This window comes from Schistocerca gregaria, chromosome 1, assembly GCF_023897955.1.
Source record: "Schistocerca gregaria isolate iqSchGreg1 chromosome 1, iqSchGreg1.2, whole genome shotgun sequence".
Taxonomy (NCBI): domain Eukaryota; kingdom Metazoa; phylum Arthropoda; class Insecta; order Orthoptera; family Acrididae; genus Schistocerca; species Schistocerca gregaria.
The window spans coordinates 565,919,109-566,063,287 of NC_064920.1; the positions used below are offsets into that span (position 1 = coordinate 565,919,109).

General features: G+C 40.8%; 1 non-coding gene across 1 annotated transcript; it reads left to right on the forward strand.

The window, feature by feature from the left end:
- Nucleotides 1-28,607: 28,607 nt before the first annotated feature.
- On the forward strand, nucleotides 28,608-28,680 carry Trnaa-cgc (transfer RNA alanine (anticodon CGC)). The gene has a single exon. It is a non-coding gene; the product is annotated as a tRNA-Ala (tRNA).
- Nucleotides 28,681-144,179: the final 115,499 nt, after the last annotated feature.

Consider the following 144,179-nt stretch of genomic DNA (forward strand, 5'->3'; position numbering starts at 1 on the left):
AGAAATAATCATATAGCGTCAGGTCCGGTGATCTTGGAGGCCAGTAACGTAAAGCTGATTCATCTGGTCCAGGGCGACCGATCCACAGTTCAGTAATCCTTTATTTTACAAAATTCCCGGACTTTCAGATACCACTGTGGCTGTGCACCGTCGTGTTGGTAAATAGAGTCGCTCGAATCAGCCTCCAACTGAGGGAAAAGTGAGTTTTCAATCATATCGCGATATGTGCTCCTGTAACACTGTTCAAGTAAAGAAAAGTGGACCATACACCTTTTCCAGTGAAACGGCATAACCCACGTTAAATTTGGAGAGTCCCTCTCATATTCTACAACTCCATGTGGTAATTCCGTACCCCATATTCTCGTGTTATGAAGGTTCTACTTTTTTTAAAATGGAATGTTGCCTCGTCTCTAAACATTACGTGTGGAAGGAACCTGTCATCCTCCATCTTGCAAACAACGAAATTACAGAACTCTACGCGTTGTTGTTTGTTTCCTTCACGAAAAGCTTACTGTAGCTGAATTTTGTATGGATTCACGTACAAACGTCAACGTAACACGTGCCAGACAGACATCGGGGGCATGTTATCCTGTCGAGCTGTACGGCGATCGGATCACTGCGGTCTCCTTCTGGAGTTATGGCTGATGTGTTCGACCTCTGTGTCAGAAAATCGGTGACGGCCCGGAATGAGCCTTTACACAAACAACCAGTTTCTTGGATTTGTTCCAATGCTTGTGCTGAAGGATTATCCACACTATACCTAGAACAAAAGTCACGGTGAACTGTTATTACTGACCAACACTATGCAAAACGTAGAATACAAAACTTTCTGTTGTCCCGACACCATTTTTACTAGAACTGAAGTGGGCGCACACTTGTGCTTCCTGGCGGGAACCATGTAAAACTTGAGTTTGCTCTTTCCAACAGTACATTGTTCACGCACGTATCTCAAGTAACGTAATAGTTATTTTTTTAAAAAATCGGATGGTTCTTTTTAATATATCCTGGATATTCTGTTGTTTCAGCTGATAAAACTCTTGACCTGAGTGTAATTCGTTTACTTGCATGTATAAACTGCAACCTCCTCTATACAGCACGGATCGTTCAGTGTGTGGTTTTTCAAGTCGTTGGTGACGAGAAAAAAAGACATGCGTGGACGTCAGTTTCAGTTGGAGGAGGAACTGCCAGAGTGGGTGTGGTTATGGATCCGTCTGTGGTCAACCAAGTTCTACGAAACAGTAGTTGATGGTCGCTCCTCCGAGTGGTATAAGTGGAAAATGGAAACGAGAGTTTGGCGTCATTGGCCAGGAGGCCCCCTGCGGGGCAGGTCCGGCCGCCTTGGTGCTGGTCTGGTTACGAGCACATTCGACGCCACATTGGGCGACATGCGCCCCGGATTGGGATGAAATGATGATGAAAATAACACAACACCCAGTCCCTGAGCGGAGAATATCTCCAACCCAGCCGGTAATCGGACCCTGGCCCCGTAGGACGGCAATCCATCACGCTGACAACTCAGCTATCGGGACGGACAGTAGAATAAATGTCTTAACATGTGTGGTATTAACTTTTAAAAAATAGTATTCTGTGGTCCCGCTCTGCAAAGTTTTAGGTTTTTCATACGATTGCTCTTCATTTATTCATAAGTACTAAAGCCAAAAATTATGGAAAGAATGTCATCTGCGGTATTGTAAAACGCTTTACACGGTACACAGAAGTATCCGATGGCTCTTAAATTTTTATTCCTTGTGGCTTGTTCAAGGTATTTGAGTTTTGGATTGCTTTCTAAAGTATCCAAACGATTGAATTTTGTGTGAATAGGAGTTATGTTCAAACGTTTACTATCCGATACTTTGGATGTTTTAACAGCTCTGTGCTGCTACTCCTAACCAAAAAATCAGTAAGCATATAGGTTCATTATACACCAGACGTTTAACATGAATACTGCTCGATGTCTCTATACGCCATTTTCGAATATACTGTGCAGGCCACATCTTTTGCGACAGAGCATTTGACTCTCGGCTTGGAACAGTAGCACCCACAAGCCATTAGTCGCTGACCGAATGTTTTGCTAATTTCAAGATGTCTTTTCTTGCTGACTTATAGTGCATTTGACTCTCTTGGCTCTGTGTAACACGTTACACATGAAGCATTGAAATACACATACACCATGTGACTAAAAGTACCCGGACCCCCCCCCCCCCAAAAAAAAAAACATAGGGTGTTCATATTGGGGATATTGCGCTGTCACGACTGTTAGTTACTCCACATCAGCGACCTCCGTAGTCGTTAGGTAACGTGAGAGAGCAGAATGGGGCACTACGCGGAGCTCACGGACTTCCAATGTGGTCTGATGATTGGGTGTCACTTGCGTCATACGTCTGCGCGCGAGATTTCTGCACTCGTAAACATTCACAGGACCACTGTTTCCAAAGTGATAGGGAAGTGGAAACGTGAACACGTACAGCACAAAAGTGTACAGCCGACCTCGTCTGTTGATTGACAGAGCCCGCCGCCAGTTGAAGAGGGTCGTAATGTGTAATAGACAGACATCTATCTATACCATCACAAGGGAATTCGAACCTCCATCAGGATCCACTGAAAGTAGTATGACAATTAGGTGGGAGGTGACAAAAATGGGATTTCATTGTATGAGCGGCTACTCATAAGCCACACAAAACTCCGGTAAATGGCAAACGACGTGTCGCTTAGTGTAAGGAGCGTAAACATCGGACGACTGAACAGTGGAAAACCGTTGTGTGGAGTGACGAATCACGGTACACAATGTGGCCATCCGATGGCAGTGTGTGGGCATGGCGAATGCCCTCTATACACCATCTGCTAGTGTCTGTAGTGCCAAGAGTAAAATTCGGAGGCAGTGGTGTTATGGTGAGGTCGAGTTTGATGGAGGAGGTTTGTAGCATTTGTTGCTTTGCGTGGCCCTATCACAACACAAGCTTACATTGATGTTTTAAGCAGCTTCTGGCTTCCCACTGTTGAAGAGCAATTCGTCGATGGCGATTGCATATTTCATGACGATCGAGTACTTGGTCGCAATGCACAGCCTATGGCGGAGTTCTTCCACGACAAATACATGACTGTAATGGACTAGCCTGCACAGAGTCCTGACCTAAATCCTGTAGAACGCCTTAAGGATGTTTAGGAAAGCCGACTTCGTTCCATTCCTCACCGAATCACATCGATACCTCTCCTCATTACAGCACTCCGTGAAGAATGGGCTGTCGTTCCCTAAGAAAACTTCCGGCACCTAATTGAACGTATGCGTGCTAGAGTGGAAGCTGTCATCAAGGCTAAGGGTGGACAAACACCATACTGAATTCCAGCCTTACCAACGGAGGGCGCCACGAACTTGTAAGTCACTTTCAGCAGGGTGTCCGGGTATTTCTGATCACATAGTGTATGAGCACTATAGCTGATCTAACTTTCAGCTTAAAGTGCACTTTCTGAAGAGAATAAATAATGTTGTTCTCATGTCAAGAACTCATTTCCGCTATTTGTCCCTTACTCGTCATACTAGGCACATCTCATTACACTGAACTTAGTGTGGGAAAGAACAGATAAAGGTTGATTACCAAATTCTCGCTGGATAGAGTTGTCAGTCGTGAAATCTGCATTTTTGTTTGGTAATACAGTAAATATAGACGATGTTGAAGCTGTATGTAAATCTTTGACAGAAGACTTGCACACATTATATGTATAAAATCAATCCCAGAAGGTTTTTTGAGTAAAACTATGAGCTGTATAAACACAGATGCACTTACACGAAACTTGAAAATAATTCACAACACTTGGCCTGGAACTGATGTTATTATTTAACTGAAAACTGTAATTCAGCACGTAATTATAAGGGAACAAATGGAAAAAGTCGGTTAGTTCTGATGCGTATATTTTGTTACCGATGCTTCCAGAGAACAATAGCCCAGAGGGAAGTACGCTGAAGTTTCAGAATTAATTCAGATGTTTCCTGTTGCAGCGTAATTTCGTGCTCCATGGTCTATCCATCACGCAAAAATAGATTAGGATAGCTATTTATTGCTTGAGAACGTCGATGTTATTTGATGAATTTCAATACTTGGCTCAATCATATAATACATATTTGTTTTATAAATATCCCACCTCAGACTTTTAAAATGGACGGCGCTGACAGAGGCAATGGAAGCCGGCTGCAGTGGCCGAGCGGTTCTAGGCCCTTCAGTGTGGAACCGCGCGACCGCTACGGTCGCTGGTTCGAATCTTGCCTCGGGCATGGATGTGCGTGATGCCCTTAGGTTAGTTAGGTTTAAGTAGTTCTAAGTTATAGGAGACTGACGACCTCAGATATTAAGTCCCATAGTGCTCAAAGCCATTTGAAGGCAATGGAAACGTTTGAAATGTTTTTGCCGAAACGTGTAGGGACTTGTAGAATTTTGCAAGAGATAGGGAACTTAGGAAGCACTTCGGCAGTCTTGTTCGATGACTCTGATTGAACAACGGCGTGATACTCCTAATTAAATTCTTCTTTTATAGGCTCGTCGTCTTTTAGAGGTTAAGCAACAGGGACTTCTGGAACACCAGTTTGATGTACCAGGATAAACGTGTAACTGATAGAGATCGTGTACGAACAGTGTCACGCACAGTATTAAGGGATGATTAAAGAAACATTTTAATTACCAAATGGTATCGTGTTTCTGTTAAGGCCACTTATTCATTTTGTGAGGCTGTGTGTTTCGGGACTTTCTCGTCATACTTAATCGTGTTTGTATTGTGAATTTGCATACGGGACTCCCTTGCTTCATTTCTGTTCCGATTCAGTTTTATTTGCCGACTTTCCACCTGTACTGCGTCCTGGATATATGAGTGCCTAAGGGGTGGAGTGTAGTTTTGCAGATAGCCCACTCCCCTATACCTAATTAACATTTCATTCTAGTAGTATTTCTTCCATTAAATGCGTCTGGTCTTGGGCCATGAGAATTCCCTTTCAAATAGCGAAAATAGGAGGTATTTTTGAACTTTCTGAAAAAGCTGCCGGTCAGTCAGAGGGCAGGATCTCACGCTAGTGGGTCGCACGGACAGTCAGGCGAGCATCTTCAGGCACTATCCTCCTAGATCAGCGTCCGCGGACGTTCGTCGGTGGAACAGAAGTCTAGTTTTCTCAACATCAAAAGGGGTAACCACGTGGTGGAAGTGGTGAGACATTTTCTTTGTTATAAAACATTGGGTGGAATCCTCACCTATTCACTTCCCATAATGCTGCTGTGAGTGGTCCCGAGGTACGTTTCCTCAAACATAATATATAGCCACTAGTGTGTCAGCAAATTTGCAAATCGTCCCCTTCCCATGGAATGATATACATCCAGCATTTTCGACAAAAAATCCGGACTTGGGGACAGGGCAGCACTCTTCTCCTGTTTCCATATGCACGTATCTCATCGGTGTATACACTTTATCATTATGGTTGGAGCCAGGGGATGGACTCCCCGACCCCTGATTGGATGAGCACAAAGGCCCTTTCAGAGATTGGCTAGAAAAGATCGTGTAGGTTGCCTTCTTGAGATCTCAAGTGACCACACATGTTCCGTTTGGATATCAAGTTAACTCATTACAGCTCATCTAGCTAGTTACGTTCCTTCCTGATTTCTTCTTCTATTCATTTATCTGTTGAATGTTCTATTCGAATTCATACCTCATTTGTGACATTTTCAAGTTTTATAATAAGCTGTACGCGTAATCCGTGTCCTTTATCTATATTGGCACCGTCTCAGCGGTAATTATCCGGTATTATGCTGGTGGCGACCCCAACAACCATTCATTTTCCTATCTTTGTTCTGTTTTAATTACGTAAATTCATTTGTTTATTGTTTCATAACCCTGAAGTTTGTAGGTATTAAGCAAATGTTACTCCTTGTTTGAATAAATATTATTTTACCAGATCAGATTCTATTATTCAACGGAAATTAAAGTAAATTATTCAACTGCACAGCCCAGGTCCTCCAAATATAACCATTAGGCGAGGGCTATGACGAGTTCAAGAACTTAGTACATAATGTTTTCCGGTAAGAGCAACAGCTGAATTTTCAAGTAGCCTGATAGCTGCCTGGGGGTAATCTAGGGTTACGGCAACAGCATCAGCCCAATCTGCATACCCACGCAGCACCTCATGAACAAAACGTCGTGTCCACAGTACGCCCAGCTTCTGGCATTAACTGGCATCCCTGCCATTCCTTTTCTTTCATGGTAGGAGAAGCATACTTCCTTTCTTTTGCTCCACAGTCAGATACAATATTTGTCGCACTCAGTTAATTAAAAGCATGAATCGAATACTCAGAAGAATTATGAACAAGACCACACAACTGCTAATGCATATGTTTAAAGTTTTCTACGTATTATATGTTTACTAGTAGTGCAACGATTTTCATAATTGTGTAAATTCTTTCCCTAGCAGCTTGCGTATGCTGCGCACATATTTCATCTCGTATTCTTTCTTTGCTTTCAGTAATGACGGGCATGAGTGTTCTTGTTCACTGCACAGGAACAAACAGTGCATCGGAGCTTTTACCGAATGGGGACAGGAAGCCAGATGAGACAATTAGGCAATATGGAAGCCATGAGAGCATTGGTTCACACGGAAGGAGGCATTCCAGTAGATATAGTAATAATTGGGGGGGGGGGCAATTTCAAGGAAAAGTTAGTAGTAGTATACTACTGAGTACATTCAGGTTCAGGCAGCCACGGAATGAATGATGACAGTGAGGAGATAACGTAGGAAACACGCAGGGCGCTAAAATGAAGTTGTTGCAGCCAGAGGCAATGACTTCACCAGCGGCAGGAGCAGCGTGAGGTGATGACATAACGAGCATACTACGGAAAATCATGGGTGAGAGCTAGACAAAAAGAGGTTACTGAAGGAACGAAATAAGGAACAAGATAAGAAAAAAGAAAACTCAAAGGAGGAACTTGCTTAGAGGATAGAGGCGATGCTGCAGGCACTCACTGAGGCGGTACAAAAACAGGTAGGTCTAGATCAGATTACTATAGACATAAAGGAATACAAGTAAACCAACTACCCCTTCCAGACGAAATAGACAGCAATTAATAAGGGAGTCCCATCTTCAATAGAGATTCACGAACAAATAATTACGAAAATGTCGAAACAGATGAACGAACTCCAGCAAGTGGAAGAGAAATTTAACGAAATAAAGCAGAAGGTGAAGGAAACGGAAAATAATGCAGTCTGCACACAGCATAAGAGCAAGAACTGTTGAAGTTTAAGGAAACTCAAGAAATCGAAACATCAACAGCGTCAGCAAGCAGCAGGTGGAAATAACTACCGTGGAACTCGAGGCTTTGCGGCTGATAGTGTCACAAGTGTTAGGCGTAGTAAGAGGCGTCATTAAATTCTTCACTTGTGTGGCAATGTTGTCCGTAGTTGCTTTAGAATTCTTGACGGTATTCTTGTCCTGTCGCTGCAACTACAAAAATGCGTGTTTCTTTTCACCAAATGCGTTTCACTTTATTGAGGTAAAGCAACATCAGTGGGCTGAAATGAAGTTATTTTTATTTTAATTTTCTTTAAGATCGAACTGTTTATCGGCCTTAAAGCAAATCAAAATGTAAGTAACTTAATTACAGACCACTGATAATGTTTTACCACAATAAACAGAAACGCGTCTGTTAAAAAAATACACATTTTTTAGTTGCAACGATAGATCCACAATGCCCTCTAAAATGATAAGAACCGCCGGCGCTACTGAGTGCAGCATCCTGTCTGTACCTGATGTTATGTTAGGCAGTGACCAAATTCTATCACTCACAGACAATAGGAGCATGCCACCACCGACACCAAGCGCCGCGTCCGGCGCTCACCGAAGACACTAGGTCGACGTAAAGGCAAGCCTTCTTGGAACAACGCAAATTTCATGTCTATAGGGAAATTAATTCAAACTTCCATCCCAGACCTTGGACCAAACTGTTTTATTATTCAGTCCCAACATCGTGGCCCGTTCGCTTTCACCTATATTTTGTGTGGAGCTTTGTCGAAGGTGAAGCTGCGAGAAAGAGGCGAACATTAGCACAAAACTTGCACTCTTACCGTTAGTTAAAGTTTTTCGCCAAGTATTGGCCACAAAAGGCTGAAGCGTGTGTTAAAAACGAAATCATCCTGGAAAATTATTTGCAATTTCGGGTATACGCAGCGCCGACTAATGTTTCGAGAAAATATTTTAAAAGAACCAGATTCATGACACACCTTTTGCACCAAATGATTGGATACGGTCCTGCTACGGTAGCTGCCACATTCTTCTCAAATTGCTCTAGTATGATGTCGTGGAGACGATGAGGGAACATAAAAATGGTTCGAACACATTAATAATGAGAACGGGATTTAAATTCCATCTCACAACAACGAACAACACTCTACAAGACTAAACTGTTTTTACAGTGAGCGTAGATCCGAAAGGTTCCGCTCAAGGCCAAGACAGCAGTACCACGGTAATCACAGCTACATGGCCGTAGACTCGTGGTAACAATAGTCATTCAACCAACACGATGATAGAGCACAGGGGCACAGCCATGAGAGGCAAGGTGCGCGTATTATAGGGGTTAGAGGAACAGACCAGTGGCGAAATCAGCCGCAGAACGCTACAGAACGACAGTGACTGGTGTCGATCACGCGTACGGAATCGACAAACGAACCACTGGTAGAAACATAGCAGAGAAGACCACAAGGAAGGGAAGGAGTTAGTTTAAGCAGGTCGCTGGTAATTTTAGTATATAGGATGCTGGGTCCTTGTGTGTACGTAGGAAATAAATAAGTTTCTGTAGGGTAATATTTTGGAAGATTCGTCTGTAATTTGTTTTAAGTCGTGCCATTCCTTCAGTTCCTTTTGCAGTGTGTATTTCGATCATCATAATGGATCATTTTCATGTTGTAATGTCGTGATAGTCTTGTAGTCGGCTTATTTAACAACTTTGATAAAGGCGAGTGCGGTGGGGGGATAAACGATTAGGTATTTTCGCATTGTACTGCATGCTACTCTGTGTAGCCAATGAATCTGGTAAAATTTTTAGTTAAAGAGGCAGAAGGCATTTGAGATGAGCAGAGGTGCGCAGTTTTTGTATACTGGAGAGTGAGACAGGATTTTTTTGGGGGTCGATATGAGCATGACACACACATAAACTATAAATGTTACAGCATGATATCAGTTTCGTCATGCACAATAATGTGACTAAAAAAGAATAAAAGAGTGGTTGGAGTCAACTGAAGCGTTAAGTACGCGAAGAAGGTGGTAGTTTGATCACCTTTATAGATGACGTATAAGGATGAATATTTTTGAGTGTCCGCGTCAAAGGAGATGCCAAGATATGCCTAGACCTTTGAGATATCTGTGAGGATGATGTTTATGTGCCGCCCAAGTCGCAAAGTGCATTGTTTACAAATGATAGGGATCGTTTACGAGATCTAGTGTTCAGTGAGAGGCTGTCTAGTCCCACTAAAAGAGACATACGATGGGAGTCCATTACTACTATCTGCAACAAACATCAGGAACAACACCTGGATGTAAGGTATACTGATGACGATGATGACTGATTTTTGGAGCACTCAACTGCGCGGTCATCAGCGCCAGTACAAGGACCCAAATTTTACAAAGTGCAGTAATTTTTACATAATCCAATCGAGTCACTGTCACAAATGATTATGATGAAATGATGAGAACAACACAAAAACTCAGTCCCCTGGCAGAGATAATCCACAACCCAGCTCGGTATCAAACCCGGTACCCCGTGATCCAAGAGTCAGCAACGCGAGCCACTAGACCACGAGCTGCGGACTGCAAGGTATACTGTGCGTCAAGTGATAACAATGCTGACAGCGCAACAAAGCGTCTCTGTTAAAATATTTTCGTCCAAGTTATATTTCGGAAGTCCGGTACAGGACGATATGAAGCTCCACATTATCGGAGACGATCCTAGGCGGTGGTAAGAAAGACCCCAGTAAAGCCATGAGATTCGTGTCCGAAGACATTTTATTCACAAGAAAAGGAGGCAAGGAGCAACTGCTTGACAACAGAGCCAGGCATAAAAAAGTTCACTTTTTCCAGAATTTATTTAATGTCTTCTAGATTTTAAATAAAATGGGAGTCGGTGGCCTGTTTCAGGCGATTCTCCTCACATTTAATAGCATCTGCATACTGAATTTGCATACAAGACTCTCTTGCTTAGTTTACTTTCCGATTCAGTTTTAAGTGTCGACTTTCCGACTATTCTATCTGTCGTTTCAGTGAGTGCCGTGTAGCAATACAGGTAACCTATCGGTACATACCTAGTCTAACATTTCATTCTATTAATAATTTTTTTTCTGGCGTTATCCTCCTGGCTCAACTTCCGCGGACAGCGAGCAGCGGAACGAAGGACTGGTGTCCTCAGTAGCAAAACGGAAAACCACTGTTGAAAGGGGTTTGAACTCTGCTTCGTTAGTAAACTTTGGACGGAGTCCACAGCTGTTTTCCCATTACACTAGAGTGTGTGGTCTCCAGATACGTTTCCTCAAACAAAGTGTATAGTCATTCGTGTGTCTGCAAATTTGTAAACCTTCCTCTTCCCGTGGGAAAGTTGTGTGAAGCCCAACACAAATTTCCAGCATTTTCGACAAACAAGTTTGGACGTGAGAACAGAACATCTACATCTACATCTGCATCTACATCTACAGGACGACACTCCTCTCCAAATTTCATATACACGTATCTCATTAGCGGATACATTTTAACTTTATGATGGGAGCTAGGGAACATAATTCTTGATCCCTGATTGGAAGAGTTAATCAGGTATTGGCTTCAGGAGATTGTGCGGTGTCGTTTTGTGAGGTTTGAATGAAGGCTACCAAAATTCAGAGAGTGTTTCTTATTGGTAATGGAATTAGTATGGTTATTTTGATTCGAATTTTCTGGGTGACGCTACTCTGGTATCTGCTGCCGTATCTTATTTTCATGACTTTAACCCTCTGCCAAATCTCCGAAATTCCACTTTCCGCTTACGAGCCCCTGCGACGATTAATCGGGACGGTGCTAGGATTCGCTATTCTCAATCATATCACATCGTCTTAGCCCGACAACAGTTAGCAGCAGCCGTGGTTCGGTGCATACCGACTTGCTGGTAACCACCTTAGTGGGAGTCATGTTAAGGTCGCGTTTGCAATGCACACACACATGACTTCGGAAATCGCCATATATTGAGGGAAGAGATGTACATTGCCGGTTTCTATTTCTTAGTCTTCCTAACTTGTGCCACACGTTTCACGCACTGGCGTGCAAGTTATTCTCCAATGTAATTTTTGCAACAAAGGACTTTTTTTCGTAACACTCATGTTTCGTAGCATTGTCGAGTTAATTCATTGCATGTCAGCCTTCTGGTGATGTTTCGTTCTGATGTCATCTCCTACGTCTTCTGTTCCGTTCGAATTCGTACCTTCTTTCGTGTATTATTGACGTTTTACAATTACCATTGAAAGCTTAATTCGTGTCTAGGCACTTTTTCAGCCGTATTTGTCCTCCATCATGCTGGTGGCGACCGTAACAGCCACTCGCTTTCGCATAATTGTTCTATTTTAGTTGTAAAAAATCATTTGAAAATGGTTTTGTGGGGTCGACGTTTGTATATCCTGTGTAATTTTTACGCACTCTTAGGATTAATATTATTTTACTAGATCAAACTCCGTCATTCAGCAACCATCACCGTTAATGCACAGGTCCTCCAACTAGAAGCAATGTGAAAGGCCCCTAAGGACTTCAGGAACATAATAAATAACGCTTCCCGGCTTGCATGGCAGTTGATTTGACAGGTAGCCTATCTGCTTTATGTAACCTTTGCTGATAGCAGCATCAGTGTAATCTGCATAACCATGGAGTTCCTGTTGAACAAGAGGTCGTGATCACGACACAGTCGGATTCTGGCAATTTTACCAGTCATACTTTTCGCCGCGATTTGGTTAGTTCATAGGAAGTTAAGAGAACAGTAGAAGGCTTATGCGAAAGATGTTTCTCGACCCATAGACTCCACGGAAGCCAGCGAACTTTAAAAACCGATCAATCGTCAATCTTTTTATTAAGGCCTTCAGCAATAAGAGTATTTAGATGCAGGGGAGTTAGTACAAGTCTTGTTCAGGTACAGGGTTTTATGATGTATTGCCTGGACGTTTATTTGCTCTGTTGCTAAAACACACGCAGTTATGTCAGAACTGTATTATCAGACGTGACCTTTCCTCTGTTTCTGCATCACGCCCTACATGTTTATTCCGTTATTCACTGTTAGTCACGAGTGCCGTTTTTCTTTCCTGACGAGAACCAGATTTAAAATTGGTTAACGAAGTAAGTCTATATTGTAAAATATACTCATTGAGCTTTTCATTTACAAAATTATAAAGTGTTTACAGAAGAAGGCGTATTTGTCAGTAGAATAATCCCATACACATTTTCCTTACAGTTGTTCAACTAAAGTCAATGAAGAATAGTTCCCTCCCATAATAGAACTTAAACTATAAACGTTTTGGACCTCGATCGTTATAGCAGTGATGCACAGGTAGGAAGGCTATGTTTCTGCGGGAGCTGTTCTACTTCTTAAGGACTCAGACCGTACTTTGTGTAACACGTTAAAAGCTAGAGTACTGAACTCTGATAAAACGTCTTAAATCCTCTAGAAACTAATATACTATTACTTCATTTTATAAAGCGAGACTGTATTCGATCTTAAACTTGCGCTAGGTCGACAATTATTATCAATGTAACAATTTCGGTACTTCCTGCGACACACCACCGAAGTCAGCAATGAATAACCATAATCTGGTTCCTTTGTTTCTTTTGACATGCCAACGTTCTTTTCGACTTCTTATAGTTCTACAGTTTTATAGTATTCACAAATTTATACACATCCTCTTTTCCGCTACACAGTAGACATTGCTCGTTTGCTCACCTGATGTCTGAAACTGAGTTATATTGTAAACCACGATGCGCGAAAGAGCGGACCGCTGTGATCTGAAGGTACGTTTGATGACAACGAGCCTTCCACGATATGTTAGTAATATCTGTCCCACCAGTTGATGATTTAAGATTGAAACGATTCTGATGTAATGATGTTTATAACAGCTTGCAATCGTTTAAGAGCCTTGCTGGATTAGCCGCGCGGTCTTAGGCGCTGCAGTCATGGGCTGTGCTGCTGGTCCCGGCGGAGTTTAGAGTCCTCCCTCGGGCATGGGTGTGTTTGTTTGTCCTTAGTATAATTTAAGTTGAGTGTAAGCTTAGGGACTGATGACCTTAGCAGTTAAGTCCCATAAGATTTCACACACATTTGAGTATTTGATTGTATAATATGTCTTCTCACGGTCATTTATGAGTGGTAGCGTACTGCCCATTGAGAATATATAGTTAGAATCATATGTAACCATCTATTTTGTCTCACAATCAAAACTCATTTTCTTTAGTATCCTGATGCGGTGTCATAGCGACTGCGTGCGTTTTTTCGGTATACAAACCTAGGTTTATCAAAAGCTGTTACTATAGATAGTAAAGTAAGATGGTTTGTCAGAGCTTATGAATCTCTGCAAATGTGACTATTTCGTTCACGACTTACAAGCGGTTTATTGCCCGGCTTCTCCTTCTAAGGCTGACAAGATCCTCCACACTTTAAAACCTATTGTTCTTACTCTGCGGTTTATGGTAAAATTAGAAGCTCTGGACGACGTACACATTCAGATACTAAAATATGAATGACGCTAAAATGTTGGTCACCTGATTTCATTTATTAGAACATCCTAGTTTTTAGCATCATATTAACGTAACATAGTAGTAAAGTAATAGTTCATATGGAGTGCAGAGGAAGTCACAATGCGTTACTTTAGCTATACGCTATGTGAGGCGACTATTAAGGTAAACACTAAATTGCACCTGCAAAATTTCCACCCGACTGACTCAATTGAAGCAGTCTGACGGCAGTTTTTCTTATAAGTAGACAGATTAGGTCTATGTCTGCAAAACATTCCTTTTATCTTTGAACCTATACCATCACGTCCTTCAGGCTAACCTTATCCGCGCAGCGGATTTTCTTGAGTCACTATCGATAGCATACGATGAGACGTGTCCTTAATGAAAAAATAACGCAGAGATGTGTACCAAAGGATCGAAACCAGTTTTTTCGCCTTTTAGATCAAGCACGGTAGCTATTTTTAATCTACCTTCCAGCGAATACCTTATAATACTGACAACGTATGGAAAAGTAACACACGATGTACTGAATATTAGTTATAACTTCCTAGAGCGTAGTTCAGAAAGAATGACTGCAAGCAAAAGAGAAACTCAGCACTGATCTAATGTGGAGAGCAAATTAATGGGGTAACTGACAAACATGAATATAAGAGAGAAGCAAATATTGAAAGGTTTGAGAAGAACTTCCCAGGACTCCGTAATCATAAATGTAAACCCAAACATAAATTCAAAGATCACGAAAATAGTTCAAAATGAAAAATCAAAAACGAGCAATATCTCATGAAATTGAGAAAGCGGGAACTTGATATCGGCGAAATATGGACTTAGAATAAAGGACGTATGTTCAGACGAGAAAAAAAAGTACGTTCCGAGTAATACGACTTTTCAGTATTGCTTGTAAAATTGCAGTAACATCGTCAACGAAATATTTAAGAGTACCTATATTTAATTGTTTTTTTTATGAAATCAGTTTTAACAGTAAGTTGTCGATTCAATATGTAAAAGGAAACTTAGTTCAGTTTGAGTCATCTACTTATCACTTCCCTCGACAACAGATCTGGTAAAAAGTTATCATGATAAATAATGACGTAAACACGAATTCAAGGTGATGTTTACAAGTGTGCCACATATTGAGCCACTCTAGCAACTGGTGTACATGAAATAAGGCACCTAGGATACGTTAAACAATTAAGTCAGGGGCATCGCAGAAAGAGAAAGGTGGGTACCAAATAATCTTCGCAAAAATGGGTAATTAATTTCTGAGATACAAAATATGCACAGTAGTGGAGAATCTAAGTCAGCTATTACACTAATAACTGCTGTGGTACTACGTGAGATACAAAAATAAGACCACAGCCAAAATTGAGCTCAACCTGTTTCAGGTAGCAGGAAAGAAGCTGCTAGGCATCACATTTCAAAAATCGATAGAAATTAAACACAAAATGTGATGCAGTTGATGTACGACGCCTCAGTAAATACGAAAAATTGATGTAACATAAACAACTGATGGCGGAAACTTGACTGTTTAAAGTAGTAATAACGTATCGATCTACTATGAAAGTGTGTTATGGAGAAAATGAAAGCGATTTTATGGAACAGGCTGCATTGTGAATTTAGGAAAGAAGAAGATTACAAAGAAGAAGAGGAAGATCAAAGAGAAGAGGACACTGATGATAATTTTAAGTTCGGATCTCATATTATGCACAGGGTGAATTCTCCGGACGGTTAAACGTTGACTACAGTTTCTCGTTCTGTATCACTTACTCTTCACAGGAAACACAGAGTTACGGAACAGTACACAAGATACACCACATCTCCTCCACTTTAACATTGTAGGCAGAACGGATGCTCTGTGAGCAAGAGACATTTATTTGCGGAAGCTTTCTCCACCATCTCAGCCAGGGTTTGCACTGCGGGAGGACGACGGTTCAATCCCGTCTCCAACCATCCTGATTTAGGTTTTCCGTGATTTCCCTAAATCGTTTCAGGCAAATGCCGGGATGGTTCCTTTAAAAGGGCACAGCCGAGTTCCTTCCCACTCCTTCCCTAACCCGTCGCTAATCACCTCGTTGTCGACGGGACGTTAAACACTAACCACCACCAACGTTTGCAATGCAGAAAGCTCCTCAGTTGTCTGAAACGAATTGCTATAATCTTGTTATTCGTGCTGTTTATGGCAACAAGCAAAGATTTTTGATCCAGTGTACAGTTTCTCAGGGGCACTCCTAAACATCGTCTTTTGCAGAACCACCGTTAGCTCAGGTACTTCGAAACGCACAGAAAATGAAACGACGAAATTTTCTGAATGTTTCTGGAACAGGCATATTGTATGGTCTGGAACGAGTGCTGTTCTTTATTTGCACATGACAATCAATCGCCGAACGTTTACGATGGTAATGATATGATAATGACGAATGAAACTTTTACAACGTGTACAGGTGACATATTTACATTGTACTGTTTTATTATGGCATATGATAGGTTTAGGGCTGAGGAAATGTGAATCGTTTCCCTAAGAAGGCATTTGCTGATAGGAATATCCATGATGAACCAGAAATACTACACGTTTAAAGCATTTCATTACTGGACACACTATCATTCCAGTGTAGGAAATGGAAAGTATATCCGAGAAAATGGTAAAAATCGTAGAGCGAGACCAAGAGATAAATACACTAAGCAGATTCAGAAGGATGTAGGTTGCAGTAGGTACTGGCAGATGAAGAAGCTTGCACAGGATAGAGCAGCATGAAGAACTGCATCAAACTAGTCTCTGGAATGATCTCGACAACAACATCTGAAAACGGAATCTATTTAGAAACTATCTATTTTACATGATTCTACAGACCTCTCTGTCATTCGGGGAGTTTAATTTTATTTCTCGTATATTGCTAATATCTTCCCCGTGTAAGAACTCCCATGACTTCTGTGCTACTTACGTCGTAGTCATATCTTTCTGATATGTCATCCATTCAGTAAACCCATGGTAGGGTTATTCTACAACGAGGACAAAATTAAGGAACCCGCATTGTAAACAGTTGCTGTAATCTTCTGTGTAAGAGTCAAGAGTTCTGTACACAGCCACTGGCTCAATATGTCAATTTTTGACAAAATTACGAGTCAAATTAGCAAAGAACCTGGCAGTAAAGCCCACTTATCAGTGTGACGTTGCATCCCCTCTGGTCTGACTCAGTTAGAAATGACGTCACAAAGCCGTTGTATCCTCTCCTGAGATAAGCTGGTCCACAGGTGTTGTAAAAGGAGTGATAACTTGCATACTCTTGCTGAGAAAGAGGTGGCCCCTCATGCGTTCTATCGAAGATCTGGGCTTCTTGCTAGCCACTGGAGTACCTCAGTATCACACTGTTGCACTTTTACTCTTTTTGTTGGGTACGGGTGTTGACAACCTCGCTGTCGAGCGCTCTATTCATACGACCAACACCACGACACACAATTCATAGAGATATGTGCTAGTGTGGACGATCAGTACCTTGCTCGGTATCAAAAGCCTTGAAACCCCAGTGTCGTAGACTACAAGGCAGCAGTCAGAAGCTAACTCTTCTTCTTTTATTAAACGCCATCAAGTAGGTTGCTGCTGCCAGTCTTCAAGCCCCTGCAGGGAGCGATTGGTCCCACGTTGCCTCGTTGGCCGCTGCAGTCTTCACTGTAATCCTGTCAGGGGCCCCTCGGAGTTAACACCACTGTGCCAGGTGATAAAGAACTCTTAAAGAGGAGTTACTCTTTCCCCTCCTCCTTTCTCAACCGCGTTTCGTATGGGCTGCGGTAGAGTAATTCTGAATGTATTATGTTTTTAATATTTACTCGCTATGCATTTGAAATGTCGTAATTGTCAAACTGAGGACGATTAATGCACTCAAAATTACTCACTGAGACGCCAGAGAAACTGGTATAGGCAAGCGTATTCCAATACGGAGGTATGTAAGCAGGCAGAATCGGCGCTGCGGTCGGCAACGCCTATATATGATAAGTGTCTGGCGTAGTTGTTGATCTGTTACTGCTGCTACAATGGCAGGTTAACAAGATCTAAGTGAGTTTGAAAGTGGTTTTATAGTCGGCGCACAAGCGATGGGATGAAGAGAATCGTTCAATGTGACAAGTGCAACTTTTCCGCGAATTGCGGCAGATTTCAGTGCTGGACCATCAAGAAGAGTGAGCGTGCTAACCACTCAACGAAATGTCATCGACATGGGCTTTAGGGGCCGAAGGGCCACAGGTCTACCCTTTATGACTTCATGACACAAAGCTACACGCCTTTTCTGGGCCCGTCAACACCGAATTCGGATTCTTAATAACAGGAGAAATGTTGCGACTGGCCGGGGACGAGTCTCGCTTCAAATTATATCGAGCGGATGGACGTATACGGGTATGGAGACAACCTCTTGAATTCATGGACCCTGCATGTGGCAGGGGCCTATTCAAACTGTTGGTGGCTCTGTAATGGTGTTGCGCGTATGCAGGTGCAGTGATAAGGGACCCCTCATATGAATAGATACGACTCTGACAGGTAATATGTACGTAAGCATTTTATTTGATCACCTGCATCCATTCTTGTACATTGTACATTCAGAAATGACAATGAGACACCACACACGTCTCGAATTGTAACAGATTCCAGCAACACTGTTCTGACTTTAAACACTTTAAACACTCCACAGACATGAACAGTATTGAGCACATCTGGGATGCCTAGCAAGTTGCTGTTCAGGAGGGGTCTCAGCCCCTCCTACTCTTAGGGATTTATTGGACAGTCCTGCTCGTTTCTTGGTGTCAGTTCCCCCAGCACTAGATCAGATATTAGCCGAGTCCACACACGTCATGCTGCTGCATTTCTGCGTCCTCGTGGGGCTCCTACACGATGCAAGCATGTATATCAGTTTCTTCGGTTCATCAGTGTAAGTCATTCAAATCGGAATAAAAAACAAATTTTAACCCCACCATTTGAATTGACTGTTATGGATTCATTTGGACTTTATTGTATAATTTAAAGTGAAATGGGAAACAATGCAAACTTCCTTGCATCCATTTCACTCGCTCACTCCCTTACAGATACATGGTGGGTTGAACTGTGTCACCGTATTCCGTTGCCTTCATTTATATGAAGTACCTGGCTGTAGGTGGCAGCACAATGAACCTAATATGAAAAACGTTTGTTTTTGGTGGTGTCAGTATCGTTTTCATCACATAGTGTAGTCGAATCGTTCGGTACACAGATTCGTGGGGCATTCGGATGTGACCGTGGCTTTATATCAGACAGCGTGGGAACATCAGGACAGGCATAGTGGGCGTCTAGGTTCCACTTGACCATTTCTGAACACAAGATGGGAGCATGGCCGTAATGCAGTAAGGATGGTGTAACATTTCATCTGAGAACCTTCTCTGTTTTTTCCCATCATTTTTCTGAGGCTGGTTTCAGACGTGCTAGGGAATAAATGCACAGACGGCCGTTAACATCACAATACAAACGGATGAGTCTATTGTGCTTTCGTGAACGGCAAACTTGTTGTTGTTGTTGTTGTCTTCAGTCCTGAGACTGGTTTGATGCAGCTCTCGATGCTACTCTATCCTGTGCAAGCTGCTTCATCTCCCAGTACCTACTGCAACCTACATCCTTCTGAATCTGCTTAGTGTACTCATCTCTCGGTCTCCCTCTACGATTTTTACCCTCCACGCTGCCCTCCAACGCTAAATTTGTGATCACTTGATGCCTCAAAACATGTCCTACCAACCGATCCCTTCTTCTAGTCAAGTTGTGCCACAAACTTCTCTTCTCCCCAATCCTATTCAGTACCTCCTCATTAGTTACGTGATCTATCCACCTTATCTTCAGTATTCTTCTGTAGCACCACTTTTCGAAAGCTTCTATTCTCTTCTTGTCCAAACTAGTTATCGTCCATGTTTCACTTCCATACATGGCTACACTCCAAACAAATACTTTCAGAAACGATTTCCTGATACATAAATCTATATTCTATGTTAACAAATTTCTCTTCTTCAGAAACGCTTTCCTTGCCATTGCCAGTCTACATTTTATATCCTCTCTACTTCGACCATCGTCAGTTATTTTACTTCCTAAATAGCAAAACTCCTTTACTACTTGAAGTGTCTCATTTCCTAATCTAATTCCCTCAGCATCACCCGATTTCATTTGACTACATTCCATTATCCTCGTTTTGCTTTTGTTGATCTTCATCTTATATGCTCCTTTCAAGACACTGTCCATGCCGTTCAACTGCTCTTCCAAATCCTTTGCCGTCTCTGACAGAATTACAATGCCATCGGCGAACCTCAAAGTTTTTACTTCGTCTCCATGAATTTTAATACCTACTCCAAATTTTTCTTTTGTTTCCTTTACTGCTTGCTCAATATACAGATTGAATAACATCGGGGAGAGGCTACAACCCTGTCTCACTCCTTTCCCAACCACTGCTTCCCTTTCATGCCCCTCGACTTTTATGACTGCCATCTGGTTTCTGTACAAATTATAAATAGCCTTTCGTTCCCTGTATTTTACCCCTGCCACCTTTAGAATTTGAAAAAGAGTATTCCAGTCAACATTGTCAAATGCTTTCTCTAAGTCTACAAATGCTAGAAACGTAGGTTTGCCTTTTCTTAATCTTTCTTCTAAGATAAGTCGTAAGGTCAGTATTGCCTCACGTGTTCCAACATTTCGACGGAATCCAAACTGATCCTCCCCGAGGTCCGCATCTACCAGTTTTTCCATTCGTCTGTAATGAATTCGCGTTAGTATTTTGCAGCTGTGACTTATTAAACTGATAGTTCGGTAATTTTCACATCTGTCAGCACCTGCTTTCTTTGGGATTGGAATTATTATATTCTTCTTGAAGTCTGAGGGTATTTCACCTGTCTCATACATCTTGCTCACCAGCTGGTAGAGTTTTGTCATGACTGGCTCTCCCAAGGCCGTCAGTAGTTCTAATGGAATGTTGTCTACTCCGGGGACCTTGTTTCGACTCAGGTCTTTCAGTGCTCTGTCAAACTCTTCACGCAGTATCGTATCTCCCATTGCGTCTTCATCTACATCCTCTTCCATTTCCATAATAATGTCCTCAAGTACATCACCCTTGTATAAACCTTCTATATACTCCTTCCACCTTTCTGCCTTCCCTTCTTTGCTTAGAACTGGGTTGCCATCTGAGTTCTTGATATTCATACACGTGGTTCTCTTCTCTCCAAAGGTCTCTTTAATTTTCCTGTAGGCAGTATCTATCCTACCTCTAGTGAGATAAGCTTCTACATCCTTACATTTGTCCTCTAGCCATCCCTGTTTAGCCATTTTGCACTTCCAGTCGATCTCATTTTTGAGACGTCTGTATTCCTTTTTGCCTGCTTCATTTACTGCATTTTTATATTTTCTCCTTTCATCAATTAAATTCAATATTTCTTCTGTTACCCAAGGATTTCTAGCAGCCCTCGTCTTTTTACCTACTTTATCCTCTGCTGCCTTCACTACTTCATCCCTCAGAGCTACCCATTCTTCTTCTACGGTATTTCTTTCCCCTATTCCTGTCAATTGTCCCCTTATGCTCTCCCTGAAACTCTGTACAACTTCTGGTTCTTTCAGTTTATCCAGGTCCCATCTCCTTAATTTCCCACATTTTTGCAGTTTCTTCAGTTTTATCTACAGGTCATAACCAATAGATTGTGGTCCGAGTCCACATCTGCCCCTGGAAATGTCTTACAACTTAAAACCTGGTTCCTAAATCTCTGTCTTACCATTATATAATCTATTTGATACCTTTTAGTATCTCCAGGGTTCTTCCACGTATACAACCTTCTTTCATGATTCTTAAAACAAGTGTTAGCTATGATTAAGTTGTGCTCTGTGCAAAATTCTACTAGGCGGCTTCCTCTTTCATTTCTTAGCCCCAATCCATATTCACCTACTATGTTTCCTTCTCTCCCTTTTCCTACTGCCGAATTCCAGTCACCCATTACTATTAAATTTTCGTCTCCCTTCACTATCTGAACAATTTCTTTTATTTCATCGTACATTTCTTCAATTTCTTCAACATCTGCAGAGCTAGTTGGCATATAAACTTTTACTACTGTAGTAGGTGTGGGCTTCGTATCTATCTTGGCCACAATAATGCGTTCACTATGCTGTTTGTAGTAGCTTACCCGCATTCCTATTTTCCTATTCATTATTAAACCTATTCCTGCATTACCCCTATTTGATTTTGTGTTTATAACCCTGTAGTCACCTGACCAGAAGTCTTGTTCCTCCTGCCACCGAACTTCACTAATTCCCACTATATCTAACTTTAACCCATCCATTTCCCTTTTTAAATTTTCTAACCTACCTGCCCGATTAAGGGATCTGACATTCCACGCTCCGATCCGTAGAACGCCAGTTTTCTTTCTCCTGATAACGACATCCTCCTGAGTAGTCCCCGCCCGGAGATCCGAATGGGGGACTATTTTACCTCCGGAATATTTTACCCAAGGAGATGCCATCATCATTTAATCATACAGCAAAGCTGCATGTCCTCGGGAAAAATTACGGCTGTAGTTTCCCCTTGCTTTCAGCCGTTCGCAGTACCAGCACAGCAAGGCCGTTTTGGTTAATGTTGCAAGGCCAGATCAGTCAATCATCCAGACTGTTGCCCCTGCAACTACTGAAAAGGCTGCTGCCCCTCTTCAGAAACCACACGTTTGTCTGGCCTCTCAACAGATACCACGTACGGTACGGCCGTCTGTATCGCTGAGGCACGCAAGCCTCCCAACCAACGGCAAGGTCCATGGTTCATGGGGGGGTTTAGGGTGTTTAAAATGGCGTCGTATTGTCGTCAGCGTTGAATTTCTGCACTACCCCGGATGATCATTGTCGGCGAGTATGGTGGCAATCTCAGTAGAGGTCTCATTCTTCGAGTGTTTCGGAGAGGCACGGCGGTGTTTTTCCTGATGATGAAAGCCATCGGGTGTGGAGTCAGAATATGGCTGGCAGCAATTAGGGACCTTTGACGACACAACCGACATCCTGTATTACCTCTCATGTGACAGACTTGTGGTACCGTTTTTCAACATTAGAGTGCCCTTCCACACATGGGACATTTGTCTATGAAATGTCAGCGCGATGTAGATGTACATCCGTCGCTAGGAAAATCTCTGGATCTGTTCCCGATACAACACGTCATATACCGGGGTCTCGATAATAAGGACCAGTTACGATAGTTGCCAAACACCAGGTCTCAGGTGAGATCAAAACAGCTTCATCACACACTTTACAACTGCGTCATCGAGACCAGAGGGGTACAACCTTTAACTGGATATTGCTATCACTAAAATAACAACACTTATCTTCTCAGGCATCCTATGTAATGCAGAACCGATCACTAGATGTAACGAGAGACTGACGCGTCGCTGTAGGAGGAGGAGGGCGGGGGGGGGGGGGGGTGTACAGTGTGGTCTGGTTAGTGAAACGCCAATAGAACAATGGACGGATCCAGAGAGTTTATTTACTTCGTACATGTACATGAAATAATAATCACATCGTTGAGAGCTCATCTCACGATCCACTATGTTTGTCTATGGGGAAGAACGTTGCTGCATCGTTGTTAATTTCCTACATTAGTATATTATTTTTGATTCATTGTAATGAGAATCAGAGATCTTCTTCTGTCGATTGCTGCTTTACTCATATCGTAAAAGCACGCATCGTTCTACCTTCTACATTTTTCTTTCACCAGTTCCTGGAGATATTTGCCGTTCGCTTCCATCGGCCTCGAAGATGTTTCTGAAATCCTTTATCAGATGTAATTCCAGACAGAACACATCTTTCAGCTTTTCAGTTAAGGAGGAAATATTTAAGACAACGAGAGAGTGCGCTACTTGCAGTAATGAAGAAAATGCGCCTCCCCCATTGTACTGGCACTGTTGCAGTTATTCCATGCCATGCCGTCGTATTTACTACAGTCCTAAACCATCCGTTTATTGTAGTCCTAAACCTTCTGTCCATAATTCCATCGGCATTGAAGACACATTAACCTTCCATTTTTATAGTGCAGTAAGGCTTTGAACTAAATTTCTTGCTTTCTTCCAAGGCATAGCTAAGCAAAACCCATGTTTACAAAAATAGCAAAAATTCTGAATTTATAGTGACATTCAAAGGCTGTTCTAAATTTTGCCTTCTTAATTATGTTTCTACGTAATTTTATTGATGTAAGACCAACGTACATATGGCTTAAAAAAGAGAAAGAGGCCCCTGCACATCAGAAATTATATATTTATCAAAGCAGAGAAAAGCACCATAACAACAGAAACGAAAACATCTCTGGGGGCTGGTGTATTCTGGACCATAACAGCTATCACTATGTTGACACTACAGGAAATTTCCCATATCATTCCCTCCATATATTACACGTTCGCTAATCATTTCAAAGAACCTCACACTTTTGACGACGAATCTGACTGGTTACGTGGAAGACACTCTCCTGGAACTTGTGTTCTTTAAGAGTATGGCAAACAACACTGCTTTTAGTATCCGTGTATGAAACCAGAGAGCTGAAAAATGAAGATAATAAAATGTTCTCGGGTTGACAGCTGAGTCAATGCGTCGTTCTCCGACAACGTTCCAGGAAGTTTCTCACCTGCCATCTTCACGTCTCGTCCGAATCTTTATAGCCGCTGGACCACGGGCTTCTCCGCATCCCCGGCGCCAGTCGGGCCTATAAAGCGCGAGCGGAATCGGCGCGGCGTCGCGTGGCGGGGGTAAGCCGCCGGCGCCAGGTCCTTAGGGTTTCGTCTCGGTGCGGCCTGCTTATTCCATCCGTCGCCACCGATCTGTCTCCATTGTTGCGCTCTCGTCTTATTCTACCTACTGTTACATTCCGCTTGGTGCTATGTTGGAAGCGCCTACTCCAGTTAAACAGGTTACCACTGACCCGTATCTCTACTGCCTCTTTAATAACACAGTCCCAGAAACCTTTCGCCCTACATATCTTCTTAGTTTGCCGAAACTGAAACGCGTTCTTCGCTGAGGCTATGCTCCGCTACGGCGGATTTTTTCTTTTGTTCGGTGCGATAGCTCCTCTTATGTTCAGAGATGCGTTGTGTGATTCAACGCTGCGTCTGTCCGATATATTGTTTTCCACATTCACAGGAAATGGTGTAGACACCCGGTGTTCTTACGCACAAGCTGTCCTTCACATAGTCCAATATAGTCTTGATTTTTCCTGAAGGATATAAGACGGCTTTTATGTTGTTCGTCTCCAGTACCCTGGCAATCTTTGCCGTGGGCGGCACTTCGTGTGGGAGGAACGCCAGTCCTTTTTTGTTCTCTTCTTCCTGAAGGACCTCCTTCTTCTTCTTGCTCTTCTTGAAGGCGCGTCTAATTTGCATTTCGGTGCAACCATTCTTCTGGAAGGTTTTCGTCAGGTGCTGAATGTCAGTCGATAACTGTCCTTTTCGCATATGTCGTCTCCTCTGCAGTCTCGAGTAGTGAGCATGGATTTACGTTGCTCTCGCTTCCCTTGTCCGACAGCGTTTAACTACGGTGATCTGACGGGAATCTGTGTTACCACTGCAGCAAGGTCGTTGGCTAGGCAATAGAATATTTGTTGTAAAGTTTAATGTATAATAGATACTTTTGTTCTTTATTTACTGATCAGAAAGCAGATTGGTTCAAGGCTACTGGCCGCAACATTCAAAGCTAAGAAGGAAACTGTATTAGTTTTATGTAAAAGAATCGAACATTTATTAAGCAGTTGATATTATTGTTACTTAATGTAGAACGTGAAAGTGTTGAAGCTTTGATTATTCAAATATGTTAAAATGTAAAATTATGTAGAATATGCTGTAGCCAATCAGATACAGGGTGTTTCAAAAATGACCGGTATTTTCGAAACGGCAATAAAAACAAAACCAGCAGCGATAGAAGTACACCGTTTGTTGCAATATGCTTGGAACAACAGTACATTTTGAGGTGGACAAACTTTCGAAATTACAGTAGGTACAATTTTCAATAACAGATGGCGCTGCTAGTGATGTGAAAGATATAGAAGACAACGCAGTCTGTGGGTGCGCCATTCTGCACGTCGTCTTTCTGCTGTAAGCGTGTGCTGTTCACAACGTGCATGTGTGCTGTAGAAAACATGGTTTATTCCTTAGAACAGAGGATTTTTCTGGTGTTGGAATTCCACCGCCTAGAACACAGTGTTGTTGCTGCAACAAGACGAAGTTTTCAACTCAGGTTTAATGTAACCAAAGGACCAAAAAGCGATACAATAAAGAATCTGTTTGAAAAATTTCAACGGACTGGGAACGTGACGGATGAACGTGCTGGAAAGGTAGGGCGACCGCGTACGGCAGCCACAGAGGGCAACACGCAGCTAGTGCAGCAAGTGATCCTACAGCGGCCTCGGGTTTCCGTTCGCCGTGTTGCAGCTGCCGTCCAAATGACGCCAACGTCCACGTATTGTCTCAAGCGACAGAGTTTACACCTCTATCCATACAAAATTCAAACGAGGCAACCCCTCAGCGCCGCTACCATTGCTGCACAAGAGACATTCGCTAACGATACAGTGCTCAGGATTAATGACGGCGATATGCATGTGGGCAGCATTTGGTTTACTGACGAAGCTTATTTTTACCTGGACGGCTTCGTCAATAAACAGAACTGGCGCATATGGGGAACCGAAAAGCCCCATGTTGCATTCCCATCGTCCCTGCATCCTCAAAAAGTACTGGTCTGCGACGCCATTTCTTCCAAAAAAATCATTGGCCCATTTTTCAGATCCGAAACGATTACTGCATCACGTTATCTGGACATTCTTCGTGAATTTGTGGCGGTACTTAGACGACACTGCGAACACCTCGTGGTTTATGCAAGATGGTGCCCGGCCACATCGCACGGCCGACGTCTTTAATTTCCTGAATGAATATTTCGATGATCGTGTGATTGCTTTGGGCTGTCCGAAACATATAGGAGGCGGCGTGGATTGGCCTCCCTATTCGCCAGACATGAACCCCTGTGACTTCTTTCTGTGGGGACACTTGAAAGACCAGGTGTACCGCCAGAATCCAGAAACAATTGAACAGCTGAAGCAGTACATCTCATCTGCATGTGAAGCCATTCCGCCAGACACGTTGTCAAAGCTTTCGGGTAATTTCATTCAGAGACTACGCCATATTATTGCTACGCATGGTGGATATGTGGAAAAAAACGTACTATAGAGTTTCCCCAGACCGCTGCGCCATCTGTTGTTGACAATTGTAACTACTGTAATTTCGAAAGTTTGTCTGCCTGAAAATGTACTGTTGTCCCAAGCATATTGCAACAAACGGTGTATTTCTGTCGCTGCTCGTTTAGTTTTTATTGCCGTTTCAAATATACCGGTCATTTTTGAAACACCCTGTAGACGGCTTCAGGAAAGGGAATTGCACTTGTGAGTTGAACGATGTTCGGCCGCGGGAAACGCGGCGGGCGACGGGCAGAGGGACAGTGCTGGCGGAGACGCGAAAGCGGACGGTCGGTCTTTAGGCAGCCTTGAAGTGAAACGACTGAGAAAGTTTCGCGTTATGGGGTATCGCGGGACTTAGTCTCCGAGCGGTGAACAGACGCGCGCCTGGTGTGAACTCTAACTTGTTGTGTAGATAATGAGGTGGAGTATTGGACTTTTGCAACGAGATTGTGAACTATCAAACTGTGTGAAGTAGATAAGCGCTCGAGTGTAATAGTTTTTCTATATAGCACCACTTTTGCTATTAGTATCTGAATGAACATTATTGTAACCAAATTTTGTGTGGCCTGAATCATTTATGAGTCGTAAATTTAGCTCCCGATATTAATATTACTGTTTTTATGTGTTATATTAAGGTTTATGTTTATTACGACTACGTAAATTTGCCACCAGCCATACAATTTAACTAAAGGGTCTGAAGTTTCTAATTTAAGATGAGCAACGCGACACTTACGGTTTGAGCCAAGACGTTTCGACGAAGAGGAACCAGATGTGAGCCCGAACATCTTTCGGAAGTTAACTCGGAAGTATCAGTTAGGTATGTGGTAAAATATAGCACAGTATATACCCTTAAATTCGTGCCCTGCCATTTATACTAAAGCCGAATTGATTGTACATAAAGTTTCCGTTCCAAGAAACAATTTCAGGTAGCGAACGTGGGGTCGAAGAAGTCAGCTTAAAGAGATAAGGAAGTAAACTTGTCTACCGCTTTGTCTAACTTTACTGTTTGACACCTTATTTAAAAGTAACATGCGTAGAAATTTACACATATTTTACTGTTTATTTTCATGTACTGTCTTCATTTTCTGCGGGGAAACAAGGAGGACGGGCCTGATTTCTATGAAAAACTGATGCTGTCTGAATGGCTCAAAAATGGTTCAAATGGCTCTGAGCGCTACGGGACGTAACTGCCGAGCCCTTCAGTCCTCTAGAACATAAAACTACTTAAACCAAACTAACCTAAGGACATCACACACAACCATGCCCGAGGCAGGTTTCGAACCTGCGACCGTAGCCATCACGAGGTTTCAGACTGTAGGGCCTAGAACCGCTCGGCTACCCCGGCCGGCTCTGAATGGCCACCTGTGCTTGAGGTTCGTGCGAAGAGTTGTAAATGAGTTGTAGGAGGACGTAGCACTGGCTGTTAGTGAGAGGGTATGGATGCAATATGACGTAGAACCTCCTCCGTTCAGCGTGGATGAGCGAAGCCACATCAATGCTGTGTTTCCTGGTCACTGGATTCGAAGGGTAGATCTTATGCCATGGCCTGAGAGGTCACCTGACCTGAATCCCCTTGAATATTTCCTATGGAATGGGGATATCCAAAGTCACTTGTGTATGCGACCTCGGTGGATACGAACCGAGCGAGGTGGTGCAGTGGTTAGCACACTGGACTCGCATTCGGGAGGACGACGGTTCAATCCCGTCTCCGGCCATCCTGATTTAGGTTCTCCCTAAACCGTTTCAGGCAAATGCCGGGATTGTTTCCTTGAAAGAGCACGGCCGATTTTCTTCCCAATCCTTCCCTACCCCGAGCTTGCGCTCCGTCTCTAATGACCTCGTTGCCGACGGGACGTTAAACACTAACCACCACCATCGGTGGATACGACGGCGGAATTATGTGCCAGAACTGTAGCTGCCTGTGATTTGGTTCGAAACACTACAGAGATAATTGTCAGGGTGCTTCAGAAATTGGTTCTCCGATGTCATGCTAGCATTGACATAGATGGCTGTCAGTTTCACCACATTTTGTAAGATACGGTACGTGCAGTACGTACATTGTGTCAGTGATGGTTTAAGCAGTTAACTGTAACTAATGTAAATAATAAAGTATACAGTAATGTGATTTTGTTCCTGCTACCTACACGCATGCTAATAAATTGACGATAATTGCAGAATGAAGGTGCCACACAACATGGCACTACACAAAACTGGCGCTAATATCACAGGCAAATAGGGAACGCACACGAGACAGATTTGTAGGTCCACGGTATTGGTGATAAGTTGAGAAAACCGTCCGGAAACACATGTCCGAGAAAACTCCACTATTTACTGCGCATGTACACCGACATCGATATGAGGCATGATCACTACGCACACGTGCACAGGTCGCACTCTGGATCAGGTGGTCGAGTAGCTGCTGGGGTATAGCCTCCCATTCTTGCACCAGTGCCTGTTGGATCTACTGAAGTGTCGGAGGGGTTTGAAGACGTGCAGCGATATGTCGACCGAGAGCATCCCACACGTGCTCGATGGGGTTTAGGTCTGGAGAACGGGCAGGCCACTCCATTCGCCTGAAATATTCTGTTTCAATCGGTGCGGCCGTGCGTTATCATCCGTCAGGAGCAATGTGGGACCCACTACATCCCTGAAAAGGCGGACATACTGGTGAAAAATGACGCCCCGATACACTTGACCTGTTACAGTTCCTCTGTCAAAGACATGCAGGGATGCACGTGCACCAATCATAGATCCACCCCACACCATCAAACCACGACCTCCATACAGGTCCCTTTCAACGATATTAAGGGGTTGGTATCTGGTTCCTGGTTCACGCCAGATGAAACCGCTTGCGATAATCTCTGTTCAGACGATACCTGGACTCGTCCGTGAACATAACCTTGGACCACTGTTCTTATGACCATATACTGTGTTCTTGACACTAGGTTTTACGGGCTTTTCTGTCGTATGTAGACTGTGTCTGGAGACAACTGTTCTAGTGGCTGCGGTAAGGTCCCGAACAAGGCTACCTGCAGTACTCCGTTGCCGTCTACTGGCATTGATGGTGAGATATAGGTCTTCTTGTGGTGTTGCACACTGTGGACGTCCCACACTGTACAGGCTGGACACGTTTCCTGTCTGCTGGAATCGTTGCCATAATCTTGAGATCACACTGAGTGGCACACGGGGGGCCCGTGCTACGACCTGGTGTGTTTGACCAGCCTCCAGTCACTCCAGTATTCTAACTTCATAACGTCATCAATATGTGTTCTTTGAACCATTTTCAACTCACAGTCACCATTACCACGCACGTCTGAAAACGTCTACACACTTACGCGCTGCACCGTACTCTGACACGCACGAACCCACCTCTGTGTAAATGGACTGCTGCCAGCGCCACCGTACAACGGTTCACCGCATGGTCATTCCCCGAGGTGATTTAAACCCGCAAACCGCCCACCAGAGCGTTGTTTCACCATTATCAACATTATCCTTGATTTATGAGCTTGAGTGTACTTAAGCTGGCTTCTCCGACCCCAGGTTCCCTACCTCAGATTGTTCAGTGCCAGTACAGATTCTCTATGTTCTGTTAAACTGTGGCACCCTCTTACGGAAACAGCAAACATCTCGAGAATTTACATTTATGCATAAGAGTTTATTTATTATTAAAGATTATTAAGTAATCTGAGCACTATCAACGCCATCTAATTTATATAAAAAATTTTCGTTTCAGCAGCGCTCTGTGCTGGAGGCCGTATCAAAACTGTTGCGTATATAGCTTTCTCGATACCACAAAACTGCAAAGGCTATGTCACTGATAAACTGATCTCACATGCAGAATTACACTAACAAAAGCTTGGTTCTACGCACGCTGTGTAACTTCTATTTCCCCAGCTTATACGAAGTTCAAGCAGCTTACAATTACTCTCACCTATCTTTCTTGTAGCATCTCATATTCTGACCAGTCAGCGAGGACTATGGAGGACGGTGTATTGAGCGTAAGCGTTACTTAGGTTTACAACAGCTGAACAAATCTGCTAATGCAGATCATTGTCTTGGTACCGGTTGCCCCATGGAATATACATCTTGCAGACTGTAACATGCAGTTCCATATATTGTGACTGTGATAAAAAAAAACACCTGGGATTTAGTTAGTAGGTCATCTTACAAATACATGAACGTTTTTCTTCAAATTATGCTGCTCTTCCTGATAAATCAACAGAGGGACAGAATATCGTAACTCGCTCTACTGTCAAACGGTTTCTTCTTCGGGCCATACTAACTTCCACAGTTCACGATACCAGCTAGTACAGAGAAAAGACATTGGATTTACAGTTATAAAAATGTCAGCAATGTATAGCAAGCATCTAGAAACCTAACTTTACTATTCGTTGCATTTCTCTCCTTTCTTTTAGTTTCTGTCTCGACTGTCTTGTTCCCTGGTTAGTTTTTTCCAGGATTCTTCATTTCATTAAACTAGACACTCCGTCGATTTTATGCTTCAGGGCAGACAAAAATTATTATTGCGTGAGTATTACAGTTTTAAGTTAACTTCACCACGTCTTTCTCTTCTCATTACTCTACAGTGACATCCTTGCCAGGAATCGTATTTTCCATGAACGGAGCAGGGTAGGCGGGAAAACTTTTGGGACGAGAAGCACCCACCGCCAAACACTGTAAGGGGGCTTATAAATAAAGCTGTAGATTTAGAACACGCGCCTCACTTATACATCACCAAAACAATAAACAAAATTGGCCTCTCGCTACACTAAGACAAGACGAGTTAGGGGTGGCTTTGACGGTTTAAGAAACTCGATCCATTATTCAGCTCTTTAGAGGGGTGTGCCAGTATCATCATTTCAGAGTTGTGCACAAATTCACTCATGCTGAAGCCTTACAAAGGAACGATAATTCGCCTACTGACCGAATTATTAAATGAAACTCAAATGGGTAAGTGAGATACAAAGCACACGAGTCATCTGAAGAATAAATGCAAAGGAATCAGCATTTCATATCGTTACTAACAGGAAAGGAATCGTGATTTACCGCTTAATAGAAGGTAGTCAAAAGGAAAAATTCTTCAGATGTTGTATTTTAATAGTAATGTAACAGATCTGACTTTGGCGTGGGTATTCTTTTTTCCACGCTCCTTGGTGAATCATTATGTTATGTCATCATACTGTAAGACCTCTGGTTTGTGAGAGGGCGCTGCCATTGGTGGGATGATGAGCAACGGATACTAGCAGAAATCTAGCGATGAAATTGAAATCCACACATCAGCGGAATATTCAGTAATAGCTGTGGAAGTGATTTCGCTCCCTTAAACATTGTTAAAATAAGACGTACTAGTTCTGAAACTGGAAGCTACAGGCCCCGTACTATTGGCTACTCAAAAGCAGACAGCTGGCTCCTCCACCACAGTGACAGCAGAATATATTTTGGAGAAAAGGAACAATTTATTCTATTCAGTGGCACATCAGCCCAGCTTCACCGAGTTAACAGAAAGTTGGATCATAATTCAGTATTCTTCGAGAGCGGTATTTTTAAAGACATTGTACAGTTACGAGCTGCATGACTGGAGGGGTAAGTAACCTAATGTGACATTTAGGGAGGTACCATCCCGGGATTCGCTTTATGTGATATATGAGAAACTAGAGGAAACAGTATATCTCTTTCTCGGGTTGGACGCTCTCTCTTCCTTAAATAGATCCCAGCGTCCTAAAGACGAGCCACATCGATCGGCTTCATGGTTTCACCCTTCAGAAGTTCTATGGTTTTGTATAACGTTGTAGGCTCCCAAGTGAAAACCACCGCAGAGCGTTTAGTTAAAGATATTTGACAAAGTTTCGTTCCATTTTACAAAGTTATCCTGTACTTCAATGAAAACATAAACTTAGTGTCCTCTGTTGGGCACAGGACTACAAAGTTTTTATTTTGAAAACTACTGCTGGACGTTTCTAGTAATACTTCAACTCGTGTTAGTAATTGCCCAGTCGATATCTGCGAAGTATGTAACATTTATTTTGATATGAAATATGCAAAAGAATTATGCGAAATTTAATTTTGAAAGGAAATATGCGGAGCTCACAGTTACGATGAAAAATCCAAAGTATCCGCTACATCAAACCATTTGTATGCGAGAAAGAAATCAGTTTGCAATGAATTTTACAGATACCATCTGACTGCTAAACAAAATGTCTCATATTAGAATGTAGAGCAATAGTGTCTATCACTGCTGTACTGTATTACACTGTATTAGTGTACCATAACCTTAAAGCATGTTTTGAAATAAAACAATCTTATTAAAGCAATTATGGTATAACGCAACAGAGCAATGTTACCCTCTGAGAGGAATTTTGTTGTGTTGACCATGTTGTACCTAACGGAGGTGGCTTATCGGAAGTGAAAGTCAGAATTACGGAAATATTTGAACTGTAACAAACTTTGCCTATCAGTACTGTTTAACGGGTAAAGAAAACGGTCGCCAGCCTAACTAGGCAAGAGAATGATTAACATTCTCGTTCAAGAAAATAGTTATTAGTAACTTTAATGGATAAACACAACCTATACTTTGTCACACGTGAGTGCAGTGAATTCGTGACACGTAAGTATGTTTTAAGATTGAAGCTAACAACTGGAGTAGCACAAACTATTTGCAAAATTGTAACAGATACCGGAACATACTATTACTTTCAGGCCTTACACCAACTGAATGGTCTTATAACGTTATTATTACTATTCACTGTAGAATCATTAATTGGATATAGGTTAAGTCTCTCTCAGTTAAATACTTTACTATTTAAAATGAAAGTTAATTACATTCCAATAACAGGTTGCTTCTCACTATCATTTCAATGAAGAAATTATGGTTTTCATAATTAATGATATTTCCGTTACTTGTTACCGAGCATTAACACAATAGACAAACTGTGGATCCTGGTATACTACTCATATGCATTTCTAATACACAAGAGAGACAAACACTTAGCAAACATGAGTATATAACATTTCATACTGCAGTTTTCCACTCTTACTACATTGAGAGACAAAATTAACATATATGTAAAATACTGACTCACCTTCTGTGATTTGCAACAGGCAGTAATGAGATCATCTACGAAGCAAAACTTTATAAGTCTCAGTCTTACGAACTCTTAATTTGAAGTTGGCAACAATACATTAATAAGCAGTTTTATTAGGAAAATTACTTTCATTATCTTTCTTTTTTTTTACTATGTTCAAGAGGCATTAATTAGCAAAAACATGGGTCTTTACCGTTCTTTCAGTAGGGACACTCGGAAATCACTTTAGTTCAAATGGAGAGGAACCTGAGAGGTGTTATGATAAGGAGAAAAATCAAGGTAGGTACATAAACTCAGTTATAAATTACCTTATATTTGAGCACACTAACACATACATTAAGCTGATCCTTCACTGTACATTGCTATAGTGCTCCATTACAGTGATTGCGCAATGTGGTGGCGATTGTATGTCGGTAGGTGGAATTACAGGTAGAATTGCTGGACTCAGTCATTTCTTGGTGGCGATGATAGATACAAATTCCAAAATAGTTCCAGCTATTTATCCATCCATCCGGGGCATTGGAAAGTGGCAAAAAAAACCTCTCTCGGGACCAGCACAATATGCAACATTTACATGGCAGTGCACAATTTGGTAGCTCGCCCCCGACTGGTGGCTCGCCCCAGACTGACTCTCAGTTCCACCTTTCCTACTTAGGCCAACCAGAAATTGCGCGCGCTACACAGTTCCGTCTCCGAGGGGAACCACAACGCCTTTTACATACAAACTAACTAAGAACCCTAAGTGAGGATCAGCAGTTTACATAACAGCAACCAAATTCATTCAATAAAAGAGAATATTTGCACATATTGACATTTCTACAAAAAAAATATTCACACAAAATCACAATTATATACAGTAAGTTTTGTTCCCTCCAAATGGGACAAAGAATTTAAATGACAGATACACTACATTGCATTAAATCATATCATGAAATCGAAGTTCTTACAATGAAAGGAGTATACAATTTTATGTTATCAATTCAAACAAACACATTTACAGAAGCTCAGCAATGTAACATTAAATGAAACAAAAGCAAAATAAATCAGTACAGCATTAGAGCTATGGTTTTACAAATTTAGGCCCCGAATATTGCTAATGTTTATCTTTAGTCTCGCAAACAATCACTGTATCGGGACTGCTGTAGTAATTATACAGCAGATAAACGTGAAAATTAGCACATCTGGCTTATTGATGAAACTGCTTGAAAATTCAAAAGATAGCACTTTACTAAAGTCGTGCAAGGGTATTAAACCTCTGAACTAATGTGACATTATTTTCACAAATACACTCTGACAATCACTGCACTTTACAATGGATAGGAATGTTGATGGTAATGAAATTTATTGGCCTACCTTTGGGCATGGACCACTTGTCTGCACTTAAACTTGGTGCTATTAGGAATAACAACGTGAATGACAAATTTCAAATTTCATTTGCCGCACTTGCAATGTGCAATGCAACATAGTATCTGATCAACTTAAGTAAATGATTCTCGATACACATGCGCGATGAGTAGTGCGCGTGTGCAGAGTCGTGAGAGTAAATGAAAATGTGGAACAAATCCTAACTCTAACACCTGAAAAATTAGCAAAACTTTTCTTAATAATTTTCCTGTGTACAGTTGCCTTCTTTGACACTTCCTTCAACCGTGATAAATCATATGGTGCATTATAAAATTTCTAAAACAAACTTCAAGTATAAGCAATGTTTTAACAACAACAAAGTTACACAGTTACAAATGTAAAGAAAACTAGATTACCTCAAAAGTTGCTTTTTGTCATTCCTCTATTAATATAATGTCATTTAATCCATATATTTCCTCAGAATGTATTGTTATAAAATCCTGTTTAAATAACACTGCCTCCATTACTCGTCAGGCCAGATTCCATCATTTTCAGACAAAGTACGTTGCCAGACTGTCCAACACCCACAAGATAATGCTACTCTCTGCCATGATCTGACCAACATCTCTGGTCTCAAACTCAGTCTTACTAAAACATATTTGCATCGGTACTACAGAGAGTGAGTACATTTATACAATTCACAACTTCATTCATATTTCTGGCCAAGAGTTCCTGAAAATCGCCATGATAAATAGGGCATCCTCATTTCATGGTCCAATTTTATTAGAGTAACCCATTAGATAAATACACGTACGAACTTGAGCTACATTTTACAATTGCGCTCAGAATGAAAGTTTTCATTTACGTTTCAAATAACATCAATTAGCGCACAGCTAAACACACAACGAATACCGAGACGATATAAGAGCCGCCCCACACTTTTTCTAGCATGTACGGAGTTACTCCACTCTCTGCTGCTGCTGTGCAACGTCCAACTTCATCCAGAGTTGATGGAAATGGACGCATATACACAGAGACTTAGACAAATTAGTAATCCTAACAAAAATTACTTACCTTGGGATCAGGCAATCCATCATTGAGGCACCTCATTGTTAAGCAATTTGACGGTGTTCTGTCATCTCGAAAAAAGAAATTTTCTGCAAGTTCTCTCAATTATGGAAAAAGTAAAATCTTCAACACATAGATTTTGGTGATTTCTATAATCTACATCTCCGTAAACAAGAACGACTCTAAACCGTTGGTAGCCAATCCGTCTACCTTCTCTCTTGCTCGGCTATGGTATATGCCGACTGCTTACACTTCAACGGAACCTAACTTTCTCACCGCCAACTAATTGGAAAGGAAATTGTCATTAACCAAGCACTGAAAGAGTTAAGAAGATTTTGCACTTGTTCAGCACCATCCCCAAGCCTCGTAGTAACTGACTCCTCTAAGGCATGAAATACGGCTGTCGTCGCAAGACACGCCAGAGAGACACAGGAGTAATGGCTGACACTCCATCAGCACGGCGAATAGACTTCTGTGAAGTATGTGCAAGGCTCTGGTGAATGCGTTCCACACGTTGAACGAGCACACGAGGGAGGATATCTGGATTTGCCGTTACTGATAAAACTAGTCTGCTGGAGCTGCAGATGGTAACGAGGAATGCTATGAGTCGCAGGAGGCGTAATGCCTTACTCTATTTGAAAATCAATCCGTGCCACTTGTCTGTTTCCTTTTGTATCTGCGCTGTACCTGTTGAAACGGTGAACGAAAAATTCCATTTATTGCTCCCTCGAATCGATACACACTGGGTAATGTACGAGGGATCTAACCAGACAGACCCCAAGAGCCAGTCACGTAAACCAACAACATTCGACTGGCGCCATGCTGAAATTTTTGTTTCGATGCATTAGTTGACATCCATCTCCAGTTTCGATCATTAGTCACTTACAAGATGAGGATCTGTCAAAGTGGGTGAAACTTTCTGAAACACACTGTGAAACGTCCCCTAAGAAAATATATAAATGACTGTGCTTAAACTGACACACAATATTTTTAGCGCAACGCAATCTAACTTTCAATAATCCCTACAAAAGACGGCCTTGACTAACATTAACCTATACCTTTCACAAATCACTTACCTCACAAAAATCTTCGTTACTCAAACTACTGCAATACAGCTAGCGCCACTAACTCCAGCTAAATGAAAGTTTCTAACTACTGAAGCCACTAACTACTGATAGGTACAGTTAGCAAATGAAAGATTTCGATAGAGAAATAACAATGTATTTACCTTAATAGTGTTCAAAAGTCATAATGTATATCTCAGGCCATGATATCCAATATTACAAATTTACGCTTTATGATGGACACTCGTCCAGATCGTCCGCTCTCAAAATACCACCATCTATCTCCCCACATTATAACGTTGGCTAACAGATCGGAGAAACTAATGTAGTGTGACTGTGAACTAAAAGCATAATTAGTCTTAGAGAAAGATGATGAACAATGTAAAGAGACATGTTATAGACAGTTACCAACAAAGTAACAGAAATTGAAAAGGACATGATAATCAAAGCTTTCAACTAGCAAGCTTCAAAGTGAGACAAACTATTTGATTATAAACTGTAAAAAAAAATTGTGTACATAGTAGTGTATAAGTGAAGGCTTAAATGCTGTGGAAGTCTGCCATGAAGACGAAGCAATGCATCGTTGTTATAAGTAAGTGATAATTTCATTCACGATGAAGATAAAAAGTGTTAAACGTGCAGATAGGCCGACGGACAATGACAGGCCGGTTGTGTAACCGAAGGCGTTGATGTGATTACGTGCAGTGCATCGGAAACCAAGTGTGTTAGCTGCTTTGCAAATTGCGAGCGCTAGCCTACCTTAAAAGCTTCAAAATCTGCTGGAAAATGTGGAGGCAGGGATGGTTTCAATGGAGTCTCTGTCCCTGGTAATCCTCGTCCCTCCGCACCAGCTCAGCAAACCACAAAATACCACAACGCCATCGACGCAACGTGTTCACTGAACCGTGCACGGAGAAGCTGAAATACCACGAGGAGGCTAGTGAGCGACTCGAGTTGCGATTCAGCTCTAACAATCAGCCAGTGCCAACGTCTATCGACGCAACAAACGCGTTAAATTTAAAGTGATGTACTTGCACAACACTCCCGCTGCAGTTCGACGAAACGGACTTTCCATGAAAGCCGCTCCAAAAATAAAAGACTCTTATATGAGTTCACAACATATCACATATTATGCTAATGTTATATCCCGTGAATGAAATGCGAACAGCCAAACCACAAGCGAATAGTGACAAAGTCAAATTCCTATGAATCCCAAGTCCTAAAATTAGATTCAAGCTTAATTCTTAGACTAATAGGTATTTATATATATTTTTTGTTAAATATAACGTGTGTACGCAACGTGCGAGTAAGACTCGCCCGCCAGAGCTGATGAAAAGTTTTCTACTCGGAGAACGCAAAGTAGCGATCCAACTTCTCAAGGGATCAGCTTCACCTGGAGACGAATCAAATTTTAACTTACCTGTCAAATACACAAAAAGTGAAAGCGTAAAAATCATGACAACTAGTGAGCAATGGAAAATGGAGACGTGTGAGAAATTCCATGTGTGAGAATTATGTATGTATAAAAATAGACACGAGTGAGAAATTCCATGTGTGAGAATCATATGTGTATAAAAATGGACACGTGTGAGAAATTCCATGTGTGAGAATTGTGTGTGTGTTAAAAGATGAATACTATGTGTTTTCTTTCAGGAACAAAGAGCCTATGAGCTCTGGACAATGACTTGAGGCCACAAAGACGGTCGTTATGAACTCTGTAAAAAAAGACTGTAATGAGTATAATGTATAATCTCCATTGTAAACTTTGTAGATTTATTGTCTTAGTTTTAATATTTTTTTGTGTATCTTTACCTTAAGAATTGTCTTAGTCTATGAAAGAGAGATCACCATATTTGTGTAATCCTAATAATCAAATGACAGCAATACTGTGTTTGATCAATGTAAATCTGTAAAGTACTCAATCCCATAATGTTAACGGCGACATGTGAATCTTGGTAATCTCCTTGATTTCCAACATTCCCATGGAAGGCAATGTAACATTATGTGATTGCCTTATCATTTTAAATCATTCACTAATCGAGCAGTCGCTCGGCAACAGCTACAGTTAGAAAATAATGTTGCGAGAATGTAAAAGGTAAACGACCTGTGACGTAACTTGTTTATTGTCGAAGTGCCGTCAGAGATGCAGTGAGTTATTGACTTTGAAAACCGCGGATCGAAAAACGGACAGAAGAAGAACACTTTTACACACTTACGAGATATTCTCGATGAACAGTTACTCATTCTTCTCTTGTCTCTTGTAACTTGTGTCGGACGCGCATGTCTTGCCGCCGTGTTATTATCGTTAAAAATAATATTATTTTAGTGTAAAGTAAAGTGCAATACTAAAAGTGCAATACTGCATAGAAGTAAATTTATTGTGCGACGTGTATGTGAAAACGTCAAAGGAATTATTGTCATTACCAGAAGAGAAGTGCCAGTCAAAACGGCGTCCATGTTAAATTTTTCATTGCTGTGTCTGTTCTTCTATTAATTGCCAAAAATTCAGATTTTAATTGAATTGATGTATGGACTATTTATTTAGTGTAAAACCTATGTGTCACTCCTTCATGAAGTTAATTAATTTTCTTCATGTTTCTGCCAAATAGAAAGTTCATAGTCACGAATTCCTTCGTCGAATCGGACGGAAGTTGTATGCGGTGAATTATTTTCATCCTTGCCACATTCTACTGGTAAATGCATGATAAACTACGGTCCCTTAGGAAATTCATGTTGAGCTATCCAAAAATAATTATATTTTGAATAGGCATTTACTCTCCTCTGTAATGCAACTTCCGACTGATCAGACGATCCCACAAGAGGCAGCCGCACACGGTCGACGTTCGCAAATATATTTCCACCGCTGATTATAGCTATATGTTGCAGCACAAAGAAACATATTGTTATAATTAGCGACTATGAACGGGGACGTTTATAACGTATGTTTATGTATACACATTACGTAAATATATCGCTATAATTGGCGCCCAAATTCTCTGGCATTTTTCCTAATTCGTGGACTGATAGACAGCGTATCCAATTTGTTACCGGATATATAGGTGGTTAATGGGCAATATGGGGAACCGAAATGGTTGATAAGTGTCAAACGTATGAGGAATTTGAGAACTGTTTTCTCAGCAACTTTTGGAGCGAAGGTGTTCAGAAGCGCCTTCGTAAAGAAGTCTATAATGCATAACAATTTGACCCCAGGAATAGTATCCTGAGAAAGTACTTCGAAAATATTTTGGCAAAATCAGGTATTGGGATAACCCTATCAATAGTAAAGATGTAATTATGATTCTCAAGTCTAAGTTACCCATTTCGTTTCGTGAAAAGCTGATAGCCATATCAGATGATGATCCAGATACCTTTCTGTCGATATTAGATTCTCTAGACCTGATCTATGAGGACATGAGAGCTAACAAACCGCGGGATACTCCACACAATTCTTGGCCACAACATTACGAGAGTAACGGCTATGAAAAGCCAGGGCACGGTTACAAAAATAGTAACGATTGGCAAAACGGAAATAAAGGCAATGGGTATCCGCACAAAAGGAATAGACATAATCAACACAACCGATTCAATCCCGTGTATAACACGACTGGTAACCAGTACGGCAATCAACCGTACAAGCAGAAGTTTGGAAATGGTTTCAGTCAAAAAGGTTGGCAACAGCAGAGTGGATCGGAATGGAATGCACCGTACTCGCGCAACCAACACTCAAATTACGGGCAGCAACAAACAGCTGATAACGTCCACTCATACCAATACAACTCCGCGCCTTGTAAAAATCCAGCGCAGGGAATGTACAGAAACACACAGTTTAACGGCAAACAACAGTGTGAAGGTGGATTTCACAGTAACAATTCCGGAAATAATAATAGTAATCAAAATCATCAGAACCCGCGAAGGCATTACAATCGCCCTGTATTTTTCGCAAAGGCGGAAGACAGTAACATGTATTGGACACCAGAACAAACGCAGCAACTTTTTGACACAAGGTTTGTGCATAACAGTAATTTTGTTCCTCAGTGTTCTCACAATGTCAGATTTGTCAAACTTTCTAATGATCAAGGCCAATCAAAACCACACAAGCAGGAAAACTAAGTTCAGCATCTGAAAGCTCCCTAAGGGATGCTGTGAGACAGAATGGGGCGACCACTTCGACGGATAGACTAACCATAACGTACTTGTACTGAGATACAATGACGGGATTGACATGAGACAAGAATTATTACAAGAGGAAGAGACGACTGACGGTGATCAACCGATAGATGACCAAGTGCAAGCTATGACAAAACTTCCTATAGCCTGAATTTTGACGACTGTAATCCTAGATATAGGTGCAAATATTAATGCTATATCCTTATGTTTCTATAAGCAAATTAGTACATTAATCAAAATTCCAACATTACCCGTCAAAGGACGTTCAATAACAGGAGCCATCGGCTCCCAGATACAAAAGGTCAGTATACAAGCTCGGGTACCACTGGAGATTCAATCAATACCCATACAATGAATTTTCCTTGTTGTCAAGTATTTGGCAGTGCCATGTCTCTTGGGAATGGATTTTCTACGACGATATAGAGCCCGAATAGATCGTTATACAGGCATTTGCACACTGTTACTTGCTAAAAACACACTTTAAACCATCGTTGCTCTTACGCAAAAATCGAAAATGGCAAAGTTTTTTTGAGGGACCTTACGAGACCCTTTGTATACCACATACAGGTTATCTGACTTCTGATCCCGCAAATGGAAAAATAAAAGTGTTATATCATCACTCTGATCTTAAAAAATATCATGCTACAGAATAAGTCAAAAGGAAAGCTTTATAATCGCAAGAGAAGGTTAGCCGCTAGTGACTGACAACTGATCTGACTTCCTAAAAAAATAAATAAAATAAAAAAATGCTTCGAATAAATTACATGACAGTGAGTCTGTCTTGCTATACAGCAGAGAATTTAAAATATGTTATCTTGAGCCATAATTTAGGTACAGGCAAGCTGATAAATAATAAAAAAATTCTTATTTAACAAAGAAAGTGGTCAACTCCAGGAACTCTTTTTAAGATTTAGTTTTAAGGTGATAATATTTAAGAGAAAAATGAATAATAAAGTGAAGGATGTGCCTAACAAGCCGGCTTCTGCCATATGAAATGCTAAAGAAGTGAAAATAAAACATAGTATTTAAGAATTTTTTTTTTTTAAGTTCAAGGAGTAATGACCGAGAAATGAAATTTATTTTCGTCAAAGACAAGGGTCGCTCGACAATTATTGTTTCCTGATCCCACTAAAAAGGAAAACAAGTAACTAGTTTCTAAGTCAGTTATGTCTAGATTAAGTTCTAATGTACATAGAAATCTGGAACAGGTTCATCTCTGCATTGAAATAACGTAATATTTACGAAGCATGTGAGTTACTTGTAAGTACCAACATGACCACGAAAGCGCTACCCTTCCTCTAGATAAACAAAGTAGCATTAATTGTAATTGCAATACGCAGGTCAGATACATTCAAAGGCATAAGTGAAATAAATACCAAGTATAAGAGCCTAAATCTCTCTTCCGTAATTTACTCTGAATATCTCGTTTCTTCCGCTCAATGGAAATTTTATTGGATGGTGTTTGATGCCATGCAACAAATAAAAAGCACAAGATTAGCTACAATTCTTTATGAATATTACCACAATGAGTTTCTTAAATAAATTTTTACTCCTTTGAGTTTTTTATTCGTGTCCCTGTTCGGGCGCCAATTATAACGATATGTTTACGTAATATGTATACATAAACATACGTTATAAACGTCCCCGTTCGTAGTCGCTAATTATAACAATATGTTCCTTTTGTGCTGCAACATATAGCTACAATCAGCGGTGGAAATATATTTGCGAACGTCGACCGTGTGCGGCTGCCTCTTGTTGGATCGTCTGATCAGTCGGAAGTTGCATTGCAGAGGAGAGTAAATGCCTATTCAAAATATAATTATTTTTGGATAGCTCAACATGAATTTCCTAAGGGACCGTAGTTTATCATGCATTTACCAATAGAATGTGGCGCGGAGATAATATTTCGCCACATACAACTTCCGTCCGATTCGACGAAGGAATTTGTGACTGTGACCTCTCTATTTGGCAGAAACATAAAGAAAATTAAATAACTTCATGAAGGAGTGAGACATAGATTTTACACTAAATAAATAGTCCATACACCAATTCCATTTAATCTGAATTTATGGCAATTAATAGAAGAACTTACACTGCAATGAAAGATTTAACATGGATGCCGTCTTGACTGGCACTTTTAGTGTTGCACTTTACTTTACACTAAAATAATATTATTTTTAACGATAATAATACGGCGGCAGGACATGCGCGTCCGACACAAGTTACAAGAGACAAGAGAAGAATGAGTAACTGTTCATCGAGAATATCTCGTAAATAAAAAAAAGAAAATGTGTAAATGTGTTCTTCTTCTGTCCGTTTATCGCGCCGTGTTTTTCAAAGTCAATAACTCACTGCATCTCTGACTGCGGTTCGACAATAAACAAGTTACGTCACAGGTCGTTCACCTTTTACATTCTCGCAACATTATTTTCTAACTGTAGCTGTTGCCGAGCGACTGCTCGATTAGTGAATGATTTAAAATGATAAGACAATCACATAATGTTACAACATCCACCACTGCTGGCGGCTCACATCCAACCGTGCAACACTACGCACTGTTAACAGCCAACTGGCCAACACTACAATGGTGAATGTTATTCCAACAATGCAAACCAACAATAGTCTTCACACAGCTCAATCAGTGATTGTCATATCGAGCGCTGGATTAGATTAGATTAAGTTAATACTAGTTCCATGGATCATGAATACGATATTTCGTAATGATGTGGAACTAGTCAAATTTTCCAATACATGATACAATTAAGTTAATTTAACAACATAATTAAGGTAATATAACAACTTTTTTATTGTTATTTTTTTAAATTTTCCTTATAATTTTTTGTTTTGGAATTTTCTTTTTCCTTAATTTATATCTAATAATTCCTCTATGGGGTAGAAGGATTTGTCATTCATAAATTCTTTTAATTTCTTCTTAAATACTTGTTGGTTATCTGTCAGATTTTTGATACTATTTGGTAAGTGACCAAAGACTTTAGTGGCAGTATAATTCACCCCTTTCTGTGGCAAAGCTAGATTTAATCTTGAATAGTGAAGATCATCCTTTCTCCTAGTATTGTAATTATGCACACTGCTATTACTTTTGAACTGAATTTGGTTGTTAACAACAAGTTGTGTAAGATAGTATGTATACTGAGAAGCTACTGTGAATAACCCTAGATCCTTAAATAAATGTCTGCAGGATGATCGTGGGTGGACTCCAGCTATTATTCTGATTACACGCTTTTGTGTCATAAATACTTTATTCCCCAGTGATGAATTAGCCCAAAATATGGTGCCATATGCAAGCAATGAATGGAAATAGGCGTAGTAAGCTAATTTACTAAGATGTTTATCACCAAAATTTGCTATGACGCTATTACATAAGTAGCTGAACTCAACAGTTTCAACAGATCTTCAATGTGTTTCTTCCAATTTAATCTCTCATCAATGGACACACTTAAAAATTTTGAATATTGTACTTAGCTATATGCTTCTGATTAAGGTCTAAATTTATTAATGGCGTCATACCATTTACTGTACAGAACTTTATGTACTGTGTGTTATCAAAATTCAGTGAGAGTCCTTTTACAAGGAACCATATAGTAATTTTCTGAAAGACTGTATTGACAATTTCATCATTTAATTCTTGTTTGTCAGATGTGATTACTATACTTGTATCATCAGCAAAGAGAACTAACTTTGCCTCTTCATTAATATAGAATGGCAAGACATTAATATATATTAAGAACAGCAAAGGGCCTAAGACTGACCCTTGTAGAACCCCATTCTTGATAGTTCCCCAGTTTGAGGAATGTACTGATTTTTGCATTTTATGAGAACTGCTTATTTTAGCTTTCTGCACTCTTCCAGTTAGGTATGAATTAAACCATTTGTGCACTGTCCCACTCATGCCACAATACTTGAGCTTGTCTAGCAGAATTTCATGATTTACACAATCAAAAGCCTTTGAGAGATCATAAAAAATCCCAATGGGAGGTGTTGTGTTATTCAGATCAATAAAAATTTGATTGGTGAAAGCATATACGGCATTTTCTGTTGGAAAACCTTTCTGGAAACCAAACTGACATTTTGTTAGTACTTCATTTTTACAGATATGTGAAGCTACTCTTGAATACATTACTGTCTCAAAACTTTTGGATAAAGGTGTTAGAAGGAAGATTGGACGGTAATTGTGGACATCAGATCTATACCCTTTTATATGCAAAGGTATAACAATAGCATATTGTGTCTATCAGGGAAAATGCTGTGTTCCAGCGAGCTATTACTCAGGTGGCTGAGAATCTTACTTATCTGTTGAGAACAAGCTTTTTGTATTTTACCAGAAATGCCATCAATTCCATGTGGGTTTTTGCTTTTAAGCAAGTTTATTATTTTCCTAATTTCAGAGGGAGAAGTGGGTGAGATTTCAATTCTATCAAATTGCATGGGTATGGCCTCTTCCATTAACAGCCTAGCATCTTCTAAAGAGCAACTGGATCCTACTATATCCACAACATTTAGAAAATGATTATTAAAAATATTATCAACTTCTGACTTTCTGTTTGTAAAGTTTTCATTCAATTTGATGGTCATACTGTCTTCTTGTGCTCTTGGTTGACCTGTTTCTCTTTTAATAATATTCCAAACTATTTTAATTTTATTATCAGAGTTGCTGATTTCAGAAATGATACACATACTTCTGGCTTTTTTAATAACTTTTCTTAATATAGCACAGTAGTTTTTATAATGTTTGATAGTTTCTGGGCCAATACTCTTTCTTGCTGTCAGATATATTTCCCTTTTCCGGTTACAAGATATTTTTATACCCTTAGTAAGTTATGGTTTGTTACATGGTTTCTTACAAGTATAATTAACTATTTCTTAGGGAAGCAGATTTCAAATGCATTTACAAAAGTGTCATGAAATAAATTATGTTTTAAATTGGCATTAGGTTTACGGTACACCTCGCCTCAGTCTAACTACTGTAGGCTTTCCCTGAAATTTTCAATTGTTAAATTTTGACTGAACGTACTACTTTGGAGGAGTCTTTAGTACTGATGAATGGAGCTATGTCATATATTGTAACTAGCTGGGCACCATGATCAGAAAGACCATTCTCAACAGGCTGAGCATTTATCTGGTTAATCTTATCTTGGTCTATAAAGAAGTTATCTACCAGTGAGCTGCTATCCTTTACCAACCAAGTAGGAAAATCAATAACGCGTGTCAAATTGAAAGAACCAAGTAATACTTCAAGATCATTTTTCCTATTACACTCTTTCAGAGAATCTACATTGAAGTCCCTACAAATAATAATTTGCTTCCCCCTGTCTGACAGATAGCACAACAAGGAGACCAAATTTTTCAGAAATAGATGAAAATTTTCCAATGGGGACCTATATACAGTTACAATTATAAATGTGCCTTTATTTAATTTAAGCTCACAGGCACATGCTTCTATATGTTTCTCTTCTTAGAACTTTTTTGTTTCTATACTTCTTGCACAATTATAACTTTTGACATATATGGCAACTCGGCCTTTCTCCATATTTTCTCTAATTACATGTGCAGAGAGCTTATATACACTTACATTTACCTTATATCCACTTACATTTACCTTATCCATATCAGTAACAATGTGATGCTCAGACAGGCATAGTATATCTATTTCATCCTCAGCTTCGCAATCTTCTAAACAAACCAAAAGCTCATCTATTTTATTCTTTAAACTCCCAATATTTTGATGAAATATACTTACATTATTTTCAATTGCACTTTTATGAGAACCTTTCCTTATTCTAACATTTGCAGTTCAGAGAGGCAGATTATGTCAGCTGGGTCGGGTGACTATAATTCATCAATGTAATTACCTTGGACTAAGATACAACTTGGTGGAGACAAAATTTCTGGTGATTGGTGAAAATTTATAATTGACAGCTGTGATTGGTGATCCAATGTGCTAAAGTTGTGCTGTTTATTTTCTTTCCTAAACTGAAGATTTGTTTCAATCCTGACCTCTCGTAGAACTTGACATCTTTCTGTCTTACCTGTCCTAAAAAGGTGCTGCTCCAACACCTGTAACCACTGGTATTTTACCATTCATGGCACTGCCTCCGTCCCTTAAAATTCCTGCTATGTCCCCAGCCAGTTTACCCTTCCCATTCCTGTTGAGATGTAGGCCGTGCCTGGTATACTCCCACCTACTGAGTGAATCAACAGGAACCGCACCAATATGAATCCCCGCACCCGACCCAAGCAGCCGTTCCAACTCCAAATTAACTCTCCCAACAGAAAAGTTGAAATGAGGCCGGTCATGGAGTCTCAGGACAGATACAAATTCAACATCGGTGTGTTTCGATGCCGACGCTATCTGTACCACGTCACTCTCTATACTGTACAAATGATCTCTGCCGATACTGTTCCCTGGCCCTCCCACAATAACCACGGTGTCTTCCCTTGTAAACCCTTTGCAGAGTTAACCTAAATCCTCAGGCGTTACCAACATAAAAACCTGATAAGCCTACTTACAACTGTGCCTTGACGTGTATTCTTGCCCCACCCGTGCACAGACGGGATCTAGCGTCGGAAAACGATTGCCTATTTGAGGCACTAAAAGAATTTCATCCAGATTGTTAGTTTGGAGAGTTGTCAAGTTCAGTGTCTCATTCAATGCCAAAGAGAGACAATGTTTCCATGTTTCCCATGTCGGAATATATACTCTGGATAAATGAATGAAGACTGTCGAATGGGGTGGATATTATGTTGTGGAGGGGCCAATTACTCATGAAGTGTCTCCATTTCTCTTCTCTGCGGAGTAATTTAAGAAAATAGTTAAAGAATGAGGCTTGACAAGGTGAAGCGAATATCATGCAAGACTGCGTCGAGTAGCATCTATCACAAATTTTTTACCTGTTGTTTTGGTTACTTTACAGTTTTCCATAACACACAGCAGTAGCTTCATCTTTGAGCAGACAAGTGAAACATTGCTGACTCTAAGGAGTACTTCTGGATGAAGTATTTTCTTTTAGCCGGGCCCGGTAGTCTCGCGGTTCTAGGCGCGCAGTCCGGAACCGTGCGACTGCTACGGTCGCTGGTTCGAATCCTGCCTCGGGCATGGATGTGTGTGATGTCCTTAGGTTAGTTAGGTTTAAGTAGTTCTAAGTTCTAGGGGACTAATGACCACAGCAGTTGAGTCCCATAGTGCTCACAGCCATTTGAACCATTTGAACCATTTTCTTTTAAACATTAGTTATTACTTGTGGTTCAGATGACTCTGAGCACTATGGGACTTAACATCTGATGTCATCAGTCCCCTAGAACATAGAACTACTTAAACCTAACTAACCTAAGGACATCACCCACATCCAAGCCCGAGGCAGGATTCGAACCTGCGACCGTAGCGGTCTCGCGGTTCCAGACTGGAGCGCCTAGAACCGCTCGGCCACACCGTCCGGCTACTTACATGTGCTAAGGGCGCAGCAAGCGTGGAGCAGTCCAGATCATTTGCCACCGCCCTTCCCCATCACCTCTCCCGTTCCACTCCACGAACAGAAGTCGCATGTTCCGGAAAGCCAGCTCGCACTACACAGCCAGACGTATGTCTTTCAGTTTAAAAAAGCCAGAATATCGAGTACCTATTGATCTGAAACATGTGTGCCTGGAGCCATTATCGTGAAAACTATTTCGGCGCTTACACTCTTCCTTATAACTGAAATAGTCTTATGGCTCTGAGTTTTGAAACAGTCAATCACTCTGCACCTAAAATTATTCTTTTGTTTTTTCCCCTCAAGTTACCGGCATATCAAATGCTAGATAGTAAATTAATGCTTACAAAACTCATGCAAACTAAATGTGTCCTGCGGGTGGCAGTAAAAAAACTGTCAGAAGAAAAACTCCTTCTTGCTTACTCTAAGTTTCCCAAACCTAAGAACGACCCACAACTCTTGTGGTGACAAACCAAATAAGGAAACTAGACAATTTAGGAGAAAGAGTGACCAAAATTTACCTTACACAATACAAAATACAATGTGCTACTGCAATGCTACGGCGAATGAATACTAGGGCCGGCTAAGTACTGGTCGGAGCCGTTCCTAGCGTTTGGTGAACACTGCCGATCTGACTTTCTTTTTCTTTATTGCTATTCGATTTTCGTTGGGAGGGGGGCTGGCTGGCAGCAGCACAATACGCCGTTCTGCAGTGCCGGTCTGACGGTCTAGGAGTTCTTATAAAGCCAGGTCAGAGGAGTGCTACCTCAGTCATATGAGTTCCGATTGGTGGAGCACTGTCACATGTTGTCTGGTGAAGTAGTTCCCTGTTTATTTGGAAAGTCAGTTATTGTATCTTTCCGCTGGTGATGTTCTCTCCGCGCTACTGAAAGGGGGTTTGCAACCCTTCTTCCGGGTCGGTTCTGCGGGCTCTCTAAATATAAGGGGCCGCTACCACATAAAACTCCATCCTCTATTGCTCTCAAGATGTTGGTTGTTGTCAAACCTCATTTCATCTCCTCCACCCTAGTCTCTTGCAGCTGAGACAGTAGGTACTTTCTGGACTTACACAACTCTCATATGCAGAGCAGTAAAACAGTCGCAACGTATCACAATAGATAGTAGTAATCTCCGCAGTTCAAAATTAATTTAAAGAATTGTTGTCAAGCGAATGTGTGTGAAGTAAATAGGGAAACCTACGATCTTAGATGTGTTTCCCCAAGAAATCTAAACAACCTCCATTTTCGGAACAAAGAGCTATATTATATAATTATATGCCATCTAATAATACCTAACACTAACTTTGTTAGCTGTAAGATTCTTCAATGTTTTTTAGTGTCGTTTGATGGATAAAAGCAACAGTTAAATACCTTACGTTAGTTTAAGTTAGATTAAGTAGTGTGTAAGCCTAGGGACCGATGACCTCAGCAGTTTTGTCCCATAAGAACTTACCACACCAGTTTAGTTTCCGTACACTCAGCCCCCCCCCCCTCTCCTCAACATTACGGAACATAGAGTGTAGACTCGTCCTTCAATACGGGCAATACGGGGATGCCCACGTTTGAGGTCTTTTCTGCATTTCTACCATCTAATTGTCTTAATACACATTCAATACGAGTACAACATTCGCGCACCTCTCCCTCCAAACTCCCTATCTTCTGGAGTAAGTAAAATTTTTCCTGGCGGTAATAAGAATTTGTAAATAATTTTGTCACAAAAATGTGCGAATTTTTTAAATTTTAAAATTTTACAACATTTTGGATCTTAAATATACGCTGTTAATGGATTAAACGTAATAAACCAGTGACTTGAGGTAGCAACAATAATTAGGTGCGTGCAGCAGAATTGGAATTTATGATTGAAAAACCGCTTTCACATTTTGAAACTTTGAAACAGGCAAGAAAATGATAACTCACTATAAAAACAATTGGCATGAAAGAATACAGCTTTCATATTATTATTTGAAATTTTTTAACTCACACGAAACGCTTTTCGAAGCAAACACCTATCTTGTCAATAGAAAACGAAATCATAACTCCCTACCACAATCAAAATGAGATCATTTCAGCCTTCAGTTGAAATCTCGACACTTTCCTTATTCGTTTTCTTGAACTTGGAGAACATAATTAGACATATATGCATGTTCGCTGCTAATAATACCTGTACATGTATGGCAATTCTGTCGAATTTCACTCTTCAGTTTCCAATCACAAGACTTTCATGTGTTTCTCATCTTCTTTTTTGATGGCAAATTTTGTGCGGCACTCGTTTCCTTCTCATTCTCTTTCTTTCAGAACATCTCCTGCTATATTTGTAACTGTGTCAACAGCAGAGAAACAGTAAATGGATGTTTTTCTCCGAAGATATGGCACATATGATAAAATAGCGCCATAGGCCATCTAAATGCTTTTGTCTTCGAAGAAATAACAGAAAACTTTCTGTCGAGTGCGTCTACCCAATCTTTTGTTTTGTTGTAGTACGTAATCAGTTCCGATTTTCCAGCTGAACCATCGTGAGCTTTGTCATGAAAGGTGGTCGAGATCAGTGGCACGTTATTATTTTTTCGAGGTTCAAGTGACAACAGTGTCATATCTCGTAAAATGTAAAATTTTGCATCATTCGGAACTATCCTCTCAGAAGCTTGTATATCTGGTATTTCCCCGTTTTGTTTGCTATTAGGGTTAGCCCTCGCTGTGTGAGCTCCCAAAACAACTCAGCAGAAGGGACTAATTATCAGCAGTTATGTTCCTCCTTGTGTTTTTTATTATGTTGTCTAGTCGTAGGACTGATGGTGTTGGGATTGACAGTTGTTTTTCTACTGCATGCAGTCCAATATCATCTGAGCCTTGGCCTGCGTACACATAAGCGTTACAAAAATATGAATTTCTCTCATCAGTGAGAACTTTGAGGCTATACTTCATAGGCGTCCTTGGCATCTTCTGATCGAATGTACATCTCCTCGAAACGGTACCAATATTTCGTCAAAGCAAACAGAACTGCCGAGGCTCATTCGGGATTGAAAATATCTTACGAACCTTTCGAAAAAGGAACGAAATAGACGCAGTTGGTTCATTTAATCCTCTCCTCACCCTAGTTTTTGCGTTATCAAACCTGGTGGCCGCACTTTAAACGTGAAACCGTTTCGCCGACATAACAGCACGGAAAATTGATATTCCTGAAATTTCAATAGAGAAAAAAAGACTTCGTTTGTTACTCAGATGCTTTGTAAGAAGAAGCAAGCTAAAAATGTCAAAATGAACCATGTATTTCATGAAAACTGATGTTTCGGTACTTCCTCAGAAAATTTTTTTACGTTTCGTCTAGCGCATTCGTTCTTCATAGTGCTATTATTTATTTTTTCATGAGCTGAAACCAGTTCCTTGTTGGTCCCTAAGACTACTTCGTCAGTGATCACTTTATCAATTAACAAGTCCCAAAGTTGTTAGGCTGTTGGTTTGCCCCCAAGAACATAGACATGACTCTTCAACCCCGGTATCGCAGTCTGAACATTACCTCATTCTGTTCTTAATGTGTTAGTACGAGGTTCCGAGTGTCATTCAAAACCATATGCAACTAAGTACTCGTAAATTTCAGGGATTTCGTTCAGCCGCTCTGGCGATTGGTTCTTTTTCTTCTTAGGGGGGTAGATGCCCACTGCTGTCTTCATAACCCTTCTAACACCGTGGGGTCTGTAATGACCCCAGGCCGTAATTTTCTGTAAAATATACCTTTTTTCCTATTCCTAAAAATTATGAAAAATTCGGACTTTTCCTGAATTAAGTAATGGGCTCATAATATATTAATATAACTTTTTGAAAATATTTAGTATTGTAGAAAATCAAGAAAGAACCACTGAATACCATTGGGGTCAAATGCGACCCCAATGTCCTCTTGCTGTATTATCACCCAATAATGCTGCATTGAACCCGTAACTGTTGCTGTATTTCCTTTGTTTTATTCTTGTAAATATTGTTGTAATGTATGATTGTTGCCAATACTTTATTATCTACAGTTATTTGTTCCATACAAGTGGAGACTAGTACTGTGTGTGTTGTATTTAGTGGAAAATGTCTCGTCACCTATCCGAAGACGAAGTGCTTGGAATATTACTGCTGGATAATCCTGTATCTGGAGAATCAAATAGTGATATCAGCGATATAGTTTCTGATGTCTCATGCAGCGATGGAGAAATTGTTGTCTTAGAAGAAAATATTCCTCAATCAGACGGAAGTTCAGAAGAAGATAAGGACAACGCAGATGTACAGCCTGAACAGGAAGTAACACATATTTCTGACTTGTGGTATTTCATGGTAGATGTCCATTTCGGCAATATATTCCTTCAAAACCAGGAATATATGGGTTGAAATTATGGGCTGTAAGTAATAGTGCAACGTCTTACGTTCTCAATCTCCAAGTTTACACTGGTCAACAAGAAAACGAATCTCGTGAAGTTGTTCAAGGCAAGAGAATTGCTTTAGATATGGTGAAAGGCTTAGACAACAGTGGCACAAATGTAACAACTGACAATTTTTTCACTAGCCTTAGTTTGGCGAGAGAACTTCTGAAAATCAATCTCAAACATCGGAACAATTAGAAAAAATAAAGAAGAACTACCACATGCTTTCACTCAGACCAAAGGTCGAGTCAAATATTCATTTATTTTTGGATTCTAAGTGCATGCTTCAAATGTTTCATATTGCCCGAAAAAGGGAAAAGTTTTAACTTTGCTCAGTACAATGCATTCAAGGAAGGAAATGGAAGATCGTGAAGAATGCAAGCCAGTATTGATTCTGGATTATAATAAAACGAAATAAGGAGTAGATATCATGCACAAGCTGGTTAGAACGTACACTACAAAGAAGATGACTGGAGGTGGCCAATGGTATTATTTTACAACATGATTGATATCAGTCCACTGAATGCATTTATCATATGGCTACATCTTACACCAGACTGGGCAGAAAGGACCAACTACATGAGACGGGCATTTTTCAGAGAATTTTTCAGGGAAGCAGCTCGTCAGAAGAAAGCCAGACAAAATTATTTCCCCAGTACTTCCATCAACAGTACAGACAAAAATGTAAAGGAAGGTGTCCGTTTTGTAAAAGGTCTGAGGATAGAAATTTCACCGATAAATGTTCAAAATGTGGATGTTCTGTGTGTAAAAACCACTCTGCAATTTATTGCTGTAAGTGTAATGCGTCATAAATGTCAATTCGGAATTTAATAAAAAGTGTTTGTAGTTTCATGAGAATCGTTTGTAAATTTTAAGGAAATAAATAATTTAAGAAGTATGCAATTTAATTTAATGTAATATCACTGACATCATGTTTTAGATTGTGGAAAAATAAGGACTGTGATTTTATCCTACCATTATTGAAACTATCCTTAATAAAATAATAAATTCCGTTGGGGTCACTAAAAACCCCAATGGTACTCAGTGTAACAAAAAACACTTGGTATTAGAAGGGATAATCACTGTCAGTGTAAGCGTCATATTCATCTTCATATTACGACTGATAATCAACGTCATCTATGTCGTCATCGGAATCAGCAAATAAATTATGTTCTTCTACTTTCCCACTAGCACCATCCTCTTAACATGATGCTGATGCAGCAAGTAACTTATCTTCTTCTACTTTCCCGCTAGCACCATCTTCATCTGATGATGATGCGTAATCTCCCTCATTAGTGTATGAATCATCCTCAAACAAAAATCTCTGCACCATTTCTGAGAAATCCAAAACGTCAATGAGGAATCTTCTTTTTCCAGTCGTACAATGTTCTAGTGTCATTTGGGTTTGTGACATCTTTTAGTAATGGAACACAGCAGACGCACACCTCTCTCTCTCTCTCTCTCTCTCTCTCTCTCTCTCTCTCTCTCTCTCACACACACACACACACACACACACACAAACACACTTGATATGTAGATACATACACAGATTTTTCCCAATTTTGCAGACTTGCAGTCAACTTCGAAAGGAAAAACACACAACCTGAGGGTGCACGTGGTCTTCTTCCATGAGGGAAAAGAAACGTTCTGCGTACAACTCTGTCTTTTTGACCGAGAGCGGAGAGGGCAATTCGTTACCTAAAGAGCTATAGACAGACGCGCAACCAAGCTAAGACTTACCTCGCCTCCCTCTCCAACTGCCTTGAGAGTGCTGTGAAGGGGAGAGTGCTGGAGCATACTCAGAGAAAAGTGAAGGGAAGAGAAAGGTGGTGTTCAAATCCAAAATACAGACTTAGAGGCAGAAAGTTAATCTAGAATATGGGGGCATGCTTTGGCTCACTTCGTCGGAGTAAACTGAATTCAGCGTGTCTTATTTACAACCATGCTTCAGCATAACGAGCACCCGAGCGCGTGTGTGTGAACGCCCTTAATTGATTTGATTTATAAGCTTCTAGATGTATTAGAAAGCTTTTTAACTCTCATTGGAAACTGCTTGGGGATCAATTTTATCCGCTTACAACGCGATGCGAAAAGATATCTCTGCGGCCTTCTAAATTCACTGCCCGCACTGTATAATCCTCCACGCCCTGTCTTCTCTCAGAATGTCGACCCCTTTGGAAACTCAATCCTTGATTCAGATTAATAGACCTACGCTCCCTTCTACGAGCCCTGCTTGAAATACAGAACTAAAATGAAGTGCTACTCAAAGAGCTGCCTTCTGTATTAGATGTGCCACTCTTTATCGCCCCATACACTGGACGTTAAATCTTAATCTCTGCTTTTAGTCTTCCATTTCGCTGTCTCTATGAACCGAACCGTTATGGGATCTCTTTGATGTCCGTCGGCCTTTACGTCTGACTGTTAAGAATCCTTATCCTCAGGAGCCGTTAGCATTATCAACTACAAATTTATGGTCCTTCAATGGTGTAAAGGTGTTTTGCCTCTAATTAATTTCAATCTGAAGCTGCGGGAATTTATGTCATATTGTTTGATACTCAAAAACTCGTTCATCGAAATTTGTACGGTATTTCAAGACGACCTGCAATCATAAAACTGAGATACAGCAAGTTTTCGCACTACGAGTATATGAAAAATAATTCCAAGGTTATTAGCTTGTAACTATATCGCACGAACAAAACAGTTTTATATGAAGGTGGTGTCTGTTCTTTCGGACATGTCCGAAAGAACAGATACCATCTTCATATAGTTAAGGCTAACCGGCCATTGACATTCTTCTTCTGTGCTGGATGCACACGCATTGCCCGAACTCTTACGGGACTCGGTAAGATTGTCTGCCACGAGTAATGAGTGTAGGGGAAAGGGGCACTGCGATTGTAGTGTGTGGACATTAAGTTGGGAATGTGGGTCTCACGTGGAGCGTGCAAGGAACAAACCCCTGCATTCGCACTATCCTCTGTGCCCTCGGTGGCTCAGATGGATAGAGCGTGGGCCACGTAAGCAGGAATATCCCAGGTTCGAGTCCCGGTCGGGGCACACATTTTCAACTGTCCCCGTTGATGTATACCAACGCCTGTCGACAGCTTAGGGTCATGATTAAATTATAATTTCAAAATAGTTTTGTCATCTTCTGTCTATTAGTCTGTCAAGACCAGCCGGCCCATGTGGCCCAGCGGTTCTAGGCACTTCAGTCCGGAACCGCGCTACTGCTACAGTCGCAGCTTTGAATCCTCCATCGGGCAAGGATATGTGTGATGTCCTTAGGTTAGTTAGGTTTAGGTAGTTGTACGTCTATGGGACTGATGACCTCAGACGTTTTACCGTAGGTCTGGGAGCCATTTGAACCATTTGTCAAGACCTGCTTTTCTCTGGAACCGGTTGGCGTATCAGGTTCAAACTTATGTCGCATATTAAGCTCCACCGTCTCTTGGTTCTTTAAAAAACTTGGGCTTCTAAGTCAGTGGGATGAAAAGATTCGGGTATTTCTGTTATGTTTTGAAACTCGTAAACTCACTCATCAACACCTATAAGGTGCTTATCACTCACCTATTATCATAAAAATGGGCTGGAATTAATGTTTCACAGTACAAAGAAAGTAAAAATTTTGAATCTTGTTAAACTGTAATCGTGTCACATACAAAAAATATTATTGCCATTTAAACGTACATGCGTTCATCGTCAGCAAAAAGCATAGCAGATGAACATTACTGCATGTAAACATAAAGTGTAAGTCCTAGCAATGTTATATCAAGTTAATAAGAAATGTTTCTTAAATATTCTCTCTCCGCAGGGCTAAACTGAAGTCTGCTGCTCGTCTTTTTATTTTTATGTCCGCGCTACTCTGAGGAACCACTGTAATGATTTGGATACGGTCTTGGAATTCCTGGAAGCAATAATTTGCTAGTGCCGATATCCATACCAAGCCAAAAGTTGGAGATTCTCCATTCACAGGATGGATGAACTATATATACAAGGTGATTATAATTAAACTTCCAAAACGCTGTAGAAATAACACCACTGGTCAGAATGACTTCAAATTGCAACGGAATATTATTGGAGAAGGGGAAAAACGTATGGCAGAAAAAAATAGGTTGAAAATTGATCAATAGAAGTTGCTGTGTGTGTCAGAATACGTAAATGGAAACACCTGTCATGCGCATGACCCATTGAAGTTGGTATAAACACGCCGGGTACACGGATTTTCCTCCATTCGCGTCAGCGACTGTCTCTATGCAGGATCGCGCTCCGCTTGTAAAGCTGTATAACGCGAATGACGACTGTGCAAACGTCGCTCTGCAGAAGTTCCGGACACTGAAGAGTTTGAAAAAGGCGTTGATCCGATGACTGCCGTGGATCTAGAGAAAATGATTCGGAAATTCCAAAAAAACGGGTTCTTTTGGTGTGCAACCAGGTTGAGGGAGGAAACGAACTAATTAAACGTTAGTGGAAGCAGTGCCCACAGCAGTAGAGGAGGAGACGAATGGTGGTTTGGAAACGTGTGGTGCACGGAGAATTTCCCGAACATTGGACATTCCCGTAAGCACGGCTCGTAATAACCTCTGAAATATTCTTCCTTGATACCCATTCAAAATAACGCATGTGCACGAGTTTCTTGCTGTTGACGCTGACCTACCAGCAAGAGAGACCTTTGCTTTAGAATTTCTTGCCAATATGTAAGTGGACAATAATTGGTCGAGGAAGATTTTGTGGACAGATGAAGCCCACTTACATCTGACAAGATGTATCAGCACACAGAAGTGTCAAATATGGGCAACGGAAAATCCAAAGGCTAATAGCCAGTACCGCTTCGTCCGGAGAAGGTCACTGTGTGGTGCGGGTTTACGGCATCATTTATCATAGGGCCGTATTTTTTCGAAGAGACAGATGCTACTGGTCCTCTTACCTGTACCGTCATTGGTAAGCGTTATGAGTGTCTTTCACGCAACCACGTAATTCCAGCTCTCCAACAGCGGGAATGTGCTGATGGGACCATTTTTATGCAAGATGGCACATTTCAACACAATGCAAATCCAGTTAAGTACGTGCTGAAGCGCCATTTCGGAAATGCGGCTTTTGGCCTCAGGACGCTTAAAGAACGATGTAATTTATAATTTTTATTCGGTTTTTGGCCTCAGGACTTACGTAACTAACAATATCACACCCTTCGCCCATGCACACTGAGTAGTACAGTTTGTTAAACCTCAAACGTACATATTGGGATTGTGGCATGATTCATTTATCATTTGTAGTCCACCACTCTTAAATTATGTCTCTTACAGCGCCATCTATTGCTACATTTTCTAACTTTTTTCTTCTTCCATACTTTTCCCCCCTTCCCAGATAATATTCCACTGCAGTTTAACGTTATTTTTAAAGTGATTTCAAAGTTTAATTATAATCACTATATATGCGAATCCTACTCGCATTCGGCCATTTTCTTTGGATAACAGGGCACGACCGCATCGTGTTGTGAAGGTGGAGGTGCTCTTGGACCGAGAGGATATTTGGTTCTCAGATTGGCCTATACGTTTCCCCGATTTAAGTCACATCGAGCTCATGTGGGATGCGTTGTTGAGACGCATTACAGCACGTCAACATTCACCAACGAGCATCCATCACTTGTCACTCGCGCTGGCTGAGGAATGGAACGCTCTACCGACAGAACTAACTCCACCAGTTTTTCCATATCGAATTACGTTACTAGGCAATGACACATTATGCGAAAGCTACCAGTATGTAAACTGACTACCTCGATCCACGGCTTTCAGAATCTCACGTGTGACAGGCGCGAGTTGGGTTTGGGGTGACCAATGTTTCGGAATCCTCCTGGTTGCGTGGACGCGGTATCTCTATTCTAGGTACTGTTTTAAGTAACTTCCTTTGCTTTTGCTTTATCGGTTTTTTTTCCAGCAATGAGTTACTGCCGATAGCCTGGAGTAGAGTTGCTCATAATTGGTGGCACAAGTATTCTACAAGTGAATAGTTTTCACAGCACGCATACCAAGAGAAAACATCAAGAACCACGCACCGTAACGTGGAGGTAGGAGACAATACACCGAGTACTGATGTTCCAATGGATATTATCCAAGACGAGAGTTCGAATGTTCACTCTGACAATAGCACGTACTTTAAAGCGACTACAGTTGTTTTGCTGTTGTAATAACTTACGTCCTGCAGCGAGCAGATTCACGGAAATCGACAAACTGACTGATGATGTAGGAGGTCTAGAATTACGTTCCATACGATTCTGCTATTTTAGTGTCCGCATAAGCAGCGGAATCACACATAGATGTACAAATATAGGTGAACATATATATTTATGACAAACTTCAGCTCTTTAGTAGCTTTATTATTGTTTAAAATGTTGTAATCCTTGTGCATTCATTACTAATTTACACTGCGAATCAAAGGTACACAACCAAATTGTTTAAGAAGATCTTGCTGAAAAATAACACATGAGCATTTTTATTCTTTTAACGTTTCTGTTTGGTGATTTGGGAGTTGTTTTATGTCACTTCAAAGACGGTGACGCTAAAATTAATGTGCCTTTTCTCGATTTCTTGGGAAACCTCTGAAAGAGAGTATAGCCACTGTCTCAGTTTTGTCACTCAGGGCGTTCCGCCCATGTTTCCTGTTGCGAATACAATATTCCAGTCCTTCATAAACGTTCAGCTTGTGGCCTTTGTTTGGTATGTGAAGCCTTATTATATTATTAGTTACGTTGAGAGAAGCATGCCCTACTTCGTTAATGTGAGTAACTACGGCTTAATTATTGGGAGTGTAGTACGTAAATGCATTTACATATACGTTAAACAGGCAGACGACTCGCAAGAGAGGTTCGACAGAGTTGATTCAGTCTCGTAAAGAGATTGTAGGATGCATACCAATCAGAGGTTATTCCCTGAATTCGCAACACGTGTCCTATCGTACTGCCCTTTTCTACTACCAGCGCTTTCCTTATATTTCTTTCTTCACCGATTCAGCGTTGAACGTCCTCATTCCTTATCATATTCTTCCATATGATTTTCAACAATCTTCAGTAGCAACACATCTAAGACCCTACGATTCTCTTGTTTTCAAGATTCACTACCATGTAATACCGTGCTCCAAACGTACATTCCGAGACGGTCTCTTCGACTGTCTTATACTGTTCCTTATGCCCTACTTGCTTCGTCCATCATCGATTGTTTTGTTTCCAAAGTAGCATAAAAAATTGTAAATTTGTGGTAAGTTCTATGGGACCAAACTACTGAAGTCATCGGTCCCTACGCTTACACACTACTTACTCTAACTTAAACTAATTTACGCCAAGGACAAAACACACAAACACCCATGCCCGAGGGAGGACTTGAACCTCTGACAGGGGAAGCCGCGCGAACCATGGCATGACGCCGCAGACAGCGTGGCTATCCGGCGCGGCAAAGTGGGAGAATTGAATAACTTGCTTTGCTTCGTGAAAACCAATTTTCGTGTTACGTTTGTTGATATTCTCATTTCGGCTAGTTCCCATTATTTTCGTCTTTCCTCCAGTTTACTATCAACCCATATTATGTAGACACTACACTATTCATTCCATTCAGCAGGTCCTGTAGTTCTTATTAAATTTCACAGAGGACAGCAACGGGGATATCATTCAATAACATCTCTTGTAACTGCCAATAATGCCCATATAGGTAATACTTAATGAAAGTGTCCCGTAACTTCATAAGTTTCATGTAAAACAATATCAAGGTGTGAATTTACTAATAATAATCTTGATCATCGAATCTTCTCATTGATATTTTCACACCCTGTAACGTTATTTAATGCATTTGTGATTTGTTTCTGTTAATGGCTATACAATGTGTAATGTTGTCTTACGGAAAGTTAATGTGTAATTTGTTGTTGAGAAAGTGGTGTGATTAATCAGTTTTACTGTAATCCAAAGAAAAATTAAGCAACTTAATCTGGAAAACCGGTAAGTAATGCCTGTAATGAGATCAATCACTGTGAAATTTAGTCTCTTGAGTACCGAGTTCCATGGCCATGTGCAATAAACTGATAAAATTCCATATAAAAATAAACAATGAAATAAATTTTTTTAGCTCTTCATTCGCAATGGATGTTACATTGGTATTATGTTCTCTCCATAGTAAGCATAGAAAATATTCAACCTTGGCTCAGCAAAGTGCAGTGCTGGCCGTAAAATAGCTTCATACATATAATGTGAGTAGATTACTTGATAATTGAATAACCTTGAAAATCTTCACTGATAATTTTGGATATTGGCTCAGCGCTGTGCAATGCTGTCCACATTAAAGTGGTTATAAACATTAGTACTTTTCTGATTCTGGCACATTAAATTTTTCTGACTGATTGAATAATCATTTCCTTTAAAAAATATTTCCTGGATTTAAATAAACCCGATGTGGAACAGGATGAGTTACTGATAAGGGTATATGCTAAGACCAACTGATTCAGTTTGAAACTTGTATTCAAAATAAAGTTTCTCCTTCACAGAATCTGATATGAAACATTTTACGTTAACTTCAAAATCAGTGAATTTCTTAACTGTTTTACAATTCACACTTACTGACGTAGTTAACAATATTTAAATTTTTACAAGAGTACGTGACAAAAGTCTGATATCGTTTGACAAAATAGATTCCTAAATTTAACTTGTCTGTATCCGGATTAAAAAACAGAAAAAATATTACAAATCGGGCATACCAAATCAATCTATACATTAATCCTTACATTCAAGAGACGTTACTGATAGAATCAGAAAAATCCACATAGCGTTGCTGCATAATTAAAAGCAAATATAAAAAATTTCATGAACTTAATTAACTGTATTATGCTGCGTCCATAAGACAACAGCTTAATTCTCACAACTAGCCACTAGCTTAAGGTTTTCCATCCCATCTTTAACAGAGCGTGAAGGCAACTGACTACTGCGATCCACGCGCCCCTGCTTACAATCGATTTTGCCCCGCAAGCAAAATCTTTGGTTCAGTGGTGTCAAAGATACTATATCTTCTACGTGTAATAACCATCTTCAATGTATATACTGAACAATAAGGCCACAAGGCTTCATCCCTTTCTAAATCTAGGGCTGTTTTTCGGTTTCTAATCTTATTGTTACCTCTTGGTTTTTGTACGTATAGTGTATCACCTTACTTTCCTTGCAGATTGTACTACCTATTTTCAACAGAATCTGAACTTCAGCCACATTATCGTAAGCTTTCTAGATTGCAAATCCTATGAGCGTATCTGGGTTGTTATTCACCCTTCTTTCCACAATCAAGCTACGAAGCTAGATCTGTCACTCTATTGTCCTTACCTTTCCTAATCCTAACTGATCGTCATCTAACACATCCTCGACTTTCTTTACCGTTTTTCTGCATATTTTTCTTTACAACAGATTAGATTCCAGTCTAGGCGATTGTACGACACATTCCGCACCAGTCTGCCTTCTGTTCTTGTTTTTTTGGGAACTATAAAAGGCATTTTTTCGAGAGTGTGTTCATGCGTCACCCGTCTTACGTTCTACTCACAAGGGAACCTCCCCATCGCACCCCCCTCAAATTTAGTTATAAGATGGCACAGTGGATAGGCCTTTAAAAACAGAACACAGATCAATCGACAAAAGAGGAAGAAGTTGTGTGGAACTATGAAAAAATTAACAAAATATACAAACTAAGTAGTCCATGCCCAAGATACGCAACATCAAAGGGAGTCTGATCTCAGGACCGCCGTGGTCTCGTGGTTAGCGTGAGAAGCTACGGAGCACAAGTTCTTTAGTTCAAGTCTTCCCACGTGTGAAACGTTTAAGTTTTTGTATACTTAACTTCCATCTCCAAAATTACAGGACATGTTCAGATTTGCTAGGACATATGCACGATTTGACGGTCTACACACGGAAAAATTTGAAAACGTTAAATACCTATGTTTTGACAGAGCACAGGGAAAACTGTGCCACTGTGAAACTGTTGCATTCATTTGTTGCAGTATATGTGACAAACTCTTATATTTTCTTCACTTTTTTGGGAGTGATTATCACATCCAGAAGAAAACCTAGATCGGGCAAGGTAGAAGAATCTCTTTACCTCCAAGGTAGGTGGGTCGACAACATATTCCCGTCATGTGACGCACATGCCGTCACCAGTGTCGTATAGAATATATCAGACGTGTTTTCCGGTGGAGGAATCGGTTGACCTAATGATTGACCTCAAATGATTTTGGTTCCCATTGGAGAAGCACACGTCCTTTTGTCTACTAATCGCACGGTTTTGAGGTACGGTCGCAAAACACAGACAATATACTTATTACAGTGAACAGAGACGTCAATGAATGAACGGACATCATAACTTTGCGAAAATAAACGTTTCACTCGAAGGAAGACTTGAACCAAGGACCTCTCGTTCCGCACCTGCTCACGGTAACCACGGGACCACGGCGCTCCTCTGCACATAGGAGCTTTGAGTTGCATATTTTGCATATGGACTATTCAGTTCGTACATTTTGATTATTTTTTCATAGTTCCACACAACTTCTTCCTGTTTTCTCGAACCGATCTGTGTTCAGTTTTTCAAGGCCTATCCACTGTGCCAACTTATGACTAAATCTGAGAGGGGTGCGATGGGAAGGTTCCCTTGTCAGCATCTTGAACAGTCGTTTAGGTGCCATTTCCTCAAACGAGTTAAGAAATCCCGAAAAAATGTTAATAATCTCTTTTCTTTTACTAGTATTTGATCTCAAGCCTTCAACAGCTCATTTAAATTCAGACTCTGTTGCAGACACCAGTTTCTTGTTCTGTGAAGTCATCAGACAAGTCCGCCACCTCACTGAGGCCTTCAATATATCCTTTCCACCCATCCATTCCCTCGTCTCCCTTTGAAAGTGGATTTCTATTATAGTCACAATGATATCGCCATTGTTGTTTTGTTTCAGCGAAGGTCGGTTTGACTTTTCTGTATGTTGAGTCAGTCCTTCCAACGATCATTTCCTGTTTGATTTCTTTAAGTTCACCTTTCAGCCATTTCGTGTAGACTATCCTACACTTACTATTTATTTACTTCTTGAACGCTTCGCAATGTTATATTCCTCTCTTATCCTGAAGACTTTTGTACCTCCTAGTTTCGTCGATCAATTAAAGTACTTCCTCTCATACTCAAGGTTTCTTCGCAGTTACCTTCCGTGTTCCAATGTCTGACTGTCTAACACCTGTGGGTGCCCTGTTTGCAGATACTCTCTTCATTTTATCTGCCTACTCTGGTGTTTCTTATCGCAGTATCCTTAAGAACTTCAATGCGCACCATCATTGCTCGCTACTTCGGTATCCTACTTCCATTGACACTAATTCGTCTGTATGATTCTCTTAAACCTTAGTCTACTATTCGTGATTCCCAAACTAAGATCTGAGTCTACATCGTCTCTAGGCCTTGTGCTTGTTGAATGGAGTATTCGCTGTCAGTATCTGAAATTTATTGTAGAGCTCAATCTTTCGTCTCTCTCCCTCCTACTGCCTGGAGCGTATTATTCTGTAACCCATTTTTCTGTTCCTTCCTCTACAGGCGCTTTCCAATCCCTCATTATTAGTAGATATTTATCTCCCTTTACACGCTGAATTACCTGTTCAATAATCTCATACGCCTGCTCTACCCCTTTTCTTCTGCTTGGGAAGTTGGCAAGTATACCTAAACTATCGCTATCGGTGTTGGTTCTTTCCACTTCACTTCACTAATCCTCACTATGTGTAGACTAAGCCCATGCATTTTTCCATTTCATATTTTATGCCTTCCGTGCTACATTCAAACTTCTGGTGTTCCATGCTCCAACTCGTACAATGTTATCCATTCGGAGGTTATTCCACCTTTTCTCTCATGATTACCTCCTCCTTGGCAGTCCTCTGCCAATGATCTGCATGGGGAACTAACCCGGAATCTTTTGCCAATGGAGAGGTCTTGACATTTTCTCAATTACAGGCCACATACCCTGTGGATATACGTTATGTATCTTTAATGTCTTGGTTTCTATTGCCTTCAGCACCCTCGTCTCATCGATCATAGGTGACTGTTGTGGCTTTCACTTCTTTTGGGTAGCTTCCCACCCCCTCGTTCAAGAGGGCGCCATGAACTCCTATCCGCTTCCCCGCACTCTCGCGCTCTTTGATAGGCTCCTTAACAGACAGAGGGTGACTTCTTAGACCGCAAGTTTTGGGCCGCTATTGCTGATGATTTCGATTAAACATTTCTGTAGTGGCTGTATTCCAATAAGGGACTCTTGACGTTTTGATTACTAGTCAGAGAGGCAACAAATTGAAGGTGTAGACGGGATAAGATGCAGACTGGATTTAATACGAAAGTCATTTATGGATATGGAGGAGTCTGTTAACTTCCGATACTATCTTAATTGTTAAGAAGTCTCCAAAGATAGAGCTATCTGTGTGGAGTGTAGCCTTGCGTGGAACTGGAACGTGGGCGATAAGCATCCCAGATAAGACGAGAATAACGAGAATAAAAGCTTTTGTAACGTAGTGCTAAATAAGATTAGATCGCCGAATAACAAGTAAGGTACTGAACTGACTTGTGGAAAAAGAAATTACGGCGAGGAAGAGTGTGTGAAGTGTGTTTGGTGTGGAGGGGGGGGGGGGGGTGGAGGGTAGGTAGCTGATTATAGGTTTGAAATAGTAGATAGAAACCGAAAGAAAAGGAGGTTTAAACTGACGTAGGTTGTGGGAGTTAGGTGCAGATGATACTGCTTACACGGAACAGACTAGCATGGAGAGCTGCATCAAACCTGCCTTTTACTGAAGACCACACAACACCAAAAATATTAGTGTATAAGCGGGTAGACAGGGCTTTATTCAATATTAATGAGGCAGCTGTTGTGGGAGATACAGGAGGTAGTATTGGATGGACGAATGGAGTGGTTCTTGTCGTGAAGTGTTTCTTGCAGTTTTTAGTCTCTGCTCCAAGGAGAAGAGAGGGCTGTCTAAGATACTGCCTACTAAAGAGTCGTGGTTGTTTTCAGCCGAAGGTTCATCGGGCTGGGAGTAAGGCAGACCAAGTGTTTACATTCACACGAACACCAACGGATATCTATCCAATACCTTGCTCGTAAACCAGCGAATGGAATTATTTGAATTCATTTTTGGTACAATGTTATTCCTGCCTTACGCAGAAATTAATGTGTGTGTTTTGTGTGTTGTGTGTGAGTGCACATTTATCAGTGTGAGGGTACTGTGTGTTGTTGCATGGAAGAATACGCAGCAGATATCCAGGATAGGAAGAATAGAATTAACCTCTGAGTGAGTGATGAGCAACCGCATAGCGTACAATTAATGGCTAAAGGAGAGAGTTTGACACGAGCCTGTGCCTATGGCCGTGGGAGGTTACGTGATTTAACAAGCTGAGAGGAGACCGCATCTACATTCACCGACAGAATCAGTGAGATGAACTCGCTGCAGTGCTGTGCTATTTGGGATTCATTCCCAGATTGAACGGTAGTGTACTGACCACATATGAAGTATTATTTGAATAAACAGTTATGTTGAAAGCAGGTCTTTGAAAACTCTGTCATGCCAATGTAGCCACTTGATAGCTAAATGAATACTGAATGAGTCACTTCGATTAAAAACTTTTCCTAAACTGAATGAAAACAGTTATCTTGATTCAATGTCAGTCATAGTAAATCAGTCTCTTATAGAAGATATTGCAGCAATGGCATCGTTTTCCTCAGTATTTAGTAAATACTGAACTAAATTTGAGGTAACCAGCTAGGACTGAGTTAGACAGAAGAAATGGTATGTATATTTTTTTTAAAACTAAGATATATGTAAATTACGTATCAAATAAACCACTGATTCATAGGTAAACATGTAGATTCAACCACCTTTCGTAGTGTGAAAGCGCTGAAACTGACTCGTGTTGAAGAAGTAAGGTTTTCCAGCTTTAACAGTGATTGAACCTGCACTTTAACATATATTTGCAACATCTACGACCTATTATCCATTATGGATAAAATCAAATGAAACAATGCTAGTACTAACTGTTTTTTGTTCTACGCTAAGTAATCATCGTTGCGAAGTAACCTGTTCCGTTTTCACCGTCGTCGCAATATCCATCGCTGTCATGTTCTGCGAGTTGACAGATTCATTATACGACGACATAGTAATTAAAGTGTACTCATTTAGCTTATGTATACTTGTTAACGGGTTCTTAAAAGCTTGGGAGACGTTACTGAAAACTCTGTCTAATACTTTTCCAGACGTGTAGAGCGCACGAAGATGTTTTTTACAGCTTCAGTGACTATCCGACACCTTTTAAATCACGGTTTCACCAGTAATGGTACGATATTAATAATTCTTCGTATACTTGAACTTTTTGTGAAAGGTTATTGACACATGGCGTAATTTTGGCGTACTTCCAAAAGATGTCGTTGCCTCATTCCACTTCCCATTATTCCTTTCTTTGTTTCTTACTTTTCCAGGTTAAAGTTGAGCGCCATAGCGAAACGTCACACACGCTGCATCATTAAGACAAACTGTGTGTGATTCCGTTTGTCAGCTCAACGGAACATACTCTGATGCGCCAGAAAATTATGACCACTGCCCACCGCGAAGCTGGATGCCGTCTGGTGGCGTTAACGGCCGGCCGGAGTGGCCGAGAGGTTCTACGCCCTACAATCTGGAACCGTGTGACCGCTACGGTCGCAGGTTCGAATCCTGCCTTGGCACGGATGTGTGTGATGTCCTTAGGTTAGTTAGGTTTAAGTAGTTCTAAGTTCTAGGGGACTGATGACCTCAGAAGTCCCATAATGCTCAGAGCCATTTGAACCATTTTTTTTTTGTGTTAACGGCACGTGACGCAGTAACGAAAATATGTAAGTTTAGCAGTCACGGACGGTAGGTCGCTCTAGAGAAAATATGGGTACAAATGGGGAAATCCGTTGAGATAAGCAACTTTGACGCAGGGCAGATTATTACTAAGCAGAGCCTGTGATCGATTATTCAGAAAACAGCGAAGTTGGCCAATTGTTCACGGTGCTACTGTCGTAAGCATCTACGGAAAGAGATAGAAGAACGATGAAACTACTGCTAGGTGCTATATGACTGGGTGCCCACGACTCTTCACAGAACGTGGGGTTCGGAGGCTTGTCTGTTCTGTGAAGGAGGGCAGATGGTGATGTGTGGCATCTGAGCCGAAGGAGCACTATGCTGGTGCACGAGCCAGTGTTTCGGAACACACCGTTCATCGTGGGTAGTTGAGGATGGAGCTCCGCAGCAGACCACCCCTACGTGTTCACACGTTGACCCAACGACATCGTTAATTACGGCTGCACTGAGCATGGACGATGGAGATTCGACCGTCAATAAATGGAAACTCTTCGAATATTCGGATGAATCACATTGTTGCTAGAGTATGCCGATGATTTCCACATACGCCGTCATCGAGCTGAAAGATGCTCTAAACCAGCAGCGCGCCGCGGACACAGGCTGGTGGAGCAGTATTATACTAAGGGATACATGCGCTTGCCTGGGAGCTGTGTTAGTAATCGAATACACGCTGACGGCAGGGAATCACCTGAACCCCTTCATGCTTGATGTGTTCCCCGACGGCGATGTCTTCTATCATCAGTAGAATTGTCCGTGTCTCGGAGCCAGAACCATTATAAAAATGCTTTGACGGTGATTATAGTGCATTCTCGTTGATGTCTAATCCAAAAAAATTCGCTTGCTGTTACAGCTATTGATTCGATCTGGGTCGCTTTCGAGCCCCATCACAGCGTATGAAAATCAGCGGCTCGTTATTTACCAAAATTGCATGACCTGTGCGTAAACATCCAATGACACTGATCCCCACTAACTTACCAACAAACTGTTGGATCTCTGATACGAAGCATCAGTTACATAATTCGTTACCAAATACCGTCAATCTAGCTTTTAAGCAAGTGCTCTTGACATTTTGATTCAAATGGTTCCAATGGCTCTAAGCACTATGGGACTTAACATCTGATGTCATCAGTCTTCTAGACTTAGAGCTACTTAAACCCAAATAATCTAAGGACATCACACACATATATGCCCGAGGCAGGATTCGAACCTACCACGGTAGCAACAGTGAGGTTCGAGACTTTAACATTTTGAATCATCTGTGTTCATAATTATCTTGCGCGTTTCATGGCGGATATATTACTAATCCTATTGAAGGAGTAAGCGGCTGACTTTTAGATTTTGAACTCTTCAGCATTTCCAAAAAATTGTTCGGATGGCTCAGAGCACTATGGGACTCTACATCTATGGTCGTAACTCCCAGAGAACTACTTAAACCTAACTAACCGAAGGACATCACACAACACCTACTCTTCACGAAGCAGAGAAAATCCATGACCCCACTGGGAATCGAACCCGGGAACCCGCGCCCGGGAAACGAGAACGTTACCGCACGACCACGAATTGCGGACCGGAGCTGTCATTCTTATAGCTGACGTGGTTGTAAACATAAAAGAAAAAAGAAATAGTCATTATTAACATACACACATGAGCCGCAAGTTGATAATATATACTTTGTCAAACACTACTATTGCAATTCTCATGATGTGCTGAAGTGACGCTACAAAAATGTCACAGTTACTGGATGAGTTTTATTATACTTTCGTTCTTGGAAAGCGACTACAGCCTTTGAGTGCTCAGAAAGCCCTTTTCTTCTTGAGATGCTGCGAAACAGGAATGTAATATCGTCGGACACTCGTTAAAGGCTTAGCGGTGCGATGTCGAGTTAGTTGTTCGGCAGTCGGATAATTTCTGTCAACTCAAAAACAATAATTACAAGTTAGAGCTTCAACGATTTAACTGCTCGTGATTCAAGAGTTATGCAGGTAAAGCCGGAAGATTAATGACCAAGGATTCGTTCCCTTTCCATCTGAGAGGCCGGTATTAAGGGAATGTCACGAAACACTGGGACCGGTGAAAGTGCTTGTAGCGCGCTGTCGCCTCCCACTTGTTGTTTGGAACTATAGGCATACCTCACCGGCGCCGGCGCCGGCGCACAGGCTTGCAGCAGCGCAAACTTTGTCTTCAGCACCTCGGCGCTACGTCTTAGCAGAGATAATCCTATAAGACGTTCCATTTATGTCGCCCCGTATTCAGTACTGCTACCGTAGAATTCCCGAGTAGATTTCTCAAAGGAATTTATGTTTCCCGTTTGCAGTACTTAACTGCCTTATTGCGATCTCATCTATAATTACATTCTGCTAGTATGCATTTCCTAGTGAGCTCTAACCCACGCAAATTAGCGTTTGGCAAGTCACACTTTATAATCAAATATTGGGAAATATTGTGACTTAATTATTAGTACACAGGATGTACTAAAGTAGTTAAGCACATTCTTTTTCGGCCTTCCTACTGTGAATATTTGGTGTGCTCATGCAATAAATCCTATTTATCCAGTTACTGATACAGCACAAATTATAACTAATGTTCCGAATGATTCGATTCTTCCACTTTCTTGACATCCAATGAGTCAAATAATGCTAAATCCTGGTAAAGTTAAAATGTAAGCTTCTTGATGGCAAAGAATTAGAACAAATGTTGGTACAGCATAGGACCACTGAGAAGAGTGACAAGACAGTGGAACCACATTCAGTCTATGAATCGGTGGTATTTATGCAATGAAGGTCGACGGCTAAAAGACAGTAATGTAGTTTCTTTGAACACTGTTGAAAAATTACACGCTTCACAAGTATTTATCGATGTCTGCTTTTAGATGGAATTTCGTGTTCAGTAGGGGACTTATTAGCCAAACTGTACGACATAATTTTATGTTGGGTTCTTTTAGTTGTAATATATAATATTGTTCCTTTCCTTTCCACATTTCTTCGCAGTTATTTCAGATCTTTTATTGTTGTGATGCAAAAGATTTTGTGGCTCCATGTTTTGGTTATTGTTATTTGACTGCCCTAAAATGTTGCTTCTTATGAGCTGTTAAAATTTGGCTGAGATGTAGGTGATTTTAATATTTTAAGCAAGAACGTTTTTTATTCATTGTTGTCATTTATGGCATACTATTAGTTAATGAAATAAAAATGATTGACGACTGATGTCATTTGACTATAGTGGTATAACTGACGACCATGATGCTTTAAGTGTAACGTGTTATTAGCCTTAAGCTCTTACGGTTTTGTAATAAAATCCTTTGCTCGATGCTTGTCCATGTTTTTTAAAAATGGAATATAATTTTTAGATGGAATTACTGATGACCGTATTACTATAAATATAATACGTCACTAACCATCAAAATTTTTGGTTTTCGTTATCGTATTAAAATGATCTTGTCCCTTCCTGTTAATATTCATTACGCTTATATCAAGGCATTTTTATTATTTTTGTCAATATATGCCACCTGTGTCTTCACCCACTTACTGTATGTGTACTGCCCCCATATCTCTCTCTGTCCATCTCCTTTTCCTCCTTCTCTCTTTAATTCCTTCCTTCCCCAACTCTATTTCCTCCTCCCCCCCTTATCTCTCTATCTCTTCCTCAAAATGTCTCTATTCATTCCCTCATCTCCCCTCTTCACCACTCTTCCTTTCCAACCTGTTCGATTCTGCTCTACATCTTCCTCCTAGTTTCCACACCTTCATCTCCTCCCTCTTTCCATCCTACCCTCTCACCATCTCGTCATTTCTGCTTTCATCTCCTACTTCAATTCTTCATTGTCCACGAGTTCACTACCACTCTGCACCTTTGAGTTGCCTTCTAATCCTCCCCAGCCGGCCGTTGTGGCTGAGCGCTGCTAGGGGCTTCAGTCAGGGACCGAGCGACCGCTACAGTCGCAGGTTCGAATCCTGCCTCGGGCATGGAAGTGTGATGTCCTTAGGTTCGTTAGGTTTAAGTAGTTCTAAGTTCTAGGGGCTGATGAGCTCAGCAGTCATGTCCCATAGTGCTCAGAGCCATTTTAACCATTTGAACCCTCCCCCCTCCTTCGCTCTCCTCCCTGACGAGGTTCTCGTTTCCCCTGTCTCTTGCCATTTCTTTCTGCCGCTCTCCTTACCACCTCCTCCATCCCCTGCCTGTCCATGACCTCTTTCCTCCTCTCTTCTCTTTTTCCCTGTTAATCTCATTGTTATTTCTGTTTGCCATCTCACCTCATCTCCAGTTTCTCCTTCCCAACTGGCTCTATCTATCTCCTACTCCCAGCTACTTCTTCCCATCTCCTCCTTCCCTTTCTCTGTGCATCTCATCCTTCCCCACCTCAATACCCATCTTCTTCTTCTTATTTGCTGAGGCAGGGTCATTCACACATTCACACATATACTACCTGAAACACTTTCAAATTCCACCTTCATAATATACCTGAGCTATGTAGCAGGCTGATAATCCTTAAGTACGTCTTCTCAGCTAAGTAGTATATTACCAAATTCGAGGTTCAACAGATCTGATCATTTAACAGACTAGCCCTTCTTCAATATCATGCTGTCACACAAAACTATTTTCTCTAAGTTAGGTTGTACTGTTCGTGTTAATTAGGGCACTGGTGGTCTGTCGGAATATGGTATGCGGTGACACAGAACTGTATATGGTTTTAACAGCTACATTTGATAGATTCATTGCGTGTATTTTTAAATTTCATTTCTTGTCCTACACTATACGTCTGTATCACAAATATGATTATGGGGATATCCTGAAATGTGTAATGATGAGATGTTAGTAAAAACTATACTGGTTACCATGACCAACGTATTTCCATTTAAAGTTAAACAAGTTTTGTGGTGCGGGAACGATTTCATATCGACAGTACACGCTAGTTATTAGCCTCCTTGACTGCCACAGCTGCTTGAGTGGTTGGTGGCTTTCAGAGGACGGATCCATGGGCCTTTATTTTAACGCAGCCGTGGCCAGGAGAGGATCTCGAAGTGATGGGCGCTTGAGTGGCGTTTCTGACGGTGAACGGGCGTGAGCACTCTGTCAGGGCCGACAGCATCTTTGGTCCGCTGCTACCTGACAAACGTTACATTTTTGGTCACTGTAAGTAGGTTCGTGGAGATTGAATTTGGCCGAGTCCAGGGAAACTTCTCGTTAAAAAAGCTATCTGTGCTTGATGCTCGGAACCCGACTTGTTCTCAGCATATGAATTTACAATAGACCTACGTCCGCTACGGAGTTGGGTTTCTGCCTTCCAACTTCAAAACCCTTGTATAGGGCCTCTGGTGTACAGCATCCGTTAGTTACTGATTCTTAGCAGACTCGTTATAACACCTACTTGATAGCAACCCATGGTGGAATGGTGTTCAGCTTACGCTTCAATCTGCAGGAAATTAAAGTGAGTTTCCCATTAATGTGTGTGTGATTAAGATGTATCATGCAGTGCCGTTCTGTTTATCCATTGTGACATGAAAAAAATCTTCATTAACGAATACTTAAAACGCCTAAGGGCTTAGGATGACACGGCGGCGGTTGGATCGCCAAGGCCTGTTGGAAGGGTGTTTGTGTGTAAGCGAGCTAATCCTAGTTACGTTCCTGTGAATGTGCGACTAAACTAATGGAGCTCAGGCTGTGTGACTAAGTTTCTAAGATCCTACAATTAAAATTCATTGTTTATTTTTGAATCCGATGCTTCATTAGCGACGTTCGTCTTCTTCCAGTGAATTTACGGTGTAAATTTACGTTGCAAATGCAAATCGTTAATTAGTGGTTCGTATGTTATAGGACAGCTTGACGTCTTTGTTGTTTATAGTGCAGATATATCTGAAGAGGCCCTGGTACGGTGATTGCCTCTACTAAGAGTGTTTATCTCTATACTGACGATCACCAGTTACTAATGACGAAACAGAAATTGGTTGGCTCTGCAACTGTCAGTTGTACGATATTTCGAATTTAATGTTGTCAGATTCCTTAGAACCAGTGATCTTCCTCCTATTTATCTGCTAACAGACATGTGATAGTTGATAGCTGATATTAATGACGTGTTAGCTGTTTCCAATATATTTCTGAAACGTTTAATGTGGAATATGAAGGTTAAGGTTATAGATTCGTGACGTGATTAGATTGTCGTCAGTATTTTAATTTCATTCACTTATTTCTGAAAGTTGTGTAATGCATACCAACAGCTGTGCTCTTGGACATTAATGTAATTAATTCTGGGGTTACCTGCGCAGACTCTCGTGTATGATTTTCTGTGTTTTAACAGTTTGGTTTGTGTTTTTAATAAATATCTTAATGAATTGTTGGCCCAGTATCATTCCACTCATCAACAGCTCCTTACTAGATTGCAGTGGTCGCTGATCTGCTACGAGACTTCTTGTCAGATGTGATAAGAAGAGAATTACATATTATGTTAGAAATAGGAATAATTAAGAATTGTAGCCGTTAACAACCGACAGGGACACAGACGTCAAACTACTGAACAAAAGCAATATAAGTACCATTAATTACATGTTTACGATAAATGTAGAGGTACAAATACACCAAAGGTCTCTCTAAAGGGATCTGTTCACGCCCCTACAAAGAAATCTTTCTTTTAAGAAACGGGTGACTATACCTTCTGCAGTTGTTCAGGAAGACTTTGGTGGGATGGATTCTGCTGATGTCGTTTTGAGTTACTTCACAATGTGCAGTCTTCAGTTTTCAACCAAATTTTTTTTAGTTGATGGTCTTTTCTACGGCAATAACGATCATTACAGGATATGTGAGACTCCGTTAATTGAAAACATGGAAGACTGTCAGAACCTTGCGCGGCTCGTGTTCATGCCGTTTATTGCTTCTCATCTTGTCTTTACGGTTCTGTCGGCTCGTTTCTTACTCGATTTACTGGCGTCACTGAGTTACCGGCTTGCCTGCCCATGAGTGGCAGCAGCAGCGCTTATCGATAAGAGAACTGCCATATTATCTTTGGAGCGACTGCTAGTGTTTCCGGGTCGTCGTGTGTCGAGAGTTCAGCCGGGACAGAGCAGCAGTGCGGTCCGGATAGCCATGACTCGACCGACCGTTGTCGACACACATGACTTGAGAGGGGACGACCTTGCTTCGTCGTTCGTTCGGTCGGTCGGTCGTCGCATAGGACGACGCGTGTTTGATCGCCGATCGCTTCTGAGTTTTCTGTGTGTTTCGTATAGTGATTCATCTTGGTTGTTCCCCAGTAACTGGTTTTAGTATTATCGAGTTTTTTGTGGAAGTTTTTTTTTTTTTTTTTTTTTTTTTTTTTTTTTTTTTTTTTTTTTGCGGAACCATGTGTGGGTTAAGTTGTTTGAATGAGCAGTTATTTTAATTCCAGAATGAGATTTTCACTCTGCAGCGGAGTGTGCGCTGATATGAAACTTCCTGGCAGATTAAAACTGTGTGCCCGACCGAGACTCGAACTCGGGACCTTTGCCTTTCGCGGGCAAGTGCTCTACCATCTGAACTACCGAAGCACGGCTCACGCCCGGTGTGAGCAGCTACCAGACATCATTCAGACTCACCTGAAAATGTGTGGCAAGTACGCAGATGAAATGTCGTATAGTAGTAAACGACCAACAGTTGCACTCTCGAAACGCAATTGAGTCTTCAGAAGACCCGGAAACCTTCATTATTAATAATATATTTATGAATAATATTAAGAACTGGATATGACTACCTTAGTAACGTTAAACGAAATTTGCAAATAATTATGTAAAATTTCCAAATTCATAGTGTCATAGATGAAAAGTCAGGTATTTTCTACATATATTGCGGCCAGTAGCATATCTGCAGGCCACCAAATTATTCAAATCAAGTCCTACAAACTATGTCAATAACTGTATTTGGAACGTGAGTACTTAAAAGTTCCAATCAAGAAACAAATATTTAGCTAAGAAAGACTTTGCACAGTGTAGTGTTGTGAGAGTTGAAAATAAACTTCACCACATAACAACCGGTTTTCCTTTCTAACAGCAAGATGGGAGCCCAGACCACGAGAAGAATCAATCATAGTGTTTCACGGTATCATTTGATAGAAGAAAGCAGAATCTTAGGTTCGTAGGTTTGCACGCCCAGTGCCATTTTGAATCAATTAATTATGAGTACTGGACCACAGCAAGCGGTCGAAGCGTCGTATTACCAAAAATTACTTTACCCGAAAGCGAAACGGAAATACCAGTGTGGGATATATGAGACTACACCGGGAAGTTATCTGCTGACTGGCAAACGCAAACCTTGTACGTCGTGTTGAAAGAAACCGAATTCGTTTACTGCAGCGATCCATAGCAACAGTTGATATTCGGCATCAGTGGAAGATGAGCACCACAAAACTTTCCCGCAAAGATACAATGATGAAGAAAATAAGCTTAGGACTCCTGCCAGCCAAAAGACTGAATGCAGTTGGGTGGTGTCGCTGGCATGCAACACGATATAGGAAGTGTACTTGTATAAGTGAGGCAGAGGCATTGGGAGAATCATTGTAGCGACGGTTACCTCTAAGTGACAAGGCGTTGGATATCCACGTCACATCACAGAACGTCGTCGGAGACTCATGAGCCCCGTGAACCAGAATAGATGGCGATTATAGCAGATGTGACAGCAGTACAGCTCCGTCAAAAGTACAAGTTGTTGAACCCGGAAGTCTGCAGAAGGCGACCGCAACGTATTCCCATGATAATGAAACGACATTACCAACTAGGACCGCACTGGGAACAGGTTCATCGAGACTGGACCGTAGACCGTTGAAAACGTACCGCCCGCCACATGAATTGCGTACCTTGTTACACCAGATCAACGGTCATGTCCGGGTACGCCTTCATTCAGGCGAACGTCCGCTCTTAACGTGCACGGCGCCTCGTACGGAGAATGGTGAGTGGAGTAATTTCCTACTAAGGGACATCAACTCGGACTTTCAAGGGACATGTAGTAGTAATCGAAGGTACCACGTAAGCTGTGGACTACCTAAACATCATTGTGAGCCGCTTACATCCTTTAACACTGGCTGTCTTCATCAACAGCCATTTCCAGCGGGTTCTGTCCGTGCCTCAAAGTCAGAGTCACAATGGACCGAGGAGCACTGATAGTCAACTGACGATGTTCTCGCCGCAACATGCGCCTGACCTGTGACCGATGGAATTCATATTGGACTATAGCTGGTGTGCCGGCCACGGTGGCCGAGCGTTTCTAGGCGCTTCAGTCCGGAACCGCGCAACTGCTACGGTCGCAGCTTCGAATCCTGCCTCGGGCATGGATGCTTGTGATGTCTTTGTCTTAGTTAGGTTTAAGTAGTTCTACGTTCTAGGGGACTGATTACCTTAGATATTAAGTCCCATAGTGCTCAGAGACATTTGAACCATAGCTGGTGTCGGCCCGCCCCATAAAAAATGGTCCGTAATTTGTAGCAACAGAGTGACCTGTGCGTAGATGTCAGGGGCCATGTACCATTGGACTCATGAGATCCGTGTCACGTAATGCCTGCTGCATTCACGCTATATATTTAAAGGGGGAGTTTTGGGTTTTGAGTGCGTATTCATTAGGTCACTGACACTTTTTGTCATAATTTTTTAATTTATTGTTTCACCTAAATTACAAAACTGATTATCTACTAAGAAACTCGTTAATATATCGATATTAACCTATCTACAAAATCATGTTTTTCACAAAGACATTTTTGACACAACGACGTTGTAGTGGTCAGACGACTTCAATTCCATACGAAATTAGTGAACGGTGTTCTGAAAGAGACTTCTGGGAAAGCCTCCATCGGAGGGTAAACTTCTCTAATTTTATTGCCACCGTGCTTTAGCTTAAAGTTCCCTGGAATGTATCTTCCCGGAATATTAACCGCAGACTTTTACGGGTCACACGACGACATTTTTTGTTGCCTCTGCTACTGGAATTGGACGACCTTCTGACGGAAGCATTCCGCTTACTAAAAGATCAAGTATTTTGTCGAGAATTGCTCTTGTGGTATTAATTCTGTCTACTGTCCTCAGTGGAATAAATAAAGGCCCCACAGATGCTGCAATGCCTGGGAGGGAGGGGTTGGCGGAGGGTATTCTGGTGTTGTGGAGACTGTCTTTAACGATTTATTTAAAATTTGATGTGACGTTCACCTTACATACTCATTAGTGGAAGGCGAACAGAAACGTCCCACCGAAAATTTCCTAAACTTCCTTGTGTAACGTTTAAAATATAACAACGGTGCATCGCCAACAGCACTATGCGCAGTTCACAGATTCCAGCAGCTGTATTTTTCTACACAAGAAGTGGCCGCTACGCCAGACAGCTCTGAAATGCGCTATCTTCATTATTGTCTATTTTTTCTATGTTTGTGATGGACTCAGTGTTTCAGTGCACATAACCTGCAGGTAATCAAAAACGACTTCGGTCCCGGTTTCGATCCCCGCAACGGCCTTATTTTTTCTAAATAATCAGCATTGGCGGCCGAAGACTTTCGGCATAAGAAGTCAGCCTCATTCAGCCAACGGCCTTGTCAAAGAGGGCGGAGGAGCGGATAGAGGTTCAGGGCACTCTCTTGTCCTAGGGGTGGGAAATTGCCCCTAAAGGCGGAAGAATCAGCAATGATCAACGACATGAGGATGCAGAAGGCAATGGAAACCACTGCATTAAAGACACGTAACGTGTATCCACAGGACATGTGGCCTGTAGTTGAAGAAGTGTCATGATGATCTCTCCATTGGCAAAAGATTCCGGAATAGTCCCCCATTCGGATCTCCGGGACGGGACTGCCAAGGGGGAGGTTACCATGAGAAAAGGATTGAATAATCAACGAAAGGATAATGTTCTACGAGTCGGGACGTGGAATGTCAGAAGCTTGAACGTGGTAGGGAAACTAGAAAATCTGAAAAGGGAAATGCAAAGGCTCAATCTAGATATAGTAGGGGTCAGTGAAGTGAAGTGGAAGGAAGACAAGGATTTCCGGTCAGATGAGTATCGGGTAATATCAGCAGCAGCAGAAAATGGTATAACAGGTGTAGGATTCGTTATGAAGGGCAGAGGGTCTGTTACTGTGAACAGCTGAGTGACCGGGTTGTTCTAATCAGAATCGACAGTAGAGCAACACCGACAACGACAGTTCAGGTATACATGCCGACGTCGCAAGCTGAAGATGAACAGATAGAGAAATTGTATGAGGATATTGAAAGGGTAATGCAGTAAGTAAAAGGGGACGAAAATCTAATAGTCATGGGCGACTGGAATGCAGTTGTAGGGTAGTGGAGTAGATGAAAAGTTTACAGCAGAATATGGGCTCGGGACAAGGAATGAAAGAGGAGAAGGATTAATTGAGTTCTGTAACAAGTTTCAGCTAGTAATAGCGAATACCCAGTTCAAGAATCACTAGAGGAAGAGGTATACTTGGAAAAGGCCGGGAGATACGGGAAGATTTCAATTAGATTACATCATGGTCAGACAGATATTCCGAAATCAGATTGGATTTAAGGCGTACCCAGGAGCAGATATAGACTCAGATCACAATACAGTAGTGATGAAGAGTAGGCTGAAGTTCAAGACATTAGTCAGGAAGAATCAATACGCAAAGAAGTGGGATACGGAAGTTCTAGGGAATGAAGAGATACGTTTGAAGTTCTCTAACTCTATAGATACAGAAATAAGGAATAGCGCATTAGGCAGTACAGTTGAAGAGGAATGTACATCTCTAAAAAGGGCCATCACAGAAGTTGGGAAGGGAAACATAGGTACAAAGAAGGTAGCTGCGAAGAAACCATGGGTAACAGAAGAAATGCTTCAGTTGATTGATGAAAGGAGGAAGTACAAACATGCTCCGGGAAAATCAGGAATACAGAAATACAAGTCGCTGAGGAATGAAATAAATAGGAAGTGCAGGGAAGCTAAGACGAAATGGCTGCAGGAAAAATATGAAGACATCGAAAAATTTATGATTGTCGAAAGGACAGACTCAGCATACAGGAAAGTAAAATCAACCTTTGGTGACATTAAAAGCAACGGTGGTAACATTAAGAGTGTAACGGAAATTCCACTGTTAAATGCAGAGGAGAGAGCAGATAGGTGGAAAGATTACATTGAAAGCCTCTATGAGGGCGAAGATTTGTCTGATGTGATAGAAGAAGAAACAGGAGTCGATTTAGAAGAGATAGGGGATCCACTATTAGAATCTGAATTTAAAAGGGCTTTGGAGAACTTACGGTCAAATAAGGCAGAAAGGATAGATAACATTCCATCAGAATTTCTCAAATCATTAGGGGAAGTGGCAACAAAACGACTATTCACGTTGGTGTGTAGAATATATGAGTCTGGCGACATACCATCTGAGTTTGGGAAAAGCATCATCCACACAATTCCGAAGACGGCAAGAGCTGACAAGTGCGAGTATTATCGCACAATCATCTTAACAGCTCATGCATCGAAGCTGCTTACAAGAATAATATACAGAAGAATGGAGAAGAAAATTGAGAATGCGCTAGGTGACGATCAGGTTGGCTTTAGGAAAAGTAAAGGCACGAAAGAAGCTATTCTGACGTTACGGCTAATAATGGAAGCAAGGCTAAAGAAAAATCAAGACACGTTCATAGGATTTGTCGACATCTAAAAAACGTTCGACAATATAAAATGGTGCAAGGTGTTTGAGATACTGAAAAAAGTAGGGGTAAGCTATAGGGAGAGACGGGTCATATACAATATGTACAACAACCAAGAGGGAATAATAAGAGTGGACCATCAGGAACGAAGTGCTCGTATTAAGAAGGGTGTAAGACAAGGCAGTAGCCTTTCGCCCCTACTCTTCAATCTGTACATCGAGGAAGCAATGATGGAAATAAAAGAAAGGTTCAGGAGTGGAATTAAAATACAAGGTGAAAGGATATCAATGATACGATTCGCTGAAGACATTGCTATCCTGAGTGAAAGTGAAGAAGAATTAAATGATCTGCTGAACGGAATGAACAGTCTAATGAGTAAACAGTATGGTTTGAGAGTAAATCGGAGAAAGACGAAGGCAATGAGAAGTAGTAGAAATGAGAACAGTGAGAAACTTAACATCAGGATTGATGATCACGAAGTCAATGAAGTTAAGGAATCCTGCTACCTAGGCAGTAAAATAACCAATGATTGACGGAGCAAGGAAGACATCAAAAGCAGACTCACTATGGCAAAAAAGGCATTTCTGGTCAAGAGAAGTCTACTAATATCAAATACCGGCCTTAATTTGAGGAAGAAATTTCTGAGGATGTACGTCTGGAGTACAGCATTGGTTTTATGCTAATAAAAAAAAAGAAAAAAAAGAAAAAAGTTGGTAGAGCTCTTGCCCGCGAAAGGGAAAGATCCCGAGTTCGAGTCTCGGACGGACAAACAGTTTTAATCTGTCAGGAAGTTTCATATCAGCGCACACTCCGCTGCAGAGTGAAAATCTCATTCTGGAAACATCCCCCAGGCTGTGGCTAAGCCATCTCTCCGCAATATCCTTTCTTTCAGGAGTGCTAGTTCTGCAAGCTTCGCAGGAGAGCTTCTGTAAAGTTTGGAAGGTAGGAGACGAGGTACTGGCAGAAGTAAAGCTGTGAGTACCGGTCGTGAGTCGTGCTTGCCCGCGAAAGGCAAAGGTCCCGAGTTCGAGTCTCGGTCGGGCACACAGTTTTAATCTGCCAGGAAATTTTATTGTATTAAACATGTCAGAAAACTGAACAATTTTGGCTATGCTGTTCCCGCACATTAAATGCAATGTGTTAAGAAGCCTGCTAGTTATTCGGAGACACAGAAAAGGAATATTGTGATGGACAGATTAATGAGTACCTCACTAAATGAGTTTATTTAACTTCTAACCTCAATTATAGTGTGTGAATGTCCACATCTTTCTCTACTGGTCCTATTAGGTGACGTTACCAGACCCCTGAACAGTGTTAAGGCGTCAGATTAAGGAGCGTTTCGTGAATTACCTCTTTTGTAGATGATTTCCAGTTTACTCTCTCTATTCTTATAATAAAGGGATGTTCAAACGACCAATGATTAAATTTTGACTCGATGTTTCCTTTTCTCGGCTCGTGTACCAATAACAGTCCTTCAAGGCATCTCAATGAAATCATCTTAATAGCACATCCATCGTTTAAACTTGTGTAATATTTTCAAAGTTTCCTGTTACAAAAATGCCCAAGTCTCATTTGTAAATCTCATCTATTTCACACCATTCCATTATGAATCTTGTCTCATGGTTGTCACATTTATTCATTCATAAAAAAAGCACTTGTGTAGTCCTGAAAACTCATAAAATGTTTCCTACTTCTTAATAAGGTCTTAAGTAGGACCCATTTATGAGGGCAGAAAATAGGAAACAGTTACCTTTCCTTTGAATTTTCAACTGAAGAGTGATCTGTATTAGAATCTGCATGAGCCTGAAATGCTACTAAATATCTGTATTTTTCCAAAGACCTTTAATAACTAGCGACAGTGTTGAAAACTGTGAGAGTCTTTATAGTGAACACAATGTGTGTCAGAATATGTACTGTTTAATGTCTATACGAAATTCATTTACACATTTTAATCACAATTCTTCACCAACAGATAACTCACCAAAAGGCGCTAGCTTGTGGTGTTGTAATGCATGAGAAATCATTATATGAAAGTTATCACAAATATGACAGCTGTTTCTCGTTTCATTTCTTGATATCAATCTTCAACTGGTGGCAATGCTTCAGGGACCCCTTTAAAATTACTGGTAGCTCTATTCCGCGTACATTACTGGTGGTAAATCATGAAATAGGAAGAGTCATTTTGTTTCAGTATTCCTGTTTTGCGTAGTGATAGAAAATGCGTTGTGTGGTGAGCCATGGCAAGCTGAAGGCAGTGTTATTTGTTCATGTATCGTTGAGATCGATTGTGGTTGAGCTAAGCTGTCTTTGCATATCGCGTGTCATATTTTCCGGGTTGGCGGGTGAAGGTATTGGGTTGTTAGCCTTCCATAGGTAACCCTTCAGATCTCTAACATACGCTGGGAGACGAGTGTCAACGGCTGCCGAACGAGCATGATGACCGTTGTCTGTTGTAGTGTGAAATTGGTCGGGAATTTTGGGCAGCTAGAAGATACAAGTTCTGTGACCTTGCTGGGAACAAAATTTGAAGTGAAGCTTAGAGGCAGTGGAACCTGCTGCTTCGTACTGTGTACGTGATATGAAGTAAGTGGCCGTAATTGTTTTGTTGACCGACGCACTCAGAGGCATTGAAATTTTATTATTATGGCGAGACTTTCATAGTTGAATTTTAAGATCGTATGGAAGAGTTCCGTTGGCCTAGTTGAATGGTGGCCGTTATTGGAAAGTTCTCAGAAGTCTTACTAGTGCTCTGTGTTTCTTGTATTCAAATCAATTTATGTTGGAGTTTTCAAAGCCTGCCCTATATTAATATACAGTTGTCCATATGTAAAATGCTTAAGGTCAAAGTTGCGAATTTGTCACTAGTGTAACGTGTTCCTTTACACGCTTATCCATATATCGAGTCAAAGGTACTACCGACTGTTTCTATGTTCCAGAGTTATTGGAATGTCTTTGCGATTCGCGCAAAAGCCTTTGATTGTGCCAGCATCTTGGCTGGGATCGAAATGTTATCCGAGGTCTAGGCCTGGCAGTTTTTATCTTCCTTCCGCCAAGGCGGGATATGCTCGTAGATATATACATGTATATTGTATGTAATCTGTTCTTATACGAACTTGTTTCCCAAAATGTTAGCGACTGGCAACTGGCTAAACTTCAAATTTCATACCATCTGCGGAGTTCCTTGTCCAGCTCTTTCTAGTAGTCGTTTATTAAGACTTATGAACACGAGAAGATTCATTTTTAAAGATTAGTGTCTCTGCTGTAGTTCTTTTATGTAAGTGGGTCTATCACATTATGTAATTGTAACCTAGCTTGACACTAGTGTTGAAGTGTCATTAAGTCACCCTTAATTGGTAACTGTTTTCATTAAATGTATGTTGAGGGAAATCCTTATGGGAGTTTTCAGTTCTGAAGTTTGTCAGTAATTCTGTTTTCTTAATAAGGGATAATATAGAGAGGGGTATTAGTGCACGGAGACGTTAAGTTTGTAAGTGACCTTTTAGCAAGTGAGTCTTTAACGGATTGAAATAGTAAGTTTATAAGGGTATTTTAGTGAAGTGTGGCCATCTTAATGTAATAACTGGTTTTTAGAAGTTTGATGAAGTGGCTATGTGAAGTAATTGATAACTGCTATGCTTAAGGTTTCTGTAAATGCCTGGCACATTAAGATTTTTTATAACTTTCTCGTAAGGGACTGTTTATTTGAGTACTGAGGACGGTGGGTTTCCTTAAAAGGCGTAATGACAATAGATTGTCTTAATTATAAACCATGGTTCCATACCGTTTCCTCTTTTATGGTATCCAAGATATGGTGGGTAAGTGTGGTACGAAAAGGGATCCACGTAGCACCTGGCTAATTAGATTTCTTAATAGCGAGTGTGTCTGCAGGCGGATGTCTCCCTCTGTTGTCACCATCAGTGATAGCGGACAAAGAAGCTCCCATTTTTATAGCGGAAGTTATTAACTTGTTATTAAATGAAGAGATGCTTCAGAATGGGTCCCAATTTTCTATTGATCTGTAGGATTTATTCTTTAATTGAAAATCACGTTTTCTGCTTGTTAATATCTTCTTTCTTCCAGTCTTTCTGCAGTTGTGAAAGTTACCGACATAAGCATTATGTCTTGTACAATCAGAAATATTCTAAAATTCCAAAAACATTTTCCCTTTTACTGTAGGTAAAATATACTTTACATTTAGATCTACATACAGAATAATTATTTTTGTTGCGAAGGTGTCAATGACCTGCGGAATTGCACCACAGCAACGACCTCTATAATCAGTAGCTACTGACAAAGGCGATGATGGCAACTGTAGATAGCTCGAAGTTTTACCTTGAACTGATGGGCAAGAAGTCCAGCTCTGATTTATTCTTTCCTTTCTTTGTTTTATTGTTGTGCTTATTTATTTATAGTGGAGACAGATGCCTCACTCTCTATTGAACTTTTGGAAGTGCACCTTGGCTCATAATTGTAATATATTTCTATCGTGACCTGTAACACAGTTTAACTAATTGCAATAAATATGCGTCTAGAAACTTTGGGAAAGTAAAAGGTCACATAGAATGTATTTCGTGTACTGATTCAATGACATATTTATAGCGATATTGTTAGTAGAAAGACGTCTTCTTAAACATTACCACTGGAACTGACTTTGCGTCACACAATGAAGGCTGTTGGTGACTCTTATGTTCCCTATCTGAAGTTTCGTTCAGAGGTGCTCTGAACATCTTCGGAGGTGATCTTGGTTAAGCTGAGTCTTGCGAGTTAGCAAGACTCACCAGAGCCCGGAGGCCCTTTAAAAATGGCCAGAGCAACTCTGGACGCAAAGTCATTAACTAAATAGATTACTACTTGCTTGTTTCTACCTGTGAGTTTTCATCATCCTTTCTGTGCAACGACTTTATTCCTTCTACTAATCGTGATAACTTCAGATATAACTGAGATACGGTAAAATAAGTCACGGCGTTTTCGTTTTTTGAGTATTCAGTTTTCAGACCGGTTTTCTACATCCCGGCACGAATTCCACTTTTGCGCTAGTCATCTCAAAGTAGCACGTGCACCCTGCGTCCTCAGTACTTTGCTGCATGAGTAGAAATCCATTAGGGAATTCAGCCTTGAATGCCGTCATCGATATGACATGGAAAACGCGATATAATCTCTATGCGTGTGTAGATACGCAACCGCATGCATCGCGTCCTACCAGGGATATGTGCGCTCCCTTATTTGCCGACGTTAACAGCGACGAGTCTTAACTCCTCTCAGTAGTTTCCCTCCGACAGATACACTATGGTCATCGAAGACAAGTGCTGTCAGTCATGTGAGATATGGGTGCTATGAGCTAAACATCACCTTTACAGGGTGTGCGAATGTCTGTTCTACCAATATGCGTGCCCGCGAAACATGTCGCTCCTTTTTGGAGGTACACTGCTTGGGAACTTGGATGTCCATAGAATCAACGGACGAGTTCGAGTAGGGGCCACTGTTGTCAGTACTTTATCGGATGTTTGGTGAGTACCTTAGCGTGTAGACTCTTCTGATCTACATGCTCTTTTGTAGAGTTCTTTACAGTAAGTGGTCTCGTGTGAGTGAAACCCCCATTTTATTTAGAGTTTACCCGTTCCAACTTACAATGCTGAAATTATTTACATGGTTTGACATCTTATGGTAATTTATGAACACTATTTGCAAAGGTTTTACGTAATTTATTGTTTTGTATAATTTATTTTGTACTCACAATAAATGCGATTTTACTACCTATTGTTTTAGTTCAAGCCACGTGGACTCTACGGCTCAAATTTTATTTATACATTCTGTTATAGGTCTAGCCTAAGTGTCCTGCATTCGACTTATAGCCTTACATTTTTTTCTGATTTGCTCAAAGGTTACATTTAAGAATGTTTAAAAGCTGCTCATTGATTGTTTACACCTGTTAATAGATGTGTTAGCTAATGTTTAGTGAAGATTTTCTGACATGTTAATTGGATTCTTTATCTGTGTGCTGTAGTAGTGTCTGATTTAAACAATTTTTTTTTGGTCTGAAACTCTACATAATGTCACTCTTTGAAACCTCGAATAGAAATTGCTTTAATTTCAAACACTAAAGGTTTATTTGTGACTTTCCTTCATGAATCTGAAACACTAAGATTTCACTTTTTAAAATAAATTAATACGAACTAATTGGAGATTTTTTAAAATAAATTTGTCTATCTGGGTAAGTTTGTTTTTTGTGATCTGGTACTTTACCACTACAGCTTCTCGCTCACAAGCATACTCCATTTCGCTTACTAAATTACCTCTTCAACGCCCACATATACTTTCTCTACCTCTACATCTTATGCTTGTGACACTGGAATGGGTACCTGAACTGTCGTTGTTGGTTTGCTGATGATTCTGACGAGAACAACGCTACCGTTAAAAAGTTCAGTTAGTTACCCACTGCACTACCTTCCCATCCATAACGAATATTATTCCCACTAGTAGATGTTATTGTCTTTTGGGCTGATGGCAAATCCTTACGTCGTATCCATTTATGTCCACGTAGTCTCATAATATCTGTTTTAAACATTTGTATTTCCCTTCTCATATTTTCTAGCTTCCCTGCCACGTTCAATGATATGGCACTTCACGTTTCGCCTGGGCAAATATTATTCTTTCATTAGTTGTTGACTCTGTTTTTTTATATGGTCGCCGAGCGCTTCTAGGCGCTTGAGTCCGGAACCACGCGGCTGCTACGGTCGCAGGTTCGAATCCTGCCTCGGGCATGGGTGTGTGTGATGTCTTTAGTTAAGTTTAAGTAGTTCTATGTCTAGGGGACTGATGACCTCAAATGTTACGTCCCATAGTGCTTAGAGCTATTTAAAATATTTTACATGGTCACTTATCCGCTGGCAGCAACCTCAAAGAGACCGAAATGGGAGGCTCGTCCCGAGTTTTTTTGCGAATGAATTAATCATCATAACATTGTTCGAATCGCTGGCGGTATTGGTGTGGGTACACAGTATGTACCTTTTCTGCAGTGGTTTCCATTGCCTTCTGCACCAGAGTGTTGTAATTTAGTCCATATATATCTGCTTTTTAGGGGCAGTTTCCCAACTGAAGGTCAAAAGGTTGCCCTCAAACAATGTCCACTTTGCCACCATCTTACGAGTCCGTTGGCAGTATGAAGCCGCTTGGGTAGCAGCGTGGTGTTACGCATCTTGTCACGGTCTGCGCGGTTTCCCCCGTCGGAGGTTAGAGTTCTCCCCCGGGCATCGGTGTGAGTGTGTCGCCCTTAGTATAAGTTAATTTAAGTTAGATTATATAGTGTGTAAGCTTAGGGACCGATGACCTTGGCAGTTTGGTCCCATAAGATGTTTCCACGAATTTCCTAATTTTCTTATTCCAGCTGTCTTCAGCCTTCATTTCTGAAGATTTTTATTAGTTATTGAAGCTGTGGCTAGGTTCGAATCCATGATCAATGACATTTTGATCGCTCAGCATAGGTGTGTGCACTCTTTGTACTAAAGGAAAACCTTTTTAAAGCAAATCTACATATTAGCTTTACCTAATTGTTAATGCAAGTTACTCCTAAAGGCTTTCGTTAACAAAAAGAATATGCCATGTACCCTACGCATGTTTTTGCGTCCATTTTACGTCTTTGTGGACTCATACGTCGAAAGAAGAGCGTGTTCTTTAATATCGATATTTATCGCAGGCCACCTCCCACAGCAGTAACTTAATTTTTGAAATTCATGGCTCAGGTATGTATTAATGCAACTCTGTCACGAATTAAAGAAAATATTTAAGGTTTTCCCACTGAATCTTTGTTTAGCTTGTGTCTTTCATAAGATAACTTTGTGTGTGTTTATTTCATGTTAAACCCTTGCGTCTGCCAACTCTTAGATATTTTACAGTATTTCTTACATTCAACTGTTGTTAACCAACGGTTTATTCGAATAATTGTACAGCATCCTCTGTTTTCATTATCTTATTAGCACTAAGTGTATAAGTTGTATAAGTTTATTTTTATGTTTGTGCCAGCAGCATTCATCCATTGACCACATCTTAATGTCAACATAAATTAGCTAGAGTTAGGTAGCTATCTGATTTCCGTATGTGCAACAGTATTACGTAGTCTGTGTGTGGGTGCAATATATATATATATATATATATATATATATATATATATATATATATATATATATATATATACCGAAGTCACAATAAGTACTACATTCAAGATCTTGTGGTGGAACATAATGAGCCGTGTCTTTCAAGACTCTATCGTTTTTAAAATTTATCCATGAGATGTGACTTCGGATTTCCAAATACTTCATGATACGTGAATGTAAAACGTATTCCAAATCCTATAACAGATTAACGTGAACAATATCGAATTCTTCGAGAATGCTTGTATGAATACGGCCTCGGCCTGTGAGTCTGTTTTCAATCACTGAAACTATCTGTTGCCTCACAAGCATAAAATAAATTGTAGCTAGGAGACGGATAAGTTCACAGAATCTATACAGACTTGCACAGAAACTAACCCCGTCCCAGACTTTAGATCGCGAAATGATTTTCAAAACATTGTATTATCATCCTGTTACCAGAAGCATAGTACGTTCATTTGCTGAAAAGCAGCGTTGAAGAAACACCGTCTTATGCCTAGCAAACTAAGACAACATTAACTCCAGCTCCCTGACATCGACAATCTAAAGAAAATATCGAGATTTTAAGATTCGATCAATTTACATAAAAATGTTTTAAAATTCAGTTACACCTGGTTTACTGCATCGTATACAATATAAAAGGCTATAATGAATTAAAAATGGTTTATTGCCTATTATACAAAATTAATGGCTGCTATGAAAGGCATTCGCAGTTGCAAATATGGACTACCATGAGCTCTATAATGAACTGACGAAAGAATTAGTGCCGGATAGTGACTCGAACACGGATTTCTCGCTTATCGCGCATATTCGGCTTACCATTTGGTCAGAGCACGATACATGACCAGGTCGATACTTCCATACGTCGTGAACCGTGTGTCTACAACCTGCACTCTCAGATCCTTTGCGCATACTCCCGTACATGGATCCATGTCAGAGGGAATTGCGCATCGTAATTCGGAACAACACAGACACTGCAATATTGTAAGTGGCTATTAACTTATTTAGTGGCGCTGGAAACCATTATCGATGCTAGTGCACTTTCGTGTTCTGCTATTAGTTTCCACTCGAACACCAACCAGAAGTAGACATTCATCCCGAAAATATTCCACGATCTAAACGGCAACTGACACATACCTATTGGCTAGTTACTACATCCAGTCACTTAGTGGTCTTCTTGAAATGGAGTAGTCGCCATATTATTATGTATATTTTACGTAACAAACCTCCATCACCATTTCTCAGCAAGACGATGCACGAGTACATTTTGCTGCACGAACTCATGCCTTCTTGGTGTCACATGATGTCAGCCTTTCCCCCAGGCCCATCAGATCGTAAGTCGCCAATTGAAAATGTGTGGGATGTGGTGATACGACAGGTGCAGCGCTGTGATCCAATGCCACGCACAACAGATGAACTTCGTAAGTCCGTAAATGCTGCACGCATGGTCATCTGGGCCAACGGCGGCCCCTCTGCCTACAGGGCAACAGAGTTGATGCTGAATAGAGGTGAAAGAGACGAGAATCATTAGTGCAGAACAAATTAATGTGCATGTCCCGTGACAAAGAACGTCCTATCACTAATCATTCAGGGTGATCTGTTTTTTAGAGCGTGAGTGTATCTGAATTTTTTGTACTGGCTACCGGTTTCGGTACACAGTACCATCATTATTTGAACAGCTGCCTGGGCAGCAAGAGTAACGAAAGTGTGCCAGGAGATAACCTGAGCATGGTACTGTGAGCCAGCTAGTCGGTAGGGTAGGCAAAATAAACTGCGACTGTATGCGCAAAATACGCAAAAATATACATTTTCAATTTGTGGTACCTCTTAACACTCGTTGAGATTGGGAATATACCCTACGTTGGCCCCGTACACAACCGAGAGCAGAGGGTGGGAGTATAGAAGGTATATTTCATATTTTGGAAGAGGAAAGGCGACATGTAAGTAGAATCATAAAATTCCGGGTACCATCCACTTAAAACCGGAGTAATGTGGATTTTTAAATCACTTCCTCGAAAGAAAAATACCCTTTTCGTGACAAAAAAGGGGGGCCGGCAGATCCCCTTGCCCTTGGGCGTGGGCGATCTTGCGCATGGCTACACAACAGAGTCAGCTGCTCGCGTGCCTAGAGGCTCCACCCTCAGTCCTCGGTACAGGGCAAGACACGCTCTAACTACTAATAACACGGAATTTTCTGCTACGATTCAAATGGCTCTGAGTACTATGGGACTCAACATCTTAGGTCATAAGTCCCCTAGAACTTAGAACTACTTAAACCTAACTAACCTAAGGACATCACACACATCCATGCCCGAGGCAGGATTCGAACCTGCGACCGTAGCAGTCCCGCGGTTCCGGACTGCAGCGCCAGAACCGCGTGGCCACCGCGGCTGGTATTTCTCCTACGTTACAGTACCCTGAAACAGATCAAAGAGTTTTTCGGAAAGGTATTTAGGACAATATAACACAAACCGCTTCGTTTTCTAATCACGCGAGCTTTCTACGCTATACTTGAAAACTTTGTATAACGTCGCATGATTGTATAACTGTTCAAAAATGGCTCTGAGCACTATGCGACTTAACTTCTGAGGTCATCAGTCGCCTATAACTTAGAACTAATTAAACCTAACCAAGCTAACGACATCACACTCATCCATGCCAGAGGCAGGATTCGAACCTGCGACTGTAGCGGTCCCTCGGCTCCAGACTGTAGCGACTGGAACCGCACGGCCACTCCGGCCGGCTGCTATAACTATCCAGAAACTTTCTACTGCTATTGCTCCTGATGCCAGTACTCTATAAAAGTATCTGACAACCATGTTTCATCCTCTCTTCGTGCGTACCTTGATTCAAAATATCATTGCCTCATTAGATGTTACCGGTTCCTTAGAGAAAATAGGTACCCGTCCATTATTATTATTATTCTTAATCTTTCCGGTATGTTTTCAAATCAAAATTTTAGTGCACGTTTCAGTCGATGATACGACAGTTGACGAGTCTACTTATAGGATCCTAAAATAGACACTTCAAATTAGACAACATTGATAACTTCAGATTGTGCTATGCCAGGACAAATGTACCCCACCATACCTTGTTTACTTTCATTAATAGATGCATATGGAAAATCGAGGTTTTATATGGTACATTGCGATAGGATATTGTGATAGACTTAACTATCAAAATATTAAACTTCTCCATCTTTCAGTGGCCAACAGAGAATCTTTACGGCGAGAACATACAATATAACAGCTAGATATGTCACAAATCTGAACAATAATGACGGATCTTGTAACTTCCTCCTCACGTATCGACCTTAATGACAGTGAAAAATTAAACCGCGTGTACCTGATGGAAATTTTGGAAAACAATCGTCACAGAAGTTAATCTGTGGGTAAAGAGGAAGGAAAGTGTTACATCTAAATCAAAGGAAAAATGCAAATAAAACTGGTGGAAATTAATTTTGAAAAGGGGTAAAGTTAATAAAGAAAGTAAATATGCGGTCGTCTCGTTAACAATTAATTGGTGTTAATTAGATACTTGAGATTTGGGGAAAATTACGGTCAGCAGTAACTATAATAACTGAAAAAGAAAGGTTATTGGACATATAATTAGCACTAAAAGTGTGGCAACTGAAGGTTGACACATGTTTTGTGTGAAAACTGAAAGTTTGTCAGAAGTAATAAATTTCGCTACACTCTGACTTAATTTAGCAAAAGTATTAATAAAACCGGAAAATTGAAAGTTAATCTAGTGACTGAAATTAATAGTGAGATTTGTTTCTGAAGCACTACGTAATTCAGTAAAATAAGGTTAGTCTTGGGGTAGCTCAACAATCATTTTAAAAGCTACTTGAATCTACGCAATTTAGAAATAAGAGATTTAACTTTGAACTTGAATTAAATGACGTACCAAGCTGAACTGCAGTCACAAGTAAGATAAAATATGCTAACAAAACTCGCACTCTTAATTTGTGGTTGTGTTACCTAAATATTGTAGCCAACTATGAATACCTTAACTGAACTTTGAAATTAAAGCAGTGAAATGGAATGATATTACTTTAATGCTGGCGTCTGAATTTCAACGACACTCGGGTTCATTCCGGAAAAGCAATGGTAATGCAATTGGGACAATGAGCAACAAATGTTCATGCTACGTTGCTGTAATTTAGTGAGAAAAATTTAACAGTTTGAAAAGGTGAGGTCTGCCATGGAGTTCTAAAACTTTACGTGCTTCTAGTCTTCCTTCTTTGTTGATTAAAGGTTTCAAGTCGTCGGTCGAGGAGGTGGCGACAGTCAGTCATTGTCGGCCGTCGCTGTTGAAGAAGCTGCATGTTGGCGCTCCTTCTTCTCGACACGGTCTCCAGCCGAAACGGGCTCTTGATGTGTGCCAGCTAACGTCTTCCATCCGCGACATCATGTCAGAAAACTAACATAACAAGTTGAGCACAATTACATGCTGCCAAACCCCGAAAGCGCGGCAACTCGCGGGATCGTCACACAACACACCTGCTCCACTGCCCTCCTCCAGCCAGACTCTGCTCTGTCCGTGCTCCACTCGGCCGAGTTCACACTACCAAAGATCGTAAACGCTTTGGTTCTCCACACGACCTATCGATGTATTCGTTCGATGGCATAGTTTTCCCTAGGCAAGATCCAGCGTAAAAATATAAATAGTATTTACAAAACAAACGAATTATACATCGACATAAATGCATGTCTATACAAATAGTAAAACAATTACAATATACAAAGACACAGAAACGTCATATCTTCAGGTAACAAAATAAGGAAAAAATTTATAGTACAATAGATGGAAATAGGAGGATATGCATTTCCGGCGTTACAATCTTTCCTGTAGACCATCATTAATAAAACATTTTGGGATCCATATTGAGGACGAAACAGTTCTTTAGAATTCACCAAGAAAAACTGCTCTCAAAATGTGTCTCATTTACCAAGGGTATCGACAAACAGGAAAGCACCACTCTGCTTCAGACGGATTTTGTGTACCTGGCACGAGGGGAATACATATGAAAGCGGTATTGAATCGAGCAGTACAATTTGCGAACGCCCGGGAATATAAAATTCCATTTGTACTGTACAGCCCCATTTTCGGCTTGAATATACCCTGAAATTTTTGTCCTCTGCTTATTGAGCATGAAGCGGTTCAGAAAGATAGAAATAAGGCCGTGCTATCGGAGCATTCATACTGAGGTACACTTACGAATAACCTGTACCGATGGACAATATTGGCTACTCGATTGCCAGTGACACAGAAAGAACGCTTCGACGACGGCTGCTACCTATAAATCTTCTGCCCTCATCATAGCCGAAATTTCTGTTCGACTGGGTTTCTAGCACGGTACTCGTACTGCAGAATGATTTGTAGTATCTACGAAAACTAGTGATGCTGATGCGTGATGTATTTCAAAATGTTCAAAATTAATTCGGAATGGAAACGAGGTGTAAGATATTACAGGCTAGGAAATAAATTTGTGTAAAATTGCTACTAGACGTTACGATAGTTTGATGAGACATTCGTTACGGTATACATCATTAGATGGAATACTTAATTTGGCAGTAAACAGTAGGAAGACTATAAAACTGGTAATTCAAAACTATTTTAAAACGACGCCATTGGAGGTTCTTGGCGATAATGTTAGTTATTTCATCAGTTGATCTCTCTGTCACTGCCATTGCATTCAGAAAGGAGGCTAAAACATAGTAGGTGAAATAACATAGTTCGCAGTTAAAATTAAGAAAAGGTAGAAAAGATGGTAATTCCTGCTGTTGGAAACTGTATAGAACAAGGTGACAACTTACGGCATAGTTTAGGTTCCCATTACTAATAATGAAATACGACTTTGAGCTTAAGATAGTAACTCATCAAGAGGAAATTTATGCTTCGTTAGGATCACGTTTTGCAGATAGTGCTTTGTGGACTGACGCTAACGGAATGCCGTTTCTGAATAAAATTTTAATATATGGCGACAACTTAATGCTTCTATAGTAATTAGGAAAACAAACAGAAAATTCTACCAAAGAGTCGACTTGAAAATAAAATAAAGAAAGAAACGAACTGTGCGGGGAAGAAGAAGTGAACAGTAACAAACGTCAGCACTGAAGAAGTCAAGCCAGTGCCACGTCACCGTTACCGAACGAAACTAGTAACTGGCACCGACAGAAACATTACAAGAAGAGGTGCGCCATGGAAAGTGAAACAAAAGGCTACACTATAACAACAATCTAAATTTACTTCGAACATCAGAATGTGTTGCAGACAACGGGTTCTTGTAGGGATTAGGGAGGACGTACATGACCAATTATCCATCACCGACTATTTTGTTGATTGTAATAGATATAATGAATTCTAATAGAGGCAAGCACTACAAAATAACCGGGCAGACAAGAAAGATGAGACGTTCTATTTTCACACCTACTCGAACCTAGCCGACTGTCCGTGAAGGCGATAAAAGATGCATTTTTAAATGGCATTAAGCTTACCCCGCCCGCTTTGAAGTCATGCCGTATTTATACGTTGTGTTACTAATGAATATTGATAAATGGAGACTTGTTATTGAAGTTCAGAAACGTCGTCCTTTGCAATGAAACGAACAGTGGAGAATATCATGACAGAAACACAAAGAAAAAACAATTGGAGGAAGTATGTGTGGAACTGATTGGTAAATAGAATGGTTTTGGGTTGAAGTATAATAAAAAGTAGAAAATTCTAATTTTATTTATTTGTTTCGTGGCTACACTTTATCATATTGACAATGAATTGACCCTCGTGGTGCCGCAAAGCAGGCATGTACAGCCTTTGGTGACCCGCGGGCAGGGTTCACATACACATTTCACCTAGCTGGCCGCCTTGTCACATGACGTGACAGCGGTGCTCCTGACACATAAAGTCAAAACTAATGGGTCTGTGACATTACTTTTTACGGTGTAACGGACTCCTTTCTCAACAAGCTATGACAACACATGACTCGAAAATTGCATTGTTGAATTTATTTGCTCGTTATATACAATGTGTCTTAATCTATGACTTTTTGCAATAAATGGCTCAAGCTCCACTTAAAAGTTCTGCAACACCGTTAGTAAAGTAACTTTGCTCATAAATGAAATTGTGTTGGATTCCAGGCAGTGATAATCGAGACATAAATTTGTACAAAAGAAACTTGTTACTGGTAGTTCATTATAATTCACCCACAATTTCAACAGCTGCAATGTTCTAGTACGTCCACTAGAGACAAGAACTAGTTGCTAACGTTTATAGGAGAAAGACGTGTAAATATCTGAACAGAGTGGCGATTTGTCAAACTGATAATTGTCGTCACACACACAATACGTGTTGGTAATAGTGAGAATATTTTAGATGTCGTCAGTATTCTTCCTCGATATTTCTAGTATCAACAAAAAGATAACACATCCCCACAGACGGTCATTACATTGACATATTGACAATAGTATTGAACGTGTGACGACCTCCTGATTTCCGTGTGAAATTTGTTTCATTGCTAATGGTTTCTCACAAATCGTATGTTGTTGAAACTGCACGAAAAGGCCGAAACTGCTAACACCAGTAAAATCAAATTTTTACAGACTGTACAGCTAATAAGAAGACAGTATTCATGTGACACGTTAGCAGCGCCTCTAATGCCTGACTTCGAAGACATCTGTGGGATGCAGGTTTGCAGATAATATATTTGGACTCACGCTAAAGTTTTTCAAGAGAATTTGAAGATTATCTTACTTAGTGAAATAGAAAAACTCGACAACACAGCTAAAAGGAAACGTATTTGCCTTGACAGCAGCTTGCTCAGCGAATAAGATGGAATTTTGTCGTCCGTGATTGTGGCAACACACGACACGCCATCTTCAGATGTTTGTATTCATTTTCGCATCGTACTGTAAGTCAGCGTCTTGGTTCCTTGCAGCGAGGGGTGGCCGCGCCGTTACAGGCATCATGTCACGGACAGCGCTGCCCCTACCTCCGGCATAGGGGTGTGAGTTGTTCTTAGCATAAGTTGGCTTAACTTACTTTAAGTAGTGTGTAAGTCTAGGGGCTGATGACCTAAGCAGTTTGGTCCCTTAGGAATTCGCACACATTTGAACATTTTCTTGGTACCTTGCAATTCATCAGAACAACTCATACCCCGAAATAAAGCTTTTCAAGGTCACGTGACTGCACAGAATCTCATGTGACATATGACGACTCTGTCCAAATCCAGTACGTTGAACAGGATTTACGTCACAAATAGCTTAAGGTATTTTCCTGGTTTCCTTGTTTTAGTTGTTTTCATAAGAGAATAAGTTATTCACACTTCTATGTGCTTCCTGAAAGACAAATTTTCCTTGATGCAAGTGATCTCAGTTGTGGATATTTCTTTTCGGTCAAATAAGTTCTATAAAATTCGACCCAGGATTACTTAGTAAAATTTAGATTATAAAGACAAATCTTCCTGAAGTTCAATATGTTCTATTTTGAAGCTTTTCTGGGGCCTTTCCTACGTCACATGTTACTGGGTTAGCAAGTATAGCAACATGCTGTCTGCATCTTTTAAATCAGGAAACCTTGTGCTAAATTGCACTAATAATGTTTTCAGTTCATCGGCACAAGTTACATTATGAACATTTTCTTGAGTTGACACTGTAGGAAAGTGGCAACAGTTTCCAGCTTTAATCTGCATTTCCCACAAGCGCATATTTTTCTGAAAAGCTTTCAGATGGCTATCTAATTCGTGAATTAACTGCCCTGGTTACTGGAGTTTGGAATGTAAGTCATTTAACTAAGCTGTGATGTCAACAAGAAATGCTAAATCACAAATCCATTGGGGATCATCTATTTCAGCCCATGATTCCCTTTTAACAGCCATAAAATCGGCTCTTTCTTGTCGTTTTTGAAATTTGCCCTTACTCAGCCATCTCACTTCCCAATTGTAAGCCAAATCTTCATGTTTGAAGCAGAGGTCGTCCAAATTCTGTCTCAACCGGCGGTGATTTATGTACTGCATGGGACTTCATGAAACTGATGCTTGTAGTAAATACGTCCATGACATGTTTCATTTTAACTGATTTAGCACACACCTTTTGTTGGTGAATAGTGCACTGAGGAATTGTGAAACTTTCTTTGCCAATATGTAGTTAAGATAATTTTTAATTTAATATGTCAATAAAACATTCAGAAAAAGACTTTAGTGATTTAGCGAAGTTTCTGCTCACTATAAAACTAGCATTAACCAAATTGTCAAAATGTGTCCTCGATTTGGCAAACATTTGCTGTTGTTTGTACAAAATTGAAATTAATAAATCAATCTTGTCTTTCTGCAGTTGCCTGTAAGCTGTTGTTGAGCAGTGTGTTTCGTAGTACATAGGGACCGAGCCGATGACGCCTCTGCACGACATCAGGGATAGTCTGGAAGCGCTCGTGGCGCTAAGGAAACATCATTATTCAGTGAACCGTTCATTGTGACAACTTTACAAATGATAGTGCACAGCACTGTGATCCGTGGTTGCGCCCTAACCTGGTCACGGACAGATTCTCGATTTCGGTCGCTACTCCAGTCCTTGCGCCTGCGTCCTAGCGAGACTTATTTCCTCTTGCATCGATACGGATTTTTAGCCCAGCATGGTACAACATGGATGGCTACTACCGGCTGAGGCAGTGTACGATCTTTAATTAATTTTCTTATACTTTTCGTTAAAGCTCCGTCCATGTATTTTAACCGTGTTTCTTTTCTCTGTGTTTTCACTAAATTCGGACTTCGTAATATGACAGCATCCGAAGACCACGGTGGATCGAGCTGGACGACTTTCTACTTAAAAGTACGGCACCTTTTGCCATGCCAGGTCACCCAACAATCTTACAATGACAAAAGGCACAAAATAAAACATACATAGCTTATTAATAACAGTGTATTCTGAAATAAATTCAGAATTTAAAAGTACACTTACATTAAATGATTACTAGTGCCATTTGGTTGCGACTCGTGAATAAAGTAATGAGATAATGGTATTATCAATAGCTGTGTGTCATATACGTCCAATCTGGACAAGACCTAGGAAACAAAAGGTGACTCTTCGCCTTTCGCCAATAATATGACCATCAAAAATCTTCAAATGTGTTACAATATTTATGTTGGGTGGACTGTATCTATGGCTTCATTCATTTCCTTTTTTCTATTATTTACAATCACGTTCTCCGCTAATAAATGCTCAGCATGGAAATGTGCCTTTAAACTGCCCGCTGAGTTGCAGGCGAAAGGACACACCTGCCGGCGAGCAACTAACTCTAAAACACATTGCATAGATAAGTCTACAAATACATATACATATCATACATATACATACATACATACATTATCATAACATAATATTTACACAAAACAGATTTCCCATGTTTAAATGTGGCGCGTGCGCTTAGAGCAGCTTTATGTTGGTATTGCGCTTACCCCGCATGTGCAGTCGCCTAAGGTTCAGTACTAGCGCGGCCGTAGCGAAACGAGTTCTAACACGACACATAGATTATACTCAGTCGGTGTATTCATGTGCACAAGACGTCGCAGAGACAACATTTACCATCATTGACTTCACAAATGTGGATTAACATTTAAAATAGATTACAACACTAGTTAACTTTGTCGACCGCTGTGGCCGAGCAGTTCAGTCCTGAATCGCACTGCTCCTACGGTCGCAGCTTCCAATCGTGTGTGTGATATCCTTAGCTTAGTTGGGTTTAAGTAGTTGTAAGTCTAGGGGACTGATGACCTCAGATATTAAGTCCCATATTGCTTGGAGCCTTTTGATTTGAGCTCGTTAACTTGAACTTAGAAATTCTTATTGCTGATAGTCTCTTTCGCAAAGTATTGCGCTTGAAATGTATTTTTGTTTTAGATATGTCTTTTCAAGATATGTCGTCGAACACAGTTCCTTGAACCGAAAACATACGGTAACTTTATAATGGTGAGCATTGTTTATGGCAGTTGAAATTTTACAATTTGGACAGGATACGCTGGTACTGGTTTAATCTCACTCATTTTCTTGTAAAAATCATAGGACAAGACCCTAGGAATACCACCCACAACACCGGTAGTTGAGGGCAAAACAATTTCATTGGGTGATGAACGACTTCGTTTTTTTTTTTCCTTGTGACAGTTCATCAGACAAGTTATCGTCAAGATTATACTTTATGAATAATAAAGGTGGCTGTAAACAACTGCCAGGTACATGATCATTGTGCCGTTGCAAAGTGGGTGCGCAAATAATAAATTTAAACTGAAGTCGCCCCCCAATTCTTCCACAGCCACGACGTGGGGCATAGTAGTGACTGTTTCTGTCTACCCCGGTAGCTGACTGATTAGCATGACGGATTGCCGGACTACGGGCCCCGGTTCGATTCCCGGCTGCGTTGGGGATTTTCTTCGCTCAGAGGCTGGGTGTTGTGCTGTCTACACCATCATTCCGGCGCACAGGTTGTCTAATGTGGCCTCGAATGTAATAAGGCCTTGACCAAGGCGGCGGGACCTGTCACGCAAGGGGCCTCACGGACAGTGACGTTAAACGATCTTTTTTTTCTTTCAGTCACATTTGTAGTGAATGCAGGCACAGGTAGAGGTGGAATATCACTAGTTACTTCGATAATACTTACATTTGGGGATTATTTATTCCAGTCTCCGGACTGTGGCGTCGTTGCGTTTTCATGTTTTGACTCACCTGAGGGTCCGTAGATGTAGTCCAGTTCCGAGTTTGCATCTGCGGAGGCGGCAATGGCCACTGGCCTTTATTATTGTTTTGCTGCCACTGGTCAGCGTAGTTGTTGTTACTCGAAGTCCGTCGCTGGTTGGGTGGGGATTGATAGTAATTTTTGCTTCTTTTGAAATTTTTTTTACCATTCTGATAATTACTATTACTGTAGTAGTAGTACTAGTTGTTGTTGTTGCTGTTGCGCTGTCTCTAATTTGGAATACCGCATTTGAAGCGGTTGACTCTGTTGGATTGCGTGTCGGACGCAGCCGGCGTGCCTGAGTTGGGTTGGCTACCCTGCGTATTTTCCATGGCGCTGGTGTAAACATTGTAGGAATTTTTTTGCCATACAGAACGATGGTCCCCGTAAAGAATTTCAACAGAATCGAGCACTGTGAGAAAATTCTCTGCGTCGGTGTCTAGGATGCACAGAAGTTTTTCTTTGATATTAAACAGCAGGTTTGCCTTCAATGCAAGGAAGAAGTCTCGGGTTGCAAACCGGCTCATCAAGGGAATGTCCCATATTTAAATATGTCTCAGAATACCGGCGCAAACTTCCGTGCTTAGGATAGAATCGTTTAGGATCCCTGATTTGCCTATAAAGTCGTTCCTGTACAGATTGAGACCTAAATTTAGATGAAAAGGCTCTCTCAAATTGTTCGTAGGTGACGCATCTGTGGGCTTCATTATACGCCCATACAGCTGCGTCGGTGCCTAGGATATAACCGACAACATATTCTCTTACGGGCATTTCTTAAGGCTATAGGAAAGGTGACTGGATGTACGGTTCTTTTTCAGATATAAATGGCTGAGACTGTCCGTGTTTTACGAGGCTCTCCTCTTACTTGACACTGTAGTAATGTTTAGTTTCAGAATGATTACTATAAGGTTCAACTGGTGAATGGCAAAAAAAAATGTTGTTGATCATTATCATGTCTGCAATGCAGTGAGCCGGCCGTATTGGCCGAGCGGTTCTAGGCGCTTCATTCTGGAACCGCGCGACAGCTATGGTCGCAGGTTCGAATCCTACCTCGGGCATGGATGTGTGTGATGTTCTTAGATTAGTTAGGTTTATATAGTTCTAAGTTCTAGGGAACTGATGACCTCACAAATTAAGTCCCATTGTGCTCAGAGCCATTTTTTGCAATGCAGTGTGTCATGTCGAGGTTGGTACTGTTGTTGTTTTGAGTACGTAGTGTGCGTTGTGTATGTATAATAAATGTACTTGTGTCATTGGGAAAATGTGTGTTTTGGTTGCTACTACGTAATTGTCAATCTGTTTCGATTGGACAGTGGCAGATTCTGCTACTTGACTGATTACGTGTCTGTTGCTATAAATTCCGCGACATTGTCGTGGACAACAGCAGGCAATTTATCTTGTAAGCACTCGTCTTTTTGCTCTACGCATCTGTGAAATTCTTTATTCATGCCTTAGAAAAGGATGTCAGTGCATAGTGTTACTTTATCAGAAATCTGTTTCCAAATTGTGTCAACCTTGTTTTCGACATCGGCAATACTCGATTTTATATTACCATGCACTGTTGGATAAGATTTAATCTAAGTAACTACAGACTCGCATGTTTTATTGAGATTCTTCACTTGCGCTTGCATATCTGTCACACATTACTTCATTTTCTTATTGTAATGAAAGCTCTGAAAATTTCGCGTTGAGGTCGGACTTGTCCAGTCAGTCTGTTATTTATCTCCTCAACACGGCTACTCTAGGTGCCGTCTGGCGTAGTAAGTGCAGAAAAATCTGATTTAATTTCATTATGTCGCATTTTCAACTCGTCATTACCTGTCTTCGAAGTAGCGCGTGTAGACGTCTTCTGTTGGTAATGTTGTGTCTTTTATCACATAATAGCATCAAACATTCTGGCATTCCCAGTGTTTTGCTACTGTTCCGCCCCGTCACGTCGTTAGACATGACGTCAAACACGAAAATGGTTTCGGAGCTATAGTTAGGTATATTACAGGTAGACGTCCTATTTTCTAAATTTCCGTGACCAGAATAGTCAATAAAATGTCGCTCGTTAGTATTCGAATCAACTGTAATGTAATTTTCATTATTTAATGGCATGTCAGAGTCGCATAGTGACTGTGTTTGCAGTCCCAGGTTCTCCATCTTTGCTAATTGTTTACTGGTCAGTACCATGTGACACTATAAAAATTTAAACTCTTATAAGTAATCAGAATAAATGTAAAAAGTAATCTCGCTGTGCGACAATGTCTGAAGAAGTAAATTAATTGTCGAAATTAACGGTGAAATTTTGAATTCTAATAGCTGCTCGCCATATTACGTCGCAAAGTACTGAAGTCGGCCATACTGTGAACTGTTAAAATTGTTTTGTTGCACGGTATGACTAAGGAAAATAATTTTGGTAACCGTGATGTAGCTTAAAATGACTGCTACGTAAACGGAAAACTGTGATAGATCTACTAAGGAAGCCACGATAATACAAAGTGCTTGGGCAAGACTGCAAACGTAATGATGAAGTGGCTTACCTTGTGTCCGCGACTGGAGCGCAATTTTAGGTGTTGACATAGAATCCAGTAATTTGTCTTACTTGAACGTATTCCCGTATCGTACCTCTTACGTCGTTTGCAATGAACAATTAACAAAAGGAAGACAATATAGTACATATAACAATGCGTGCAGACACTAAGTCGCCAATTTAATTAACATTTGAAGGCTTATTCGTAACTGAATCGAGAGCATGTAATGAATTATAGTAATGCATTTAGAGAAAAATTATACAAACTCTCGGTGCTTAAGCATTGCATTTTCGTTAAAGGTCCATTTATGTATTTTTAACCGTGTTTCTTTTCTGTGAGTTTTCACTAAATTCGGAATTCGAAATATTACAGTAACCGAAGACGACAGTGAATGGGGCTGGACGACGTTTTTCTTACAAGTACGGAACCTTTTGCACACGCCAAGTCATGCAACAATCTTGCAAAGACTAAAGACCCAAAATAAAACATACATAGGTTATTAATACCAGTGTATTCTGAAATAAAAACACAGTTTAAAAGTACACTTACATTATGTGGTTACTATTGCCGTTTGGTTGCGACTCGTGAATAAAATAATGAAATAATTGTATTATCAATGGCTGTGTGCCATATATAAGTCCGATCGGGACAAGACCTAGGAAACAAAAGGTGGCTCGTCCTCTTTTGCCAATAATATCATGATCAAAAATCTTAGAATGTTTCTAGCGGCTGCATACGATATTTATATAGCCGTGGACTATATCTATGGCTTCAATTGTTTCCTTTTTTATTGCTTACAATCACGTTTTTCGCTAATAAAAGCTCATCATGCTAGTGTGCCTTTAAACATCTTACGTTTTAGACAGAAGTAGATATCATAAATAAATATCAGAATCAAGATACACTCATGGTTGACAAACTGTAAATAATTATCTTCTGCTATGCTTTCCATGATACCGTTTCACTTGTTTCAGTATTTTGTTTACTGATTTTTTTTCTGAGTTTATCAAGTTGTCTGTCGACTGTAATAAAGTTGAATCCAATGAGTTGTTGATAAAAGTTACGTTTTGGTGGGATAGAATGTGTGGAGATTTCTCTGGCCAAAACAACATTGGTCTGGACACGTAAATTGGAGTTCAAACTGTCTTCCTGCTATCTCGCGTGTAGTTCCATTTATTAGCAATCCGGTACCTCGTAATTCTAACTGCCTAATTCCTGTAGGTTTCCCATTTCCGTAACAAGTAATGATCACTGTTTCTGACGGAATCAAAGAATGAAGCTAGGGGTCTGCCATTCTCTGGCATTCCGTTCGTAGTGCTAAATCTTTTTTCTCTGTCGCTTCTCGTTTCTCTAAAAACCATTGCAGTTCACATGACTTTTGGCTTGTTTGTACCACCCTTGCTAGACAAAAAATAATTCTTTCCTGAACGCAATCGTTGAGATCCGCTACAGGCATGACAATCTGAGCATCTGTTTTCTTAGAAATTAATAATACTTCTCGTGTTTGTAACTGTATCATCTGAATTGTACTCCACTTTATTGGATGTGGGTGTACCGTGTAACATTGGTGTTGTGCATTCATTCCTACAACTGGAAACGTACTTCTAACATGGATCCTAGCTTGATCAGTGGTTACTTCTACAAAAAATATACGATAAAGTAAAGCTATATTCCTACATGTTATTGGTACGATAAGCTGCACCCCTGGCAACTCTCGTGAAAGCCTCTTTGTGTTTCTTGTAATGCTACGAGAATTTGTTGTGGGCTAACTAATGTAGAATTAAACTGCGCATGTGTAGCATGGTGTATTCCCTCATGTAATGTCTCGACCTCTACTCTTGCGTCATCTAATGTGTTCGCTAGAGTGTTATAGTGATGCGGCTACTAGTATTTTATCATTTAAACTACTCAAATGAATCGGAATCTTCTATAAATCACTATACAAAATCTTTCGGGCTCCACAGGCATACCGCTCTAATTCCGCTGTTAAATTTCTTACTGTTCTACTCACTGAACACTCCTTGCTTCGTATTTGCTATTTTTGTCGTGTTCATTCTACTTTTGTTCTCGTATACTCCACTAATTCTTGTACACTCTTAATTTACTGTGGATGTACTCAGTATCCTCACTATTTGATGTAAGAAATACTGTTTTTAATAGCGTTCCTCCTGGATCTAACCAACATCGCTTCCTTCGTACTAATGCCCGCGTTACAATTTCAGTTACCTGTTGCAACTGAGCACTCAGTTTTCCATACAAGAGTTTCAAATCCTGGTACTTACTTTACGTAACCTCCAACAGTCCCCCTCTATCCACCTCTCTCAGTAATGCTACAAACTCCTATTGCAGTCGATACGATATTGCAGTGCCGGTGTTATTCTGATGACGATGTTCTGCGGCGACCACAGCCGTTACTAGAATTCGCAATTGCAAATGATGACTACCATCAGCTGTACATTGGAAAAACGACTGAAAATTTGTGCTGCACCGGGCCTTGAACACGGATTTCCCGGTTATCGCGAGCCGTCGCCTTACCATTTTTCTATCCGTGCACGATCACCGACCAGGCGCAAATGGGCCTTGCACGGATACCCAAAGGACAGGTCCCCTCCGAGCGCCGAGAGGGAAGGTTCTTGTTTATTTCACTTGCCGCAGCGTCCCTTGTGAGGAGTTTTCCTCGTTAGTGTTGTTCTGTCTGCCGAATGAGTCGTATAGCCCCGCTCCGCCTTACTGTCTGTCTGTGTTCGTCTAGTTGCAGCGGTATCGGCCGCTCCGCTATGACTACCATGGTTCCCGCGTGTGTTCCAGGTGAAGGTCCTGTGATCTTTACTCTCCGGGTCTCTAGAAATCCATGACTGGTTTGTCGATACAAATTCATGTGTATTCTGATAAGATCCACACCGCTTATTTAGATACAGACGAGTACGTGTTTTGCGTAAATTTTATGGATCCCCTTCACGTTGAAAGATTACTGTCACGACATGGCTCTCATGCCCCATTCAAGTATCGCGATAATTTTGTTAGTACGGTGTCCCTCGCAGGTGCTGAAATCGAATATACCAATGCTGGAGTGTTCAACCTACCGCCGGAAGTTGATGACAACTTTCTGAACGATATATTGACTCCATATGGTAAACGTCCGTTGTGAACGCTGGTCTACTCAACACAGATTAAAGTGTCATAGTGGAATTCGTTCAGTGAAAAAGCATGTCAGACACAATATTCCACAACATTTACAAGTGTGTGGCTACCGTCTCCATGTGATGTATAGTGGTGAAGATGGAACCAGCTTCCTACGTAATGAAAGTGGACACGTTCTGTCTAATAGTCCGGTTTTTGTAATAAAGCCGTCGTTAATGCAGCGTCGCAAATTGACCGTTGGTGGTCTGCTTCCTTCCACTCCGGCGCCATCCGGAATGGCCGAGCGGTTCTAGGTGCTACAATCTGGAACCGCGCGACCGCTACCGTCACAGGGTCGAATCCTGCCTCTGGCGAGGCCACAGCCTTGATGTCCTTAGGTTAGTAACTCTTAAGTAGTTCTAAGTTCTAGGATACTGATGACCTCAGAAGTTAAGTCCCATAGTGCTCAGAGCTATTTGAACCATCCACTCCGGCCGTCGGGCCTACTTGGGTGATTCGCATCATAATTAACAAACAGTCAATTCGGATAATCGTGTCAATCAGTTTCCACCTTAACCTCGGCGACAGGATCAGAATCCTATTACCCTCAGCATAAAACCTGTAACGGTGACAAACAAGTGACTTTGCTTCAAGATGGTGACGGTGAGGATTTGGCTGCGCCTTCTGTCAGCTGCTCCTCTCGATACTACGATATTTTCCGTGTGAGGTTCAATGAGTGGCGAAGAAGTAATCTCCAGCATCCCTCCTACTAGTGAAGTGGCTCCTTCTGAACTTCCTTTGTGTGGAGAGAGATCGCAGTCCCCTCTCCCTCCCCCCCCCCCCCCCACCCTCCCTTAGTCCCTTCGTCTTTGAGTCCTCCTTTACAGTCTGAGAAGATGCAATGTCCTCCTGGAGCAGGACACTTTCCTGCATTTGCTGACTACAGCAACTCCCGAAGAGAATAAAATTAGAGACCAAGAAACACCTGTTGCTTCCACCTTAGTGACTGGAACTGCGTTACATAACCTTAGTTCTGAGGGGCAGGAAGCTGTGTCTGTGGTCCCTCCCAAACCTCCGTCTGCAGAGGCCTGCATCCCAGTAGCCGACGGAAACAGCGTATACATCCTCACCGAGCGATGGGACGTAGGAAATCTAAGAAAGAAGGTTCCATTGACGGGGGCTCTGGTCTCCCCATGTCTGATCCCTCTGTGGATTCTGCAATGGACCTTGACTCTCAGCTGTGTACCGAACTCTACTGGGAGGTTCCGTACATCCCTGTCCAGCTGTGATCAATGACCCAAGCCTACACCTTCCTTTCCTTAAAAGTTCATTGTGTGGAATCAGAATAACTATTGGCTTCGCTGCGTTAAGTTCATTTATGATTGACGTGCGGACATAGTCTTCTTACAGGAGGTGTAATTTAGTAATTTCTCCTTACCTGGTTTTCGTATGATCTTTAATGTAGCACCCGAATATTCTACATGGACTGCCTTATTCTTTAGCGAAGGCATTCCTATTGCTGAGGTGGAAAAGTTGGATTCCATCAGGAGCATAGATTGTCAACTTCTTAATCTTACCTTGGTTCTTTTATATGCCCTTTCTGTCACTGGTCGCGGAGTGTGTCGATCGCGTTTTTATAAAGAGGGTATTGTTTATCTGTTGAGTAAGCGGTAATTTTAACTGTGTATTGCGTCCTGCACATCAATCGCCTAATTTCTATTTCTCTAGTTAATTACATGAATTGGTCCGCACCTAACGCCTAAAAGATGTCAGGATATGTAAATACCAGACGTTAGTTAAATTTACCCACTTTACTGCGACTTCTAGTAGAAGGTTAGATAGATTTTACTCATCAAACTGCCTGAGCAATAGTATTCTTAATGTTGACGTTGTACCAGCTTCCTTTACGGATCACTGTGCTGTGGCCACAACTCTCAATCTTGAACGGCAACATGTTGAATTGTTTCGCCCTCCGTGCATGTTAACGTCGTTCACCTAACTGACCCCTCTCTCGATGACGTAATGCGAGTCGTGTGGGAGCTTACTCTATGGTAGAATGGGAAATACTCTTCCACCTTTGACTGATGGACACAGATAGCAAAACCGACGCTCAGGCAAACTTTGATACTTTTCTGTGCTGCCATAGCGAGAGACTTTCGGAGAACGTACGAATATTACTATTCCATCTTGCGTGAACTTTATGCTGCTTCGGATCACACCCCTCTGTGAATTGCGGATGTTAGGCGTGTAAAAGCCAAATTGTTTACCTTCAAGAGAATAGAAATGTAAGGTTTGAAAATCTGATAGAAGGCGCTTTCATTGGTGACGGAGGAACTGACTTCCTTATATCTTTTGCTTCGTCATCAGATCCGTCGTCGGGCGCTTGTATTCATTCTCTCATTACAAATGATGGACGTAAGTAATGGTGCAAGTTGATATAGTGCGTATCTAACACCAGTAACATGAAGATGTCTTCTACGTCGAAGAGTCCACTGAAACCTTTTTACGACCTACTTGGCAACATCTTGGATACGACAAATACACCTGAAGTTTCTCGAAATCCTCTTGACGCTGGGATGACCACTGCGAACCAACCCCTTTCTTAGGCAACCTGCTTACTGGTCATGCGATTCCAGCAAAACCCTCTACAAATCTACGGTAATAATTACATAAACCAAGACAAGATTGCAATAGCTTGGTAGTATTCAGCACTGGAAAATCATGTACGCCGATGTAAGTCTCCAAACTTTAGAATAAGCCGAAGTTTGCATTTCTATTTACTGCAATTCCACCACACCTCCCCCCCCCCCCCCCCACTCCCCCTTCATCATCCAATGCACACAAAACTGCTCAGTGCGGGTATGTAACCTTCAAAGAAGAGATTCCATTGTGGTTGCATAAAGAGAAGCAGACAACGAACGACCCAAGGTACTCACAAAGGACCTTCAGCAGCATTATCTGCTTCCAATGATCATCATTACTTTTGATTTTTGTGTGAACATTATGTACACATACACTGATAATTTCGATGAATATCCTATCAAATCTCATTTCATAAATGACTCTTTTATGGTAGTCACATTTTATCCTGTCGTACACTTCTTGGAAATCGAGAAATACAATACAGAAACTTGTCTGTGCCAAGCGAGAAGGACAAGTCCTCGATAATCTGCTAGCTTATCAATCAGTGTACATCTCTGCAGGGCTTGTTTTTGGTAATGTTAAAAGACCTGGGACAATTCGGTTTTCAGATGACTTTTAGCGAACCATGAGAATGTCTTCTAATTAGCATGCTTAAGGCAACTGGTCACCTATTATCAGGTGCAGCAAGGTTTGGTTATCGTTGGGATTAGTACTATGACTTCAAATTTCTGAAAGAGATATGCTCCAAGACCAGCCTTAGGACCGCCCAAGAGAAGACGGAACTCCTTACTCCAGTCAGGGTGTGACAAGAAAACAACCTCCTGAACTTGTTTCATACTTTCAAATGCAATTTGTGCCGAAGCTTTCGAATCCACAGCATACGTTTCACCGACAAATGGACAAAGATGTTACGTAAACAACGTATTTCAGTTTGTGAAGTGTATACACAAATTCAGCAAACCCAAAAGTGAACAAATATGGTTTTCTGTTGAAAGATAAGATACAAATAGATTAAATCTTATCTTGAGCAGTCTTAAGTTCCTGATGCAGTTACGTTAAGTCCATGAAATGTCGCCGCTTTTATATTAAAATCGGGTATCTCCAAATTAACAGTCACTTGGAAGTCCTAGCATGCTCTCAACAGCATCTATAGCACATCATTATCGTTCTCGCAAATGTTTTCTGCTAAATATCATGTTACCCTCCTCCTCCTATCAGCAGACATAGAACTGTTGACAGCCCTAAGCTCTAATGAATGAAGCACTTTTAATTCGAAAGGTAACTTATATAAGTGATAGCAGAAGCCATAATAAAATAGTTTGCTCTTCAATCAATCGACAACAAATCACTTACTCAATGAAAGTTTTGTAAAGTTAATAAAACGTTAAGGGCTAATCTGTTACCGGTAGATTAATAGTACTTAGTAGAATCCGTTAGATCCTTGGTACCATCTTTTTTTCTTTGGAACAACCAATAACGCATTCTTGTAAGAACAGTGCGTTGAATGACACCCTGTTGTAACATCTTTTCGGTCTCTGCTTCCATTATCTCTTCAAAAACAGATGGTACAGGAAAAAGTTTGACACAGAACTTAGAATGATTCTTGAGTTTATTCTGATAAGATAGACATCTAGCAGTAAGTGGGTGCTGTGAAAATACTAATAAATGCCATCCCTGCCCAAAAAATTGATCTCCTTTCATTGCTTCATCTACCTCCTCAACAGAACGGAACCGACTCTGTATTCCTTGCAGTGTACAAACGTTTCTTTAGTAATCCTACAGTTGAACTATATAAGGACCATTAACGCTTGTAGCGAACTTTAGATTGAAAACAATTCAGATCTCTAAGTGCATATACATCAGACAACATCGTCATGTATCCATTATTAATCAAACTGACATCACAGCAGCACAAATCTTTTATTGTTCGGTGTGTCAACAAAAGGCACTTAAAAATTTCATCAAGCGCCCAATCTCAGCAAATGAACGAAATTCGGATCAAATCTATACACTTGACTCTGGCTTTCAGCATCTATATATCTTTGAACCTCATCACTTTTCTCAGTAGCTGTTGCATGTATATTTGTCTTTTGTGAAGTTAAGAAAGGCCACGAATCTATCCCTTTGTACATATACTCAGTACCGAAAGCTGATTTTTCTGAATCCAGCCTACTTTACAAAGAACTGCATTGATGTCTATTGCAAGTAATATATTAATTCAGCATAATTCAGCATAAGCGACTGTTCAGAACGTTTCCTTCCGTTGCTCCCATATCGGCTGCTGACAGTATTTGGCACACTCTCGGCTGGAGAATCTCTTCTTAAGTGAAATTCCGAGGATCAGCTGATTCTACTTCAATGATTCAGTGGCTTCAATTTCTAGTATGCCATTGACCACTATCACTACTATTTCAGCTACACACAACTATGCCCAAACCTCCTATGATTCTGATTAGTTCACCATCTCCTACAATTATGTTACCTCTATCAGGGAAATCCTACCAGGGCAATTAGCAAATGTGTCTCTGTGTAAATCACCGAGCCTATTAAAAGAGTTTCGATTCTGCTGCAGTCTGGGATCAGCGTAGTCAGATTGACTTGATTCTCTACTATCATTGTTTCCCTGTGCACACCATACTCTAGTTCCTGAAGTAGATTCTGAAATCCATTAAGGTCATATTTGGATACGCAGCAAGAATGATTTCCCATTAACAAGAAAATTTTGTTATCAAACACATTCAATGTGGTTTAGCAGGATGCTGTGCATTGCCAGTAATGACTTTAGAAAAAGGTGTTACAAAGAATAGTTGCGACAAGAAAGGTTCACTCAGTGGACTCAAGAAGCGGCACCTTGTTCTCTGTTCTGGGGAATATCTAGCTTATCAATTTAGTTATTCCAATATATTCTTTATATAAAAAATAATGCAACACATATCCCATTGACGTTTTAACGAAATCAACAAATTATTTCCAGTTTGAACTTAGGTGCATTCACTGTTAAATAACATATCAAAACTATATTTATTAAACCTTAACTAACAAAGCATGTCCTGTGTAACAGTAGAATAGTGACAGTTACTACACGATTAAGTGACCAAAAATTAGCTCTAGTACGCCATATGAAAATTAAATAAATGGACGAGCTCCAAACTACTCTTTGTGTTTTCCAGATGGTTTTCTTATTTAGTATTTTTTAGTGTGTTCACTGACCACTATGATGGTGTTTCTCCCTAACTTTTTACGCTTAATCACTCTGTAGCTACCATCAGCTTCAGGCAGCATTAACAGCTGAAACTAATCACTGTTAAGCTCCACCGTAACTGAAGTAAATATGAGTCAGACCAACACATACTGCATTAAACGTAAGTGTGGATTGGAAGCAGAAACTGTTCAAACTTCCACAGTGATAAACTTAAATGAAGTTCGAACTCGGTGCACAAATTTAGATTCCAAATCAACACACAAAAATACTACTGGCAGATATAAATCATAGTTCTGACCACTGCAGAAAAACTTTATGCCACAATGAAGACATTCAAAGTATTTCGAAGTGTCACGACTGGTCATGAAAATATTTTCTGTCACCTAAAACGTGTGTGAATCACCTCACAGATGAGCATAGATTTTGCCTCTTCATTGTCATTGCAAACTGAGAATGAGCAAGATAGTAGTTGCCATTTTAAAGCATCAGTCCTCCCTCCACAGAAACATCCTGTATCTTTATGATTTTGTACTTTAACCAGCCGCATTTACAATTTATCATAGATAATATCACCAGAATCAAAACGCCGTTAGGTGCCAAGTAAATTCTTAACATTGATAGTTTACTCTTAATTTTACGTGCAGTTGTTCGCCCTAACATTTTACCTTAAACAAATGTAAAGTATTATTGCAGAGCTAAAACTCAGTTATAACCCCTCTGCCATGAGTCAGTACAGTAAATGTGAATATGACACCTCTTCCTTTTTCCACTACAGCACTCATCATTCATAGAGATTCGTTGGTTTTGAAGTTATGGGACAATTTATGCAAATTAACAAACAAATAATTAAAAAGCATAAGTAAAACAAGAAATCTTAAAAACTAAATATTAAATGTGCTGTGTAATTAAGTCTTCCAATGCAAACGGCTTTGCCTATTGTGCATTTGTCTTACATCACACGATATATTGGGTCTTAATTAATGTTCAATGAGAAGTATCACATAACTTTACAAGTTTTTATGTGGTACGTGTGAGTCGTTCAATCGATGAACATTACTGAGAGCTAAAATTTGAGGATTTGATCTCTTTCGTACCATAAATATTATAGGCGTTATTAATCATTTGCTGAATTTTAATTATATAAATCATCTTGGTGCTGTACCTTCTCACATAGGCTACATTAAGTACGAATCACATCTGCGTACTAGCACAATCGTGTTGATCTCCTCTTTAATTTGACGTATTTACTTTTTAAAGTCTACCACGGTTTACACTGCATCTGCACAAGCGGATATATTATGAAATAACATTTGTGTGTGGTAGTTTCAATCTGACGCGAGGGTATGTGTGGTACTGCCACCACTCAACCATATGGTATAGGAAGCCACCGCAGGCCGGCATGTGTCCCTCGCCCTCTCCCCATCCACCCTTGTCAGGACGTCAGTGCTCAGAGCCGCATCACAGAATACACACAAACCGAGCGCCACTTGTGATCTACACCAACCACCGTGTTACAATTTCTCTGATTACCTTACCTTTCACGAAATGACCAAGATAAGGGAAGCAGCACCAAGCATGCAGAAATAAATACGTAGAACTTCGTGAGTGCTACAACTTAAAATTGGAGGTAACAGTATGTTCACACATCAAACACGTATTAAATAAATTACTTTCCACTATATCTTCGTGGGTAAGATCAACACTTTGTATGAAAATTAGACTTTCGAATGTCAAGTCACTGAATCAGATGTAATTAATCAGATCTATTGAGCAGACTAAACAACAAAATTTAGAAAAAAATGTTTTTTAGGCATAATGTTAACCTTTATTTATCCTGTTGCAGGTTTTGACGGTAATCCACGATTTCATCTCATTTCTCAATTGAAGTAAAGATCGAAGCACAATTGTGACGTTACACTTACTCGACGTAGCACGTAAAGTGTCAAACTGTATGCTGTATAAGCCGTTTATACTTGCAGCACTGTGGCGTTAACGGACTGAGTCAACTCGGCATTTCTGCAATACCCGTACGCCTTGCTGACCAGACCATTCTCTGCTAATTAACCCTCGAGCGGGCGCCGCTTTTCATAACACGAGCGAGCGCACGGCGCACTTTGTGCATAAGAAAAGAAAAGCTTTCCTTATGTTACCAATACGTGTCATGTATGATTAAAATCACAGTTTGGTCTTAGCATATTTAAACAGGAGAAAATAAATTACATTATATGAGCTAAACTACTATTTCATTAAACAATAACGAAATAAATTTTCACTACAGCTCTCTGTTTCCAAGGAGAGGTGTTAAAAGAGACACTAATGACGCATTCGAACCATTAAGCAGTGTAGTTGCATCATACCTCGGTCAGCTACTTATTGTATCCCGTAGACAACTGACTCAATGCGGGATTATGTTGCTAGTTCGTAACTAGGGTGTTTTTTTTTAACTGATTGTAAATTTTTCCTCGCCTAGCTCACTTTTCATCTTTTGTTACTGCTGCTCACTTGGACGTACTGAAGCAAAGCAAGCGCTGTATCATGTATAAGATACAGAGGCGAGCGAGTGCACGGGACTTACCCTAGTTCACTGCTAGTAGCGTCAAGTCATCGTAACGCGCCTGCATATAGTATTGCACCACATTTAACATAAAAGTAAAAATTAAGATTTGTGTGTAAAACTTTGTTAAAGTATAGTTCTATGTAATAATGTTTCAGGTAACAAATCTTAATGTTATAAAATTAGTAGTTTACGTAAAATTCACGTTTTGAAAGAAAAATAGGAGGCGCTAAATAATGACGCTAGGAAGCCAAAATTTGGTGAGAAGGTGCAGTAAGAAGTCATTAATGAGTGGTGCTGGTTTCCAAAACCATAAAACTAAAATTGACTCCAGAATCCGCGTTTTTCGGAAAAATCAGAGGCGCGAAATAATAGAGCTACAATATTGAAAATTGGTAGGATGCTTCAGTTCACCCTAATAATAATAATGGAAATACCACAATCAGTTACCTCTTCTAGTTTTTTAGTAATTTAGTAAAAACTACTTTTGTGAGTAAAATGTACATAAGCATTATAGATTAAGTACTTTAAATTTTAATGATAAAACAAATTCTTTAAGACCAATGATCAGATAGGACAATTAACAAAGCTACACCAAGTTTTAGTCTTGTAGCATAATTAACAGCTGATACAAGTCTTGATAAAGCTATGGTTCAGAGGTAACAATCTACCGTTAGTTCCATTGTAAAAATTCTAGAGAGTAAAGTTTTAATTTTAGCGGGCTGAGATTTTCTACGTGCTTCTGTACTGCTCAGATGTATGCATACAAAAATTGAGAAGTTTGTAAAGCTATTATTAAATGTGATATTTAAGATTATGTGCCTGAGATAGCGGTCATTTGGAGGCCGCAGGCATCTGCATATGAACGGAAAGAACAGATGCTCTCTTGGCGGTACGCGCCGGAGCTATATAAAAAGAGCGGCAGAGGCAGTAGTAAGCTCACTCCGCATTAGACCAACGCCTAGTCCACGCGAGCTTAACGTCCGATCGCGCCTCGCCTCGGGTGACGTCATAGCGGGCTGTGACATGCGCGTACTTAGCAATGTAAACGGACATTGAAAATCGCGAGGACTGTACACCGTCCTGGATCGTTTAGACTTCGGTAACAAACTGTTATTGTGCCGTCCGTGTGAAGTATAATTCCGCGTGGCAAGTGGTGACTAACTCCACTTTTAAGGCGAGCATTAATTTTTTTTTATTAACATTATTGCGAACTATTAATAGAGCACCGTTAGTTAGAGTAATGAACTATTCGGGAGGAACTTGCTGTAGAAGTCGCCTCTGAACTATTAAACGATTGGCTGAATTAACAATATTTAATGTCTTTAGCATTTTCAGAAGTTTCGAGTAATTTGTGTGAGCCTTTAAGATAATAAAATCTTGTTTGGAACTTTAAATTTTATTGAAGCAGCTCTAATCCCGTGAAGAACTATGGATATTTTTCGTTTAGCTGGGCTGTACAGGAATGTGGCCGTGCAGACTGGGAACTAAGGTCAGTAAGTTTCCCTTCACTTTCTGACTGCCCACCAAATTAGTTGCCAGGCTCGCGTGATTTAAGGTGGCAATGTTCAACTTTCATTCAACATTAAACAACGACTTCTTCGCCGTCCCACATATGTTGCATCGGCAATAGTCTGTTACGTGAAATGAACATTCAAACAACTCATTCGACAACTTCTTCGCCGCCCCACAGTACGACAATACAATTTATCGCTGTGTTACCTGAAGCAATACGGAAGGAAAAGGCATAGGTTTGCAATTGTGAAACAAAAATGGAACCACACACAATCATTTTAGTTTTGGGTGGCGCTTTATACACAGGCGTGCCCTCTCGAGTGTTAAACAATCCAACCTTTCAGCCATCTAGCTTAACCCAATCTCTTAATGTTCTAATCCTGTAATCTTCTAATCTAACATAGGTAGTACGGTGCAAACTGTCCATTGACAAACCAAACTGATACGACCGAAAATCTGTCACACAAGTGACAAACACACGAGAACTAGACACATAATTGCAGTTTCTTTGCTTCTGATGGTGCGAGCTGTGTCTCCCCTCTGAAAGAACACCGACTTCAACACTAGCAGATCACAGAACGAAATCTCACTTCAGTTAGGGCTTTCTCAATGAAAGCAATCGAAATAAAGAATGTACACGTCAACTGTCGTAACATTCAAAATAAACACGATAAAAGGAACTTCACTACCACCTTAAACTAACACAAATTAATAAACTAACGAAGTCTAGTGCCACGTCCACTCACCAATAATCAGTTCACTGGATTAATTAAATGTAAAAATATTGCTGGTTATAAAGTACATACAAAAATAACCCCCTCGAAGAACAAAACAAAGAAAAACCTTAACTTCTGTTCTTGTACGATTCAGGTACGAACTTTCCACCAGCAATTGAACCTTTAAATTCAACGTGCTCGTGATAGCCGACAGCGTTTAATACACTGAATCTTTATTCATAACTGACGTCGTCTGTACCTTCGGTGTGAAAGTCTGTGCCTAACAAAGTGTTCGTACTCAGATTCTGCACCACAAAAAATCCGTCTACATATGCGGCTCCACTAATACTCACTTCAAACTTGGCTTAAATTGTCATCTGTCTCATGGAACGTCCAGTACGTATTTTAATTTTAATAGTTGTCACTGAATACGCTGAATCATTATGATTATTACATGATTGAAGAATGATTCAGAGAAACAACTTACATTGATTCCATAGTTGGACAGAGCGACTTCCGCTACAGCACTGACAACCACAATTATAATACACCGGATGTTTTCAACACATTCTTTCTTCACCTCTATGTCGGTTAATAAATTATTCTCAAATACCTTAAAAATATCGATAAAGCATGTGCGAATTGCCGTTAATAAGCAATGCAACACAATTTCCTTTCAGCGAGCAGGTTTGTTTTATTCAGGATACGAATACAACATATTATTTCCCATTGTTTTGGCTACAGACCCCTATTTTTGAGCATACTCTTCTGTAAATGCAACACCTTTACGGCTCGTTACCGAGTTGGTCTGTATGTCCTCATAGTTCATCACTATTGGTCGACTACGCAACCAACGTCTTGCCGCACCAGTAACCCTCGCAGCATTCACGGACTGCTTCCCGCGGTGTGCATCTTCCATTTGGCCAAACAGATGGAAGTCGGAAGGTGCGAGATCGGACCTGTGGTATGGATGAGGAAGACCAGGTCAATGAGTTTTTGTGAGCTGCTCTCTGGTGCGAATACTCGTAAGAGGCCTTGTGTTGTCCTCGAGAAGGAGAAGTTCGTTTGCATTAAGTCACTTCTTGAATCTGTGTTGCAGCCGGCACGAACACTGGAAAATGGATAGTTTGCTTAACCTTGATGTGCTGATGGCAGACGCCTCGCTCAACGACACGCCGAGCTTTTGCTCACTTCAAGCGCCTATGAATATCTGTGATTGTCTGGTTAAAAGAAATTCAAAGAAAACTATCTTCTCGAAATCTACCTCAGTTACAGACGCTATTTTGTAGGCTGTGTGTAGCACTCTACCTATCGGAAGGTCATGAAACTATAGCGCCTGACTCAGATATATTCCCTATCACCCACAACAAATTCCCTGAAATCGAAGCAAATTAGCCCACGATTACAATTTTTAGTCTTATTAACCCCGCTTCAATACGTCTAAGAGCGTCTTAATCGGAATTTGAATTCTGATGAAGGTACTCTTAGAAGAGTAGAAACCTGGTTAATAAGACTAAAAATTGTGATCGAGGGCTCATTTCCTTCAATTTTAATTTATAAACTGTCACTGAAAAAAAGGAGCCATGTTTAAAACTTAACAAATTCTCTAACATTTCCACCGAAACTATTCAAGAAAAAAAAGTGCTACATTACTTATTAAACACCCCTCGTATTAACTAACACGTCATTTGAAGTTTCAACATCATCATCTAGTCGATATTCTGTCAGGCTTTCACTTAAATTTCACAGTTTTCAGTCCACTTTAAACTGTTCAGTTTCCCACATTCGTGGTGAAAACCTGCTCTCTAATTTGGCAACGGGTGAAGTATCGCATTGGTTATTACACTGGACTCGCATTCGAGCGGACGACCGTTCAATCCTGCGTCCGGTCATTCTGATTCAGGTTTTCCGTGATTTACCTAAATCGTACCAGGCTAATGGCGGGGTGGTTCCTTTGAAACGTCACAGATGCATAGTCCGATAAGACCGATGACGTCGCTGTTGGGTCGCCTCCTTAAAAACAACCCAACAACTCTAATCTGGTCGGCTCATTGTTCTTTCTTATCTGGAATTCACACTCCTCTTTAATGAGGCAGCGAATTGTTGTTGAACATTATGAATAATGACCGATTTAAGCTCTCCACGGCTTTGAACATTGCTTAAACTGCAATCAGATTCACACACAGTAGACCCCAGTATGCCACTGTTTCTGTTTCAAATAGTATTTATAGTAACCAGTCCATCATCACATCCACGACTCATTGCGTTCCTGACAACCAGGATTGCCGTGACAGATTCCTTTTCCTGTACGCCAGCAGCAAAACCGTGTAAGCCCAGAACTACTTGAGCCCAATCTGCACAAAATTTTACATTGACTTTGGCATTTGTTGGAGACTTTAACTGTTCACTCTCATTGTTTAACACTTGTACTGTCAACGCGACACGATTATCCTCATCACAAGTTACCAGATTAAATAAACAATTCAAATTAATTTGTACAAGCATAGATTTATGCCTCTATCTATGTGTAAATTTACTCTCGTGCTGCAGTCTGGCTCTCCACGTCTCTTCACTTAAGTTTCCGGAGTATCGCTACTATCGTTATACCTTCTCATAAACACATCTCCGGTCCTATTTTCATCATATCGTGTTCTCACTTCGGCGATTCACGTTAGAGAGGAAATTTACTTTCCCGTCTGCTGACTCTGATCATTTCCATTTTGCTGCCCGTTGTCGCCTTCCCCGCTATTTTCTTTCACCTATCCACTGATTTTCCAAGAATATGGGAGTTCTGCTGAATGTTAATAATATTACGTTGGAAGCGCTACACACCAGCATTTTGATCTCCCTACCTATTACTATCGCTCTTAGGTCTTCCCTCGTTCCTTATGCTACCTGCTACATCGCTTAGGTAAGCCATAACACCATCCTTTGCTCCACAAACTTAGGAAAGCTGACCATTTCTTCCACGGAACTGTGGACTAAATCCAAGGGAAAATAGTTCGCAAGAGCCTCTTTAGAAGGGAAATCTCTGCAAGAGTGCCCAACTGTTTATCTAAATGCCCCAATTTGTGTAGTTCGGACTCAAAAAACTAAAGCGTTCTACTCCGACTATTATTGTTGTAGCTTATTGCTTCCTGGAACTCGTTCTGCAGTTGCGTCTACTTCCACACACACCAGTATATACTGATTAGGAGCGCTTGAAACACGGCGTATTCGCTGACTTCTCTCACATTGCGATTCGCCCACGTCTAGGACCGCCCCCCGCCCCCCTCGTCTAGCAGCCACTTAACAAATATTAATTTTAGCGTTGTCGGAAATGCCCTCAAAAAAGCACTTTTCCACGTGGCTTAAAATCCAGCACGTGGTACCTATTTTCTCCTGTAAAATCATTTCAATTTTGAGCTCACCGTCTGCGGCGCAGCCACTGTCCATACTTGATTTCTAGCAACGTTACTTAACTGAAACCACGTCCCCTTTGTAATCTCCGCCTCTTTAAATAGGACTAAGTGCTAACTGCTCTTCTGTAATTTCACTGAGTGTAGCTGTGTTTTAATTTCTCTTTAGAACTGAACTGCATGACCTCTACGATAGGGCCTTGACTTCAGTGCAGACTTTTTCTCTTTTGCCCTATTATCACATACAGTCCGTACAGTATCCATACTGTCTCCTAAGTCTTTCTCCACCAAAGTAAGTCGGTCTGCAAATTTATTTTTCACATCTCAAACATATTAATCAATCCCCTCTAAAATGTCCCTACTTTTTATGTTCTGACCATTGGAGTCTTTTGTGAGACCTTCATTTTGACTTTTAATTTCATGTGACGACTTAATCTGAATTTTAATTTCATTCAGAAATGAGTACACTCGGGATCTTCCTACTTCCTTCTCCAAATTAATCACCCCCTTCCCCCACAGATATTCTAGCAGACCTCCTTCCCCCCCCCCCCCCCCCCTCCCCCAAGCTCCACCATATCACTACCTACCAAATCTGATCCACACTCACTAGGATACTGCTTGATTCCGTCAGTCACGGATAACAAGCTGCAACGCCAAAGCTAACATTAACGCGAATGCAGTTCTCTCCCATCTTTTGTCTGTGCGTTCCATGCTGCTGCTAGTATGGGGCGGATGGCTGCAGACGTCGCGTGGCCAATGGGTATCGTGATGGAACCCAGACCCTAGGTTCAAAGTCTACACTGCGCAGGGCTGGTGTGAAGGTGACGATTGATTGGTTGCTGCTATGAGACGTTGAAGCCCTGGTTCTCTGCTGTTCCACCGTGTGGTGGAAACGGACCACGTAGCCACTACTGTGGCTCGCTGAAGCACTCACAGACTGCTCAGCGTTGCTCTGATGGCGTTGTTGCTGCTTACCGGCGACGGACGCGCGTTTGCGACGAAAACAAAAGAACTCGCTGCCCTAACCACACAGGTTCGCCTTGCCCCTATTTAATCTAGAGTTCGGGTCTGGTTGCTTAGGAAACTAGATCCTGGAATCGAGTACATAATTGCGACAAAACGAGCTGGATCAAGACACACTGAAGAATTTATTCGTCGCTGTTTACTCAGGGTATGATACAGATTCTTCGACTCACTGTTATATGTTTTTGAAATAAAAGATAAACTAACAAATCTGCTGCAGATGTATTAACCGAATCAGCAGATTATTGCTATATTAAAAATAGGTCAATTCAATAATTAATAAAGCTGTGAAAATTCGAATTCCACCGTAACTCAAATAACTATGTGGAAAGTTTTCTATTACCACAAAGAGCTGCTGAAAAAATAATTTATTTACACAGCTAATTTCGGTCTTCTGACATCATCAGACTCTTAAAAGTATTCACAGTATCGTCTTAGGTGAAATGTAAAATCGTTATCGACAACTCCTGAATTACACAGTGTTATTATACCACAACATAAAGGCATCGTCAATATACATCTCGGCAGTCTACACATTACGATATGATACAAATGTATATATACTTCATGGTTTTGTCACCTGAAGATAATGGTTATATATTTCGTCTAAAATGATGCTGTTAATACTCTTATGAACTTCGTGATGGTTAGACGACTGAAACTGGTTGTGTAAATAAAGTAGTTTATCAGCAGCTCAGTGCAGTAATATGACAATTTTCTAATATTTAAAAGCTGTTGGGCAGCACATCCTCAAAATATATTCAAACAAATACGACTCGAACCGACACACAATACAGAAACCAAACTGTTGATTAGGAGCAGAAATTGAGATCCCACGCTGGTAAACTGAGTTAAGGTTCAGAGTCAATGCAGAAATTCACAGCTCAGATAAACTTGACGTGCAAAAAGATTTAAGTTCTACTGAACTGCTGTCCAATGAAAACCAGAGTCTTGACCACTACAGCAAAACTCTTTGTCCCAATGAACTCATGCGTACTCTTTCAAAATGTCGCGACCAACGACACAAAATGTTTCCATCACTGAAAACTTTCGTGGGTCAATCACCAATCAGACCAACACAGACGTTATCTCTTCAACATCGTTCCAGTCAGTGACAGTCAGCAAGATGGGCACCGCCTTTCCGCGGCCTCGATCCTACGCTCAACGGAAACAGCCTTCATTTAAATCACTTAATTGCTTTGTGCTCCCCTTAGCCTTATTCACAATTTTTTCTACGTGTATGATATCAGAAATCCATATGCAGTACCAGCTGTATGATAAACTCTAAACACGATTGATTGCTTGCACTTGCTGTAGTTCGCCCAAGATTTAATCTTAAACAAATTGGAAGTCTTGTTATAGTTTTAAAAACCAGTTCATAATCTGTTTGCTGTGAGTTATTATTACAATTATATGAATAAGAGACCCGTTTCTTAGGCAGATTTTTCTCCTCTTTTCAAATTACGATAGCTTCAGTGGTTTTCAAGTTGCAGGAGAGACTACCCAGATTAATAAATAGTTAATTAAAACATACCATATGAGCTATAAACGTTTAACGAAGTTTCAGTTAAAAAGTATCTCACAGCTTAATTATTCCTCATCTGATAAATGAATTGATGTGCATTACTGAGAGCTACAGGCTGAGGCCTTGGTCTGTTTTTTAATGTAAATAGTATAAGAGTTATTAATAATTTACTGAATTTTAATAATATGAATCATCTTGGTGCTGTAACTTGTCGCATACCCTACTTACAAGCCGTATGAGAACACTAGCAAAACCGTGTTGATCCTAACTTTAATTTGACATACAGTTTCCCTCTGTATCTATCATAGTTAGCACTGCAGGCGCACAGCCCTGAACACTGTAAAATACCTCTCCGTGTATTGCATTTTCTCGGAGTATCCTTGTACCACCAACCTCACATAGACTGACACAGAAACCTCAACATAAATGACAGAATCTTGAGTCACATCCGACTGTTCAGTACCACTACAAGTTCTTTGTGGAACAAAGCAGAAAAAAATTATTAATCCTTACTAATCTCAAGAAGAAAACTGTCACAGTATCACAGTAAACAATTATCCCAATTCTGTATTATCGTCCACATGGCAGGTTTCGTAAAATCACTAGAGCAACGGTTACTGTTCTTAATTTTTCAGCATCACACAAGCAATAATCATCGTCTAGTCAACTGCTTCGAGATATAAATCCATACGAAAATAGTCCCTCAAAAGAAGTCAAGAATTATGTTTAACATTAAGCTATGCAGTCCCTACGAACTATATGTTAATGCAACACTTCCTCCAGTACGCACTCGACAGATTGCATGATTAATGTGAGCGTAGTAAAACATACGTAGCACATATAGTTGTACCAGTATTCATTCCACAAAATAACACAAGGAAAAATTTGATTCACTAGTATCTGAAAAAAGCGGAATTAAAATAAAAAAAATATAATAGCTTCTCACTAGCCTATTTTCAGGTTAAGTTAAGCATTCATAAACTCTACAGAATCAACTTCATGTTGCATTCAATACGTCAAAGGCAAAGCGTTATCTAGTCATCTCATGTTAGAAAATACCACATGCTCACTACTTAGTATTTCAAGAAACAGAAAAAATTATCGCCAGTGCAACACAGCTGTTCTATTGTTTTATGAGAAGCAAGCATGTAGTATGCAAGAAAAGGATATGGAATTATTATAGATACAAGACTTCTCCGAATAATATACTCATATGCAACTCATCAAAAACGCAAAAATCAAGAAATTACTCAAAATGATACTGGTAAGAGGTCTACAGATATAAGCCAGTACTTTTCATAAGTGATCGGAGTACACAAATATGTGTTTTTAGAAAAACGGTCAAGTGAATTTAAGATTCTATCTCCTTCTCGGAATTTAATTACCTGAGTCAGTAAAAATGTAATTGATCTATCTTGTAGGTAGGTCAAATGCCATGAGAATGTGTCTTTCAGTCTGACAACCTACCACGAGTCCACACTATAATCTGAAATATACAGACCACGTAGAACATAATCCAATAAGCAGCAAAGCAGCAGGCAGTCTAGGAGTCTCGCCCTCTGAGCAATAAGTCATGCAAAAAGTAGAAAAGGCCTCTGCTAATTGCAAATTTCGGGAAAGCTTCTTCGAATAGCAGCTATGCTTTGCACTAACTAATTTTCTTGATGAAGTCGGAAATTAGAGTAAAGTTCAGGCTTGAATGAAGTTCATATTTGAAATTGAGTGTAAAGGTACCTGTGTAGCCACATTTTATCATGTGTTCAAGAGTGGCTCGGGAATGGTGAAAAATAGTAGATGATTTAATTAAATGATTATTAATACTTAATTCAAAAACAGAAACAATCAAAGGTTACAAGTCAAGTGACAGACCATTTGCTATAGATGTCAACGGTATATTAAGAATCTGAACAAAGAACAACTCTAAATTCATTAACAAATGTTGTTCACATCTGAAATTTATTTATTTATTGTATGATGGTACAAAGCTTGGATGAAATACATAATTTTAAAAGTAGACATGTATAGAATCAAATGATAAAAGTATTATGCTAAATTATCTACACATTACACAAGTTCTTAGAGTTCTAAGTTCAATCTGTTGATCCAGTTGAGCCCTTCTGGTGACGCATGGTGGATGTCATTTATCGATCCCCCAAAGGCTCGTTTCGGGCATTCACCAACAATGTGATTAATTGTTTGCAGGGCAGCTCCACTGTCACAATCTGGAGATATTGTCCAGCCCCATTTGTGCCATAGACACCCGCAGTTCCCTTGTCCTGTTCGGATGCATTTGATGGTTCTCCACTGGCGTGTGGGGAGTGTGAAACCTGGAACTCGCACGGAAAGCATTTCAACCAGATGACCGTTGTACACTGACGATTCTTCCCATGGATTTTTCCATACTTCATTGATGTTCAGAATACAGAGCGAACATCTGAATTAATGACAACGTGATGTAACCAGAACTACTTCCACGTAGATACAAGAGTAAAGCCCGCCTCTCGTGGTCGTGCGGTAGCGTTCTTGCTTCTCGCGGCCCGGTTCCCGGCTTCGATTCCCGACGGAGACAGGAATTTTTTCTGCCTCGTGATCGCTGGGTGTTGTGTTTTGTCTTTAGGTTAGTTAGGTTTAAGTAGTTTTAAGTTCTAGGGGACTAATGACCATAGATGTTAAGTCCCATAGTGCTCAGAGCCATTTGAATCATTTTTTTTTGAAAGAGTAAAGAACGATTCTGTACCACGAGCAAATAAGACATTCTTCCTTATTGTTCAATTGCAGTTATGTACATATGTGATGACATATTTAAAGACCTGGAGAATCACAGACAGAATATTACGCCAAAGTACAAAATACATACTTTTCGTGGTTCGTAGGCTAATAACAGCCACTAGAGAGTTAACACAACTCAGATACCTGCGCTGATCGACAAGCTTCAACACTACCAATGTTGATCAACATGATTCAACACCATTAATCCAGAAGAGAAAATACGTAGAACGAGCAGTAGGAGCAGCCACAGAAAAAAAGACTCGATAATGTAGAATGCAGGATACTTTGCCCTCACCGTTCAGAAATACATAACACAGAATGTGCAGACCTGTGATTGCCTCATAATTACTGCCTCCAAATGGCAGATATACCTACACTCGACTAATACATTACGCAAACGAAATCCCCGGTACAGACTTTTTCTCCAGCCGACTTCATACCCAAATTCACGTAACAGTGAACGGTTTGAAAGTTTGCTCCTTTACCGAACGATTTTCACTGCCTAGAGAATTGTGTACATGATATTTTTTCGAAAGTCTGATGGTGTGTCTCTAGCCTCACAGATTCTATACACCGACTTGAAAAGACGTTTGATTGCCACTTCCACAATGGCTCTATAAATTCGAAGTAAGTTTTATCTATCCACTCTGCCTTGCTTCAGTGCAAGAACGAGTACTCCTAAGCTCAGTTAAATTCTGATTCTAATAGTAAATCACTTGAGTCTTGAGTGCTGACTCACATTTCTCCTTCTATCACGTCATCGGAAAGGTCCTCCCTTGGTAAATTCTCTGAGCGTAAACTCGCCGCCTACCCGCAATCTCCTCTGTGTTTATCAGTGGGATGCCCATTGCACCCTTTACTATTGACGCCTTTGCTTTTTCAGTTCACGGAAGATTGCTCTGAGTTTTATAAATGGTGATTTAGTACCTCAACCAACCAATTCTTTTTCGATTTCGCGACATTTTTCCAACAACTATTTGCTCTTGGCTGTATTCCGCTTCTTATTTATTTCATTCCTGTTCGATTTGTATTTCTGAATATCTCAGAACAGTTTCGCACTTTCCTGTCCCGTCTAATAGATGATTTTATTCACACAAATCAGGAGCGCACTCATAGGATTCTATAAATTTACAATTTCAGGTACGGAAATAAACTGGCGGAAAAAAAATTCCAATAAAAATTTCCAATTCACTCACGAATTATTGTTGCAGTAGTGCATATGGAGCACATTGAATGATTAAATTTACAAATCACTAGCACAAGCCTTTCTGAGGTACCAGGTATCGACACATGCTGGAAAACCCATAATAGTACATGGAGTAGTCACCAATGGCGGCGATGTAGGCGGTGACTGGCGTATATTGATCTTAGAGGTGGCGACTACTGTCCTGGAATACATTATGCCACCCCTGTCCGACCTGTTCACGTAGCTCTGTTGTTGGTTGACGACTCTCTTAAGTCACTTCTAGTCTCGTCATGACACCACACGTGCAAGATCGAAGAAAAGTCCGGATATCGTGGTGACCACGGAGGTTTCTGCACTTCTTTCAGGGCATGCTGAGTTTCGCGTGCAGTGTGTGGTGCCGCGCGGAGTGGCCGGGCGGTGTGAGGCGCCATGTCCCGGTTTGTGCAGCCCCTCCAGGCGGAGGTCCGAGTTCTCCCTCGAGCATGGGTGTTTGTGTTGTTCTTAGCATAAGTTAGCGCAAGTTAAAGTACTGAGTAAGTCTAGAGCCCGATGACCACAGCAGATTGGTCCGTTAGGAATTCTTACAGATTTGAACGTTTTGAACGGTGTGTGGTCGAGCACTATCCTTTTTGGATCAGCACATTGTATTCCTGTTTCAATAACAGCACAAGATCATGTGTTATAGCCAGTCGAGACATGCATGTCAATTCTGTTGCGTTACTTGAAGACAGGTAGCTGCTAATAACTGGTTCGCAACAGATCGTTTTGGCACGTCTGCGGTCTCAAGCCCCCTAATCTGTGCTGTGGCAGCTGTACCATCTGCCACCACTTCTAATAGTATGACAATTCTGGTGCGTTTGTGCTGCGCGGGCGTCCAGAGCCCGCACAACTGACGCAGCACGTCCAACATGTGTGGTAGTTATCCGAAAGGAGCATGCCGCCCTTCCAGGGTCAGAAATTGACTGCATTTAAACACGTTCAGCTGGATGCAGGAAGCACGAGTGCGTCTCATTGGCATGGTTGCCTGCTTCCCCCACTGATTTGCACCACAATTTGCCTTGTAGCTCTAAGCATTTCCCATTGATGGGTAGACACCGATAGCGTTCTGATAGCTATGCCCCTACGCTAGCTTTTTAGGAATGACACTAAAATCCTTAACTGAACATCTGTTGTCCCCCAGTTGTCATACGCTGTCATCGTATCAAAATCGTCACCGTATTTCCCGACGTTCTAAATTTTTTTCCGTTCTACAATGAACTGAAATAAAACCTTCTTTGCTTAGAAACGAGCTACTGCTACAGGATTTTCATGTGCCTGGAAGAACTTCTCCTCACTGGAAGAATCAGGACAACATAACAGTGACAGAGTCGTTTCGTTTTCTGTACTCTCATTCCCACAGTGTTGGTCCTTGCAAGTATCCTTGTTTCATTAGCTCGCTCTTAGATTTATCAAAGCCTGTTCATAACATGTTCAGTTACCTCCACGTTGTCCACTCTATTTTGCGTCCAGCTGGTAAACTTTCTGCTGCATTTGTCCCCAAGTTTAGTGGTAGCATTTCGATTCACCAGCTTTTCTTCCCTAATGCAACAGATTGAATAAGTTTTAAAGCAGTATTTGGTGTGATAATTGAAAGGTTTTCCTCGAAGACTTCCATTTGCACTTCGAATAGACGGGTGTTTTCTTTACGAACAGTACCCACAGGCATTGGGATCGTAAGGCTGCTTCAGAATCATCATATAATTAAGGACATGGATTTATTTTCAACACAAAAATGTGTAATGTTTCTGAGGAAGCATTCCTCTTAGATCTCTTGAAATTTTACAGTCTTCTGAATGGAATTGTTTCAAGTCTTACAGCTCCAGCAATTTGACGTATGACACGTGTAGCTCTGGTATTTGGAATTGGGTGACCTATGCTCTTGAGACATTGTGAAACTGTTTCTTCAGTGCTAAAAAACAGTTCATGTTTCTATCCTCTCTTCCAGCGTCCACTATTGAACGGTGGCTAAAGTTTGCAATCACGAATTAAGTTAATTTGTTTGATTCAGTCCTCTGTATTACTGCTTTACCGTTTTCAGCATCCTCAACATATCCCCGGATGCTACCGTGACTATTAAAACCTTCTAGGATGAACTGAGGTTTCTGGTTGTGTATAATAGTTGGTTCAATAAAGGTGAATGGTGCACTGTGTGTTTTGTACAGTGAGATGACTGCACAGTTGTTTAGTTCAACGCCCAAGATTTCTGTATTATCTTCCTCAGTGAATGCTGTAGGAACTACCATTAGACCACGTTTAATAAATCCTGCAGTAATATATAGTCGATAACGGCCTTTCCATTGCAAGGCTCCTGCCCCGACCTTTCTTTGATTGGTGTCTTCATGGATCTTCTGGAAACCTGGAAACATAAAATTAGTTTAAGTATTTCCTCTATTACTCAAGGTAACCTTCGTTCTTCCTGTGTTTATCTGTTCTAATTCAGTGACTCTACAACCAACAGAACTGTCTATTACGATTGATTATTGCAATGTATACAGCTTTATTTCAAACGAATCTCACCATTCCACAGTAGGGAAGCTACCCATTTCTTTCCAAATTTGTTCTTAGATTTCCATTATTTCCTATCTGCTCTTTATCACTACGAAACTGTATCTGATCAGGAATAAGCCTTACAATCAAATACCTGATTTCGGTATCTCTAAAATGAGATATTCACTCTGCACCGGAGTGTGCGCTGATATTAAACTTCCTAGCAGATTAAAACTGCCTGCCGGAGCGACACTCGAACTCGGGACGTTTGCCTTTCGCGAGCTACCCAAGCACGACTCACGGCCTGACCTCACAGCTTAATTCTACCAGTATCTCGTCTCTTACCTTCCAAACTTTACAGAAGCTCTCCTGCGAATCTTGCAGAACTAGCACAACTGAAAGAAAGGATATTGCGGAGACATGGCTTAGCCACAGCCTGGGGGATGTTCGCAGGAGCTTCGCAGGAGAGGTTCTGTAATGTCTGGAGGGTAGGAGACGAGGTACTGCCAGACGTAAAGCTATGAGGTATCTCTGTCAGGCATTGATTTAATGTACCGGGCGTCATTCCGTATATCTATAAAATCATGTCTTTCCGTAGCGATTTTTTAAAATATATTTGTTAGTACTTGTCGAAATTTATTGCAGAAATCATTCCTCCTCTTCCGTTCCTATAACAAAGGTACACAGCTACCAAACTACGAAACTAACCTCCGTCTTCTTCTCTTTATACCAGTTTCAAATTCTCTCTGATTATTAGGTTCTGATCTCTCTATACATAATGGATTATCCCGTCTACATTCTGATATATGTTTTACTTTTTTCATCTGCTGTCTGTGATGTCAGGACATATCCCTGAAATACTGTTATGGACGTTGGTTTCTGGTAGTTTGTCATTAGAACAAAAGTGTTACGGAACTCCTCACACTAACACACTCGTTGTCCTGCTTATCTATTCTTAACGAATACTCCTCTCGTTCTATCATTTTCTGCTCCTAATGATGGTACCTTGTATTCCTCTGAGCCGGATTCCTTATGTTTTATGAATAAAATATTCATGAGATATGGACTCATATCGGAAAGTGTTTCTTTTATTAATAAGGTATCCTTTGTTCTTTCTATTTCACTTCACTGACTCCAAGAATTTCTAGATTTAGCCCTTATATCTCGCTTTTAGATATTCTAGCTTCCCTCAGATTTGGAGTTCTACGCTCCGGCTCGTAGAATATTACCATTTCTTTGCAAGAGATGGCACTGAAATTATGTATCCACTTCCGCTGTCTCTTTGACAAAAAGAGGGCACAACGAGGGTGACTTCTTATACCGGAAGCCTACAGCCGCCATTGTCAATTATATGTGTTAGTAATTAAAGCAGGGGCCGGGTTCGAACCCAAGACCCAGGATGACTTAATTATTAATCAAAGGCAATACCCCCAAATGTACCTATAAACAAAAATTAGATACGCCGCGATCAGTGATGAAGTTAAGAGCTCGTTCTTTTTACTGCACAATATGATTGCTCTTTTATAATAGCAAAGCGACAATATTTGGAAGCCTTGCATTGAGAAGGCAATTAGGTATAGTGAATAAAATATTTTTCTCAAAATGCTCTACAAACAATGTAACACTAACTATAGTGTATCAGTGTCTGTCAATATCTTCCGTCAGTTAATTAGCACATCGCATCTGTATGTGGCTTGTAGTCTGACCATCGGACGATAGTTTACATGGTGCAGTTGTAACATGTTCTCCCAATATCATCACTTCGATGGACACCAGGTTAGCCAATATTGGCTCCCATGCATCATCAAAAGAGGAAGACTACTGGGCGAAGGTTTATTGCAGCGCTTTAAAGGTCAGCACATTTTCGAAACGAGTGCAATAGTATCGAAGGAAATTGACGGATATTCGAATTGTGAAATGATTTGGGTGAAGGTCACGGTTAAAGCAGGCTCAGACATGGTAATTGGATGTCTCTATAGGCCCCCGGGCTCAGCAGCTGTTGTGGCTCAGCACCTGAAGAATAATTTGGAAAATATTTCGAGTACATTTCCCCACCATGTTATAGTTCTGGGTGGAGATTTTAATTTGCCGGACATAGACTGGGAGACTCAGACGTTCATAACGGGTGGCAGGGACAAAGAATCTAGTGAAATATTTTTAAGTGCTTTATCTGAAAACTACCTTGAGCAGTTAAACAGAAAACCGACTCGTGGCGATAACATATTAGACCTTCTGGTGACAAACAGACCCGAACTATTTGAATCAGTTAATGCAGAACAGGGAATCAGCGATCATAAAGCGGTTACTGCATCGATGATTTCAGCCGTAAATAGAAATATTAAAAAAGGTAGGAAGATTTTTCTGTTTAGCAAAAGTGACAAAAAGCAGATTTCAGAGTACTTGGTGGCTCAACACAAAAGTTTTGTCTCAAGTACAGACAGTGTTGAGGACCAGTGGACAAAGTTCAAAACCATGGTACAATATGCGTTAGATGAGTATGTGCCAAGCAGGATCGTAAGAGATGGGAAAGAGCCACCGTGGTACAACAACCGAGTTAGAAAACTGCTGCGGAAGCAAAGGGAACTTCACAGCAAACATAAACATAGCCAAAGCCTTGCAGACAAACAAAAATTACGCGAAGCGAAATGCAGTGTGAGGAGGGCTATGCGAGAGGCTTTCAATGAATTCGAAAGTAAAGTTCTATGTACTGACTTGGCAGAAAATCCTAAGAAATTTTGGTCCTATGTCAAAGCGGTAGGTGGATCAAAACAAAATGTCCAGACACTCTGTGACCAAAACGGTACTGAAACAGAGGATGACAGACTAATGGCCGAATTACTAAATGTCTTCTTCCAAAGCTGTTTCACAGAGGAAGACTGCACTGTAGTTCCTTCTCTAGATTGTCGCACAGTTGACAAAATGGTAGATATCGAAATAGACGACAGAGGGATAGAGAAACAATTAAAATCGCTCAAAAGAGGAAAGGCCGCTGGTCCTGATGGAATACCAGTTCGATTTTACAAAGAGTACGCGAAGGAACTTGCCCCCTTCTTGCAGCGGTGTACCGTAGGTCTCTAGAAGAGCGAAGCGTTCCAAAGGATTGGAAAAGGGCACAGGTCATCCCCGTTTTCAAGAAGGGACGTCAAACAGTTGTGCAGAACTATAGACCTATATCTCTAACGTCGATCAGTTGTAGAATTTTGGAACACGTATTATGTTCGAGTATAATGTCTTTTCTGGAGACTAGAAATCTACTCTGTAGGAATCAGCATGGGTTTCGAAAAAGACGGTCGTGTGAAACCCAGCTCTCGCTATTCGTCCACGAGACTCATAGGGCCTTAGACACGGGTTCACAGGTAGATGCCGTGTTTCTTGACTTCCGCAAGGCGTTTGACACAGTTCCCCACAGTCGTTTAATGAACAAAGTAAGAGCATACGGACTATCAGATCAATTGTGTGATTGGATTGAGGAGTTCCTAGATAACAGAACGCAGCATGTCATTCTCAATGGAGAGAAGTCTTCCGAAGTAAGAGTGATTTCAGGTGTGCCGCAGGGGAGTGTCATAGGACCGTTGCTATTCACAATATACATAAATGACCTGGTGGATGACATCGGAAGTTCACTGAGGCTTTTTGCAGATGATGCTGTGGTGTATCGAGAGGTTGCAACAATGGAAAATTGTACTGAAATGCAGGAGGATCTGCAGCGAATTGACGCATGGTGCACGGAATGGCAATTGAATCTCATTGTAGACAAGTGTAATGTGATGCGAATACATAGAAAGATAGGTCCCTTATCATTTAGCTATAAAATAGCAGGTCAGCAACTGGAAGCAGTTAATTCCATAAATTATCTGGGAGTACTCATTAGGAGTGATTTAAAATGGAATGATCATATAAAGTTGATCGTCGGTAAAGCAGATGCCAGACTGAGATTCATTGGAAGAATCCTAAGGAAATTCAATCCGACAACAAAAGAAGTAGGTTACAGTACGCTTGTTCGCCCAATGCTTGAATACTGCTCAGCAGTGTGGGATCCGCACCAGGTAGGGTTGATAGAAGAGATAGAGAAGATCCAACGGAGAGCAGCGCGCTTCGTTACAGGATCATTTAGTAATTGCGAAAGCGTTACGGAGATGACAGATAAACTCCAGTGGAAGACTCTGCAGGAGAGACGCTCAGTAGCTCGGTACGGGCTTTTGTTAAAGTTTCGAGAACCTACCTTCACCGAAGAGTCAAACAGTATATTGCTCCCTCCTACGTATATCTCGCGAAGAGACCATGAGGATAAAATCAGAGAGATTAGAGCCCACACAGAAGCATACCGACAATCCTTCTTTCCACGTACAATACGAGACTGGAATAGAAGGGAGAACCGATAGAGGTACTCAGGGTACCCTCCGCCACACACCGTCAGGTGGCTTGCGGAGTATGGATGTAGATGTAGATGTAGATGTACCCATAAATGAGTCTAAATTAAGATCGTAAGTTGTGATTTAAGTGTCCTGCAGCAATACATCTGTAGACGCGAGTTAACAGATTTAAGAGAACATCGTTAGAGTTGTAATGACGATTTCCACATTTTTTTTCGAAAGCTTCGGCTGAAACAAAGCATTCTTTACGTTGTTTCAAAACTTGGATCAACACATTCTCTAGTGCAACCTACATATACGACCAATGTATCCATGATATCATAACAACAAACTCTTTACTCATAGTACTTTTGGTACGAAGCATCTGACATTGTTTGACACAAACTTTCATTTAAGGAATTAGTTCAATTCCATTACTACATTGCAGTAAACTACTGGTACTATGATTAGTAGAGAACATTTGTGTGGATGAGCAACTCTAATGTGATGTGCAGGGAAATATAATCTCGAAAGAAGGTTCATCAAGTTGAACAGTTATTTTAAAGGATGTCATTCAAAAACATTTAGAGACGCAGAGAAATATTTCCCTGACAAGGTGGCCAGTCAATAAACAAAGTTCAGCCACATGAAATTCACAGGGAAAGACTACACTATGCGTGACAGGAGTTATCAGTGAACGAAGAAGCGAAGGTAGCCATCAGGTAGTCAGACAATTGTGCAGCAGGCGACGGAATGCGAATGCTGCTGCATTGAGTCGACTATCACTTTACTGAAAAGAGGTGGCATCTAATCTTCACTGTATCTTGTATCTATCATATCAGTCTGGGATGGTATGTAGAGTCCGCACCATTCTGAATTTTTTTGAGTGGGAATAATTCTACGAAAATGATACCCAAGGATACTACAGCGTTATAAACGCTGCACTCGTTAAATTTTCTTTACGGTTTCGGAATATAGACATCGGGAAAGTTGAATAGCAAGGGTATGTTGATTAACATACTTTCAAAAAGCTCACAAGGTAGGTCTACATTCCATTCACGGTAGAGGAGAAACATCATTTTTAACTTTCTCAAATACCATCAGGTGATAAATTTTCAAAACTTTTCGATACATTTACTGTATCGTAGGGGATAAATAAGGTAAGAATCACTGTATCTAAGGTCACGTGCAGATACGTGTTTGTTGTGTACAAACATGCAAAAAATCGCACTACTAGCACAAGCGTTTAGTCCCAAAACACGATAGTATTGGCTTTGTAACCGATGAAATTGGCCCAAAAACACGTAGTAACGCGACATATAGAGAGCGCATGTACACGTTCATTATAACAGCCTAACAGCAGAATAACAAAAGTACAGTTATTTTTGGTGTTCTTCTCTAATGTACAAATGTCAGTGGCAGTGATTTGAAACGGTAAAAATTTGAGGTCGGTCACAAAAGATACGCAGTTGGAGACCACAGCTTCAACACAGAGCTAATTACAGTCGTAAGACATACAACTACAAAGCAAGCAGCACCTTTGAAAACTTCAAACTTTTTAAACAGACGAAGTGAAAGACTTCCAAATTCTCATCAGATTTGGTCGAAATGGTAGCTGTAGAATTGCTGAAAAAGAACCGTATCAAGATGCAAGTGCGGCCTTACTACCCCAAAAACGAAGATGACCAACCAGTGAGACGCCATATCACAGTATAATTCAAATAACTGGGCACTACTGTGTACTATGGACAATACCTAATGTTATTGGATGTTTTGTTTAGCGCTTGATTTCATCTGGTGATGAGGCAATGTTTTCCAAACTCATAACCTTAATTTAATTACGGTTGCTATTACATATTTATTTCCTATAAACAAGGTGAGAATACTGGCGATATTCAGGCTTAGCTACAAATGCTTCTAATGAGTGTTCTCAGTGAGAGCGTCTTAAATGTTTTCAAACAGATTCTTGCTCTGGTTTTGTACTTCTTGCTTACACCTACCCCGATGTAAGAGGTTGGATGTTATCTCTCAGGCTGTTTCACAAAAATCCTTATGAATAAAAATAGACAGCTAATTATTACCGCCTGGTTCCTGTACGACAAATACAAAGCTCCATACTAATTAAATTTTATATATGATCAAAATTGGAGACATGTCTCACGACCCATCCTCCAAATCATTCCGATTCAAAACAAAGGCAAACTTCTATTTATCTTAGCTTAAGTCTGTTATCGAAACCTATGGATAGGGATTGGTCAAAAAATATGGAAATACAGACAGTAATATAGTTTTTAACAAAAATCCGGATGATGGCCAAGCGTGGTGGCTGCAGTGTATGAACGTGAACGACATCCGTACAATGTGCTCAATGTGATGCAAATGTCAGTCGTGGCAAGAACAGTGTTCTGTGCACTTATGAGTGAATTATATCGGTTGTAAGCGAAGTCGAACGTGGGCAAATTGTAGCTGTTCGTATGATATCCGCAACCAAGGTAGCCGCAGTGTTCCGTATTTCAAGAGACATCGTATCGAAGATTTATATTGCATACCGAGAAAGCGGAAAAACGTGTTGTTACAAGTCACATCGCAGACGAAAGTGAGTATTGAGTGATGCTGACGGACGGTCGTCGAAGAGGATTGTGAAGAAAAGAAAGGAGACGCAGCTGCCGAACACACTGCAGAAATGAAACCCGGGAACTTTGTAACAACCAAAACAGCACGAAGGAAGTTCCGTAAGAAGGGAATCGTAGAGCGGGGTGGAATTCCAGACCTGTTTATCAATGACGCCAACGCCCATAACAGGAAAACGCGTGCCGAAGCCATGAAACTTGGCAACGGAGCACTAGATTAAATTCTTTTGATCGGGTGAGTCTAGTTCTTTTCTGTTTCCAATTCTGGCTTCGTTTACATCCCAAGAGACAGATGACGGGGGTTGGGTGATGGTTGGGACAGCCGCATCGTCATATTCGACTGGCCTCATGGTTACTCTGCGGTACTATTAAGGATTTTGAGACCGTTTTGGATCATCGCGCCAATCTCATGGTCCAATGTTCATTTACGAAATACGAGGTTGTGTCCGGAGACGAGAGGACGCCTCTTCACACGGCTGGCATCGCCTAGGTCCTTGTTTGAGAGCAAGTGTCGCGTCTCCCATGGCCACCACTGTCACCAGATTTTGATGTTATTGAATCTCTGCGGTCTTCTTTGGAGAGAAGAGTGAGTGATTGCTAGCCACCTGTATCATCGTTAGGTGAACGTGTCACTATTTGGCATGCTCAGTGATTTAAGAGTTCCTTCAAAACCATACAAGACTTATAATCATCCTTTTGGAGATGACTGAACCAGTTTATATTACCAACTGGTTTCCTATACCTAATTAGGCGTGCTAATGTATTTGGTATTTATGATGTGTCCACATTTTTGTCCACCCCCTGTAAACATCATGCGTAGTCGAGTGGTGAGCGTAAATGGCTGCCATGCAGAGGACCTGAATGCTGTTCCCGATACTTCCAAGGACTTTTCCTTGGTAGGAGGAATGGTATGGGATTCACTCAGTCTCACATTGCCAATTGAGGAGCTACATGGCTGAGTAACAGCTCCTCGACGGTCTGGAATCTCTGTCAGGAGACAGGTGAGCTGACGACCTATCGCACCATACTGATCCACATGACACTTCAAGGCAGAGGATGACACGGCGGTCGGTCGACACGTTTTGGTCTCAAGGATCGTGTAGATGTTGCTCGAATATTGCCTACAGCCATTCTGAGAACGGTCTAACTGTTAGACTGTAACAGATAATTAGTTAGGATATTCTTCAGTCACGCTCGTCGTGTATATTCTTCTGTCACGTTCGTGACACACTGAATTTCACTAAATAATGGAACCTTCCTCTAACTCAACAACTTTGCAAATATACAGAATGTAATGAAGCTTTTAATACTTCCTTAATGATTTTAAGGAAACAGCTAAAAACTTTAGAAATTTAGATGCCCTCTGTTCCATGTCATACAAGTTCATTAATAGTGTTGTTCACCTTATAGACCTGCCTCACCTCATCTTAGTTCGCATATGCTATTAATTAGAAACCACAGAGGTTTACTACAGCTTTCCCCATACTCTGAAAGCTTACTGAAACAACAGCTAAAATTAGTTAATTTTTTTTTTATTTATTTGTCTCATGAATCTTCTGACTTGTTTATTACGGCCTGCTACCAGTTCCGTTGATGTGCCCATCTATTCATCTCCTCTATTATTTGCTCCATGTATTCCAAACTCTGTCTTCCTCTACAGTTTTTGTACTTAACTGCTCCCTCTAGTACCATTGAAGTCATTCCCTCATGTCTTAACGGATGGGCTATCATCCGGTCCCCTGTTTTTGTCAGTGTTTTGCACATATTTCTTTACCCCCAGTACCTCCTCATTCCTTCCCTTATCAGTCCATCGTCTGTCGCACCACATCTCAAATCCTTTGATTATCTTCCCTTCCGGTTTTACCAGTTCACCTGTGCTCCTTCCGTACATCCTCAGAAATTTCTTCCTCAAATTAAGGCCTATATTTGGTACTAGAAGACTTCTATTGGTCAGGAATGCCCTTTTTGTCACTGATAGCCTGCTTTTGATATCTTCCTTGCACCATCCGTCATTGGTTACTTTGCTGCCTAAGTAGTAGAATTCCTTAACTTCATCTACTTGGTGACCGTCAATCCTGATGTTAAGTTTCTCGCTGTACTCATGCCTGCTACTTGTCTGTGAATTCCTAAGGGACCAAATTGCTGTGTTCATCGGCCCTACTTCTGCTCCTTCTCGTTACTTTTGTACTTCTTCGATTTTCTCTGATTTAATATTTTTTGCATCCTTGAAGTTGTTCATTCCATTCATCAGATCTTCTAATTCTGCTTCACTTTCACTGAGGATAGCAATGACATCATTTAATCGTATCATTGATATCCTTTCACCTTGAATCTTTATTGCACTCCTGAAACTTTCTTTTATTTTCCTCTTTGCTTCTTCGATGTACAGATTAAACAGCAGGAGTGATAGATTACATCACTGTCTAACTCATGTCTTAATCTTCCTCTCTTATTTATTTGCTGTTCAGCTAATACAGTCCTTACAAGATGTAGCCTCATGAAGTTATTAATTACATTTTAAGAGGTATTTTCATGCATTTCTGTCCACTGCTGTCTTCTGCCAGTTGAAGCCTGCAAGTTTCTGAGTTCCTAATCCCAGCGATCAGGTGGTCTCCATGGGGGTCTTCGTTTTTCTCTGGGACTCCACTCTAAAACTGATTTTGTCCATCTTCCATCCTTAGTTCGTGCAACATGTCCTGCCCAGTGCAATTTTAGAGTCTTAAGTCGTTCGCTAATATCTTTTACTTCTGTTATTGCTCGGACGTCTTTGCTTTTCTTTCTTAATGAGACCTAACATTGACAATTCCATAGCTCTCTGGGCAGTTCTAAGTGTTCTTTTCAAAAATTCATTCAAAGTCCAAGTTTCATACCCCTACGATGGAACCGGTAGGACACACTGATCAAAATCTGTCTTCTTTAAGTAGACTAACATGTTAGATTTGAAAACTGTAGCATTCCTTCCGTAAACCCTCTAACCAATTCAATTAGACGAAAAGTATCAGGTTTGAAACCTCCCTTTGTGTCAATTAATTCCCCCAGATAAACGTATTCTGTGAATCTGTTTAGGATGTTGCCGTTCAGTGTTACTTGCCCTGCAGCTACCCACTTAATATCCAAAAAAATAGTTTTAGAGTGATTTATGTTAAGTCCAACTTCCTGACACCGATGTGTTACGTCTTTCATAGAGGACTGTATTTCCATCTTACTGATATCTACCAAATCTCCGGTTGGTGAGTCTTTCACCATTTATCCTTATTCCCCTGTTGTTCCTAATAATTTTGGACATAGCCATCTCGAGAGCTGCTGCAAATAACTTCGGGGATTTAGGATGGCCTCGCTTTACGTCTTTTCCAGTGGGAAATTCGCACTTGTTTTTTCCTATGTTGACAGACGCTACAGAGGTGTAATTCTGTACAATATGTTTATATATTTTGTTTCCACTCCTTGTTCGGCCAGTGCATGTATGACTGTAGTGAGCCTGACAGAACCAAAGGCTTTTTCGAACTCAGTGAATGCTATGCGTAGTCGCATTTCATACTCGTTGGCTCGACTAATTACCTCACGCAGTGTGTTTATACGGTGAATTGTGCTGAAACCACTGCGGAATCTAGCTTGTTCTATGTGCTGTGCAGTCTCCAGAAGCATTTGAATGTTATTTGTCAGGACTGCAGTGAACACTCTCTTCTTGTTCACTCTTAATTCTTGTGTATTAACCCGTCCCTCCTCATAGCTTAAACCCTTTTATCTTCGAATTTTGAACATCATGCACCAATTTAAATTCTCGAACGCCTTCTCCAGGTCGACAAATCGCTTGAACGTGTCTCGATTTTCTCTAGTCTTCCTTGCATTATCAACTGCAACTTCAGAATTACCTCTCTGATTCCTTTACCTTTCCTAAAGCTGTACTCATAGTCACCCAGCACACCCTCTATTTTATTTTTTACTCATCTTTATATTATTCTCGTCAACAACTTCGATGCATGAGCTGTTAAGCTGATTGTGTAATTATTCTCGTAGTTGAAAGCTCTTGCAGTCTTCGGAAGTATGTGCCAGATATTTGTTCTAAGGTCATATAATATGTGGACTGACTCATACATTATACACACAAACTTGAATAGTCCGTTTCTTGTCACTTTCCGCAATGATTTTAGAAGTTCTACCTTATTTGATCTTAAGTTCTCCAGAACTCCCTTAAATTCCGATTCTAATACTGAATCTCTCATCTATTGTAAACCGACTCCTGTTTGTTCTTGTAGCTGGTCAGACACATTTTCCCACTCATACCGGCTCTCCACGTACTCTTTCTACCTATCGACACTCTCCACTGCATTTAATACTGAAATTCCCGTTGCACTCTTAATGTTACCACTCTGGCTTTCAATTTCACTGAAGGTTGTTTCGACTTTGCTATATGTTGAGTGCATCCTTCCGACAGCCATTCCTCTTTCGATTTCTTCACATTTTTAGTGCAGCCATTTTGTCTCAGTTTCCCTGCACCTACTATTTATTTCATATATCAGAGACTTGTATTTACGTATTGCTGAATTTCGCTGAACGTTTTTTCACTTCCATCTTTCGTCGATCAACTGCACTATTGCTCCTGTTACCCATGTTTTCTTCGCAGTTAACTTGTTTGTATCTATGTTCTTCTTTCCAGCTTCCGTGACTGCTCTTTTTAGAGATGTCCATTCCTCTTCAACCGCACTGTCTGCTGAGCTATTCATTAATGCTATATCTATAGCCTTACAGAACTTCAGTTGTATCTCGTTATTCCTTGGTACTTCCGTGTCACACTTCTTTGCATGTTGATTCTTCTTGACTAATCTCTTGAACTTCAGCCTGGTGGCCGAGCCTTTCTAGGCGCTACAGTCTGGAACCGCGCGACCGTTACGGTCGCCGGTTCGAATCCTGCCTCGGGCATGGATGTTTGTGATGTCCTTAGGTTAGTTAGGTTTAAATAGTTCTACGTTCTAGGGGACTGATGACCTTAGAAGTTAAGTCCCTTAGCGCTCAGAGCCATTTGAACCATTTTTCAGCCTACTCTTCATCAGGGCTTCACTGTGATCTGAGTCTATACGTCCTCCTAGGTAAGCCAAGAGTTCGGTAACTCTGTCTGACAATAATGTACTGTGAAATCTTCCGTGTCACTTGGCTTTCTCCACGTGTTCCTCCTCCTCTTGTGCTTCTTCAACAGAATTTTCGCTATTAGTAGCAAAAATTTATTACAGAACTCAATTAGTGTTCTTCCTCACTAATTCCTTGTCGCAAGCCCTTATTTTCCTATAACGTTTTCCTCATCTCCTTCCCCGCTAACTGCATTCAAGTCCCCCATGAACATTACATTTTCTTCTCCCTTTACGTACTGTATTGCCCTTTTTAAAATCTGTATATATTTTCTGTATCATCTTATCTTCAGCTGGCAACGTCGGCATGTACACCAGAACTATCGTTGTCGGAGTTGGTCTGCTGTTAATTCTGATAAGAAAAACACTATCTGCGAAGTGTTCAAATTAACACACTCTCATCCCTACTTTCCTACTCCAGTTGTATCCTGTTCATCTGACCAGAAGTCTATATCTTATTTCCATTTCACTTCGCTGACCCGTACTATACCTAGCTTGAGTCTTTTCGGAATTTATAGTTTCCCTACCACATTCAAGCTACTGACATTCGACGCCGCCGCTCTAAGGACGTTATCCTATCGTTTGTTATTGAAAATTTTTCTCATGGTCACCTCCGTCTTGGCAGTCGCCTCCAGGACATCCGAGTGGGGGTGCACGTCTCACCTCCGTCTTGGCAGGCGCCTCCAGGACATCCGAGTGGGGTAGAATTCCCGAATCGTTTGTCAACAGAGAGGCAGCATGAAACTTTTTTCAGTTACAGGCCACATGTACAGCGAATACACCTTATGTGTCTTTAATGCAGTGGTTTGTCATTGCCTTCTGCATCCTTGGGCCGCTTATCATTGCTGATTCTTCCGTCTTTAGCGGAAGTTTCCCACTGCAAGGTCTAGAGAGTGCCCTGAACCTCTGTCCGCTTGTCCGTACTCTTTGACAAGGCTGTTGGCAGAATTTGAGTTACTCGTAATGCCACTTATTCAAAATTTAAACTGTGGTGGATTCCGAACATGGGACCTATGCCTTTTTGATTACTAATCAAAGGCGCTATCCCTTCTTTTATCGCGAATCGTACCTGGTCCCCCTGCATGGTTGGCAAATACTTCATTACACCTTTTTTTAATTTTTTTAAAAATATCGATTCCGGGCTCGCTGACTGGTAGGCAAGCACTTAATCACATTCTTTATTGTTAGTCGCCTTTAATTTCTTTTAGTTTCTTGTTTTAATTGTTGTGGTACATTGTTCGTTATAAAATAAAATATTTCTGTAGAACGTAAATAAGTGGATTTTTGCACTTTCGCATTTTCTTCACATAAATGGTGTAGCGTTAATAAACATAAGCTGTTTCATTCAGTACAAAACTATGACGGGACACGACCCTCTTCATACGCGCGTTTCCTGCGATCTCGTGCTACCTCGCTTTCGCAACAAGTATGTCATCACTTATCGAGTTGTGTCCTCCCCACTGTCCTTCTCCTTTCTTGTTCAGAACAATTATTTGCTGTAATAGCATTCTCCTACCCGGTACACCGTAACTGGATGAGATATCAAGCAGGGCAGTCCCTACGACATGTGCATAATACATTCGAAGTCTAGGATTTTGCATAATTAGTGAGTGAAGTTCTTGTAGTAAAGCCAGAAAGTCTAGCACATTCTTACTGCCCTCTCGGAAAAGGTAAAGAACTGTCAGACCCCGCTGGCCGCGGTGGTCTCGCGGTTCTAGGCGCGCAGTCCGGAAACGTGAGACTGCTACGGTCGCAGGTTCGAATCCTGCCTCGGGCATGGATGTGTGTGATGTCCTTAGTTAGGTTTAAGTAGTTCTAAGTCCTAGGGGACTGATGACCACAGCAGTTGAGTCCCATAGTGCTCAGAACCATTTGAACCACTTTTTTTTTGTCAGACACCGAATCCAACTCACAGCTTTGGTCTTTTTTCCGACAAAATATATCATATCAGCGGGAAGAGGTATCCGTGGCTCTATTGCTTGCGGCACCACCCGAAGGAGGAAAGCGATCATTTTTTATTTTTTTTGACCAAACACCACACTGCTTCCGAAGGCCCGCATATATAAGAAGATGTTCCTTGTGTCTATAACCTGGCACTGTGACACTGTGAAATATCCGTCATATGAATTGTATGTAACGTGGAATTAGTCACATAATTCCCATTTACTACCTGATACCATTGTGCACGTGTCCCCATACCAAGGTGTACGCGGCTCATTGTACGTCGTACCACCAACCATGTCGTTGTTGGTTGCCGCCTCTCTTCGGAATTGCTCGACCGTCCTCCAGTAATATGTGATATACATTATGTGTCGTTGCCATCCTGATAGTTGGCAGTTCCATAGTACATAACCGTGGTCCACTAAAATGATTTGTATGTAGGTAAGCGACGGTTAGATGTGAGCGACTGCTGCCGGCGACAGA